The 144,179-nt window shown below is 37.7% G+C and overlaps 5 protein-coding genes across 14 annotated transcripts; 3 read left to right on the top strand and 2 right to left on the bottom strand.

Moving 5' to 3' along the window:
- The first annotated feature begins 43,804 nt into the window (after window positions 1-43,804).
- Window positions 43,805-45,097, top strand: LOC145814667 (uncharacterized). The gene has a single exon (XM_082911644.1). The coding sequence runs from the start codon at window positions 43,805-43,807 to the stop codon at window positions 45,095-45,097; it is 1,293 nt and encodes a 430-aa protein (XP_082767770.1).
- Window positions 45,098-73,334: 28,237 nt separating this feature from the next.
- Window positions 73,335-89,733, top strand: LOC114315492 (E3 ubiquitin-protein ligase RFI2). Its single transcript, XM_028262106.2, has 6 exons — window positions 73,335-73,794; window positions 83,222-83,391; window positions 85,546-85,604; window positions 87,464-87,489; window positions 87,954-88,338; window positions 89,004-89,733. Exons 1-6 carry the CDS (start codon window positions 73,653-73,655, stop codon window positions 89,476-89,478), a joined length of 1,257 nt encoding a protein of 418 aa, XP_028117907.2. The 5' UTR covers window positions 73,335-73,652; the 3' UTR covers window positions 89,479-89,733.
- A 1,687-nt stretch (window positions 89,734-91,420) lies between these two features.
- On the bottom strand, window positions 91,421-109,681 carry LOC114315494 (serine/arginine-rich splicing factor SR30). 6 transcript variants are annotated; one of them, XM_028262107.2, is made up of 15 exons: window positions 109,569-109,681; window positions 106,516-106,584; window positions 106,240-106,332; window positions 100,945-101,010; window positions 100,627-100,701; window positions 100,404-100,509; window positions 100,260-100,306; window positions 100,062-100,119; window positions 97,866-97,915; window positions 97,668-97,724; window positions 97,368-97,465; window positions 97,179-97,283; window positions 92,105-92,138; window positions 91,831-91,932; window positions 91,421-91,721 (listed from the first exon to the last, which is right to left on the bottom strand). In XM_028262107.2, the coding sequence occupies exons 2-15, from the start codon at window positions 106,540-106,542 to the stop codon at window positions 91,707-91,709; spliced, it is 933 nt and encodes a 310-aa protein (XP_028117908.2). In that variant the 5' UTR covers window positions 106,543-106,584; window positions 109,569-109,681; the 3' UTR covers window positions 91,421-91,706. The 6 variants fall into 6 exon arrangements, 2 of the variants coding, with proteins under 2 accessions (XP_028117908.2, XP_082771039.1); XR_003647822.2 differs by lacking the exon at window positions 91,421-91,721 and adding an exon at window positions 92,690-92,778 and having other exon boundaries at window positions 91,884-91,932; XM_082914913.1 differs by lacking the exon at window positions 106,516-106,584.
- Window positions 109,682-112,447: 2,766 nt separating this feature from the next.
- On the top strand, window positions 112,448-114,596 carry LOC114315495 (uncharacterized). The gene is made up of 3 exons (XM_028262110.2): window positions 112,448-112,619; window positions 112,755-112,845; window positions 114,225-114,596. Exons 1-3 carry the CDS (start codon window positions 112,544-112,546, stop codon window positions 114,358-114,360), a joined length of 303 nt encoding a protein of 100 aa, XP_028117911.2. The 5' UTR covers window positions 112,448-112,543; the 3' UTR covers window positions 114,361-114,596.
- A 3,742-nt stretch (window positions 114,597-118,338) lies between these two features.
- Window positions 118,339-139,213, bottom strand: LOC114258029 (uncharacterized). 5 transcript variants are annotated; one of them, XM_028197876.2, is made up of 4 exons: window positions 139,082-139,207; window positions 135,053-135,174; window positions 134,702-134,902; window positions 118,339-118,474 (listed from the first exon to the last, which is right to left on the bottom strand). In XM_028197876.2, the coding sequence occupies exons 2-4, from the start codon at window positions 135,057-135,059 to the stop codon at window positions 118,413-118,415; spliced, it is 270 nt and encodes an 89-aa protein (XP_028053677.1). In that variant the 5' UTR covers window positions 135,060-135,174; window positions 139,082-139,207; the 3' UTR covers window positions 118,339-118,412. The 5 variants fall into 5 exon arrangements, with proteins under 5 accessions (XP_028053677.1, XP_082771027.1, XP_028053676.2 ...); XM_028197875.2 differs by lacking the exon at window positions 118,339-118,474 and adding an exon at window positions 125,013-125,304 and having other exon boundaries at window positions 135,053-135,164; window positions 139,082-139,213; XM_028197873.2 differs by lacking the exon at window positions 118,339-118,474 and adding an exon at window positions 125,013-125,304.
- Between the last annotated feature and the right edge of the window lie 4,966 nt (window positions 139,214-144,179).

The raw sequence follows: 144,179 nt of genomic DNA, 5'->3' as shown, positions 1-144,179 counted from the left end.
CAACACCCATCCACTATTATAAATGAAATTGGTGATGGTTTTACCATCTTCAATCACCTTTGCTACACTTTTCTTATTGGCTATGTCTTTTAGCATAAGATCGATACAATGTGCTGAACAAGTTGTCCAATATAAATGTTTTCTTTTTCTCATTAACATTTTACCGGCAGCTTTCAGTGCAGGTTCATTATCAGTTACCACTTGAACAACGTATTGTTCTCTAATTTCATCAACAACTTTATCTAATAACCCAAAATAATATTCAGCAGTCCTACTAATAATATTAGAGGCATCAATTGATTTGTGAAATATAGTACCTCTATTGCAGTACACTAAGAAGTTGATGATGTGTTGCCGAGTTAGACTGCTCCAACCATCACACATGATGGATACACCTCACTCTGCCCAAATTCCCTTGAATGATCCTATCCATTCTGTTATTTCATCATGCTCCATGCCGAAATATACTTCAAAAACTTTATAAGCACTAGGACCCTTAGCAGCAACATCAAGCATGGGTTGTGTATACTCTAAATTAACTACATTGAATGGAATACGATTATAGAGTATAAACTTGGACACTGCCTGTCCCAATCTCTCTCTTAACTTCTGTAAATTCATTGTAGAGATTTTTCGTTACTTTGTACTCTTGCTCTTTTGGAGTTCTACATTCATTGCCCTCAACCTTGCTTCAGGAGCATTGGGCTTAATCCAATTACGTCCACTCCCACCAGTTTCACGCACGGATTGTGATTGACGAAAAACATTAGCAATACCTGACTCTTTTGGCATTCTTTGACCACTACCCCCTGCATCAGAATTACCACCTGCATCGTATTGTGATCCATGACCTGCAACATCTCATCTAAATTGTTGCCTTTCCTCCCATTGTTGTTGTGAACGAATACTTGCTTGTCTAGCCCTAGTCATCTCTGGATCAGAGTCAGAGTCATCATCTCGAAGATCTACAAAATCTCCCCCTTCATTCTCATCATAGAGATCATCTCCCCTAATATGTGCTTCCAATTCAGCTTTTCTCTTTTGTTTGTCTGCTTTACTCATTTTCTTATTTTGTAAATGTTTCATCATTTCTTGCATCACGTCTCTACTAACATTAGGACAAGAATGCACTTGCCCCGTTTGATGTGCTAAATGTTGTTTTAAACGCGTAATCCCACCATTAATGTGATGTTCACAAAATTTGCAAATAATATGATCCCTAGTGCCTTCAACTTGAGTTCCAAATTTCCAACCAATATCATCACTTGGGGGTTCATCATTGGCACCCTTTTGTCGTGGAATTTTTGAATTTGAATTCTGCATCATTGATACATTTTTTTAATTTATTTTAAATGTTTAGAAAATTATTTTTCAGCAAAACTTGAACTAACTAAATAAACAATATTTACATTTATTAAATGAAATGATTGTAAAAAAAATGCAACCACTATTTATACATTTAGTTTTTATATGCTAATGTAATCATATAAAAATTAAAAAATAAATTATAAAGATTTTTTTTTGAACTACTGACTTTTTTTTTTAAAAAAGAAAAGAAAATTTAGCCATAAAAATTGTTGGCACAACACATTACAATTTAACATTAAAAAAATATTTAAAATTAAATACTAAATAAAATAATTATAAAAAATTGCAACCATTATTTATACATTTGGATTTTACATGCTAATGTAATCATATAAAAATTAAAAAATAAATTATAAAGATATTTTTAAAAAAAGAAAATTTTGTCATAAAAATTGTTGTCACAACAAATATCGTCATTAAAAAAAAAAATTTGTTATCACAACACATTACAATAACAAAATAAAAAAATATTTATAATTAAATGTTAAATGAAATGAATATAAAAAAAATTCAACCACTATTTATACATTTGGATTTTACATGCTAATGTAATTAGGAATAAAGACATTTTTCATGGCATTGTTTGAGCTATTGTTTTTATTTTTATTTTTTTATTTTATAGAAAGACATTTTTTAAAAAAAAAAAATTTGTGCCATCAAAATTGTTGTTACAACACATTACAATAACAAAATTAAAAAAAAATATATTTCAAATTAAATACTAAATAAAATAGTTATAAAAAAATGCAACCACTATTTATACATTTCGATTTTACATTCTAATGTAATCATATAAAAATTAAAAAATGAATTATAAAGAATTTTTTTTGAAGTATTGATTTTTTTTTTCTTTTAAAAAGATATTTTTAAAAAAGAATAGTGACTTCAACATTGTTGTCACAACACATTACAATAACAAAATAAAAAATATTTATAATTAAATATTAAATGAAATGATTATAAAAAAAAAATGCAACCACTATTTATACATTTGGAGTTTACATGCTAATATAATCATATAAAAATTAAAAAATAAATTATAAATAATTTTTTTTGAGGTATTGATTTTTTTTTCTTTTAAAAAGATATTTAAAAAAAAATAGTGACTTCAACATTGTTGTCACAACACATTACAATAACAAAATAAAAAATATTTATAATTAAATATTAAATGAAATGATTATAAAAAAAAAAATGCAACTACTATTTATACATTTGAAGTTTACATGCTAATGTAATCATACAAAAATTAAAAAATAAATTATAAAGAAAAAAATTCATACATAGTTGTTTTTTGGGCTTCGATCAGTTGAGTATTTGTTATCTTTTTGAATAACTGCAAGAAAAAAAAATTTCATTAAAAACTGACATATATAAAATGTATTAATATAATTATAGGTGTTATGATTTTTAGATATTATAAAAAAAAATCAATCACTAATTATTATATATAAAATAATAAAAATAAGTGCATAACTCTCTATATATATTTAAATTAAAATTACTAAATATATCACATAAATTTTGGAGATCATTGTTTAAAAAATAAAATAAATAAAATAAAATAAAATAAAATAAAATTTGCCAGTTTGAGACCACAAATGATATCTTCCTAAGGTCAACAAATGATATATACATCTTATCTTCCCCAAGAAGCTAGCCAGAGAGGCAGCTGAACAAACAAAATAATAAAAAAAGGCAACAGATCAAACTATGCACTTACTTCGTCTTCAACACAAAGGGGCAGCCGGAGAGTCACTGGTTTCAACACAGAACAGAGGCAGCCTTGAAGATTCAACACAGGTTCATCTCTTCCATCTTCCCTCTTCTCTCTCTCTATTTCTCACTCATCCGTATTTTAGATCTGAAAATTTGTAGACGGCCGATACATCTATGGAACTTCAAAGTGGTTCACGGGCTGTAAAGACAAAAGACAAAAGCTCAATTATAACAAAGGTATGTACTGTGCGTAACGTGCCTTTTCTTTTGTTTTTGTTTTTTTGAAAAGAATCAGCTATGGAATCTCATCTTCAGCCTTTACTTTTGTTTTTTTTTTTGAAAATTTGTGGATGGCCGATACACCTATGGAATCTCATCTTCAGCCTTTACTTTTGTTTTTTTTTTTTGAAAATTTGTGGATGGCCGATACACCTATGGAATCTCATCTTCAGCCTTTTCTTTTGTTTTTTTTTTTTTTGAAAAGAATAAGCTAAAAAAGCCCTGTAATGTGCATAACTGGCCGTTACAGCAGTTACAGCACCGTTACGACCGCTATGACGGCCGTAATGGCCGATACACCTGTAAATTTCAATCACACCGCAAAATCAGGGGTAACGCGTGGTGCCTACCGCCACAACCGTTACGTAACGGCCGAAACCGTTACGTAACACCACATTTTTAAACCTTGCTATAGGGAAATGCAATGTACATCTGTGCAGCATAGTTTCAAAATTGTGGATCAACATCTCATTTTAATAGATTCATGTTTCAAGTCTATGTGTTTGCTATTGAAATACAATAATCATAATCATTGTAATAAGGAAAGAAAAAGGAAATGTTAATTTTTAAAAAATTGAACTAAACCCTGTGTATTATTCCATTAACCTCTCAAAAACATAATAACATGGTTTATACAAAATAAATAGAGAGAAAAATCTAATTACCCTAAAGACTAAACTACCCCTTATGGTAAATAAAAAAGTAACCAAAGAACATTTCACTTCTTAAGTTTTAATTTTCAATCCCTCTCTAGTATAACTTTCAGCACCCTAATTAGTAGCTTGTAGTCTCTTAATAATTTATAACAAATTAATAAGATCATAAGGTCCCTAACAACTACAATTGCAAAAAGACCATCAATACACTAACAAGCCTGCAAAAAAAGAAATTGTAAAAACACATATACTATATCTCAACAATTATTGTGGTGCAGGGGGAACAAGTTGAAACCGTACACATGAAATTGGCACACGTAAATTATATAATTAGACATGGAATCATAGGAGTTCTATTGCCCCAATCTATTATGACAAGTTGGTTCAAGCCAATTCTTTAAATTGAGTAGGAAGCTGATCTATTAAATTGAGAGATTGGGGCCAATTCTTTATACTATTTGGGACTTTGATTTCCCTATCACCAAACATGCTCTCCACTATGTGCTAGTTATTTTGTTTGTTTGATTGCCTTGATGGGAATTTAGGACCAAAGTGCACAATAGTGTCAAGAATTAAAGACATACTATTCATGTATAACATCTTTAACTTCCTAATCAATTTTAGAAGATTTGGCCCTAATGCAGAGGCATGTCATCCTCTAGTAACTATTCTTCAATTGTGAGACCTTGGACTTGAGGTATGAGGCTTTGAAATGTGAGTGTGGTGTAAGAACTGCCATAAGGGTTACCAAGTCTGACAAGCCATCAAAAGGAAGATTGTATGTCATTTGTGAGAAGAGAAATTGTCAATTTTGGAGGTGGTGTACCCCAAAATCTATGATGATGTTAGAGAGGCAAACGAACGAGACAAATCTGTATCAAAATCAAAACATCGAGATTGTAGGACTAAAAGTCAAGAACTAAATGCTTGAGCAATCCTTTATATTCATGAAGCAACTTGTTGTGGGTTTGCTCACAATTTGTATTGTTTTGTCAGTTGCATTACTCTTCAAATGATTGTAGGTGGCTTTTAGATCAGGTGTTTTTGTGCTAAGCTGTGTACCCAATGAATGTTGAGATGTCTATCGTAGTTTCCATGTATGGTTATTTTATACTAATCTTATATTTTAATGCCAGCAATGATGAATGAGTATGTGTTAAAGATTTTTTTTTCTTTCATAGAATGAGTACCTAAGAGGAAACACAATATGAAAATAGGAAGAACAAGGGAAAATCCTCTCAAGTACCATCTGTTAAGGCTCATTGGGATGCAAAATCAAATGAAATTTTTATTAAGCTTTGTGTTGAGCAAGTGAAGGCTGGACACAGACCTGGTACATACTTAGATAGGGTCGGGTGGGAAAATGTGATAATTAAGTTTAAAACTATGACTAGAAAAGCATACCAACCAATACAAATGAAAAACACTACAACAAAAAAGAGTTTTTACGGCGCGCAATGCACATACACACTAAGCAGTAAAAAAAATCATTATTATTAGCATTCATGGCCTATGCAATAGACACGTGGTTGGGAAATTATTTACGACATGCAAAAAAATAAGTCGTAAAAGCGAGAAACCACGACTTATATTTATTGTATGTCGTTAATATGGAGCTGTAAAAACTCAGTTTTGCTATAGTGAAACCATTGGGATGTGTTGAAAAAAGATTGGCTTTTATGGAATAATCTGTTAAGGGATGAGATAGGCTTAGGCTGTGATACATTGACTGGAGCTATATCTGCATCTGATGAGTGGTGGACCAAGAAATTTGAGGTAAGTAAATTGTTTAATGTACATATTCTGTTTGTTTTTTTTGTTTAAACAAACCAAATTTTGTTACTTGAAATTATTAAATTTTCCTTTGTAATTATTGCAGAGGTATCCTGATGCTGCTAAATTCTGGCATATGCCGTTGCAATTCGCTGAAGACTTAGACATACTATTCTCAGATGCAGTTACTACAGGAGAATGGGCATACACTCCTAGCTCATGGGTTATGCCTTACACTAATGAGACTCTGGAGGAATTTTATACCCCACATGATGCTGAATTTCATGATAATGATGATTTGAAGGTGGTTCATCCTTCTGAGTTAAACAAAAAACGCCCATCAAACACTGATGGTTCATCAACCAAGAGCAAGACAAAGAAGAAATTTACTGGTACAGCTCCGCTTAACAAGACACTTGATCGTATAGTCAATGTGGTTGAGTCATCTTCAGCAACTTCAACACAGAGCTCATCAAGATATCCTTCAATTGCAGAATATTTGGCGAAGTTGGAAAGCAACCCTGGTGTGTCCCCGGATGATGAGCTGTATGTATGGGCTACTAGATTGTTCTTGAGAGACAAGCATCGTGAGTGCTTTATGACCCTTCCTACAGCTGAAGTTTGGCTGAGGTTTCTAAAGTTGGAGATTGAGATTGAGAAGACCACCACAGGTTATCGCGGCTAATTGTTTATGAATTTTTTTTTCTTTCTAAATTTCCTAATTATTTCATGTTTAAGACTTTTATTATTATTTGTGGATTGTTGTGTCGGACTCATTATTTTTTCTTTTATTAATATTGAGTATGTTGGAATTTTATGTTGGACTCATTATTTGGAATTTTATTAATATTTTGTTGGACTTTGATTATATGTTGGATTTTGTTAGTTGAATGTTAGTTGAATGGTTGAATGTTAGTTGAATGTTAATTGAATGGTTGACTGGTTGATTTCAATCTTGAATATGAATGGTAGGTGAATGGTTAAAACTTTTATATAGATGTAGATGTTCTCCAGCTGGTGTTATTGTGAGAAAGGTTGAATTTCCTTCTATTTGCTATGTTATATTTATTTTTTTTGTGTTGAATTCCCATCTGTTGCAGTACTGAATTTCCATCTGTGTTGTTTGAAGTTGAAAGTATAATTTTTTTTCCTTTATATTTGCATGTTGTTGTTGGTTGTAATTTATATGTTACAATATATATATATATATATATATATATATATATATATATATATATTATTGGGAAACCCAATTCTGGTTATGTTTACATCTAAGAGCAAGGAATTAGAATGAAAAATGCTATCTGCCACGTATGGAAGATGGCCATCTATTGCAACAGGTTTTCCCATAAACATAACCACCATCTGTACTTTCAAAAGAGGCAAGTGAAATGTGTTCTTATTGAATTTTGTAATTAACCAACCCCTAACATTTATAGTTAACAATTTGAATAATGAAATCAATACTGGTAATGCCATACTTATTTTTCACAAACACACTATTCAACCATTCAACTATTTTTCAGTTTCTATTTCTATATTCTTGGTGATTTTATTTTCCAACTTCCCTATGGGATTTTTTGTTCACTTTCATGTGCACTTATTAGTCAGTTTGCAGTATTATGATATTTTTGAATTAAAGTAGTGTATTGGGCATGTTTATGGGATTACGGTTTAAAAAATAGTTAAAATATAAATACAAAAAAACACTCATGCCAGTGGTGAAAACACGATGCCATGGGGGTTGATAATTTACTGATATCATCAATCATTCTTGTAATAGTAACTAAGTCTTTAAATGACTAGGTATTTTGGAGATGAGTAACAGTGATGAAGATCAATGGAATGATGATCACGATGATGAAGATACTGAAGATGAAGGCAGCACATTGCAAACTCAACAAAATAATAATATGCTCTTAACTACGGCGGCTACAGTTGCAATGACATGTGGGACAAATTATTTGATAAAAGAACCATGTAGGACATCTAGTTTAACAAGGTGGAAGTGGATAGTAGAATTACAAGAAGGGAATCGGACAAAAATATTTGAAAATTTTCGAATGGAAATAGAGGTATTTTATCAATTGTGTGATTTGTTACAGACAAAGTATGGCCTTGAAACTCGATGAAAAGTCTCGGTTCAAGAGCAGGTTGCAATATTTTTGTATATTGTTGACAGTGACATTCGAAGCAAAAATGTCTAAGAAAGATTTCAATATTCCGGCGAGACTATTTCAAAATACTTCAAGAAGGTGTTAAAAGCTATTACAATGATGTCCATTGATTGGGTAAGGCCTTAATCGAGAAATGGTGTGCATCCATATATTTGACACAACTGCAAATATTATCCTCGTTTTAAGGTAAATAATTAACTACAAGTGGAACTTGGGTGTTACATATACTTAATGTTGATAGGATATTTTAATAATCTATGACTAAAAATATTTTTATTCACTACTATTTTGTAATAGGATTGTATTGGAGCAATTGAAGGAACATACATCAAAGCATATATATCTTCAAATAAGCAACCTCGTTTATTAGGTAGAAAGGGGTATGCAACTTAAAACATAATGGCCGCATGGGACTTTGATATGTGTTTCACATTTTGCTTACCAGGATGGGAAGGAAGTGCACACGATACTCGGATCTTTTTGGATACAATTAGGAATCCTAGTTATAATTTTCCAAAATCATAAGGAGGTAACTGTTTTATATTTGATTGCTACAGTAGATGCACCACACTCACATTTCCATATTTATTTTTACATTTATAATTGCTTACTTTAATTTCATTTTAGAAATTTAAAATAGATGAGTTTTACTTGGTGGATGCTGGATATCCAAACATGAAAAGATATCTTACACCTTACAAAGGAGAGAGATACCATCTAACTCAATTTGAACATGGTTAAGCCCCCCAAAATGTATAAGAAAAATTCAACCAATCACATTAATCACTTAGAAGTGCAATAGAAAGAACGTTTGGGGTTTGGAAAGCAAGATGGCCGATGATAAAGGATATCCCACCAAACTACAAGTGGCTGACCCAAGTCAAACTTGTTTGTGCAACAATGGCAATTCATAATTTCATCCGACGAAGTGAGTTCTGCGACATTGCATTTGACTCTTATGATAGATTCACGGATTATGTGCCTAATGAAAAGGAAGGATCTTCATCTCAACAAGCACGCCATGGAAATGATGTTGTATGTGATGACAATGAGATGGAAGTGAGGAGACATAATATTTGTATGTCAATTTGCAGACGAAATTAGGAGTTCTTTAAATATCTAGGAAGTTTTATTTTTATTGCCTTAATAGTAATTTATTGTATTTTTATTGCAATGACATTTTTTTGTTCCCTTGTGAACTCAATATTATTAAAAAAATTAAAAATAAATAAAAATAAATTTGAGGTAATGTAAAAATGTACCAAATTAGGTACTAATTAATCAACTTCCATTAATGAAATAAATTTTTCAAAATTTAAAGTGAAGAAAATAACAAAATTATATTTTTTATGTTCATAAGGGCAAAAATGACAATTACACAGCAAAAAACTATTTTACAACTTATTTACCAAACACTACTCTGCTGCTTAAATCTATAATCCCACAGTTACACCAAACAGGTTACTAGCTTATGCTCACAGCTATAAGTTATAATCTATAATCACTTTCCCACAGTTCTACCAAACGGGGCCATTGACATATATTTTTTTTAAAAAAAATTACTAACTAAAAAAGAAAATGGTATAACTAAAAGTGTATATGATATGGGGGGGGTGTGTATAGTCTTTCAGTATTCTGTCATGACCGGAACCCACCCCTATAGATTAAGGTCATAACCGGCCAGTAATCAGGAGATTACCTACGACCTCAAACAATTTTAAATGTATCTTAATAGTAATGAAGGGGCCAAAGCAGAAGCAAACTTAAAAATTTTGTTCAATGAGCTATGCTTATATGGCATATCAAAAACATTTCTCATATATTTGATAATAACTCACACCACATATTAATAGTTAACATCTTAAACATCCAAGATCATTCAAACACATAGTCAGCTATACCAAAAGCTCACACACATAAATGGTCTACCATGACCAATGGAAGTAACAAAAGAAAATACAAAAGATCATAAACAAGCCTTTTGCTTGAGGCACCTGGGCTGACTCCACAAAACTCGGATTCCTTTCTCAAACTCCATTAAGGCTGGGGTTGAATGACCCTTTGCTCACCTACATACATATAAATAAGAGTGAACTAACGCCCACTGAATAATATCAAAGTAAAGAGGTTAGGTGAATGAGATTCATATTAAGAACATCAAACCCATAAATTTCATATACAAACGTGTAGACACCCCATTTTTGACCAACCTTAAGACTCAGACGTCACCAGTTGAGCGCTCGGTGATGTTGCATATTGTGCTCGTTCTGAGGCTGCGGAGTCTTGGCTGCGAGCCTTGCCTCCGGACTTCGGAGCCCTTTTGTGCTTTGTCTCGGTTTGCGAGTCAGGTCCTGTTTTCTCTGTTTTCTCTTTCTGAAGGGTGGGAGAGGTCTCGTAGACCATCTCTCAGTGGCCGTAGGCTACGTTTCATGGTCGTAGGCCATTTTTCCCGTTTGGAGCCCAATTTTTGATTTTCAGAGCCGTCGGCCGTGTGCCTCAGTTCGGGACCGCTTAACTACCTCCGTTTGCTCCGGTTTTTGGCATGCACCTTGCTTCCTCCCTTTTGAGGGACACTGTCGCCTGGGAGACCACCTTCGTGGTCATACGCCATTTCCGGTGCTTAACAGCCTGTTTTCGGGGCCCCGGACCGCGCATTTTGGCCCCCGAACCCTCATTTTGCATCGGTTAGGGTTCATTTTTGGCAGGGACCTTATTTTCATTGTTGGGAAGATGGTAGGATGGTGGGAGGCCACCTTTTCCCCTGGAAAACCAATTTTCTCATTTTCTCTCTTCAAAAGTCGATTTTTTTTGACAGAAAGCTGGTTTTTCTCACTTTTGAGCCACAATTTCTGGCTTTTCATACCACCATTGTGTTATGCTCATCTAGGAGGCCACCAATATGGGTAGGCCGACCAGTAATTCCTCTTGACCCTTTTGAACCCCTCTAAAAAGCTGATTTTCCTCTCTCTTGGGTCACTTTTTCTGGTTTTTCACCACAGGGCTGTGTTCTACTCATCTGGGAGGCCACCTTTCTGGGTAGGCCGACCAGCAATTTTGCTTGACCCTTTTGTCCTCTGGTCGGCCGACCAGGGGGAGTGGCCGGCCGGCCACCTTAGCTGGTCGGCCAGCTTTTCGCTTTTTGCTCTTCTCAAGTGCAACACAGCTGTGTCAGCTGTGAAGCACTTGACCCACTGTCCGAGGGTTTTGTCCTTGTTTTGGTTCTTAAAAGGGGGTTTTGACCCTTTGCTTGGTTGGTAGGAGGAGTTTGACCCTTTTGGTCAAGCTTCTTGAGGAAGCTTGACCCTTTTGGTCTAGCTTCCTCAAGAAGCTTGACCCCTTTGGTCAAGCTTCTTTTGGAAGCTTTAAACCTCTCTCTTGGCTTCTCCAAGAAGCCTTACTTCTCTCCCTCTATATGACCAACCCTCCATCTCATTTTGCAAGGGTTAGACATTTGGTTAAGGCATACACACTCCATCCTCCATAGCCTTCTTCTCCAAGCTCCAAACCTTAATATTCTTGGCCATTTTACACTACACCTCTAAGCCTAACACCTTCATCATCCATTCTAGCACCGTGAAACTCATTTTCAGAGGTTCAAAGCTCACTTTCTTGGTCCAGGATTGGCTACATTGTTGTGCTACAAGGGTAAGTCCTCATTTCTCCCATTTTTGCATTATTTTGCTCTATACCTTAGCTCCATTTGAAAGCATTTTCAAGCCTTGGTGTAAACTGAAAATAGTCTTATTTCGAGCTCCTCTTCATGTTTGTTTAAGAGTACTTTTCTGTTTGAGGTCTCCTACACCCTTGTATGCTTTATCTCTCTTTTAGGGCTTATTTTGCATGATATATTAGCCTTATTTGTGAGCTTTTTTGGACCTCGACCTAAACTGAAGAAAGTCTTGTTTTGACCTTCTCTTTAAGTTTGATTGAGGTCACTTTTCTGTTTGGAGTCCTTTTCTTCCTTGCATGCTTCATTTCCTCATACTTTGAGCCATGCATTTGAGCATTTGCATTGGTCTTGTTTTGGCATCTTGGCCACTGAAATCTGGTGGATTTTCAGTGGCCTTGATATATCTTCGAGCCCCAAAATCATAGAGGAGTGACCCTCTCACCCCTCATTCTCTTTACTAACATGGTTGGCCTTCCAAAGGGACCCTATTTTGCATGCATTGAAGTCATGTTTCAGGCCTCATTATGAGGGTTTTAAGGTCTGCCTAAGCTCTGTCAAGAGCCCATTTTGCCATAGTTTATGTCCATGATGCATGTATAGAGCAATCCTATTCAAGGCCTTTCAAAGGGGCCTTTCTCTGCATGTTTCCGAGACTGATTTCAGGGCCTGTTTGGTGGGTTTTAGGGCTGTCATAACTCATTTCCAGAGGTGGTTTTTCCATGTTACATGTCTATCTTGTATGTGCTTAATAACCCCTTGTATGGCCCTCTAAAGGAGCTCATCATTTTTGCATGCATTGGTTGCATTTCAGTGGTTATTTGGGCATATTTTACATGTTTTATTCACTGTTTTTGGCTGGTTTGATGAGTTCTCATGCGCTTCATATACATGCCGTGTAAATCATGCTTGTTAGCCGAATTCGCATGCTATTTTTGTCCATCATGTTAGCACTTTTTGGCCATGCTTTAAACTAGAAATGTGCATGTTTTAGGACTGACTTGGCTCTGTCTTTGTACTTCATGGCCAAATAATGCTTTCTTTGCATAGTTATAATTCAATGCATGTGCCTAGCTTTGAGTTTCGGGGCTTATTTCATGGATCGGGTGCCATATTTCCATATTTCGGGACCATTTAGCATCATGTTTCAGTGCTGGAAATTACAAGTTTGTATGCCATCTTTCATCCCTTGCCATGCTTTGGTAGAGTGGCATTTTATGCCTCAGGTTCGGTCCTTGGAATTCGTGCATGTGTGCATGCATTTCGATTCTCTCATTTTCATACCATGGCCACTGATGTGAATGTGGCTGAGGTCCACTCATGATTGGTGTAAGTCCATCGTGCATTGTGTTTGTCATTTCGGTCCATAGCATTGCGTATGCTAGATTGCATGTTAGAGCATCGTGTATGCCATGTCACATCGAGCATTGTGTATGCCATTTCATAGCATTGCGTATGCTAGGTTGTATGTTAATCGCATTGTGTATGCCATCTCATTTGCATCGTGTTTGGGATAGGAGTTAGCCCAAGCACAGGAAACGAGGTACGTTTCGTACTCCGAGTGACGGAACGTGTCTCAATTCCCTGTCGCCGACACTCCGGATTACACATGATGGAGTTTAGGTCTTGTTGTGTTTTCATGTGCGTTCATTTCATATTGAGTCGTGTAATTCGACTCCTCGGCCATCATGCATCGATATGCGTAATTGGTGGCACGAGGATCGAGGACTACACTCCCTGAAGAGTAGTCATGCATACATATGTGAAAATACTTTGCCATGCCCCTTTGTTGCTCTCTGTTGCAGTAAATCAGAAATCAGCAGCCTTCTGGAGCGTTGCGCAATATTTCGAGAACAATTGCAAACAGAGGCAAACTGGGGCATTGTAATGGATTTCTGCACAAGGCAACTCGAGCATGCATCATGCATCATTTGGAACAGAGCTGAGGCGGTCCATGGATTTGCGTGCTAATTTACATGCTTTCCTAGATTAATTTGTTAATTAATTAGGATTTTGTATTTATTCAGACTGTACTATTTATTCGGACTGTATATTATTTATTCGGACCCTCCGAGCAAGGGCAATGTTGTAATAATTGTGCGTGAGTGTGATGTATTTCTTCCAAACCCACGTATTTCTTTCTTTTATTTACCAACTTATGATGGTTAGATTAGGGCATGTTTCAATTAGCATACAGTATGATAGCATGTTTGCATTCATTCATCTGTCTAGCATGCATCGGGCTCGGCGCATCATACTAATTGCATTTGTATTTCGATTCCAAGTTGAATACCTTTTAGTTGTAGCATTTCATATGCCATCTTTAGAATAGCCGAGCCTATCTTAGTTGCATTTTGCATGTGTTGCATTAGGCATTTCTGTATAGTTAGGATCATGCATGGATTTCTAACATAGTTTTTGTTTCGGCTTGGAGTACTCGGTAAGTGTTTATGCTTTAGCATCCTTGCATGTGTGTGAGTGACTGCCATGATAGCATGCTTACCATGAGGCTATGTGCTTATATGATATAACTGCTTGAATGCCTGTGGGTGAATGTTGGGTTATTTGAATTGGAACAATTCATCGATTGTGAGTTTTAAGCCCACTCGAGAGTGGCAAATCATCACGTTTTCTAAGCCCACCTGAGGGTGGCAAATCCATATTTTAGCCTACTTGCGAGTAGCAAACTGTTTTCAAAACAAACATGAGATGTTTTGTTCCAATTCAGGCGACCCAGTCTATACTTGTATGCTGTGCGCATCACATAGTAAATCTAGGCCAATAACCGGAGTAAGAATGCATAATGTTTTCAAAACTAGATATCATGGTTAGTAGAGGCCGATCTTTGATCGGGCGAGCGGGGGTGCTCACGAAGTGACCTTCCTCAATTGTACCCAAGTTCTCGAGCCGAGGCAACTTTGGTGATGACGGACACGTGGCCTTAGGCACGAGTCAGGGTTTCCTAAATTTCCCCAAAATAAAATATTTAGATGGCGACTCTGTATCTGGCAAAACAGTCAATGTTTGGCACTTCTTTCAAAAAAATCTGTTTTCAAAAACGATTTGCCGGATTTGGACTCTTTGATGATTCATCGGTCTTGCATTGCACTCCACGCGATTAGATACAGAACCGTGACACAAATTGAGTCCGAACTGTAGCGAGGCACGAGGGCGCGTCTACAGTTTCTGGCAACTCTGCTGGGGACTTTGAGAACTTGACTCGAACTCATGATATCTAGTTTTGACTACACTTATGTGTTTCTTTGCATTGCATTTGCATTGGTGCGCCTAGGACACCGTGTTTGCCATCTGCTATTCCTGAGCGGTTTGCCAGAGGCTGCGTGCCATAAGGCTTACCAGTTACGGGCTCTGCCAGTATGGAAACACAAACCCCGGTTTTACCGGGGCACCCCTTTTGGCCATTCGACCTAGTGCATATTCGGAATCCATAGTGACCATTCCAAACTAGGACAGGTTGCTTACCCGATTGTAGGTTGTTTGAAACTGTTGTGTGCGTAGTGAAACCTTAGCTCCTGACAAATAGGACAGGGAAACCCTACCCCAACATAGGGGTATTTTGGCTCTCACTTGCTTGTTATGTGCTTTTAGGGTGTGTCCTTACAGAAATGCATGTATTAGTTTGCAAGTTTGGACATCAGGCCTGCGGGCGCCAGTTCAGTATTTTGGGTATCAGGCCTGCGGGCACCATTTCAGTATTTTCAGAATCAGTTATCTGCGGGTATCAGATTCAGTTTCGGGGACAGTGATTTGGGAATAATGATTAGTCTTTGAGAACGGTGTATCAATTGCGTGTTAATTATACCCGACTGTGTGCTGTGTTTATTTACGCCGTTATGCTGTCCGTTGGTCTACTCGTTTATTTCCTTATTATTGCTTTATTTATCTTTTTGCTAGCTAGTTTAGCACAATTGCTTCAGACCAAGCAGATATTCCCCAAGCACTCTGGACAAGAGGCCGTCGACTCAATCGATCTGAGGATCTGGTCGACGGACAACCAGTGTATCATTCCCTACCCCCGATTATCAGACGGAGGTCGAGAAGACGCAGTGTATCCGAGCAGAGGTTGCCAGAGTAGTGGATTACCCCATCAGTGGACATTCGGATTGAGATCCCAATTGTTGCTATAGAGATAGACCTGCCAGTAGTTCAGACAGATCAAGGCAGTATGGCGGGACCGACAGGAGTTGAGGAAATGATGCGTTAGATGCAAGACACCATGAGAGCCATGCAGCAGGATGCTGTTCGCCGAGATGAATTTGCCAAACAATAGGCCGAGATCATGGCCCAGCAGGCAGAGTTAATTGCCATATTGCAACAACAAACCGGGGCATCTGTTTCACACCCAATTCCACCCCCACCAGGAGTCCCAGCACCCAGGGAGGCACCAAATGTCCAAGCAGATACGGACATACCAACGGGGCCAGCTCCGCTCCCAATTCTGCCCCAACTATCTAAAGCACCTACGCCTGTCAATTAACTGGACTCTCCCTTCGAGTTCGAGGTAGACCATACAACACTGAAATTGAGCAAGCTCGAGAAGTTGTTCAAGAAATCCCAAGGGGTAAAGGCTATCCCGGATATCGAGGACGGATATACCGACGTGGCTGTGACGCTGCTGGATAGGTTTAAAATGCCGCAAATTGATCGTTTCAACGGATCTGGGGACCCCATGGTGCATCTCCGGCTATTCTCAGATATACTACGGCCAATGGGCCTCACTAGACCACAAAAGCTTTCACTATTCGGCCGGACCCTGTCGGGTGTGGCCGCTATCTGGTATGCGAAATTAGAGGATGATGTCAAGCGGAGTTGGGATGAAATGGCCGAGGCCTTTGTCGCGCAATACTCTTACAATACCCAAATCGAGATTACGACCCGAGATCTCGAAACAACAAGGCAGGAGCCTAAGGAGAGCTTCTCGAATTTCGTAACTTGGTGGAGGGCGAAGGCTTCAATGATGACCCTGAGGCCTACCGACAAAGACCAAATCAGGATGATTGTGCGCAATCTCCAGCCAAAACTGATGCAAAAATGATTGTGCTCCCTTTCCCCACTTTTTCAGATCTACATGAAATGGGGGTACAAATTGAAGATGCACTAAAACAGGGTCTAATTGACCAAGATAGAGAGCAGCCCAGAAGAACCTTTAACCGCAACAACAATGCAGGCCCAAGTGGCGCTGCAACTGCAAGAGCTTCGGAAGTGAGCATGGTCACCACCATTCCCCCTCCCCTTCCAAGACCCATGGCAGCCACACCTTTCTCCGGTGCATCCGGAAGCAATACACAGACCACCAAATACCAACCTAGAGGCCAAAGAACCATCACCCCATTGTATATGCCCCTGTCCAAGGCTCTAGGGGTATTAATCAGGAAAGGGCATCTAAAACCCCTGGAGCCGAGGCCATTACCAAACCCACTCCCCCCCTCTTACAACCCGGCCAAATACTGCGCATATCACCAACAACATGGTCATGACACTGACCAATGTTTCCGACTGCGTCATGAGATTCAAGATCTCATTGACAAACAGGTGATCTTGTCTCCAGAAAAACCCAACGTCACAACTAACCCGCTCCCTACACACAACCAAGCTCCACCTCCCAAAAGAGTCAACTTTATCCAGACTGGGGTCGTGCTTTACGATCCTAGCATCTATATCACTCCTTTCCACCTACCTAAGCCGAAGGTGCTCCTTCCTGACTGCACTGACTCTTTGTGCATGTTGGACATCTCCAGAACCCAACCCGAGCCAATGGTGGTGACTGGCAAAGACAGAACATAGGAGATTTTAGAGGAGGATGGAATTGTTCAATCAAGGTTTGAGCAGTCTGGGAGTGTCGCTGGGGTAGCCTATGATCCGAGTGATTACATTCTGCCAGCAGGCCAGTTTGAGCCTAATATTGAATTGCCAGAGAAGACAGAGCTGTGTGTGATCCAAGGGGATGGATTTGAGCAGGGGACAGATGGTTTGACGGCTGTGGAAGAGGACTTGGCCAACCTCCAGTTTTTCGACGACCAAGATCCAGTAGACGCGGTAGTCAACTGGTTTGATTATGAGGAATCGGCAGAGGCTACTGGGTAGCTTGATGACCTACCAGACGTCGTCGAAGAATCTCAGTTAGAACAGGGCCCGGCAGGGGCGAGAATATCAATTGTGGCCGGAAGGGTCAGAAATCAGAATGAATCACCGGAGAGCGTCGGTGCTAAGTATTCCGCTCAAGACTTGGGCATTGTGAATGCGGGAATTGTTGAACAGCCAGCTATACTGACGCAGTTGGAACAAGAAAGGTTTGAGGATGCCGAGAGAATTAGGAAAGCTAAGGGCCCTGAGGAGATTGAGAATACTGTGCGCACGAAGATAGAGAATGCTGCGAGTATGTGGGCTGAAGGTACTGCGAGTACAATCATACCGGAGCCGGACAAGTGTCTGTCGGCTGCCGACGGAATGTGGTGAGAGGATGATGATTTATGTCTTGCCCACACGGATGAGGATTGGGAGAGCAATCAGCCAGATGATACCTGGTATATCGACGAAGTCGATCATATGACCAGGAGCGGGCGGTATTTCAAGCCCCCGCACCTAGACCAGCCAGAGGCATCTGGGAAGCATAAGGAAGCTGAGAGACAGAAAGAGAAGCAAATCGAAGAAGAGGTTGTACTGAGGCAGTTAAAGAAGATACAAGCAGACATCTCCATCTGGGGACTGCTTATGGCATCATGAGTACACAGATAGGCTATCTTATTGGCCATGGACAAGGCCAAGCTCTCTATAGACACCACGCCCGAACAGCTGGTAGGCTTAGTTTTTCCGGGAGGAGCTACCCCGATGTTGACTTTCTCTGACAAAGAGCTACCACCTGAGGGTGCGAACCATAACAAGCCCCTCTATATCTCCGTGGAGTGCAGAAACAAATGGATACCCGTGGTGCTTGTCGATACAGGGTCTGCCATCAATGTGTGTCCAGCAAGGACTGCCTATGCAATCAGTTTGAAGACCGCGGACTTTGTGCCAACAGCCCAGGTGATTCGGGCATACGACAACACAAGCAGAGAAGTCATGGGGACAGTGAAAATTCCGACCAAGGTTGGGCCAGGGCAGTATGAGGTAGACTTCCACGTCTTAGAGGTTTCCGCCACTTTCAATCTACTCTTGGGGCGGCCGTGGCTACATCAAGTGAAGGCAGTTTCTTCTACCTTGCATCAAATGGTGAAATACCCCCATGGGAAGGGAGTAGCCATTGTTTTTGAAAATTCATCGATCCATCCACCGCCGAAAGTATCTACGCCAGTTTTGGAAATTGAGCACGGTATGGAGGATGTGTTCTTATTCGGTTTTACCCTAGCTAAGGCCCGGGTCGTGCAGAACATCTTAGCTGTTGATGAGGGGGTGTATGTCAGTGCTCAATCAGTATACCTCATGAACAAGCTTCAACACATCCCCGGGATGGGATTGGGAAAGAGCGGCTGGAAGGGCATCACAGCATTGGCCGAGGTGCCACACAACCCACATACCTTTGGCTTGGGTTATCTGCCCACCAAAGAGGATTGGATAAGGAAGGGTAAGGAGATGGCTGGAAGAGCCAGAGCGAAGAAGGCAGGGAAGCCTTTTGACTTAATGCACCGACCCATTCAGGGTACCCTAAACGGACGCTTCGTCCGGGAGGGGGAGGACTTTCCGTTTTGTGGCTTCCCAGAGCCGTGGCTGAATGCGGAGAGGAAGCGCATGCCGGGGTTTGAGATCTTCTTTGATCTACAGTTATCCGGGGATGACGTTGCCGAAGAGCAGATGGACCCATTGGCTGAGGCTGAGCAGAGTAAGAAAGTTCAGTCTGAGGATGCTGAAAATGAAATGGGGGTAGCGCTGGCGTGTCTACTTTCAGATCCTCCGATCAAACAGAAGTGCTTGGGGGATAACTTCTCGGTATGCATGATCGGGAATGGAACGGCTGCGGGCCTACCAGCAACTATTTTGGATGCATCTATCGCACCCTCTCTCATTTGGCAGTATGAAGAGGGATTTTTGTCCAGCAGCACCGAGTCAGGTAGTGAGTCGGAATCTGATTCCACCGAATCTTGTGAGTCAGAATCAGGTTCCAGCTCAACCGAGTCTAAGTCTGGTAATCCTGGGGATGATAACCCGGATGCCATAGGCTTGTCCATGTCATCTTTTTCTTTCTCTTTTGAGTCTGTTGTAACCGAAGAATCGGACGATTTGGATGTGCTTAATGAGAATCAAGTAGCTGTGGTTTCTGAGTACTTTTCTGTGCCCTTGATTTATTACATTAATTCAGACTTTCAAAATTTTGATGAAAACGACGAGGAAGAAATTCCTTAGATTTTGCAACGCTTAATTGAACAAGAGCAGGAAAGATTTGTTAAACCTTTAGTGGATGAAATCACTACTGTGAACATCGGTACCGAGGAGGACCCGCGGCTAGTCTAGATCGGGTCCACGTTGTCTTCGGAGGAACGCGAGCCCTTAGTCGCTTTATTAAAAGATTTCAAAGATGTTTTCGCGTGGTCCTACGAAGACATGCCTGGAATCGATCTTGAGATTGTACAGCACCGGATCCCTCTTGACCCCGAGGCCCGACCCGTTAAACAAAAACTCAGAAGGATCCACCCGGACTGGGCCCTCAAGATTAAGGAAGAAGTCACCAAGTAAATTGACGCAGGTTTCCTGTTGGTATCCGAATACCTAACTTGGTTGGCTAACATCGTTCCAGTGCCAAAGAAGGATGGCAGGATCCGAGTATGCGTGGATTTCAGGGATTTGAACAGAGCCAGTCCAAAGGACGACTTTCCCTTGCCGCATATCGATGAGTTAGTGGACTTCACAGAAGGGCATGCTTTGCTTTCATTCATGGATGGCTTTTCGGGCTACAACCAGATAGTGATGGCACCTGAAGACCGAGAAAAAACTGCATTCACCACCCCGTGGGGGACCTATTGCTACAGGGTAATGCCATTCGGGCTGAAGAACGCTGGAGCTACATATCAACGGGCCGCGACCACGATATTGCATGACATGATCCATAAAGAGGTTGAGGTGTACGTGGACGACATGATTGTCAAGTCCAAGGAAAGAGAGGGCCACTACACCGCCTTGCAAAAGTTCTTTCAAAGGATCAGAGAATTCCGGTTGCGGCTGAATCCTCAGAAGTGTACGTTTGGTGTTACAGTAGGGAAAATGCTGGGGTTTTTGATTACACAGAGAGGTATCGAAGTCGACCCTTCCAAAATCAAGGCCATCTTAGAAATGCCACCACCAAGGACTGAAAAGGAGGTGCGAGGCTTTCTGGGTAAAGTGCAATTCATAAGACGGTTTATCTCAAAATTAACCTTGACTTGTGAACCACTTTTTGGCCTCCTGAAGAAAGGAAAGAAATTCCAGTGGGACGGCTGATGCCAAGCTGCTTTTGAACAGATGAAGGAATATTTACAGAACCCACCCGTGTTGTCACCACCAGAGCCGGGGAGACCGTTGATATTGTACCTTTCAGTAACTGAGACCACAATGGGCTGCATGCTCGCGCAGGAATCAGAGGACAAAGTGGAGAGGGCCATCTACTATCTGAGCAAGAAGATGCTAGAGTATAAGACTCGCTACACACCATTGGAGAATGCTTGTTTAGCCTTGGTATGGGCTACCAGGAAGCTGCGGCACTACCTGTTAGCTCACTCCGTAATGTTGGTTTCACGTCTAGATCCCATCAAATATCTCTTCGAGAAACCGGCACTTACAGGTAGGCTAGCTCGTTGGTTGCTGCTGCTTTTCGAATTCGATTTGAAATATGTGACGTGCAAGTCAGTCAAGGGAAGAACAGTAGCAGAGTTCTTAGTCGATCATCCAGTGGAAGGGGGTGAAGCAGTTGAGTATTTATTCCCATATGAGGCCATTTTGCATATCGACGACGAGTTTTGGATGATGTATTTTGACGGAGCGTCAAACCAGTACGGGTATGGGATAGGGGTGTTACTAATAGCACCCGACAATTCCCGTATCCCTCTAGCCTTCAAACTCCAATTCAAAGTCTCAAACAACGAAGCAGAATATGAGGCATGCATTGTCGGTCTAGAAGCAGCCCTGGAACTAGGGGCAAGATGGTTGGACATCATCGGGGACTCGAACCTTGTTGTGTGTCAAGCAAAAGGAGACTGAAAAGTCAAAGAAGAAAAAATGATGATGTATCACCAGACCTTGGACTTGTTGATTCCTCAGTTTGAGAAGCTGAACTTTGCTCATCTACTAAGAGAGAACAATAGGTTCGCAGATTCTTTAGCAACTCTATCTTCCATGATAGACATCCCGTTCGGAGTCCGGATGCGTCCAGTCATTATTAACCAGAAATTTGCGCCAGCCTACGAGTCGATTGCTGCTATAGACGAGGTTCAGGACGAAAACCCCTGGTATTATGATATTTGGAATTTCTTGGAGAAGGAAGCATATCCGCCAGGGGTAAATGCCAAGGATAAAAGGGCAATCAGAAGAATGGCCGTTCAGTTCATCATCTGCGGAGGTAAATTATATAAGAGAGGTCATCTGGGAATGGACAAGCTGTGCGTTGAAGCCGAAGAATCGAAGCGCCTGATGGAGGCCATCCATGGAGGGGAATGCGGTTTGCATATGAACGGAGTAATGCTAGCACGGAAGATCCTCAGACAGGGTTACTACTGGTCCACCATGGAGGAGGATTGTATCGGCTTTGTTCGGCGATGCCACAAGTGTCAAATTCATGCAAATCGTATGAACATCCCGCCGTCGAAGCTGTACAATATGACTTTGCCATGGCCATTTTTAGTTTGGGGAATCGACGTGATCGGGGCTGTTACTCTAAAAGGGTCGAATGGGCATGAGTTCATCCTGGTCGCGATAGATTATTTCACGAAGTGGGTTGAGGCCCAGTCTTATGCGGCGTTGAAGGCGTCGCACGTTGCAAAGTTCATCAGGAACAACATCATCTGCCGCTACGGGGTCCCAAACGAGGTCATTTCAGATAATGGTTCCCACTTCAAGAAGGAAGTGATTTACTTGTTGGAAAAGTACAACGTGGCTTTTCATAAGTCGTCCACATATCGGCCGTAAACCAATGGAGCGGTCAAGGCCACCAAAAAGAATATCAAACACATATTGCAGAAGATGGTGGAAACCTACCGGGATTGGCCAAACAAGCTTCCGTTTGCTCTGTGGGGGTACCGGACTTCAATTAGAACTTCTACTAAGGCGACTCCATATTCATTAGTTTATGGGATGGAGGCCGTTCTACCTATTGAAATTGAGGTTCCGTCTTTGCAAGTGCTGGCTGAGTGTCAGATAGCCGAAGCAGATTGGCAGCAGAGCAGATTTAAAGAACTCATGCTTTTTGACGAGCGCAGACTAAAAGCACTGTACCATGTTCAAGGCTATCAGCGCAGAATTGCCAGGGCTTTTAACAAGAAAGTTAAGTCCAGGAATCTAAAAGAAAGAGATTTGGTGCTCAAGGACAACCGAGCTCCCATCCACGACCCTAGGGGCAAGTTCAGACCCAATTGGACTGGTCCCTACATCATTAAGTCTATCTGGTCGGGTGGAGGTGTGGTTCTGATGGACCTAGATGGCCTAGAGTTCTCCCAACCGATCAACATGGACAAGTGGAAGAAATATTACCCCTGAGAGGCTCGCTAGGCCAAAAACCCGAAAGGGCGACCTAGGCAAAAGTTAGAGCATTGAAAAATTAGAAAATATAAAAACTGAGCTCGCAAGGTTGAAAACCCGCAAAGGGCGGCCTTGGCAAAAGTTAGAGCGTAAAAGGAGAGTGAAAATACTCGAGTGAACCTAAGCCTGAACTACGTAAGGCTTGATTCCCATCTTTGGGATACGTAGGCAACTTCATCCTGAAGTTCAGCCATAAACTTTTCCCCGATCAACTTTGTCCATTTGATCATTTCGGCCATCTTTGTTTATTCAGCATTCAAGAGTTCTGCTATGATCTCCGGTGCAGTGCTCTTCAGACTAGGGGCAACTTTCCGTTGCTGCGCAGTGTTGCGGTACTATTCAGACTAGGGGCAACTTTCCAGTTACTGGGATCTGGGGTTGTGCATCTCAGTGACAGATTTCAGGCGTGTCCAATTCTGATCCATATCGAAAACGGTTTTGAAAAGTTTTAATAAAAGTTGGCTTTGTTCAAATTAATCTTTTTACAACTTAGACCATTTTTGGACCAAAGCGGAAAATTTTCAGTACCCACAACCTTCAATTTCATTGATTTCAATATAGAGTTCTCCTGCTTTTGCATACAAATTGAAGTTGCTTTTTATTACATTCATAAAGAAAACTTGAAAATACTAAATAAAGCAATGAATCCGGGGCATAGTCAAGTCAGGTGTTCCTATGCCCCCTCCCAAAGCTAATCGAAGCCGTCGATGCCAAGCTGGGCCCAATCTGTGCCTCTTCATTGAGCCAATCCAAGCACTCGTCAAACAAAGTGCAACTGAAAGTGGGAGCGGGGGCCAGGAGTTCTCTAGTCCTCCATGCTGTGGCATACCGGGCAAGCTGTGCGCCTCGAACCGGGAATGCAGCAGGATACTCCATCCCCTCTGGCGGGCAAGTCTGATCATGACCGAACTGGCGCTGGAACCGGAACGAAAAGTAGAACACACAGTGAGTCAGACCAATCAACTGGATCCCGGTCTGCCGGGACATGCTATAGCTCATTGCCGGGAGATTGAGCCAAGGACAGCGCCAAGCAATGCGATCCGCAGACAAATTGCACATCCAGTCGAACCACCATCCCTCATCAAGGGCATCGACTAGTCGTTGTCGGAAGAAGTAGCCGCGAGCTGAGTAGGCTGGGCAAGAGTCCACAACCTGCAATTTATCCATCAACCATACCTGGGGAGGGATGAAAAATGAGAGAATAAAGAATAGAGAGACATATGATGAGAGAAAAGTGAGGAAAGGGTTTTGTGAGAAAAACCGAGCCTGAGGGTCGAGTAATGTAAGCAATATATATGTGAAAAAGGGTGAGAAACATTACCTACAGCAGTAGTGGACTCCCTGCGAATTTGGTCGTCTCTCGGCGATAGAAAGCATCCAAGCCCATCAGCGTCTCGGCCAATGTCATGACAATGCAGCTCTTTTCTTCCTTCAAGCCTTGAGCAACTTCAATCAGACGAATGCTAGATTCGCTAAAGCCCGGGGCAAGCAAAAAGTGAGATAACATGCACAAGCAAAGGGCGTGTTGCCGAAAACCTTGCCAATGATGGTCGCCGCGGTTACCAGCATCAGAAAAACAATGAATCAAGCCAAGGATATCCAGTTCCCCGTTACAGATCAGAGACCGAGCATCATGCATGGTGAGCCCACACATCTGTCCTAAAGCTTGGGCGTGACCGAAGCAAAACTGGGACAAAATCTCTTCATGGCGTTCAGATTCCATCAAAACTTGAAATTCTTCGAAGGTCGGATACATCTCTTGCCCGCCGAAGCTAAAGACATGTGTTACCGGGTTCCAAAACCTCGCCGCAGCATGGAGGAAAAGAAGGTGCAGCGAAGTACGGCCCAGCATGAATAGTGCATTCAAGCCGAAGCCCCGGAAGTTTAACTTTTCCGAGCCGTCTAAAGTAGCAATCCAAGCTGTGAGATTTTCGACGAGAAACGCCTCCATTTTGGTGCAAAACTGAGGTGAAATGAATGAGCCACGGAGCTAGGACTTTTAAAGAGGCTAAGGCACTGCTCGGGGGACACGTGTCGAAAAACTGATGGTTGCTGAGCTAGGTGGTCGGCCGACCACCTTTTCTGGTAGGCCGACCATCCCCTTTGTCTCCAAATGAAAAAGCTGGTCGGCCAGCTCCCAAAGGTGGTCGGCCATGGAGGAAAACACCCCTTTGGTCTTTTCCTAGCTTCTAGAGGTAAGTTCCTAGCATTTCCATGAATTGGGGGTGTTGAAAGTGCAAGTTTTCCTCTGTTTCGAATGCGTTCCGTCACCCAGATCGTCCGAAATGCTTTTGTTTATCAAATTTGTTGTTAAGTTTTGCTTATCGAGTTATTGTTTCGTATGTCGAGTTGTCAAGTTTATCGAGTTGTTAACTTTTGTCGAGCTGTCGAGCTTTGTATATTGAGTTGTTACTCTCTGTTTAATCAACGTTGTTGTGTCTTGTTTATGTTGTAAACTTGCTACTGTTTTGTTGTTTCTTAGTAAGTTAAGTTGTTTAGTTTGTTGTGTCGGTTCACTACCTGACTTGGCGAATTTTCGATGCTCAATTTTCATTCAAATCTCATTTTGTGTAAAATGATGCGATGCGATGCAAGAACATAAAATGTAACACTTTTTGAATAAAAGCTGTTTCATTCCATCATGTTTCCTTTGTTACAACATTTTACAACAAGGGTACAAGTTTTACAGAAAATAAAACTGCCTAATAATGTACAATGTGCTACAACTACTAGTAAAAAGGTAAATAAAGCAGGGAACAGCTGCATCAATGCTCTCAAGCACAGGAGTAAGAGGCCCTCTTCGTCCTCTTCTGCGGAACAGCCTTAGCACCATCATCGCCATCTGAGTCAGAGCTGTCATCCTCGGGATTCTCCTCGGCCTCATCTCCGGAACCGGAACCGGAACCAGAACCACCCTCTCTGTCAGCAGATGTCTCTGACTGGGGATGCGCAGGCTCCTCATCCTCGCTAGACTCCTCCTCTATGATAGGCGCCCTGAGCCCACCTCGTCTGCGAGACGACTCCCCTCTCCCAAGGCCTAGATGGCCTAGCTCCTCGGGAAGGCCCAGATGGCCCGGCCTGTGGCCCGGTATGTAGCGGAGGCATCTGAAAAGAAAGAATGCAATACATCAGCCAAAGTATGTATATCAGATGCAGATGCAAGAAAACCATATGAAGTGGGTGCAGGCAGATACAATGCATGAATGTGGTGAGTGTCAGATGCGCTCTACATGTACAATTAATCAATGCAGTAAGATGTACAAGTTCAACATGTCATCAGAAGTATGATAAATGCGAGAAAATTGAAGAGTACCTGAAAACCAAGGATGGACAGCTGCGCCTCTCTCCGCATGACCATGCCCTCGAGCGAGGCCACCAATCCGAGCATCTCGTCCATGTACTCTCTGGGTGGCTGCAAATACAAGCTCAGATCATCAGTGATTGAATGAATGCCTAAGTATCTGGGTGATAAATGAAAAGTAGGGGAGCATACCAGTGGTGAGTCAGGGTCACTGACGTATCGGTGATTAGGCATAGGAGGCTCTATCGGAATCGGGTAGGAAGTCTCGTATCGCCATCCCGTCAACTCAGTAGGGATGTCTGGCCATCTAGCGTAATGATAAGTCGGAGGAATCGGGGGGACCAGCCCAGCCCCACCCTTAGATGTACCAGCCCTACTGGTCGAAGGAATGTCTCTGGCTCGGGTGCGACTCGAGGATGGCATGCCAGTAGACCTCCTCGTGGGAGTACGAACACCTGCCAATGGAGGCATCAAATATGTGTGACGGTAGGTTGCGTACTCCTCCTCCTCCAAATGTAGCAATACATCAGTACGCAGCATGGCACTAGTAACTTCCTGGGGGGTGAGCCTCCCGAAAGTCCGCATGTCGACCGGAGGTACTGAGGGGATGTCCTGATGAGGGTAGCCCATCGTCTGGCGCATGAAGCGTTCCCCCAGGAACCAAGCCCTACCAACCGGTCCCTCAAACAAGATCCTATTCTGAGAGGCGGTCTATCCTCCGGCAAGCCGAAATCGGAGGTCCCCACCTAAAGGCACCCAGGGCTGCCAGGTGATCTGTAGATAACCAATGCATAAGCCGATTAGAAATCGTAGATGTGCAAAATAAACCAAAGATGAGAACATGGAGGACTGAGAGTTCTGAATTACCTCTGTCGGCCACACCGTGTCGAAATACTGCCTCAGGTAGGGGAGGGTCTCCCGAGGTCTCGGCCGGTACTGGTCCTCGAAAACGAGCGAGTAGGGGGTCATGAGGGGCGCCTCCACCTCGAGCTCTGGAGCTAGCGTCAAGAAGTACGCAAAAACCCATAACTGTGGAAAACAGGGCAAAAGCAATCTGAATACAGAATGTTGAGTGCAAAATCCGAATACAGAATGCTGAGTGCAGAATCTGAATACAGAATGCTGAGTGCAGAATCCGAATACAGAATGCTGAATGCAGAATGTGAGTACAGAATGTAAAGTGTGCCGTGCGTGCAATGTACAGATAATGAAAAGCAGAAATGTAAGTCGAGAGGGCAAAAGGTACCTCCCAGGCTCTCCAGTAGCCGCCGACTATGTTCTCTCGTTCGCGGGAGGTCACGCTCATGTAGCGATAGAGGGTGGCCAAGCTGGCGCCACCCCAGTCATACTGACCAACCTGCGAGAGGTCTACCAGGGCACTCAGCAGATATAGCCCAACGGTGTTCCCCCTATCGGCGAACAGAGTGGTTCCAAAGAGGAACATCAAAAACCCTCGGGCGTACTGTGCAATCTCCTCAGGAGTCTCGGGCTCAGTATGCCTGAACTGTGTAGAAAACCAGGTGTATCGGACTCGGCCTGAGGATCTGTCGACCGGCGGGCAAGCTCCCAATAGATGAATCCAGGCGGCCTCCCATTCACCCATATCCTCATCATATGGGATCGACCAATCTCCTATGTCGAGGCCCGTCAGAATCGCAAAATCAAACGGGGTCATAGTCATGTCCCTGGTAGCAGAGAAATTGAAAGAGTTGGTGGTGTCCCACCATCTCTCTACAAGCGCACCCATCAACGTCCTATTGGCAGGATAGCGGGATATCCCTGTATAGAAAGGTTCAAACCCCGCCTGGTCAACCTACTCGCGGACAGCCTCCGGGAGCTCTGCGTACCACTCCCTCGCGACAATGGAGCCATACCCTCGCGTGATACGAGAAGACACCTGCATTCATAATGAACACATGTATTCAGTTTTAGAATGAAATGAATAAGCTGCGTGCAAATGACATGTATAAGCTGTGAGCAAACCAAATCAGATCTAATGCTGTGAGCTGCGTACAATCAAAGTTTGAGCCGTGTGTTCAACATCAAGTATTTGGGCTGTGTGTTCAGATTTCAAGATCAGTGGGCTGTGTGTTCACCTCAAAGTTTGAGCCGTGTGGTCAACATCAAGTATTTGGGCTGTGTGTTCAGATTTCAAGATCAGTGGGCTGTGTGTTCACCTCAAAGTTTGAACCGTGTGTTCAACATCAAGTACTTGGGCTGTGTGTTCAGATTTCAAGATCAGTGGGTTGTGTGTTCACCTCAAAGTTTGAGTCGTGTGTTCAACATCAAGTATTTGGGCTGTGTGTTCAGATTTCAAGATCAGTGGGCTGTGTGTTCACCTCAAAGTTTGAGCCGTGTGTTCAACATCAAGTATTTGGGCCGTGTGTTCAGATTTCAAGATCAGTGGGCTGTGTGTTCACCTCAAAGTTTGAGCCGTGTGTTCAATATCAAGTATTTGGGCTGTGTGTTCAGATTTCAAGACCAGTGGGCTGTGTGTTCACCTCAAAGTTTGAGCTGTGTGTTCAATATCAAGTATTTGGGTTGTGTGTTCAGATTTCAAGATCAGTGGACTGTGTGTTCACCTCAAAGTTTAAGCCGTGTGTTCAACATCAAGTATTTGGGCTGTGTGTTCAGATTTCAAGATCAGTGGGCCATGTGTTCACCTCAAAGTTTGAGCCATGTGTTCAATATCAAGTATTTGGGCTGTGTGTTCAGATTTCAAGATCAGTGGCTGTGTGTTCACCTCAAAGTTTGAGCCGTGTGTTCAATATCAAGTATTTGGGCTGTGTGTTTAGATTTCAAGATCAGTAGGCTGTGTGTTCACCTCAAAGTTTGAGCCGTGTGTTCAACATCAAGTATTTGGACTGTGTGTTCAGATTTCAAGATCAGTGGGCTGTGTGTTCACCTCAAAGTTTGAGCCGTGTGTTCAATATCAAGTATTTGGACTGTGTGTTCAGATTTCAAGATCAGTGGGCTGTGTGTTCACCTCAAAGTTTGAACCGTGTGTTCAACATCAAGTACTTGGGCTATATGTTCAGATTTCAAAAGCATTGGGCTGAATGTTCTACTCTCAACAAGTGTGTGCTGTGTTCACAATCAATTTATGGGCTGTGTGTTCAGAAATTCAAGTGATTAAGCTGTGTGTTCAAAATGCAAACAGAATGTTGTGTCATAGGCTAAAGTGTTCAGAACAAACTATGTGCTAGAATGAGCAGATAAGCATGACAAAAGCGGGGAATGCACAGAAAATGCAGACTATGTTACACATGGCAGAAAGTGTAAAAGTGAAGTACATACCTCCTGTGCCTGATGGGAGAGGTGAGACTCCGGCTCCCGCAATAAAACATCCACCGGCGCTCGATCATCGAAATCAGTAAAATGATAGAAAACTGCCTGAGGGAGGACATGTGTCGGAGGGTCGTACCTTTCAAGAATAAATGGTCGAACCCTCGGAGGCAGAGCCATAATATCTAGATCATCTCCGGTGCCTGGAGGACCTCCACCTTGAGGAAAGTGACCAGCCATTTCGAGATATCTGCAAAAATGAGCAAAATTGAGCAAAATGAACCAAAATTGGAAAAAGTCAACAAAAGTCAACTCTCGGGAAATGAAAATGTCAACAAAAGTCAACTCCCGAGAAAATCTTCCAAATGTTGAGACAAACTTACCTCAAGTGGTGAAAATGAGAAAAGAAGCTCCGAAATCAAAAATTAATCGGTTCAAAGTAAAGAGAACTGAAAGTTTTTGCGAAACAACTTGGTATGGGGCGTTGGAAAATGCGTATAGAGGGCAGATCTGAGAAAGAAAATGCTCTAGGAAGGGAGAGGGACTGATTTCGGACCTGATGTTATGAGCAAAAAGTGTTTGGCTTTGTGTATTTAAAGAAATGAGAGCAAAAAGACCAAACTGCCCCGGATTTGGACTAGGTGGTCGGCCGACCACCTCTCTCCCTCAAACCTGGTCGGTGACCTCCCCCTGGGACCAAACCTGGTCGGTGGTGTTCCTAAGGTGGTCTCCAAGGTCTCTGCAAATTTTGGTGATGATTGGAGTCCCCGAGACCCGAGAAAGTACAAGAAAAGTGCACTTTTCATCGCGAAATCCCTCCGCGGGGACTTCAACTCCAACTTTCGATGCGTGCTTCATCGTCACTCGTCAAGAGCAAAATGTATCCTTTTTTAGCACATTGTGACCCTTCTGGGAGGTAAACCGGAGGTCACGATTGAGTCGCACTTGCCAAAACTTGCATTTCTCTGCTCGTTATTTCACGTCAAACACGCGTTCGAATTAGCACTTATCCTGCATTGTTATGCACGTCATTTGCATTCTCATGCATACCACTTGCATTGTTGTGCACGTTTCAAGGGTATTGTCATACCCTCACGCTTAGCTTGCATTGACACGCGCGTGTCTCTCGCATTGCAATACACTCTCCCATCGGCACCCTGTTTGTCTACGTTCGATATAGCGTTGAACATGTGTTGCTAACTATGTTGTGCTTACTGAGTTTCTCTCTTTTGCAGGCACAATATTGTATGTACGGTTCATTTGAGGTTGGTGCGACCAGACGAGCCGCACAGGTATTGTATCTTCTCCGTGTGAGACGTGACGAGAATTGAATAATTCTCCGCATTCTTAACTGCATGAAATGTAGTTGTTGCTTTGCATTCTTGCTTAAAACTGTTGCGTGTGCGCTTCATTACAGCTTGCTGCTTTGCATGATCATGATTTATGTCAGGCTTTGTGCATATCATTTTGCATCTCGCCCCCTGCCTGCGGGCACACATTTGTTATCCTGCCTGTTTGTCTAAGTCTTCGGCCTTGTCAAAAATGGGTCGTCTCTGGGCTTTGACATTCACTCCCGTCACGTACGACTTTCGAGTTCTGTCAAAGAGGGGCAACTGTAGACACCCCATTTTTGACCGACCTTAAGACTCAGACGTCACCAGTTGAGCACTCGGTGATGTTGCATATTGTGCTCGTTCTGAGGTTGCGGAGTCTCGGCTGCGAGCCTTGCCTCCGGACTTCAAAGCTCTTTTGTGCTTTGCCTCGGTTTGTGAACCAAGTCCTGTTTTCTCTGTTTTCTCTTCCCGAAGGGAGGGAGAGGTCTCGTAGACCATCTCTCAGTTGCCGTAGGCTACGTTTCGTGGTCGTAGGCCATTTTTCCTGTTTGGAGCCCAGTTTCTGGTTTTAAGAGTCGTCGGTCGTGTGCCTCGGTTCGGGACCGCTTAACTACCTTCGTTTGCTCCGGTTTTTGGCACGCACCTTGCTTCCTCCCTTTTGAGGGACACTGTGGCCCGGGAGACCACCTTCGTGGTCATACGCCACTTCCGGTGCCTAACAGCCTGTTTTCGGGGCCCCGGACCGCACGTTTTGGCCCCCGAACCCTCGTTTTGCATCGGTTAGGGTTCATTTTTGGCAAGGACCTTATTTTCATTGTTGGGAAGATGGTAGGATGGTGGGAGGTCACCTTTTCCCCTGGAAAACCAGTTTTCTCATTTTCTCTCTCCAAAAGCTGGTTTTTCTGACAAAAAGCTGGTTTTTCTCACTTTTAAGCCACAATTTCTGGGTTTTCATACCACCATTGTGTTGTGCTCATCTGGGAGGCCACCAATATGGGTAGGACGACCAATAATTCCTCTTGACCCTTTTGAACCCCTCTAAAAAGCTGGTTTTCCTCTCTCCTGGGTCACTTTTTCTGATTTTTTACCACAGGGTTGTGTTCTACTCATCTGGGAGGCCACCTTTCTGGGTAGGCCGACCAGCAATTTTGCTTGACCCTTTTGACCCCTGGTCGGCTGACCAGGGGGAGTGGCCGGCCGGCCATCTTAGCTGGTCGGCCAGCTTTCTGCTTTTTGCTCTTCTCAAGTGCAACACAGCTGTGCCAGCTGTGAAGCACTTGACCCACTGTCCGAGGGTTTTGTCCTTGTTTTGGTCCTTAAAAGGGGGTTTTGACCCCTTTGCTTGGTTGGTAGGAGGAGTTTGACCTTTTTGGAGCTTCTTGAGGAAGCTTGACCCTTTTGGTCTAGCTTCCTCAAGAAGCTTGACCCGTTTGGTCAAGCTTCTTTTAGAAGTTTTGAACCTCTCTCTTGGCTTCTCTAAGAAGCCTTACTTCTCTCCCTCTATATAACCAACCCTCCATCTCATTTTGCAAGGGTTAGACATTTGGTTAAGGCATACACGCTCCATCCTCCATAGCCTTTTTCTCCAAACTCCAAACCCTAATATTCTTGGCCATTTTACACTACACCTCTAAGCCTAACACCTTCACCATTCATTCCAGCACCTTGGAACTCATTTTTAGAGGTTCAAAGCTCACTTTCTTGGTCCAGGGTTGGCTGCATTGCTGTGCTACAAGGGTAAGTCATTATTTTTCCAATTTTTGCATTATTTTGCTCTATACCTTAACTCCATTTGCAAGCATTTTCGAGCCTTGGTGTAAACTGAAAATAGTCTTATTTCGAGCTCCTCTTCATGTTTGTTTAAGAGTACTTTTCTGTTTGAGGTCTCATACCCCCTTGTATGCTTTATCTCTCTTTTAGGGCTTATTTTGCATGATATATTAGCCTTATTTGTGAGCTTTTTTGGACCTTGACCTAAACTGAAGAAAGTCTTGTTTTGACCTCCTCTTTAAGTTTGATTGAGGTCACTTTTCTTTTTGGAGTCCTCTTCTTCCTTGCATGCTTCATTTCCTCATGCTTTGAGCCATGCATTTGAGCATTTGCATTAGTCTTGTTTTGGCATCTTGGCCACTAAAATCCAGTGGATTTTCAGTGGCCTTGATGTATCTTCGAGCCCCAAAATCATAGAGAAGTGACCCTCTCACCCCTCATTCTCTTTACTAACATGGTTGGCCTTCCAAAGGGACCCTATTTTGCATGCATCGAAGTCATGTTTCAGGCCTCATTATGAGGGTTTTAAGGTCTGCCTAAGCTCTGTCAAGAGCCCATTTTGCCATAGTTTATGTCCCTGATGCATGTATAGAGCAATCCCATTCAAGGCCTTTCAAAGGGGCCTTTCTCTGCATGTTTCCGAGACTGATTTCAGGGCCTGTTTGGTGGGTTTTAGGGCTGTCATAACTCATTACCAGAGGTGGTTTTTCCATGTTACATGTCTATCTTGTATGTGTTTAATAACCCCTTGTATGGCCCTCTAAAGGAGCTCATCATTTTTGCATGCATTGGTTGCATTTCAGTGGTTATTTGGGCATATTTTACATGTTTTATTCATTGTTTTTGGCTGGTTTGATGAGTTCTCATGCGCTTCATATACATGCCGTGTAAACCATGCTTGCTAGCCGAATTCGCAAGCTATTTTTGTCCATCATGTTAGCACTTTTTGGCTATGCTTTAAACTAGAAATGTGCATGTTTTGGGACTTCCTTGGCTCTGTCTTTGTACTTCATGGCCAAATAATGCTTTCTTTGCATAGTTATAATTCAATGCATGTGCCTAGCTTTGAGTTTCGGGGCTTATTTCATGCATCGGGTGCCATATTTCCATGTTTCGGGACCGTTTAGCATCATGTTTCAGTGCTGGAAATTACAAGTTTGTATGCCATCTTTCATCCCTTGCCATGCTTTGGTAGAGTGGCATTTTATGCCTTAGGTTCGGTCCTTGGAATTCGTGCATGCGTGCATGCATTTCGATTCTCTTATTTTCATACCATGGCCACTGATGTGAGTGTAGCTGAGGTCCACTCATGATTGGTGTAAGTCCATCGTGCATTGTGTTTGTCATTTCGGTCCATAGCATTGCGTATGCTAGATTGTATGTTAGAGCATCGTGTATGCCATGTCACATCGAGCATTGTATATGCCACTTCATAGCATTGCATATGTTAGGTTTTATGTTAATCGCATTGTGTATGCCATCTCATTTGCATCGTGTTTGGGATAGGAGTTAGTCCAAGCATGGAAAACGAGGTACGTTTCATACTCCGAGTGACGGAACGTGTCTCAATTCCCTGTCGCCGACACTCCGAATTACCCATGATGGAGTTTAGGTCTAGTTGTGTTTTCATGTGCATTCATTTCATATTGAGTCGTGCAATTTGACTCCTCGGCCATCATGCATCGATATGCGTAATTGGTGGCACAAGGATCGAGGACTACAATCCCTGAAGGGTAGTCATGCATACATATGTGAAAATACTTTGCCATGCCCCTTTGTTGCTCTCTGTTGCAGTAAATCAGAAATCAGCGGCCTTCTGGAGCGTTGCGCAATATTCCGAGAACAATTGCAAATAGAGGCAAACTGGGGCATCGTAATGGATTTCTGCGCAAGGCAACTCGAGCATGCATCATGCATCATTTGGAACAGAGCTGAGGCGGTCCATGGATTTGCTTGCTAATTTACCTGCTTTCCTAGATTAATTTGTTAATTAATTAGGATTTTGTATTTATTCGGACTGTACTATTTATTCGGACTGTATATTATTTATTCGGACCCTCCGAGCAAGGGCAATGTTGTAATAATTGTGTGTGAGTGTGATGTATGTCTTTCAACCCCATGTCTTTCTCCCTTTTATTTACCAACTTATAATGGTTAGATTAGGGCATGTTTCAATTAGCATACAGTATGATAGCATATTTGCATTCATTCATCTGTCTAGGATGCACCGGGCTCGGCGCATCATACTAACTGCATTTGTATTTCGATTCCGAGTTGAATACTTGTTAGTTAAAGCATTTCACATGCCATCTTTAAAATAGCCGAGCCTATCTTAGTTGCATTTTGCATGTGTTGCATTAGGCATTTCTGTATAGTTAGGATCATGCATGGATTTCTAACATAGTTTTTGTTTTGTCTTGGAGTACTCGATAAGTGTTTATGCTTTAGCATCCTTGCATATGTGTGAGTGACTGCCATGATAGCATGCTTACCATGAGGCTATGTGCTTATATGATATAACTGCTTGAATGCTTGTGGGTGAAGGTTGGGTTATTTGAATTGGAACAATTCATCGATTGTGAGTTTTAAACCCACTCGAGAGTGACAAACCATCACGTTTTCTAAGCTCACCTGAGGGTGGAAAATCCACATTTTAGCCTACTTGCGAGTAACAAACTGTTTTCAAAACAAACATGAGATGTTTCGTTCCAATTCAGGCGACCCAGTCTATACTTGTATGCTATGCGCATCACATAGTAAATCTAGGCCAATAACCGGAGTAAGAATGCATAATGTTTTCAAAACTAGATATCATGGTTAGTAAAGGCCGATCTTTGATCGGGCGAGCGGGGGTGCTCACGAAGTGACCTTCCCCAATCGTACCCAAGTTCCCGAGCCGAGGCAACTTTGGTGATAACGGACACGTGGCCGTAGGCACGAGTCAGGGTTTCCTAAATTTCTCCAAAATAAAATATTTAGGTGGCGACTCTGTATCTGGTAAAGCAGTCCATGTTTGACACTTCTTTCAAAAAAATCTGTTTTCAAAAACGATTTGCCGGATTTGGACTCTTTGATGATTCATCGGTCTTGCATTGCACTCCGTGAGATTAGATACAGGACCGTGACACAAATTGAGTCCGAACTGTAGCGAGGCCCGAGGGTGCGTCTACAAAACGGCTTCGGGCCCATTTTAGATCCTTGTTAAACATATCAAACGACCTCGGACCCATTGCATAACTTTGTCAAATTCATCAAACGGCCTCAGGCCTAATTCAAACACTTCAGACGTATCAAACGGCCTTGGGCCCATATTTTCCATATTCATATTTATGCGCATTTCATATTCATTATCATGATCACCTTTTCATTCAAACGGCCTTTGGCTCATCACAATATTCAAACGACCTTTGGCCCATCACAATATTCAAACGGCCTTTAGCCCAATTCGTAGATATCAAACGGCCTTGGGCCCAAATCATGTTATTCATAGAGCCTTATACAAAAATTAGGCATATAGAATACTCATTCGTAATTCAAATTAACAAATCCATGAAGCTTATACAAAAGTAGCATTTGGAAAATAGCATACTTGAAAATAACTTTACTAAGATATTACTCATAGTGTTCCATCGTTGGATTTTCCCTCGCGTTTGACCCTACACATTTCATAACATATTGGGTCACAAACGATTCAATCCGTTCTTAACTTATTCAATTCTCTTAGGCTTCTTTCTTATTCTTTAATTCATTTATAATTCATAATGCATGCCTAAGAGTGCTTAGAAATGGAAAAGAACAGAAAACATAACATGAAACAACTTTTCAAAATTTTGTAAAATAGGGGTCCTCGCTTGAGCGTAGCTTTTCTCGCTCGAGTGGACCCCTTTAGTTTGCAAAAGTACTGGTTGCTTTATTTTTACGCTCAAGCGTTACTCTGCTTACTCGAGCCAAGACTCAAGGATGTGAGTAATCGCTCGAGCACAACTTTTCTTGCTCGAACGGACATCAATGTCTGCAAAACTTTTGGTTGCTTTCATTTTTTGCTCGAGCAGCAACTTCTTCGCTCGAGTGAAGAGGTCGATTTCTGGTTTTTCGAGTAAGCTATTTGAGCCTCAAAACATAAGTCCACATGGTGTAACTTACATGATATGGCTTATATGTTAACCATACAACCTCTAACATGATATAAATGTTAATTTCACAAGATTTGAAACTCAAATTCCCATGAATTCATCACATAAGTTCAATTATATCAAATTTATTTTCATAACTTCAAGACTCATGCAAACAAACCTTATACCTTCTTGGATCTTTCATGCACGTGAAGTGTAGCTTCTTTTTTCATCTCAAATGGCATAAATGATGCTCAAACTCATGAGGGTCAACAAAATTATGCATGCATGTATGATTTGGTGCCATATTCTTCATGTTCCAACAATATTCTTCCAAATACAAACATGAATTCTTAGAATTGAGTTTAATACCATGGTAATTCTTATATGCATGTAGTAAATGACTCTCAAATCAACATGAACTACATGTTTCATGCTCAAATATGCAAATTTATGGCAATTTCTTACATGCATATGTATATTGACTTCAAATTTATCATATACAACTTAAACCTTGTTCTTGATTATCAATTCTCTTTGAATTCATACAATTACAAACTCAAACTCATGAATTAAGGGTTGGTTACTCACCTAGAAGCTCCAATCCTTTCAAATTTAGCTAATTTCTTGAGCTTAATTTCCAAATTCTCTAGCTTTGAGCCAAAATCCATAATTTGTGCCCTCTCTCTCTCTCTCTCTAGAGTGTAATTCAGCCAAGTATGAGAAATGGGCTCAAATATGAGCTGATACATTAATCTCCCATGTATTTATAAGCCAGATTAATCAACATTACTAATTCAAGCTTAGTATTAATGAATTAGGCTTAGTTAATCATTAAATTAATCTAATTATTTTGATTCGAATCAATTTTTAATTGAATTTCACCATAAGCTCTAAAAATTAAGCTAATCACAATGGTATTGTCAATTTCAATTTCAATTTCTGTCACTTCTACGACCTTCAATTTCAATTTATAACGGTAAGTTGAACAAGTTTTCCTACGGTGAACAAATATAACTTCAAAAATACAAACTATCACATAATTGGCACCCAAATTAAATTAAGCACATAATCACAAACACAATCATGATTAATTAACATAATACAGAACAAGGTTATCACATATTCTATCCAATATCATTGTTAAATTAATACATTTCGTACAATTTAATAGGAGCAAAAATGCAATTTTCCCTATATATATATATATATATATATATTGTTAATGAGAATTTTATAGACTTCAATAGTGTTTGATAAAATTGAAAATTAAAAGCTAAAAATTAAATGTTAAATTTTTTAAATTGAAAAACTGCTTGATAAAAAATTGAGTGTTGAACTAAAAAAATTTATTTGATATGTACTAGATCAAATTTGAAATTTTTTATTCTCAAATTGTATATTTTATGATTTTATATTGTAATAGTGAGTTGGTAGTGGTAGAGGAGGCATCGATGACGTTAATTATGGCGCCAATGGCAATAGTGGTGAAGATTAAAGGATAGAATTTGTAGTGATGGTGTGACACCCTAAATATTTAATTAATGCCACAACCAATCACGATAATAATAACAATAATAATAATAATAGTGGTAGTAGTAAAATAAAATAATTAATGTTATAGTTGTATGTGATAAAATGTAATTTAATTGGATTATTAAGATTTGGGGTCAAAGTAGAATTAAATCAAAAATTAAGCAAAACTGGCACTTGTTGAGATAAGGACGTATCTAAACAGGATTTGGCCTATCTAAGCAAGATTGGCCCATAAGCACGTGGCACACCTAGAAGACTCCATGTGTATTGCTAATCATGGTTTGTGTAACGCCCCGAAAATTTATAACATCATATAATTACATCAACCAACATTCATTATAAGAGAGGGAGTGATTCTTCAACTTTTACATCATTGATCATTAAGGTTTGTACAAAATAGTTCCACATGCAAATTATACATTCAACGATATCAAATACATGAATCTATAGCATGTAGAACATTAGATCAAAAATAAATGAATGCCCTCAAGGCTTACAAATTCCAAGGCTTAAGCTCGGTTCCAAAAAAATGGTCTCACGAACCCATATAACTATAGCCCTCGGCTAGCAAAAATACATCACAAGAAAAAATAAGCCATATGCCCTCAACAAATATGTCTACGCCCTAATTCGGCGGAATTGCCACATCATTTTCTACACCAAAATCCCATAGGGGTGAGCATAAAGCCTAGTAAAAATTTCTTAACAAAGTATATACATTTTATACAAGTCCCGCAATATGATATGCACCTGCCATGCTATGCTTTTAAAGGATAAATCACACTTTTACATCTTTTGAAAATCATAATGCTCAATGATAACTTGAAACCTCAACAATTTGAAATTTACAATTTAATTCAATGGGGCAGTAAATACGACTTAGGTAATCCCTAGGTTGATGTCTGCAAGTAGGCATAATTAGCACTACCAAAACCCCACTTTACCGGTTACTAACCGGAAGGGAAGTGGTACTTCCTCCGCGCGTGTTTTCGGTCTTTCACCCCGGACACTCAGGCCAACTTAATCAATTTCATCTACATCTCCTATCCGGACTTACCAACGTATTTACCTCGAAGCATTTCAATAAAATCTCATTTTTTATTTTTACAATATTTCATTCTCAATGCAAGTTTCAAATCCCAATTCAATATTTATAACAAACAAAGTATTGAAATGTTAATGCAATTATTATCCATGCAATGCAAGAATTAACCATGCGATGCAACATCTTTCCATTCACAAAACTTCCACACAAATGTTTCATTTGTGGTCAAAATTCCCATTTTTCAATTATTCCATGCAAGGTTCTCATAATAATCATAACACTCATTTCCCTTTTTAAAGCTATTCCTCATCATAGCCATAGATTTATCTAAGTTTTTCAATGACTAGCCAACAATCTCATACTTCTTAAAATCCTCAATAATTTATCCATTTCATGGCTACATTACATTTTGGGCAATAACCTCCCAAAATCCCCAATTTTCATATTCTAAAAAGAAATTTACCCTTTGCCAAGTAAAAACAAGAAATTTTCTAATCATTCTTTTATTTTAACATGATGATGTATAAACACCCACAAATTTCCAACATATTTCATAAAGTCTCAATTTTTAGGTTTTTGCCCAAAACTAAACATTTCTTCATCTTTCACAAGAAATCTTTTTCCCAAAGCCCCCATTTCCATAATATGGTCAAGTTCTCTAGTATTGCAAGAAAAACAAGAGGTAAACTCATTTTTGAAATCATCACAACACATGAACCAAAACCAAGTTCCTATACTACCCAAAAGAGTTCCAAATCAACATAATCTTGTAAAAACATATATATAACTCAAAGAAATTCCCTACCTCAAGTTCTTGGAAGGAAAATAGATGAAAGCCCTAAAAGCAATGGTGACGAAACCCAATCTTGACCGCACGTAATGTAGCTCTAACTTAGCTCTCCAACTTTAATCAAGGGACTAGGGTCAAAATATTTATAGATTTAGAGAAATCAAAGATCTAGCGGTGTTTAAAGTAGGAAATGTAAAGAGAATGAGGAGAAAAAAGTCTTTAGAGAGAGAGAATGGTGTATAAAATGATATAAACTCAGCCCAAGGAAAAAAGAAAAAATTGATTTTCGGACAGCAACGACTCCCGCATGTGCGGCACCCCTACTCCGCACCTCTTTCCGCACTTGCATATAATGCAGTGGCCAACCCAGAACTTCCCCTGTTTCCCGCACGTGTGGCCAAGGCCTTCGCACATGCGACTTTGCCTTCAGTCCATAATTTTTTTTCCAGATCAAACGAAAAGCCTCCCGGATTCAACTTTAAGCCTCTCAAAACAAGCGAAACTCATAATTGAAATTAATAGGGACAAAAATTTTGAGGAAGAGATTTCAAAAGTGACGAACCCACCAGTGACAAAACCTCGAATTACAACCCGACATTCTAAAATGATGAACCCCAACACGCACAAAAGAAAAGTAAGACGGGTTGCGTGTTCGGTCATCGCAGTTTGCCTCCCTATAAATAGGGAGGATATGCTCCAGGTTAGGAAAACAAAAACAAAAGGAAATAAAATGGGAGAAAAAATAGGAAAGCAAGAGAATAGACGTGAATAGTCAGCAAAAATAGGAGGGAAATAGTAAGAATTAAAATTACGGTGAATTATATTATACCTTGAGTCACCATAATATATTTTATGTATGTTTTGAATTACCATAATTTCTTTTATACAAGTTATGTTTTATAATTTATATTTATATTTCAATTACGTTAATTATTTTCTGAATTCTATTTGCTTAAAATGAAACCCATGGATATGTCTGTTTAAATTTTAGAAATTATTTGATAATGATATTGTAAACAATTATTTTCTGTAAGTACCACCATGGGAGTCCCATGCTTGAGAGAATTAAATAACCATTAACCTCTATTTGGCCACTTTGTGGTCCTCTATTTGTCATGGATCCATTAACTTATGTTCTAACTATCACTCATGTGAGCTCTGTTCTGTACTGTGGTTATGGTTATTTATTTGCATAATTTCTGTATTTCAGTTTCTGTCACTTTGAATAATGTTTTTATTCAAATTAAGTTATGTAAATGTTTTAACTTGACTAACTATCCATGGTTATTTTGTGTTCTCCACTCTTGACATAATATTTCTCACTCTGCTGTGTGCTTATAGTTTGTTACCCTTTCAGGTGATGAAATGTAAGGAAGACTTGTAATCTCGTGTAATGGAACCTGCACAAGAATCTAATGCTGATCCGTTATTTTTTTTTTCTTTTCTTTTCTTCTTCCTTTTTTATTTTTATTTTTTATTGAGGGCTGGTCACTGAATTATAAAATAATAAAAGCCCTATAGATTTATTTTCTTTTATCAAAATAGTAGAATGAAATAAATTTTTTGTTTAATTATTTTCTTACTTTTATTTTGCCTCCGCCTGCGCATTTAATAACATTAATTATTTTATTTTACTACTACCACTATTATTATTATTATTGTTATTATTATCGTGATTGGTTGTGGTATTAATTAAATATTTAGGGTGTCACATTTTTTACGATTAGAATTATTTAATAAGTTGCGATTCCAGACCTAAGCTCCTAGGGTTAGGTCGTGACAAGGTGATATCAAAGCAATGGTTTTAACAAATATATATATATATATATATATATATATATATATATATATATTCATGTATAGATAAATAAGGAAAGAAAATAACTACATAAATAAATAAATAAATAACTCAATAATAAACTAAGAAATAAATATTTACCTGCGACGTTCGTCATTTTTTATAAAATTTCACGTTTATTCTGGTGATATAGGAATGCCTGAGTTTAACCTTGATAAGGTATTTTGGAGGAACTTGGGACTATCAATTTGGAGGATATTTTAGTAAAGCACCCCGCCCCCGACTCACTGGAAGGATAGAGAGACTCGGAGGATATAGTTAGGAGACTGCATCCAGGTTATGCCCAATTGATGGTCGGCCGATATATATACAGATTGATCCTACTAATGTACCATACTTATTGTGGAGTCAAAGCCATGCCTACACGCGCGGACAATATCTCGAACCCACCCGTATCTTCAGTCTTGCCGCAGGATATAACCGCCCACACTACAACATTGGCCCTTTGCCCCTAGATTTTGTTGCAAGATGGGGAAATATGTACCCCGAGGACTACATCTTCATCCATATCCATAACCCTTTGGAAATTATTAATATTTAGAATGTTGATTTTAGTAATGACTTATCATATATCGAGACACTGGCTGGATTGTTAATCGAGCGTTCTGGGGATACATACAGTCCGTTCCCATTCACACAGTCCAAGCAGCGTGGATGTGTTTTGGTGTGGTATAGTTAGGGTAGGAATTTGAGCTTTTTATGCAACACTACTTCCCGTGGTTGTTTGACCCACCGATCTAGATTTTGTAGAATGAAATTCCTCATAAGCTAACCATGATGAGTTCTGATCCCTATTTTGTTTTTGTGCCACAAGGATGAGACACTAACACAATTTTTTATTTTTGGAACAAGGATGTACTATTACATTTGTGAAAATAGTAAAGTTGGTATTTTATATCTATACTGCATTGCAATATATATATGCTACGTTATAAATGTAATGCCTCGTTTATACTTTGTAAAATGACCAATAATGGTAACGAAAGCGAGTCATCAGTTAGTGGCACTGAATCGATGGAAAGAATCATGGAAAAAGCGGTTACTACCTTTTTGCAAGCCTTACAGACTAACATAAACAATGGGATGCCAGGATAGCGAGAAGAGCCGGTTACCATAAAACAATTCCAAGATCTAAAACCCACTAGATTTACTAGCGGTCCAAACCCAATGGTAGCAGACGCTTGGGTTAAAGACATGGAAAAGATTTTTCGCACCTTACCCTGCACTGAAAGACAGAAGGTTACTTTCGCCACTTTCACTTTTAAAGAAAATGCGCAGGAATGGTGGCTTCTCACCCTGGAGAAAGAAGAAATCGTGACTTGGGCAAGATTCTTGGAAGTATTTTATGAAAAATACTTCCTAGATTCACTGCGGGAACAAAAGGCATTAGAATTCATACATCTAAAGTAAGGAAGCATGACAGTGGTTGAATACAAGAGCAAGTTTACACAACTTGCTCAATTTCTGACATATGTCATCCCCACCGAAGCTCGAAAAGCAAGGAAATTCGAAACAGGATTGGATACTGAAATCAAAGATAAGCTTGAGGTTTTGAAACTACCAACCTATGTAGAAGTGGTAGACCGAGCATACATTGCGGAAAAAAGAATTAAAGCCTCACGCTCCAGGAAACCAAGCCAAAGGAAACGATTTTGGGAAAAAGACAACGGAAGATCTGGTGTTGTGCCTCCTAAGAGGGTGAATACAAGCACAACCAGCTCAAGCAATCAAGGTTTTACTAACCCCAAAGGTGGCACCATTCCAACTTGCCTTACTTGTGGAAGGGCTCATTGGGGACAATGCCATCGAGATACGGGAGCATGCTTTAAATACGGTCAAGTTGGCCACTTGCTAAGAGATTGTCCAAAGCTCACCAATCCTACAGTAGGCCCCTCTGGACCAGTCAAAAAACCCACAGGATTTGGAGAATGGAGGAAAGACCAAAAAGGCCAAGGAAGGGCTTTTGCCTTGGAAACTGAAAAATCAGAAGTTACCGAAAATGTTGTGTCAGGTACACTTTCTGTCTGTGATCATTTAGCTCATGTTCTTTTTGACTCTGGTTCAACATATTCTTTTGTTGCACCACACTTTGTTTCCAAGTTGGCATCAACCCCCGAACCTTTAGGATATATATTGTCTGTGTCTTTTCCTTTTGGTAATTCTGCCTGTAGTACTGATGTGTACAGATCATGTACTATATCCCTAAAAGGAAAAACACTATACGTAGACTTGATTCCCCTCCACATTGGGAACTTTGATATGATCTTAGGGATGGATTGGATGGCTGCCAACCACGCCTCTATCGATTGTAAAGCCAAAAAGGTCTCCCTCCGGCTACCAAACCAACTCGTGCTTGTCTTTGATGGAATCGAAATTTCCACCCCTCTTTGTCTTATATCCTCCATGACCGCCCAACGAATTCTAAGAAAGGGTTGCTATAGTTATATTTGTTATGTGATCGATACACAAAAAGAGGACCCCACCATTGATGCAATCCCCGTGGTTAAAGAATTCCCAGATGTCTTTCCCGAAGACCTACCTGGTACCCCAGTTGATCGGAAAATCGAATTCACCATTGAAACCCAACTTGGTACACAACTGATATCGAAAGCTCCTTACCGTATGTCAATGACAGAATTAAAAGAACTGAAGACTCAACTCCAGGAACTACTGGACAAAGGCTTCATTCGACCTAGTACCTCACCCTAGGGAGCTCCATGTAGACACCCCATTTTTGACTGTCCTCAAGACTTGGTTATGCTTGCAGGTACACCCAACAACTAGTTTGATTGCTCGCTGAGTACTTGACTGTCGCGGCGGAACGTCACCGGTTCGAGCTTCCCGAACCCTGTATCCTTTCTGCCATTTTTTTTGGACCTTGACTAGGTCCTTTCAAAATGACTTTCTTGGTGCACTGTCGGTCATGGCATGGCACTGCCGGCCATTTCCTTGTGCCTGCCGGCCACTGATGAAGCCCTGCCGGCCATCAGTGAGCCACTGCCGGCCATTAATGATGGCCGGCACCCCCCCTATCTCAGCTGGTTTTCCTCCAGATCTTTTGAGCCAGCTGGTTTTTTGTTTTCTGCCCTCCATACACGTGTATGGAGGGATGGAGCTCTTAAAAAGCTTCTTGAAGAAGCTTCTTCTTGCTCTCTTCTATATAAGTAAGAGGGCTCCCTCTATATCAAAGGTTCAACACTTTGACAAGAGAGATAGCTCTCTCTCTCTATATTATTGTTGTTTTAGTCCCTTTTCCTTGCACTTTTGCACTACACCTCCTAGCACAACACCTCCACCACCCATTCCATCACCTTGGAACTGATTTGTAGAGGTTGAAGACTCACTTCCTTAGTCCAGAAGTTGCTGCATTGCTGTGCTACAAGCGTAAATCCTCATTTCCTCATTTTTTGCATTATTTTGCTCTATACCTTAGCTCCATTTGCAAGAATTTTTGAGTTTTGGCATGAACTGAAAAGTGTCTTATTTTGAGCCCCTCTTAAAGTTTGATTAAGGATACTTTTCTGTTTGAGGTCATCTACCTCCTTGTATGCTCCATCTCTCTTTTAAGGCTTATTTTGCATCATATCTTAGCCTTACTTGCAAGCATTTTCGAGCTTTATCATAAACTAAGAAAAGCCTTATTTTGAACTCCTCTTGAAGTTTGTTTTAGGTCTCTTTTCTGTTGGGGGTCATCTCCCCCCTTGTATGCTTGTTTGCATCTTGTTTTGAGCCTTGCTCCTAGGCCTTTGTTTCATGCTTTGTTTGGCTAGCATACTGTTTTGAGAGCCAAAATTAGAGGGGGGTGACCCCCTCTCTCCTTGTCTTGTTTGTTGGCCTTTTTGGCCTTCCAAAGGGGCTCTATTTTGCATGTATTGGATTCATGTTTCAGGCCTTATTTTGTGAGTTTTAAGGTCTGCCTAAGCTCTGTCAAGAGCCCATTTTACCATATTTTGTGTCCCCCATGCATGTTTAGAGCAACCCTCTTCAAGGCTTTTCGAAGGGACCTTTCATTGCATGCTTCATTGACTCCTTTTAGGCTCTTTTTGGTGGATTTTAGGACCCTCATAAGTCATTTCTAGAGTTTGTTTTGCCATGTTAAGTGTCCTTGTTGCATGTGTAGAGTAACCTCTCTTGTAGCCTTTCAAAGGAACTCATCATTCTTGCATGTGTGGACTTCATTTCAATGGGTTTTTGGGGTTTATTTGACATGCCATGTTTCTGTTTTGGGCTGATTTGGTGACCTCCCTTGTGCTTCATATACATGTAGTAAAACCATGCTTACTAGCCTATGTTGCATGTTGTTTTAGCTCTTCATGTTAGCACTTTTTGGCCATGCTTGGAATTGATTTGGTGCATGTTTAGGACTGCCTTGGCTCTATTTTCATGCTTCATGTCCAAATAATGCTTGCTTTGTATGGCTATAGTTCAATGCATTTGCCTAGTTTTGAGTTTCGGGGCCTATTTCATGCATTGGGTGACATATTTCCATGATTCGGGACCATTGAGCATCATATCTCAGAGCTGGAAATTGCATGTTTGTATGCCATATTTTATCCCTTGCCATGGTTTGGTCGAGTGGCATTTGATGCCTTAGGATCGGTCTTTTTCATCGTGCATGTTTGCATGTGTCTCGGTTGTCTCATTTCCATCATATGGCCACTGATTTGAGTATGGCTGAGGTCCGCTCATATTGGTGTAAGCCCATCGTGCATTGTGTATGCCATTTTAGTCCATTGCATTGCGTATGCTAGGTTGTTAGTCGCATTGTGTATGCCATATAGTTTATAGCATTGTGTATGCTAGTAGCACATTGCGTCTCATCCTTGCATGTTCGCATGGTTAGGTCGCATTGCATTAGGATTGCATGCTAGTTGCATTTGTGCATGTCGTGCATATTGCATTGTGTTTGGATTTAGGGTTAGTCCAAACACGGGAAACGAGGGACGTTTCATACTCCGAGTGATGGAACATGTCTCAATTCTCGGTCACCGAAGCTCTTGATGATTCATGATAGAGTTCTAGGCTTTACTTGTTGTATTTGTGCATTCATTTTCATATTGATTTGCACAAGTCGGATCTTTGGCCATCATGCATCGGGATGCGTGATTGATGGTCGTGGATCCGACTATACCTCTCCCTTGATGTTTTGAGGTGATTTGGGGTGGCATAGTGCATATACACCCTTGGGAGACCCTCCCATTTCTCTATTTTGTGCTTTGTTGCAGCTCGGTGTCACAGCACACCAGTGGCCAGCAGTGCACCACTGATGGCCGGCAGGCTCTCATCCTTGGCCGGCAGTGCCCTATTGTTGGCCGGCAGTGCCTCTTTCATGGCCGGCAGGCCACTGGTGAACCCTCTAACAGTGTTTTGGTAAGTTTCAGCAACAAACACTGGAAGACACCCTGCAAACAGAGCCTCTAAAGAGCAACCGGAAGGCGTTCCGAGGCGAGGAACCAAAGTAAGCATGCATACCTTCCTTCTTCGAACAGAGCTGGAGCATCTTCATTTGTTGCTCTTCATTTGTTGTTTATTAGTTAATTTGTTAATTAATTAAATTTGTGTAAATAATTAGTTGTAGCTAGTTATTCATTTGGTTTTGTAATTAATTAGCTTGTTAGTTAGTTAATTAGGCGGCCTGTATTACTTATCCAGACCCTCCGAGAGAGGGCCAATTGTAATAAGTGTGTGTGTGTGTGTGATGTATGTCTTCCAACCCCACGTCTTTCTCCCTTTTATTTACCAGCTTACGATGGTTAGATTAGGGCATGTTTCAATTAGCATCCTTATACTATGCATGTTTGCATCATTCATATGTCTTGTACGCACCAGGCTCGGCGCATCATACTAACTGCTTTGTATTTCAATTTCAAGTTGAATACATGTTAGTTGTAGCATCTCATATGCCATCTTAGAACAGCCGAGCCTATTGTAGTTGCATTCTTGCATGTGTTGCATTAGCCATCTTAACATGAACTAGGATCATGCATATGATTACTAACTAGTTTCTATTTTGGCTCGGAGTACTCGGTAAGTGTTTATGCTTTAGCATCCTTGCATGTGTGTGAGTGACTGCCATGATAGCATGCTTACCATGAGGCTAACTGCTTATGTGATATACCTGCCTGAATGCCTGTGGGTGAAGGTTGGATTATCTGAGTTGGAATAATGCATTGACTGTGAGTTTTAAGCCCACTTGAGAGTGGCAAATCATCTTGTTTTCTAAGCCCACCCGAGGGTGGCAAATCCACGTCTTAGCCTACTTACGAGTAGCACCATCAAACCATTTTCAAATAAACAAACATGAGATATTTTGTTCCAATTCAGGCGATCCAGTCTATACTTGTATGCTGTGCGCATCACATAGTAAATCTAGGCTAATAACCGAAATAAGAACGCATAATGTTTTCAAAACTCGATATCATGGTTAGTAGAGGCCGATCTTTGATCGGGCAAGCGGGGGTGCTCACGAAGTGATCTTCCCCAATCGTACCCAAGTTCCCGAGCCGAGGCAACTTTGGTGATGACGAACACGTGGCCTTAGGCACGAGTCAGGGTTTCCTAAATTTTCCCAAAAATAAAATATTTAGGTGGCAACTCTGTATCTGGCAAAGCAATCCATGTTTGGCACTTCTTTCAAAAAAAATATGTTTTCAAAAATGATTTGCCAGATTTGGACTCTTTGACGATTCATCGGTCTTGCATTGTACTCTGCGAGATTAGATACAAGACCGTGACTTTGAGTCCTGAACTGTAGTGAGCCTCAAATGAACAAAACGGGATTTCCCTCCCGGGACGTTCGGGGACGTCTACACTCCAGCACTATTCGTAAAGAAAAAGGATGGCATAATGAGGTTATGCATTGATTACCGGGAGCTGAACAAAGTCACCATCAAGAATCGATACCCTCTGCCATGAATCGATGACTGGTTTGATCAACTTCAAGGTGCCCAAGTATTCTTGAAAATCGACTTGCGTTCCGGCTACCATCAACTAAAAGTCAAAACGGAAAGCATTGAAAAGATTGCCTTCAAAACCTGTTACGGGCATTACAAGTTTCTCATCATGCCATTTGGCGTCATAAATGCCCTAGCAGCTTTCATGGATCTCATGAACCGAGTGTTCAAACCCTATCTTGACGAATTCGTTATTGTCTTCATTGATGACATTCTCATATACTCCAAGTCACTGAAAGACCATGAGCAGCACTTGCGAACGATTTTATAAACACTACGTGATCATAAACTTTATACCAAGTTAAAGAAATGCGAATTCTGGATCACTAGTATACACTTACTCAATCACGTCATTAACAAAGATGGCATCTCGGTTGACCCCCAAAAAGTTACAGCAATTACGGACTGGCCATGACCTACTAATGTGTCAGAAATTCAAAATTTCTTGGGTCTAACTGGCTATTATCGACACGTCGTGCAAAATTTTTCTAAAATAGCGTCACCCTTGACCCAACTAACTCAAAAGAACACCCTTTGAATGGATTGACAAACAGGAGCGTTGCTTCCAAAAGTTAAAAGGTAGACTTGTGTCAACTCCTATACTAGCACTCCCCACAGGAATAGATGGGTTCGTTATTTATAGTGATGCCTCATATAATGGTTTGGGTTGTGTTCTTATGCAAAACGAAAAAGTCATTGCTTATGCCTCACGCCAACTAAAGACTCATGAGAGAAACTACCCAACCCATGATCTAGAATTGGCTGCGGTGATCTTCGCCCTCAAGATCTGGCGTCATTAGCTCTACGGGGCAATTTATGAGATTTACACTGATCACAAGAGTCTTAAATATCTGTTTACACAAATAGAACTAAATATGAGGCAACGACGGTGGCTATAATTTATAAAAGATTATGATGTAGAGATCTATCACCATCCAGGCAAAGCTAACGTGGTGATAGACGAACTGAGCCAAAAGACGACCAGAAGTTTGGCATGTACTCTTCTCGCAAGATCAATGGATTGCTCGCCAACATAACTGTGGAACCTACCTTGATTGAAGAAATTAGAGCACACCAATGTGCAGATAAACTTTTGAAGAAAAAGTATGAGGAGCAAAGCAGTACGCCTGATCCTAACTTCACTATAAGCAATGGGATGCTAAAATTTCCAAATTGAATTTGCATACCCGACATTCCGGAACTCAAAAAGAAGATATTGGTGGAAGCTCATAGCTCGAGGTTTGCAGTCTACCCTGGCAACACAAAGATGTACCATGATCTGAAGAAACATTATTGATGGACAGGAATGAAAAGAGACATAGTAAGCTATGTCTCCAAATGCCTGCATTATCAGCATGTTAAAGTAGAACATCAGAGACCTGCTAGAATGCTGCAACCACTCCCTATTCCTAAATGGAAATTGGAGCACATTACCATGGGCTTCATGGTCAGGCTGCCTTAGTTAGTCTCAAAGAATGATGCAATATGGGTTATAGTAGATCGATTGATGAAGTCAGCGCATTTTCTGCTAATCAAAATTATGTACTCCCTTAATAAGTTTGCCACTCTATACATCAAGGAAATCATTCGTTTGCACGGTACCCTAGTCTTAATCGTGTCTGACCGAGACCCACAATTTGTGTCTCATTTCTGGAACAAATTGCAAGAAGCTTTGGGAACAACGCTAAAGTTTAGCACTGCTTATCACCCGCAAACTGATGGACAATCCGAAAGAACAATCTAGACTTTGGAAGATATGTTACGTGTCTATGTGCTAGACCTCAAAGGCAATTGGGATGAGCACCTACCTTTAGTAGAATTCGCTTATAACAATAGTTACCAAGCGAGCATTAGAATGGCACCGTACAAAGCTCTGTATAGAAGGAGATGTCGATCACCTCTATGTTGGACGGAAGTCGGGGACAGGAAACTATTAGGCCCCGAGATCGTGCAAATCACCAGTGATAAAATCTAACTCATCCAACAACGAATTCGCACTACTCATAGTTGCCAAAAAAGCTATGCAGATACACGAAGACGAGAATTAGAGTTCCAAGTAGGAGATTATGTTTTCCTTAAGGTCTCACTAACAAGAGGAGTTATCCTATTTGGGAAGCGAGGAAAGTTAAACCCACGTTACATCAGGCCATTCGAGATACTGGAAAGGATTGGTTCTGTGGCATATCGCCTTGCCCTGCCACCTAAACTGTCCAATGTCCACAATGTGTTTCACGTTTCGATGCTTCGACGGTATCTTCGGGATCCAGAGCATGTGATTGATTATGAGGACCTGACAGTTCAAGAAGATCTCTCTTATGAAGAACAACCAATGTAGATTCTCAATCATCATGATCAAGTTCTCCGAAACAAGACTATACCTCTTGTAAAAGTTTTGTGGAGAAATCATCGAGTCGAAGAAGCTGCATAGGAAACGAAAAGTCAAATGCGAACCAAATACCCGCACTTCTTCGAGAACTAAGGTACATCAAGTTTGAGGACCAACTTCCGTTTAGAATGAGAGAAATGTGACACCCTAAATATTTAATTAATACCACAACTAATCACGATAATAATAACAATAATAATAATAATAATAATAGTGATAGTAGTAAAATAAAATAATTAATGTTATAGTTGTATGTAATAAAATGTAATTTAATTGGACTATTAAGAGTTGGGGTCAAAGTAGAATTAAATCAAAAAATAAGCAAAACTGTTACATGTTGAGATAAGGACGTATCTAAATAGGATTTGGCTTAAGATTTGGCCTATCTAAGCAAGATTGACCCATAAGCACGTGGCACACCTAGGAGACTCCATGTGGATTGCTAATCATGGTTTGCCTCCTTATAAATAAGGAGGATGTGCTCCACATTAGGAAAACAAAAACAAAAAGAAAGAAAATGGGGGAAAAAGAGAGGGAAGCAAGAGAACAAGCGTGAAAAGTTGGCAAAAATAAAAGGGAAATAATAAGAATTAAAATTACGGTGAGTTATGTTATACCTTAAGTCACTATAATATATTTTACATATGTTTTGAATTACCATAATTTCTTTTATACAAGTTATGTTTTATAACTTATATTTATATTTCAATTACGTTAATTATTTTCTGAACTCTATTTGCTTAAAATGAAACCCATGGATATGTCTGTTCAAATTTTAGAAATTATTTAACAATGATTTTGTAAACAATTATTTTCTGTAAGTACCATCACGGGAGTCAGTTCCTGCCACTTTGATTAATGTGTTTATTCAAATTAAGTTATGTAAATATTTTAGCTTAACTAATTATCTATGGTTATTGTGTGTTCTCTATACTCTTGACATAATATTTCTCACTTTGCTATGTGCTTATAGCTGTTACCTTTTCAGGTGATGAGATGTAAGGAAGACCCGTAACTTCGTATAGTGGAACCCGCACAAAAATCTGATGCTGATTCGTTATTTTGTTTTTTTTTCTTTTCTTTTTTTTCTTTTGTTTTTTTTACTGAGGGCCGGTCACTAAATAATAAAATAATAAAAGCCCTATAAATGTATTTTCTTTTATCAAAATAGTAGAATGAAGTAAATTTTCTGTTTAATTATTTTTTTATTTCCATTTTGCCTCTGCATGCGTCATTCAAATTGTTATGATTAGAATTATTTAGTAAGTTGCGATTCCAACCCTAAGCTCCTGGGGTTGGGTCGTCACAGATGGAGAAAGGAAAATGTTGTGGGGATAAAAAAAATAACAATAATAAAAGGGTTGACAATAGTCGTGAAATAATGGTGAAGGTTGTGATAGTAGTGATAATGGTTGTGGAAGTGAAAAGTTGTAGTAGTTATTGTAGTAGTGGTAGTAATTGCAGTGACGATAGTGGTGGTGGTAGCAACAGTGATTGTGGTGGTGGCGACTGTACTAATAGTAGTAGCAACAATGACGACAACAATGGTAATGGTGATGCAGATGATGGTAGTAGTAATGGTAGTGACAGTGGCATGGTGGCCATGACGGCAGTGAGTTTATAATAGTGTATGTCAATACTTATATTTAGTATTTATAAATTCAGTTAGAGTTAAGTAAGTTTCATATTACTTAAAAAATTTTGAACTTTTAGTCTATATTTTGAGAGACACTTAATTTTTTTTTAAGTGATATCAATTGTAATTATCAAATAACTTTAATTGGATTATCATTTGATACATTCAATTTTAAGTACTAAATTAGATTATCAAATTTAAATTTGATGAAAAAAGTAGACTTTTGTTGCTCCAATCTTTACATCAAAGCAATATCAAATTTAGGATTTTTTAACATTTTCATCAAATTGAGAATGGTTGTACCTTTTATCAATTTACTGTTCATAGTTGTTGGAGATGCAGGGCACATACACTATCACCGGATGACCACCTCTTTGCAAAAATTTGTGAAAAAATTACACTGGCTGGTCAACAGACCAAACATCCCTCGGTTGTTCTCCGGGTCGACTGGTGGTTTGATGAAATCCCAAATTGCTCCGTTGGAACGCGCTATATCAGATGAAACTTTTACTCAAATTTGATGAAAAAGAAATGTTAAACCTTGGAAATGCTCTTAGACCATCTTCAATCCTTCATCAGATCTTAAATTTGATGAAAAACTGATGAAAATGGTGTTCCAACCATTTCATCAGTTTAATATCAAATAAAGGACGCAATACTTTTTTCATCAAATAAAGGGAGCAAACCTTTTATCAAACTTGTAGATGACCATTGGACTGGACGTCCGTTCGGATGTCCTCCCGAACAATCTGTTGTGGAATGAATTTGATACAAATTTTACATTAGTTGGTCAACCACCCGAACATCCTCCCGAACGTCCTCCCTGTGACGCCCCGAAATAATTCAATATGAACTACCCACATTAATGAACATTCACTAAACAATAACATTAATCCTTCTATCTTCACATATTTAATAAATGAGTTTACTACAAAAGTTCCACATGCGGTATACATTCAATGAAACAAAAGAATACATGAATCTATAACATGTGAAGCATCTAGTCTCAAAATAATAAAATGCCCTTAAGGGCTTACATCTTCCAAGGCAATAGCCTGGTTACACAAAATGGTCTCTCGGACCCATACCAAATTAGCCATAGGCTTTACAAAAATTATAACAAAAGAAAGAGTGATCTCCTCTTCATCAAAACATATCCACACCCTTAGCTTGGTGGGATCACAACATCTATACCTACACCAAATCCCATAAAGGTGAGCATAAAGCCCAGTAGAGAATTCTCACAAAGTATATACAGTTATGCAAACTCTAATTAAAAGTGCAAATGTCAATGCCATGTGTAGACGTCCCCGAACGCCCCGGGAGAAATCCCGTTTTGTTCATTTGGGGTCACTATAGTTCGGACTCAAATGTCACGGTTCTTAATCTGATCTCGCAAAGTGCAATGCAAGATTGATAAATCACCAAAGAGTCCAACTCCGGCAAATCGTTTTGGAAAACAGATTTTTAGAAAGAAATGCCAAACATGGACTGCTTTGCCAGATACAGAGTCGCCACCTAAATATTTTATTTTGTGGGGAATTTAGGAAAACCTGACACGTGCCTAAAGCCACGTGTCCGTCATCACCAAAGTTGCCTCGGCTTGGGAACTTGGGTCCGATTAGGGAAGGTCATTTCATGAGCACCCCCGCTCGCCTGATCAAAGATCGGCCTCTACTAACCATGATATCGAGTTTTGAAAACATTATGTGCTCTTATTCCGGTTATTAGCCTGGAATTACTATGTGATGCACACAACATACAAGTATAGACTGGATCGTTTGAGTTGGAACAAAACATTTCATGTTTGTTTATTTGAAAGATGGTTTGATGGTGCTACTCGCAAGTAAGTTAAGACGTGGATTTTGTCACCCTCAAGTGGGCTTTTAGAAAACATGGTGATTTCCCACTCTCAAGTGGGCTTAAAACTTGCAATCGATGAATTGTTCCAATTCAAATAACCCAACCTTCACCCACAAGCATTCAGGCAGTTATATCACATAAGCAAATAGCCTCATGGCAAGCATGCTATCATGGCAGTCACTCACACTCATGCAAGAATGCTAAAGCATAAATACTTACCGAGTACTCCAAGCCAAAGAAAGAAGCTAATTAGAAATCATGCATGAATCCTAACTATGCTGAAATGCCTAATGCAACACATACAAAAATGTAACTAAGATAGGCTCGGCTATTCTAAAAATGGCATATGAAATGCAACAACTGATACACGTATTCAACTCGGAATTGAAATACAATGCAGTTAGTATGATGCGCCGAGCCCGGTGCATGCAAGACAGATAAATGGATGCAAACATGCGAGCGTAAGTATGCTAATTGAAACGTGCCCTAAACTAACCATCATAAGCTGGTAAATAAAAGGGAGAAAGACGTGGGGTTGGAAGGCATGCATCACACACGCACGCACACTTATTACAGCATTGTCCTCCTCGGAGGGTCCGAATAAATAGTACAGAATAAACTAGCTAATCTAAGCTAATTAAACTAACTATTACACAACATTAATTAATTAACGAATTAACTAAGTAAGTAAGGAAACTAGCATGCAAATTAAATAAAATGGACTGCCTCAGCTCTGTTCCGAATGATAGGGATGCATGCATGCTCAAGTCGCCTTGTCGGGAAATCTATCGCGATGTCCCGATTTGCCTCTGTTTGCAACTGGTCCCAGAACACTGTACAAAGCTCTAGAAGGCTGCTGACCTATTTTTGCTGCTGGTTTCCGATTTGCTGCAACAGAGAGCGAGAAAGGGACATGGCAAAGTATTTTCAACATATGTGTGCATGACTACTCTGCCCATCATTGCACAAGCTCCAGGGAGTGTAGTCCTCGATCCTCGTGCCACCAATCACGCATCTCGATGCATGATGGCCGAGGAGTTGGATTGCACGACTCGATGTAAAATGAATGCACATATATACATAACAAGGCCTAAACTCCATCATGGGTAATCCGGAGTGTCAGCGACCGAGAATCGAGGCACGTTTCGTCACTTGGAGTACGAAACATCCTTCGCTACCCGTGTTTGGACTAAACCCTACTCCAAACACTATGCAACAACTAGCATGCAATCCTAAATGAAATGCAACTAAGACATGCAAACATGCAAGAAATGACATGCAAAGATGCAACTAGCATACGCAATGCTATGAACTAAGAATGGCATACTCAATGCACACGAACTATATGGCATACACAATGCACATATGAAGATTATCAATGAGACGATCAAGGCATACACAATGCAATGGTCAATCATGCAACAACATGGACTACATGGCATATACAATGCAAGATGGACTTAAACTAAAATGAATGGGCCTCAGCCACACTCAAATCAGTGGCCAATACATGATGAATATGAAGCAACAACACACATGCAATCATGCACAAATGCAAGGGACCAAACCTAAGGCACAAAGTGCAACTCCACCAAAGCATGGTAAGCATGAAATATGGCATACAATCACATATTTTCCAGCTCTGAAATGACATGCAAGATGGTCTCGAAACATGCAAACACCTTACACAATGCATGCTAGATGGCCCAAATACCGAAACTAGTGAAGTGGATTACATTATAGGTACCCAAAGCAATGCACAAATGACCCAACCAGCCCCAAACAGTCCCTATGTAGGTCCAAGACAGTGGGAAAATGGCCTAAAATGATGGCTCAAAATGCATGGAAATGAAACTCATGCAATGGTCCATAAACGAAGCATACAAGCACAACTCTCAAATGCATTTAAAGAGTGGAAAACATGGGAATATAGCACAAGTACAAGCTCTGAAATAGTATGCTCAATGACCCCAAAATATGAAAACACCTCAGTATAAGCATGCAATAGGCTCCAAAACTCAAAGCTAGGCAAGGGTATTGAACTACAACCATGCATAGCAAGCATCATTCGAGCATGACGCATAAAAATAGAGCTAAGGCAGTCCAAAACATGCACAAAATCAAGTTAAGGCATGGCCAAAAAATGCTAGAATCAAGGGCCAAAACAACATGCAATACAAGCTAGTGAAGAGGGTTTACACTACAAGTATATAAGGAATTCAAGAGGCCACTAAACCAACAAAATTCAGAGGTATGACATGCCAAATAAAGGCCAAAAATCCACTGAAACATGGTCAATGCATGCAAGAATGACATGCTCCTTTGATAGGCTATGAAGAGGATTGTTCTACACATGTAAGATGGACACCCAATATGGAAAAACAAGCTCTGGACAGAGCCTATGCAAGTCCTAAAACTTACCAAAAATGGCCTGAACATGGATTGGAAGCATGCAAACAAGGGCTCATTTTGGCACTCAAAACAACATGCTAGCTACTGAAAATCCACTGGATTTTAGTGGCTAGAAGGCCAAACAAAGGTCAATGCAAAGGCCCTAATGCATGGCTCAAAATAAGGTAAAATGAAGCATGCAAGGGGGTAGATGACCCCCAACAGAAAAATGATCTTAAACAAACATGTTAAGGTCCTCAAAATAAGACTTTTTTCAGTTTACACCAAAGCTCAAATATGCTTGCAAGTATAGCTAAAAGATGAAGCAAAATGAAGCCTTAAAAGGGAGAAAGTGAATTACCCTTGTAGCACAAAAAGACCAGCAACCTCTGGACCACAAAGACAGCCTCTCAACCTCTGAAAATGGCCTCTAAGATGCTTAGAGTGATGGTGGAGGGGTTAGGTTGGGAGATGGTATGCAAAGGTGCAAGAACCATGCACTTTTTGAGCTTGGATGTAGAGATATAGAGGGAGAAGTCTTATATGCCTTGGACCAAGTTTTTTTAACCTCTCTAAAGAAGAGGGAGGGCCTCTCTTATAGAAAAACAAGGGGGTTCAAGCTTCTTGGAGAAGAGCTTCTCTGAGAAGCTAGAGCAAAGGTTCAAGCTTCTTGGAGAAGCTAGAGCAAAGGTTCCAAAGGTTCAAGCTTCCTCAAGAAGCTAAAATAAAGGTTCTAAAGGTTCAAGCTTCCTCAAGAAGCTAAAACAAAGGTTTAAAAGGTTCAAGCTTCCTCAAGAAGCTAAAATAAGGGTTCAAAAGGTTCAACTCAAAAAAAACTGGTCGGTGGCCCTATTTGGTGGTGTCCCGATTGAATGCAAGCTAGTGGTGGGGTGAGAGACCAGTAAATGTGGCCCAAAAACCAAGAAAACCAGTTTCCCGACAAGAAAACTAGAAAATCGACAAGCGGGGAGAAAAGTGGTCTCCAAGGAGAAAAGGTGGTCTCCCACCCTTGTACCACCTCCCAAACAATGAAAATAGGGTCCATGCCAAAAATGAACCAAAACGGATGCAAAACGAAGGTTCGGGGGTCAAAACGCGCAGCTGGGTGCCCCGAAAACAAGCTGTTAGGCACCGAAAGTGGCGTGCAACCACAAAGGTGGTCTCCCGGGCCACAGTGTCCCTCTAGATAGAGGAAACAAGGTGTGTGCCAAAAATCAGAGCAAACGGAGAAAGTTAAGCGGTCCCGAACCGAGGCGCATGGCCGACGGCTCCGAAAATCGAAAACTGGTCTCCAAACGGGAACAGTGGCCTACGACCACGAAAAGTAGCCTATGGCCACTGAGAGATGGTCTACGAGACCTCTCCCTCCCTTCGGAAAGAGAAAACAGAACCTGGTTCGTAAACCGAGACAAAGCACAAAAGGGTCCCAAGGTCCAGGGGTAAAGCTCTCAGCCAAAACTCCGAAACCTCAGAACGAGCATAACATGCATCATCACCGAGCGCTCAATTGATGACGTCTGAATCTTAAGGTCAGTCAAAAATGGGGTGTCTACAGTTGCCCCTCTTTGACAGAACTCGAAAGTCATAAGTGACGAGAGTGAATGTCAAAGCCCAGAGACGACCAATTTTGACAAGGCCGAAGACTTAGACAAACAGGCAAGATAATCAAAGAGATGTGCCCGCAGGCAGGGGCAAGATGCAAAGAAAATGCTCAAGGCCGAACATAACTTATTATCATGCAAAGAAAGCTGTAACGAAGCATAACATGCAACAGTTTTAAGCAAGCATATACAAATCTAACTACATCACATACAGAAAGGGTGTAAGAGAATTATTCAATTCTTGCTACGTCTCACACGGAGAAGATACAATACCTGCCCGGTTCGTCTGGTCGCGCCAGCCTCAAATGAACCGTACGTACAATATCGTGCCTGTAAAAGCAAGAAACTTAACAGGTACAATATCGTTAGCAACATGCTTAGCAATGCAAGTAGAAAGTGTGTGACAACGCAAGTGGAGAGGTGTATGACCATGCAGCCTAAGTGTGACGCATAACAATGCGGGAAAAATAAGCATAACAATGCTATGAAATATACATAATAATGCAATGCACTAACAAGTGCAGGTAAGGTACGTAAGATAGCGCGATGCAATGCACTAACAAGTGTAGATAGGTGCGCAAAATAGTCCGATGCAATGCACTAACAAGTACAGGTAAGGTGCACAAGATAGCGCGATAAAATGCATGCACAATGAAAGTAAGGTACACAAAATAGTGCGATGCGCAAAATAGCGCGAGTGTAAACTGCACAAAACAGTGCGATGCACAAAATAGCGCGAGTGTAAACTGCACAAAACAGTGCGATGCGCAAAATAGCGCGAAAGTAAACTGCACAAAACAGTGCGATGCGCAAAATAGTGCGAGTGATAAACTGCACAAAACAGTGCGATGCGGAAAATGGCGCCAGTGATAAACTGCACAAAATAGTGCGATGTGCAAAATAGCGCGAGTGATAAACTGCACAAAACAGTGCAATGCGCAAAACAGCGCGAGTGATAAACTGCACAAAACAGTGCGATGCGCAAAACAGCGCGAATGTAAAACTGCACAAAACAGTGCGATGCGATATGCAAAGCACAAGGCAGTGCGATTGAGGTGCGCAAAATAGCGCGAATGAATGCAATGCACGAGACAGTGCGATGCGCAAAATAGAGCGATTAAAATGTAATGCACAAAATAGTGCGATGCACTAAACAGCGCGAGTGATTTGAAATGCACAAGATAGTGCGAGTGAGATACAAAGTGTAAGTGCACAAGACAGTGCGAGAGAGATGCAATGCACAAGAAAGTGCGAGGAAGGTGCACAAAAGAAGTGCGATAAAGTGCATGTTCTATGCAAGTATGGGGGCATTTTCTATGCAACATGGAAAGCATATTCTATGCAATATTGAACGCATGTTCTATGCATGAGACATGCATATTCTATGCAACATTGAAAGCAAAGCATATTCTATGCGGAATCGAAAGCAAGCATATTCTATGCATGAATCATAACGATGCGTGGCACGCATGAAACAGAAGTGTATATGAAAGTGCACATTCTATGCAATATAGGGGCATCAAACATGTACTCTGGTGCCTCCGATTTATCTCTCAGAGGGCTTTGCAACACACTCAGCTCGAAAAGGGTACACCCCGTTTATGTTGGCAAAAGATAACATCTGTAAGTGAAAACCACATGTGCTGCTTAGACCGTCATTTTGACTTGAAGCAGGCTTACACCTGAGGTAGAGGCGCACTCATACTTCGGTAGCATTAACAAGGTCTGAGGAGGTGCATATGGAATGCAATCTTGGAATTTTCTGAAGGTGAAACACACTCAGATGCTCAAAATTTTCCCATTTTCTTTTGCTTTACAGTCTGGAACCTATATAGCTTCAGATAGGTCCTGGTTTTACTGTTTTCACATAACCTGGGTTGAACCCTGCGGTTTTATGAAAGAACAAATCCTGTTTTGCACAAATATAGAGAACGGCACAACACTCTGAGCACAAAACGATTCATTTTTTAGATTGAAATGAGAAAAAGATTCTCAATCGGGTATTGAGCCTACGACTGGACACAGCGCATCACGGCTTAACAAAGAAAAACAAAGGTAAACAACCTAAACACACCTATTGACACTCGAAACGAGTCAAAACAAGAATCGAGACAAACAAAACACAACAAAACAAAAGACTCAAATGTACACAGGGAGCCTGTTTCTCCGGGTATTGTTTCCTACCCTTTCTCATTTGTAATTCTCACATTACTCGGCCCTCAGGCTCTGTTTTTCTGAAAAAGCCCTTTTCCTCACTTTTTCTCTCAGCGCACATCTCTCTATTCTTCAATCTCTCATTTTTTATCCCTCCCCTTGGTGGTTGATGGATAAAAGAGAAATTGCGGGCTCTTGTCCCTAGCATGCTGCTAGATTCTCTTTCTTCTGGGCACAGCCAGTGAGTTCCTCCCACAGAGGGGTTCCGCCACAACTGGGTGTGTAGCAAATCTTCAGCGGACATCAGTTGACGATGCTCTGCTGGGGAGTTTGGACGTGATCAGATCTATCCAGATGAGGGAGTGGAATATCTTGCCCCATTCTAGTTCGTACTTCGCACTTGGCTTGATACCTCGTTGCTTGGAGGATGTGAGAGCTTTCTGCCCTTTTGCGGTCAGCTTTAGTGGTGCCCTTTTCTGGCAAGTATGTTGACAACGGGGAAAAGACAGAACACCTGACTCAATTGTGCCCCTAGTTTCATTATTTTGACCATTTTTTTTTTTCTACTAAAACAATTTTGACCAATATGAGAGTTAGATTAACATGCTTGTTCAATTTTCTGATTTAAAATCATGCAAGTCAGGTTGTGAGTACTGAAAATTTTCCTTTTTTGGGTCCAAGAAATGGTCCAATTTTATAAAAATGGAATAATTTTCGAGAGAATTAGTCAACCTCATTAAAAATTCTCAAAAACTATTTTTGCAAATGGCCACTGCTCGACCAACGCAGAATTTACTCTTGAGATGCACAACCTCAGATCCAAAACAAATGGAAAATTGCCCCTTGTCTGAATGGCACTGCATGGAAACTGAACGTTGCCTCTAGTCTGAATAGCACCGCAGCACACTATATGGCAACGGAAAGTTGTCCCTTGTTTGGATAGCACCGCAGTGCATTGTAATCAGTCCTTAGAGTGACAATCACAACTGAACTCTCGGATACAGAGAAGACAAAGATGACCAGAACCATCACATAGACACAGTCGAATTTAAAGTGTTTTATGACTGGACTTCAGAATGAAGTTGCCTACGTATCCCAAAGATGGGAATTAAGCCTTACGTAGTTCGGGGTAGGTACACTCGTGTATTAACCCTCACCTTTTACGCTCTAACTTTTGCTAAGGCCGCTTTTCCGGGTTTTCAACCTTGTGAGCTATGTTCTTCTTTTCTTTTCAATTCTTTTCATTTCTTTTCTTCTTTTTTCTTTTTCATTTTTTCTTTTCAATTTCTTCATTTTTCTTCTTTTCTTTTCTTTTCTTTTTTTTATTCTTTGCATTTTTCTTTTTTTTTGTTCTTTTTCTTGCTCTAACTTTTGCCTGGGTCGCCCTTCCGGGTTTTCAGCCTAGCGAGCCTCTCAAGGGTAAAAGTTTAGCTTTGTCCATGTTGAATGGTTTGAGATCTCGGAGCCATCTGAATTCAAGAGAATGACTGTTGTTCGCTGATGATGTAGAAGTCCATCTAATGGAGGGTGAATTTGCCTCTAGTGTTGTGGATAGGAACTTGGTTGTCCTTCAACAATACTTTCTTCTTTCCTCCCTTCTGGGATTTGGCATTCTTGCCGATGTTCATTGGTTTGCAGAATGATCCATCTTCGACTCTTCGAGCGTATCGGACATTTTTGCCCCTAGTTCCAGGGGTGATTCTGATCTAGCTTTGCAAGATTCTTTTGATGAGATCTGATCTTCTTGATCTTTTCTTGCCCCTAGTTCGTGGGCTGCTTCAAATCTGGCCACGCAGGCTTCACATTATGGTTGACCTTTGAACTTTTTGAGTCCGAGTTCGAGGCTTGAAAGCAAGGGGTCGAGTCTTGAGGCTGAGAGCGATCCTAAGCTGCACAATCTCAAGAGCGATTCCACCCAGGTCTTCGCAAGATTATGCAAAACATTTTTTGAAATCTTTTAAGAAAGTGACTAATCGCTCGCGCGGAAGACAATATGAAACCAATCTAGATCAAGCCAGGATCCTTCTCAATACTTACATTAACAAGCATGATCTCATTCATTAAGGGCTTAGCATGCCTCTCTTTCTCTCAATTGATCAAATTTTTGCAAATCCCGAGGAATTCCTTCCTCTTCGTTTTCATCACAATGTTCCAAAAGTTTTGAAAAACTTAGGTCAATGCAATGATTTCAAGGCACAGAAAAGTAGGTGAAAAGCACTGCTTGTTTCATTCAAAATTCTGGCACAACTGGCTCCAAGGCAGAAACAGACTCAAAAGCGTAGAAATCGCTGCTGTTTCATTCAGATCTGTTGGCATAACTGGCTCCAAGGCAGAAACAGACTCAAAAGAAAGCAAAAAGACAAACACAAAACAAAATAGTGGCATCCGAGGTAACATCCCCAGAATCACTTGACTCCTATACAACAGGACTGACTCGATACGACCCAACTGACTCAGTATGAAAAGACTGACTCAAAACGAAGAGACAGACTCAAAACAAAACAACAGAACTGACTCAATACCCAAGCCAGAACATACAAAAACCAGCGTTCGTGAATGCTCAAAACAGTGCGTGCCATACGCCACATCTGAAGTAAACTGAGTGCTGCCCGCAGGTGGTTCATCCCCCCGATCACATCACATTATCCCCCATGTTCATCGATCCAGTGCTGATAGACCTTGCGAGACTGGTGCGGCGATGACGTTGTTGTCAATCAAATTTTGTATCTCGTGGCGAAGACGGACACAACTGTCGGTGCCATGACCGGTTTGTTGATGGAAAGTGCAGTACTAAGTACCATAATGCTTAGCTGGAAGGGGATTCGGGAGAGGCCGAGACTCGAGGGGTTTGAGATGCCCTTTTTTGATAAGGATTTGAAGAGCCTTAGACAAAGGCATGTAGAGGACATGGAAGACCCTGCAACCTCGGGGTAAGTACTTCGAAGTCTGTGGACCTTTGCTGGACGCACTAGCGAAAGGATCGGCAGGTGCCACCTTGGCTTTCTGATCTTTTCCAGGTACAGGGTTAGGATTGGAAGGAACGGTTCTGGTATGACGGTCTCTATCCTGATTTTCCCCCTGGCTTGAACTGCTCTCGGTCTGAGTGGGGAAGATGTCATCCACAGTCTTAGCAACAACTGCGAGTACTTGTTGCTTATTCAACCCTTCGGCTTTCAAAGCCTCAACAACTTGTTGGAGTTGTTCGTAGGGATCAGTGTCCACCTTCATCTTATTCTTTCCACTAGCCTCAGCTTGGTGGAAGGTTTGGGTTGCTTGATCAGAGTGGAGCCTTGTTGTTGTCAACATGTCATTGTCGAAGCTTGAGACAGCTTCAGGTTGGCTGAGCTTAATTACAATTCGCCCCAGTAGCGGGGGCTCCTCCGGTATGAAGTTCCCGGCATACGATGTGGTTGGTGGCGGAACCGACATTCCGTAGGCTAGATCAACCACAGATCTTTTAAGGTCGCCAATCATTTCCATCAACTTAAATGTGGTGGGCTCACGAGCTTGAAACAACTGGGGTTCCCAGATCAGATGTGCGGCAGGCGACCTGGACCGGTGTGGTACTTCAACATCGGTCTCACCCTGCAAGATGATTCATTGGTTTAATGCGGCTGCCATAACCACAATTTTCTCTTCCGAACTCTGTGTCATCATGGGTCTGCTGATGATGTAACTGGTGACTGTCGGATCAGATGAACCAATGAACCCTGTCAGGCCCTTCTTTGCCTTACCACTGACGAAGGAAAACTAGTTGCCCTTGAACTGAATCTCTGACCTGACAAAGTCTATCAGCACAAGTCCAATGAATCTGGGGGATATCGGAGCCTTCTGAAGCTATGGTTCCAGGACTACCCTAGCAAAAGAAAAAACAGAGAGCTTCTCAGCCTGATTTCACTAGAACAGATATGAGTATAGCTGAATGACTGCACTCGTTATTGATTTCTGCCTCAAAATTCTGCCTCAAATCTGATACCCTCGGGTAAAACTAATCCCTCAAAATACTAATGCTGATGCCCATAGGTCTGATACCCAGACTTGTAAACTGATACATGCATTCCTGTAGAGATGCACTCTAAAAGCACATAGCAAACAAGTGAGAGCCAAAACACCCCTATGGAGGGGTAGGGTTTCCCTGTCCTATTTTGTCAGGAGCTAGGGTTTCACTACGCACGCAGCGGTTTCAAATAACCTATAATCGGGTGAGCAACCTGTCCTAGTTTGGGATAGTCACTATGGATTCCGAATATGCACTAGGTCGAATGGTCAAAAAGGGTACCCCGGTAAAACCGGGGTTTGTGTTCCCATCGTGGCAGAGCCCGTAACGGGTCAGCCTTATGGCATGCTTCTCAAAGCGAGCCTCCGGCAAACCGTTCAGGAATAGCAGATGGTAAACACGGTGTCCTAAGCGCACCAATGCAAATGCAATGCAAAGAAACACATAAGTGTAATCAAAACAAGATATCATGAGTTCGAGTCAAGTTCTCTAACTCCCCAGCAGAGTCGCCAGAAACTGTAGACGTCCCCGAACGCCCCGGGAGAAATCCCGTTTTGTTCATTTAGGCTCACTACAGTTCGGACTCAAATGTCACAGTTCTTAATCTGATCTCGCAAAGTGCAATGCAAGATTGATAAATCACCAAAGAGTCCAAGTCCGGCAAATCGTTTTGGAAAAAAGATTTTTAGAAAGAAGTGTCAAACATGGACTGTTTTGCCAGCTACAGAGTCGCCACCTAAATATTTTATTTCGTGGGGAATTTAGGAAACCCTGACTCATGCCTAAGGCCACGTGTCCGTCATCACCAAAGTTGCCTCGGCTCGGGAACTTGGGTACGATTAGGGAAGGTCATTTCATGAGCACCCCCACTCGCCTGATCAAAGATTGACCTCTACTAACCATGATATCGAGTTTTGAAAACATTATATGCTCTTATTCCGGTTATTAGCCTGGAATTACTATGTGATGCACACAACATACAAGTATAGACTGGATCGTTTGAGTTGGAACAAAACATTTCATGTTTGTTTATTTGAAAGATGGTTTGATGGTGCTACTCGCAAGTAAGCTAAGGCGTGGATTTTGCCACCCTCAAGTGGGTTTTTAGAAAACATGGTGATTTCCCACTCTCAAGTGGGCTTAAAACTCGCAATCGATGAATTGTTCCAATTCAAATAACCCAACCTTCACCCACAAGCATTCAGGCAGTTATATCACATAATCAAATAGCCTCATGGCAAGCATGCTATCATGGCAGTCACTCACACGCATGCAAGAATGCTAAAGCATAAATACTTACCGAGTACTCCAAGCGAAAGAAAGAAGCTAATTAGAAATCATGCATGAATCCTAACTATGCTGAAATGCCTAATGCAACACATACAAAAATGTAACTAAGATAGGCTCGGCTATTCTAAAAATGGCATATGAAATGCAACAACTGATACACGTATTCAACTCGGAATTGAAATACAATGCAGTTAGTATGATGCGCCGAGCCCGGTGCATGCAAGACAGATAAATGGATGCAAACATGCGAGCGTAAGTATGCTAATTGAAACGTGCCCTAAACTAACCATCATAAGCTGGTAAATAAAAGGGAGAAAGACGTGGGGTTGGAAGGCATGCATCACACACGCACGCACACTTATTACAACATTGCCCTCATCGGAGGGTCCGAATGAATAGTATAGAATAAACTAGCTAATCTAAGCTAATTAAACTGACTATTACACAACATTAATTAATTAACAAATTAACTAAGTAAGTAAGGAAACTAGCATGCAAATTAAACAAAATGGACTGTCTCAGCTCTGTTCCGAATGATAGGGATGCATGCATGCTCAAGTCGCCTTGTCGGGAAATCCATCGCGATGTCCCGATTTGCCTCTGTTTGCAACTGGTCCCAGAACACTGTACAAAGCTCCAGAAGGCTGCTGACCCGTTTTTGCTGCTGGTTTCCGGTTTGTTGCAATAGAGAGCGAGAAAGGGACATGGCAAAGTATTTTCAACATATGTGTGCATGACTACTCTGCCCATCATTGCACAAGCTCCAGGAAGTGTAGTCCTCGATCCTCGTGCCACCAATCACGCATCTCGATGTATAATGGCCGAGGAGTCGGATTGCACGACTCGATGTAAAATGAATGCACATATAAACACAACAAGGCCTAAACTCCATCATGGGTAATCCGGAGTGTCGACGACCGAGAATCGAGGCACGTTTCGTCACTTGGAGTACGAAACGTCCTTCGCTTCTCGTGTTTGGACTAAACCCTACTTCAAACACTATGCAACAACTAGCATGCAATCCTAAATGAAATGCAACTAAGACATGCAAACATATAAGAAATGTCATGCAAAGATGCAACTAGCATACGCAATGCTATGAACTATGAATGACATACTCAATGCACACGAACTATATGGCATACATAATGCACATATGAAGACTATCAATGAGACGATCAAGGCATACACAATGCAATGGTCAATCATGCAACAACATGGACTACATGGCATATACAATGCAAGATGGACTTAAACTAAAATGAATGGGCCTCAGCCACACTCAAATCAGTTTCCAATACATGATGAATATGAAGTAACAACACACATGCAATCATGCACAAATACAAGGGACCAAACCTAAGGCACAAAGTGCAACTCCACCAAAGCATGGTAAGCATGAAATATGGCATACAATCATATATTTTCCAGCTCTGAAATGACATGCAAGATGGTCTCGAAACATGCAAACACCTCATACAATGCATGCTAGATGGCCCAAATACCGAAACTACTGAAGTGGATTACACTATAGGTACCCAAAGCAATGCACAAATGACCCAACTAGCTCCAAACAGTCCCTATATAGGTCCAAGACAGTGGGAAAATGGCCTAAAATGATGGCTCAAAATGCATGGAAATGAAGCTCATGCAATGGTCCATAAACGAAGCATACAAGCACAACTCTCAAATGCATTTAAAGAGTGAAAAACATGGGAATATAGCACAAGTATAAGCTCTGAAATAGCATGCTCAATGACCCCAAAACATGAAAACACCTCAGTATAAGCATGCAATAGGCTCCAAAACTCAAAGCTAGGCAAGGGTATTGAACTACAACCATGCATAGCAAGCATCATTCGACCATGAGGCATAAAAACAGAGCTAAGGCAGTCCAAAACATGCACAAAATCAGTTTAAGGCATGGCCAAAAAGTGCTAGAATCAAGGGGCAAAACAACATGCAATACAAGCTAGTGAAGAGGGTTTACACTGCAAGTATACAAGGCATTCAAGAGGCCACTAAACCAGAAAAATTTAGAGGTATGACATGCCAAATAAAGGCCAAAAATCCACTGAAACATGGTCAATGCATGCAAGAATGACATGCTCCTTTGATAGGCTGTGAAGAGGGTTGTTCTACACATGCAAGATGGACACCCAATATGGCAAAACAAGCTCTAGACAGAGCCTATGCAGGTCCTAAAACTTACCAAAAATGGCCTGAAACATGGATTGGAAGCATGCAAATAGGGGCTCCTTTATTAGACCAAATATGCTAGGAAACAAAACAAGGGGAGAGAGGGTCACCCCTCTCTCATTTTGGCACTCAAAATAGCATGCTAGCTATTGAAAATCCACTGGATTTCAGTGGCTAGAAGGCCAAACAAAGGTCAATGCAAAGGCCCTAATGCATGGCTCAAAACAAGGTAAAATGAAGCATGCAAGGGGGTAGATGACCCCCAACAGAAAAATGATCTTAAACAAACATGTTAAGGGCCTCAAAATAAGACTTTTTTCAGTTTATACCAAAGCTCAAATATGTTTTCAAGTATAGCTAAAAGATGAAGCAAAATGAAGCCTTAAAAGGGAGAAAGTGAGTTACCCTTGTAGCACAAAAAGACCAGCAACCTCTGGACCACAAAGCCAGCCTCTCAACCTCTGAAAATGGCCTCCAAGATGCTTAGAGTGATGGTGGAGGGGTTAGGTTGGGAGATGGTATGCAAAGGTGCAAGAACCATGCACTTTTTGAGCTTGGATGTAGAGATATAGAGGGAGAAGTCTTGTATGCCTTGGACCAATTTTTTTCAACCTCTCTAAAGGAGAGGGAGGGCCTCTCTTATAGAAAAACAAGAGGGTTCAAGCTTCTTGGAGAAGCTAAAAAAAGGTTCAAGCTTCTTGGAGAAGCTAAAAAAATGTTCAAGCTTCTTAGAGAAGCTAAAAAAAGGTTCAAAATGTTCAAGCTTCAAGCTTCTTGGAGAAGCTAGAGCAAAGGTTCAAAAGGTTCAAGCTTCCTCAAGAAGCTAAAACAAAGGTTCAAAAGGTTCAAGCTTTCTCAAGAAGCTAAAATAAGGGTTCAAAATGTTCAAGCTTCCTCAAGAAGCTAAAATAAAGGTTCAAAAGGTTCAACTCAAAAAAAACTGGTCGGTGGCCCCATTTTGTGGTCTCCCAATTGAATGCAAGCTAGTGGTGGGGTGGGAGACCAGTAAATGTGGCCCAAAAACCACGAAAATCAGCTTCCCGACAAGAAAACCAGAAAATCGACAAGCGGGGAGAAAAGTGGTCTCCAAGGAGAAAATGTGGTCTCCCACTCTTGTACCACCTCCCAAACAATGAAAATAGGGTCCATGCAAAAAATGAACCAAGACGGATGCAAAACGAAGGTTCGGGGGTCAAAACGCGTAGCCGGGTGCCCCGAAAACAAGCTGTTAGGCACCGAAAGTGGCGTGCGACCACAAAGGTGGTCTCCCGGGCCACAGTGTCCCTCTAGACAGAGGAAACAAGGTGTGTGCCAAAAACCGGAGCAAACGGAGAAAGTTAAGCAGTCTCGAACCGAGGCGCTCGGCCGACGGCTCCGAAAACCGAAAACTGGTCTCCAAACGGGAACAGTGGCCTACGACCACGAAAAGTAGCCTATGGCCACTGAGAGATGGTCTACGAGACCTCTCCCTCCCTTCGGGAAGAGAAAACAGAACCTGATTCGCAAACCGAGGCAAAGCACAAAAGGGTCCTGAGGTCTGGAGGAAAGGCTCTCAGCCAAAACTCCGAAACCTCAGAACGAGCATAACATGCATCATCACCGAGCACTCAATCGATGACGTCTGAGTCTTAAGGTCTGTCAAAAATGGGGTGTCTACACCATGCCATGTGCCTTTTAAAGCAAATCCATTTCATGCTCCTTTAAAGATCACCATCTTTCAATAAAATTTGCAATCTCAACTTATTTCAAAACTTCCAGTTTTTAATCAATAGGGGCGGTGAATATGATACTGGTAATCCCTAGACTGGTGTCTGGAAGCAGACTCTACAAGTATTACCAAATTGTCATTTTTACCGGTATTAACCGGAAGGCTTGACACCTATCCGCGCGGTTTTCTGGTCTTTCACCATGGACACTCAGGCCAACTTATCAAGTTCAACTACACCCCTATTCGGACTTGCCACGTATTTACCCCATACACAATACCATAGTTCTCATTACAATATAATCTTTATTCAAAGTAAACATTTTCCAATACATGTCAAGATGTACAATGACGACAACAATTCGATTGAAAATGGAATGCAAATAATTACTAACTCATAGCATTTCTTTATTTCAAAATGTCTCAAAAAAAGAATATCCACAATCACCTTCGCAATTATCCCTTTCGATGTTCCTTCACAAAACCACCATATGTCATAAACACATATTTACAATTTCTCATTTCACAAGCCTCAATAATCAAGTCCCTTCAAGATTACAAATGATGTTTCCACATATTAATCTCCAATGGTTACAATTCTCATAATCCATGGTGTACCACAATTTCCATTTACAACATTACATGTTCAAGTGTTAGTGACAATTTTAAAACGACATCTTATTTCTCAAACATCAAGTAAATTGCCATTTTGCTAAACATTTGATGAAACTTGCTCTCATTCATCTCCTTGACACAAGAAAACAAATAATTCCTAGGGCATTTTCCATTTTTCCAAAATCCCAATTTCTAGGGTTTTCATTAAAAACAAACCTTCCCCATTTTCCAAGAGAGACTCCATCAACTATTTTTCATGAGTTTAGTAGAGGGAAACCCTTAAGAAATAATAAAAAGATTGAGTTACAAACCCACATTCAAAACTCTCTACATTTTGAATCAAAATCTAAAGCCAACACAAAACTTCAAGAACATTTTTAAATCAACATCAATATGGCAAAACTTGTATATATGACTCAAGAAATCCCTACCTCAAGGTGTTGATAATGAAGAGAAGATGGAACCCTAGCTTTTGATGGAAGATCCTTCAGCCTCTACCACATCAAGTGAGACCCTAGCTTTTGATCTTCAAGATTAGAGAGGTGATGATGATCTACACCCAATGGATAGCAAGAATCAAAGGCTTTTAGTGTTTTAGAGAGGGTTTCTAGAGAGAAAGAGGAGGAAAATGTGGTTTAGAGTGAAAGAGACATGCCCAAAATGTGATACAACTTCGGCCAAATGAGTAAAAAAAATAGAGATTTCAGACTGCCAGAGTGTCGCACGTGCGGCACCTAACCCCGCACGTGCGGCCCTTACCCCCGCACGTGCGGTGGTCCAGCCGCACCTCAGCCCGCACCTGCCTTTTAGGTAGTGTACAACTCTCCCAACTCGCCCTTATCCGCACGTGCGGCCTCCATCCCGCACGTGCGGCCCTAACCCAGCAGCTCAGAAAAATTCTGCTTCGCTCCCGGGCACTTCGGACCTGACCCCGCACCTCCCGGAACTAGTGAAGTTCAACACCAACACACAAAACAAGAACGAGAGCTTTAATTAGAAATAACTTCCGAATGTTTCAAACCTAACGGAAACAAAAGAGGACGAAACCAAAGAGAATGAAAAAAAGAAAGAGAGAAAGAGACCCAGCCGTCACACTCCCAATCAACCGGTAATTTGATGAAAATTTGGCGTTAGAATGCTTGATATCAGACAAAATTTTTAACCCAAATCTTTACTCAAATTTAATGGAAAAAATAAAATAATAAGTGTTGGAAATGCTCTTAAACCTTTGAAAATTATTACATATTATAACTATGCTTTGTAAAAATCAAACAAAAAGATTTAAAATTTTATTATATATTAAAACTTTAATATTCAACTCTTTACTTACTACGTCACTTTTGTGAGCCTAAATTCTTGGATAAGGAGGTCCTTTAGAAATAATTAGCGAATATTGCTAAGTCAGTAATGCTACGGATTACACATAAAAATTTAAAAATTATTCAAAATTTTACATGAATGACACAAATTCATTTTATATGTGAATGTTACATTTTATCAATTTAATTTTCATTATACATATCTATTTTTGAGTAAATTATGGATTTCAAATTTTGGAATCCTAATTTTTTTTTTTATGCTAAAGACTCAAAAACCTTAGAAAAATTACAATCAGTCTAAGTTTTCCAAACAAATTTTAAATCAATGATATAATTTATCAATTTTAATAATTAAAATAATAACTTTTTAGAGAATTTTACAATACACGCCTTCTATTATATACACTCTTAACGTTACTTTTTTTCTTTAATTACTATTTTATTTTAAATATTTAGTTATATGAAATGTAATATTTGATTATATTTTTTTATTTATTATAAAGGGTATGTTCCCAAAACTTTTTCATAATTTTGTAATGTATTTTTGTTTATCATACCACATAGTTGCAATTAAGGTTTCGTTTTTGATTTTTTAATTTTTTGATTTTTTTATTATTTTAGTTTAAGTTAAAAAGTTTAGTTTGGGAAGAATTTTTTTGACTTTTTAACTTTTTTTATAAGAAAAGAATGTAATGATTATAAATTGAATATAATATTTTATTTTTTGTGACTAAAATAATTTATTTTATTTTTTATAATTAAAATAGTCCAAAAAAAAACCCAAATCCATCTTACCAAACGGAGCCTAAATGTCATGGATGTGGGACCACATAATCTGACGGCCGTAAAACAAGAGGAAATAAAAAAAGAACACAAAGAAAAGAGTATTCAGTTTTCCACAAAACAACCCATCGACGATCGTGAGAACGATCTCTCTCTCTCTCTCTCTGGGCTCACCAGCGATCGATTCCTAAGACGTACAGATTGATATTCTGAGTCTCGATTCTCCACTAATTCAAAACCCTCTCTTTCCCCCAAAAAAAAAAAAAGAAAAAAAACAAAACAAAAAACTCTTCAATATTCGAAACTTCATCGGAGAAATTGAGAAGAAATTCGTATGATGTATTTATATCTATAAGTTAGAGATTTCTGGTAATGGGTTTGGAAGATTCTGATAGTCTCGACGATTGCGATGGCAAAGCCTCGTCCGTGTCGTGCTCGATTTGCCTGGAGCCTGTCACCGATAATGGGGATAGATCCTGGGCAAAGCTTCAATGCGGACATCAATTTCATCTGGGTAAGTCATAAATTTCGAGTCTTTTTTTAATGTGGAATTATGGGTTTGTAATACAATCGGTTGAGATCTGATTGAATAATATTATTAGTTGATGATGTCTCTGTTTGGATGGGGTGATTTGGTGAGAAAATGATAAACAAATGATGAGAAAGACAACTCTTTTTCTCATGTTTTGGTTGAGTGAGAAATCGTGAGAAATAGACAACTCTCTTATTAAGCTTATATTTCATTTCTCTATCAAAAGTGGTCAGATTTGGTTGATACTAACATCACTGAATATTGTCATGCCTAAACCAGTTAGTTGAATTATTGGGATACATGATTTTTGTTTTATTGTTTGACAGCTATAATGAAATTTATGTTTGATTAAGATTTATATTGTTTTAGATCAGATGGGTTTGAGGATTAGGAATACTATGTGGTTGGAAGAGAAGTAATGTTGGGCATAAGATATATATATATATATATATATGGCGTTGCTGGATTGATTAGTATTTTTTTTAATGGTGGAAGGTAATGTGAAACAGTAACATGAAGGATGATCACATTGAATTCAGTTGCACAGACTTTTGAGTTCATTTGGTAATGGTTTGGAAGGTAAGAAGTTGTAAGGAGTGCATTGATTTTCGTGAAATTGAGTGAAGAAGCTTTTACACTCCATTTGGATGGTGTGATTTGGCGAGAAATGATGAGAAAGAGAACTCTTTTCTCATGTTTGATTTATAAGTTGAGTGAGAAAGGATGAGAAATTGTGAGAAAGAGAACTCTAATACTTGCTTATTTCATTTATCACCAAAAATGGTGAGATTTGGTGAGAAACAAGTTGATTGGTTGTAAAATATTTATAATACCAACTACCAAGATTGCCCCTTCAAATACAACAAAGGAAGAAAAAGAAATCTCATTCATATCTCTTTCTCAAATGCTTTGCTTTCTCACTCATCTAAACATGATAGTGAGAATACACAATAATTTCTTTTCTTTTCTCACCCTTTAGTGTGATAGGTTGTAGTTTAGCTTGTCATTTAAAATCTGCTGATTCCTTCATTGATTACTCTGATTTTTTCACAACTTCCATCCATTTTAGGTTGACATTGAATTTGTCATTCCCTTTTTTTCTTCATGACCTAGCATGTTTGTGCTCTTGCTAACAGTATACTGAATGAAAATGACATTATAGTTGAATTACCACCCTTATAAATGCATCACAGTGGCATTGTTAAATGGGAAACTCAGTATGAGGCTAGTTATTAGCCATGTGTGTGTGGTTTTTTTTTTTTTCCTTTTTTTCTTTTTTGAAACGAGTAATAAAAAATTTGACCAGCCAATGAAGTTGAGCTATTTTTAGTATGTAATTGAAGCGAAGTGAAAAAGTGTAGAATCAAAAAGGGGTTCTATGCGTGTTGTTGGGGCTTTTGGCTTTTTCAGCACTAAAAACAGTAACTGAATTTGGGAGTGAGAGCCTCATTTGCCGATGTTCAGTAGTTGATTTGTAATTATCTGATAATAGTTGCTAGCAAGATATTCCACATCAATCTCAACAAACTCATAGAATTTCGTCAATGCAGTAATGGTTGATTACTATTGAAGGCCTTGAACATCACTAAATTGACATTTTCTAGATGATTTGAATGAGCGATGAAGGTGCATCCAAATGCGTTAAGTCTGTGTGTAATCATCTATGAAGCATGAGTACTTCGAAAAATATGCCGTACCCGTACTGGATACTTACCGGCGTATGGTACTTTGTATGGTATTTCTGCATATTTAAATTTTTTTTTCTTAATTTTTAGTGTACTCATACATACCTAGTATATACCCAAACTGTACCATACTTCAGTCGAAATAATATTTTCTTTTACGATAGAGATAAAATTCCTTTCACTATATTTCTTTTTTATTTTTAGTTGTTTGTTTTGTATGATTTTAAAATTAAGCTATGGTTTGTAAGTTATTTAATATAATGACATTTAATTTTGGTTGATACTTTTACTTTTGACATTAAATGTTAATTGTAGGTTGGATTTTAATTTTAACAAATTAAACCATTTAATCAATTTTTACATTACTTCAAATAAAAAATAAATATTTTTTTATAAACGTACCAAGACATACCTGTATCCTATTTTTTTTGAATTTTACCATATTGACGCACCCCTATCGTACCAATATTAGTACTCATATCCGTACCCGTACCCGTACTCGTGCTTCATGGGTAATCATATATCACATTTAGAAAGTAAAGCTTTAATTTTAGGCTTGATCTTCTTCTTCTACTTCTTTTTTTTTTTTTTTTTTGAAGTTAATTTTAGTCTTGATCTAGGGAAGCACGACACTTGTAAGGTGTTGTGTTCGTGTCTGATATTGAATTGTTAATCACTTCCCGACACGTATTGGACACACATTCAACCTTCTCATATTATTTCTTTCCTTCATTTTTAGAACTGGACATGCTTCAAATACTGGTACACGCAAACACATTGCAAATTTGAAGAAAATAGCTTGAGATCCAATGATTAATTAAAAACAAAGTGGATTTTTGCCTATTAACCCCTTTTTTATACTTTAATTAATAATTTTAGGAATTTTAAAGCCCCAATTTAGAAATGATTTCTTTCTTTTTGATAGAATAAAATATGATGTGTTTGTGATGTAAAAATTGAAGAAATGATTACTATTTTCATTTATATATATAATATTTATTTGTTGTCATATCTTTACTTTTTTTAAATTTAATGTCGATATGTTTCTTTCTTGTCATATCCCATGTCTGTATGTGTCAATAGCAATCTAACATTCAACAATCCATTTAACTTATATTTACAAAGAAAAAGGTTTCGACATTTCCTTTCCAGAACATTGAATAGACTACTTTTTTCAAGGAAAAAATTCACTTTATCCTTTGTGGTTTTGCCTCGAAATACTTTAACCCATGCCATTTAGAAATAGCCAAAGGCCCCTCCCTCATATAATTTTGGTAATTTTGCACTTTATTTCCTTATTGTTAAAAATTCCATCTAAAATGGTAGTGTGTTATTATACGAGCCCATTTGGAGAGTTTGACATGAACATAATGAATCAAAATAAAAATTGAACTTCAAAGCCAAAAAGACAATTATACCCTTCACTTTCGTCACTTCCTGAAAACCCTAACCCATACATTACCATTAAAGGACATAGAGATGATCGTGATGGTTGGAGGACACGATTCCAACCTCTTGAATTCAGATTCATCTATTAAAGTACACTAAGAATATAAGGGAGAAAATTCTTACAATTAGCTATGTTTATATGTGTGTATATGTACGCGGTCACACCGCACCCTCAGACCATCTCCAGCCACCAACAATTGCCATCAACCACTTACCTTGCAACCGCTTTCCTCCTCCTCTCTATGCCACCATCCTCTCCTTTCACCCACCACCCCCGCCATGCCCTATCACCTTCACAACCACCTCCCACCAACCACTTTCCCCCACTTAGCCCAGGCCTACCGCTAGCCCCTTCCCTCACCCACCACCCTACCATTCTATGCAAACCCACTCAACACCATTGCCATCAAATACACATTTCACCCTTGAAAATCCCTCTTTGTAATTGAATTTCTCGGTAATTTGTTTCCTAAAAACCTGTTTTGCTATATATATACATGTTTATGTATATATACAATGTTTTGTATGTATATGTATAATTAAGGTGTGATTTTATTAAAACTTAGAAATTCGCTTACCCTAAAAGGGGAAAAGTGGATTTTGCCTTTTTATTTATTTCATGAAGAAGGTGAGCCTTGTTTGTATTTAGATCACTTTTGTTTGCTGGAATGGGATTAGGGGGATAAGTAATATGAGGGACCCACACCATGGGATTGTACACTATGGGATTGTTTGATTGGTCGAATTATAGCATAGATTGAGATTATTAATCCAAAGACTCACATTCTAGTGTTTAGTTACAATTTTTGTTATTTAGACTAGTTTCTGATGGACATTCTATCCAACAAAATTTGTCAATTTTTTAGTCCTACAACTAATAATGCAAAACAAACATATAATTTGGATTATATTATTCCATATTGATTGCAAAACAAACGCGAACAAGAGTAGATTATTTATCTCGCTAATCCAGCTAAATAACTAATCATATACCAATTTCATAGATTATTAATCCCCCTCACAAATAATCCTGCTAATCAAACACGACCTATGGGACAATGGTTGGGTTTATATATACTGCGAGATTATTGTATTCCAATGGGATAAAATTTGGAGGATTATTTTTGGCCGTTGGATAGAGGGAGGGAGATACACAAAGATGGGGTATTATTTATACAAGAGGGGTGTGGTATTAGTTATCCCAAGGATTGGTAGTCTGATCGGACTAGAATCCTACCCATTTTGGCCAAGCAAACATGGGATATAGTGGGTCTAGGGGATGGGGGATGGGGGCAGTTGGGGTTCATGCCCTAGTCTTGTTTCCTTACCCTGCCTAGGCAAAACAAACACAGTTATTGTAGATTTCAAAATTTTCTATTTACATACACATATGCTTCCAAACAGAGTGGTAATTGTAAAGGTTGTGTGGGTGGTTTGATAGGGGCAAAGCTGATCTTGTCTACAACTAAAGATGCCATTTGGTTGTGTTTAACTAGCTGGCTATTTGAGTTCAATCACCACATTGTAGTATGATAAATGGAGTACTTAGTCAAGAAGGCAATGCAAAACTGAATATTGGTCCACCGGACTCTTGAAGCTGCATCAAATGATTGATATTTGTGTGTTGTTTTCAACCCCCACATATCCTAGATCTGAATGTTTGGATCTTTAATATTTTAGAGCTCTTCTGTCATTGCAACATCAAGAAGCAACTACTAGAATAGATAAACCTTGTACACACAACAGAGTAATCTTTTGATGAATTGTTGCTGGCAAGCCTCAAGAATATCTTTTTGTCTCGATGGCGCTGTGTAATTGAGATGCTGTAGCTTTATGGGGGAACAACTATAAATTGCCACATGTGGGGTAAAAAATATTGAAAAGAGAAGGCGATGTTTGTTTTTAACTTCCATCGTGTATGAGGTGTCATGTGTTCCTTTTCAGCTGCAAGAATGAGAACACTTTTGTGACCAAGTTGGGTTCTATTATGACGTTTTTAACTTTAGAGTTTAATTATACTTCTTTTATTATAAAGGCTAACTTATAGGCCTGTTTTAGCGCCTTTTCAAAGGCAACTTGTTAGGTTGACTTTGGGAAGGCTACTAAAGACTTGGTGAAGAATGAAAAATGCCCACTAAGAAGTAATCTTGTGATATCAAGTAATCTGGAGGGGTTTGCCTGTGTGTTTTAAATGTAACTTTTAGTTCAATGTTGCTCCTTCCCTTGTAGTCTATGTGTCTGTAGCCAATCTTTCCAATCCATTAAGAACCTTTTTAAAGCCACTATCCTATTGCAATGGAGATCTTGGTGTTTGAAAAATTTGTCTTTGTATAGGAAATGATGTGAAGAAACAACGACAAAATGCTTAATTGTATATTGGTGTTATAGTAGCTCAACTTTGTATACGGATGGGTGTCTATTCACTTCCCCTTGTCCTCATGCTTCTTGGTTGTTGCACTTTGTTTTTTTTTTTAGGGGTTCTTCATGGAATTGGAATTGCCATTAAGTTCTCTTTAACCATAAAAACTAAAATAAAATAAAGTTATTTTGAATAACACTATGTTACATGGGCTCGGGTATGAGTGTTGGGTGAGGTGCGTATCTAGAGGTCGAACTCGTCAAATCTCAAATTTAAAGGTACGTGGACTAGGCAAAAAAGTCATTTTTATATTTTTATTTATTATGTGAGATAAAATGGTTACTATATGTAACATCAAAAAGGTGTTTTATAGCAATTGCACAACAAATGATACATGTAAGATAGTATTAAATACAAATATGTGAGAAGTGTTCAATGAAAAGTATTGGATCGGACACATATCTCATGATCTTGTCCGAGTGTTGGGTGTCCGACATGGGTATTTGATTTATTTTTAAGAGTCCATGTAACAATATAGATAACTCCTTGTTTGGTTTTCAAACTAAAATACAGTTTTTGAATTTTTTGTTTTTTGTGTTGTTTTGTCCTTAGTAAACTTTTTCATATTTTATTAGTCAATTTTTAAAAAAAAAAATTGTATGCACATACCAACTTTTTAAAGGCGAATGCGTACCTCGAGGCGTTTTACCCCTCATGAGGTGAGTCGTAAGCCTCAGGGTATTGAGGCGTGAGCATTTCAAATAGGAATGGCAACGGGGCGGGGTCGGGGATCACCCGCCCCGTCCCCGATCCCCGATGGTGGAAATTTCCCCGACTCCGGCCCCGATCCCCGACGGGAAACCCCTTACCGCCCCCATCCCTGCCCCCTAACGGGGATCGGGTTTCCCCGACCCTGAAAATCCCCGGCCAAAAAAAAAAAAAAAAACAATTCATCAACAACATCAACAATCTGAGCTCAAACATCAACATCTCCAACAGATCTGAGCTCATCAACATCTTCATCTCCATCGTTTTCCAGATCTGAAGAACAAAACCAAAAACAAGAGAGAGAGAAGGAGATCCGTGAGAGAGAGAGAGAGAGAGAAGGAGATCCGTGAGAGAGAAAGTGAGACGGAGATACCGTGAGGGAGATGAGTTGGCGGTGAGAACGAGAGGAAGCCGGCGGTGAGGGAGCTGCTGGCGAGAACTTGAGAAGGAGCCGGCGATGAGGGAGAGCTACGGTTGTTCGTGAGAAAGTGAGTGTGAGTGAGAGTGAGAGAGAGAGAGAGAGGGAGGTCACTGTTATGTTGTTGGGTCAACACAAACACACACACACACACACATATATATATAAACACACAACACACGCATATATACTTATATATAAATAAACATGATCACATATATACTTATATATAAATAAACAGATCGGGGGGCTGAACGGGGACGGGGCCGGGGACGGGGACGGGGACGGGGCCGGGGCCGGGGCCGGGCCGGGGTTGGAAAATGTATCCCCGTCCCCGGCCCGAATATCATCGGGGATTTAGTTTTAAATACCATCCCCGGTCCGTTGGGGGTATTTTTCGGGAAAAAACCGTTCAATTCGGAGTCGGGGAGTCGGGTCCCCGTTGGGCCGGGTTGAAATTGCCATCTCTAATTTCAAATCTCAAATTTTAATATTTAGTAAATAAATTAAATATTTTAAAGTAGTAAAAAAAATAAAAACAAAATTAAATATAAAGGTGTAAATACTTTTTGCCTAAAGTGTTGAACATTTTACTACATAGAAGGAAGTTTTCAATCACTGAAAAGTGAAATTGATATTCTTAATTTTAATGATTGAGCTTCTCACTTGACAATTAAATCTGTTTTTTTTTTTATTGATCATTTACTTAATTTTTTTTTGGAGAATATAGTTGCAAAAAGGGATTCTTTTTATTTTTTTATTTTTATTTTTTATGTTTAAACAATCTAACAGACTAAGTTTAACAAAAACCCAAGGCAACCTCTGCACTGCATGTCCGTACTCCTCACATGCTTATGCGCAAAAAGCACACAAAGCGCACCTAAGGCACATGTCTCAAAATGTGATGCGCAAGCCTTTGGGGAGTAATGTCTAAAAATCAAAGCCTTGATGCGTTTTACCTTAACCTCGAGGCAAGGCGAGCATTGAGGCGAGCCTTAGGAGAGCCTTTTAAAAGTCTGGATGCACCTAAAAGTAAAATATTTGTTAAGAAACTTGAAAAAGATCACTAAAGACGAATAAAACAAAAAACAAAAAATTGAAAACTGAGACCGTTTCATATTTTTTTTGGTCTTTAGTGAATCTTTTTTAAAAAGATTCGTCGTAAATATTTTACTTTTTAGGTGCATATTGATTAAATGCATTTGAAAAGTAGAAAAACAGTTGACTAAAATATGAAAAAGAAGCTCACTAAAGACAAAAAAAATATGAAAAGCAAAAAATTTAAAAACAGTTTTTAGAAGCTAAACCAAATAGACTGCAATTAGCTTTTCAACTAAAGGGGATTGACACTTAAGGACTTATTTTTCAATTAAGCTTCTCGTGAAAGAAAGATTAGAAGTCTATTAAATTTACACTAAAATGGGAATTCTAGAGATATGTCTTACAATGTTGTGCATTCTTGCACAATAAATTATTTTTATTTATTTAATTTTTTTTTTTTATCATTGGGGTTAATGAATCTCCAATATTGAAGGTTGTTAATTGCTATGTTTTGATTTGGTCAAGGTCTTGGATCAATTTGAACGTCAACCAAAATTACCAAAAACGTTTATTTTTAAGAAATTTAGGTTTTCTTTTTTCTTTTTTTTTAAATTAGGAAATTTAGGTTATGATATACATTTTCTTTCCAATTTTAATTTTAGCCATTAGTAAAAAAATTTCCCTCCCTCATTTTTCTTTATGCGAAAATAAATAAGCAAGGAATGTAGTTAAATGTAGGCTAACTACTAAGGTGGTATTTGGTAATGTATAAAATAGGAAACAAGTTTTTGTTCTTTTGTTGCCTTTTGTTTTTGTTTGTGTTTACAAAAAATATATATATATAAATAAAAAAACCAAAAAAACAGAAACTTGTTTGGTGCACGCAAATGTTTTAAAAACAAATTGAAAAAAAAGAAGAGAAAAACATGTTTGGTGACTTGCCAGAGGTAAGGGCCGGCGGTGGGGGTGGCTAGAGGTGGATAAGAATCTATTCTATTATATGATGCATACTATAAATAAAGTTTGTCTAACAAGTAGCTTTTGAATGACAAACATATTTGGTACTGAAGTAATTCTGGTCTCACTTTTTTAAATATGAAATCTTTACTTATGAATAAGTATGTACATATATATATATATATATATATATTTAAGAACATTTATCTCGTCCAGAAATGATAACTTTGAATTGCATGAGTTGTCCTTGTGTTTGTTATAATTTTCAACTCAAAATCTTACTTGTGGTATTTCTGAACAACAATGCCAACTGGTTCTAATCGATAATTTCTAGCTACGTGGAACAATTCTCATGAAAAGCCGTTGAATGTTCCTTTCATTACAGTATTTCTGAACACTGCTGTAGCCGTGTGATCACATTATGACTTTGAACGAAAGGTTGTTTGCACAGCTATTGCATCGGATGTGTGCATTGAACTTAATTACTAGCTGTTTAACTGACATCTCATTCCGAAATTATGCAACAACAAATACCCACCCTTGCAGCACTGCAAAGTTTTAAGTATTGATGTGATTCTTTATGTTTTGTGAAATTGACAGGCTGATTTGTTTGTGCATGAACAATTTTCTTTTCATGTTCCCATTTCTTGATGAATAATTGCTAACAAGATGTCTCAACTCCTGTTCTGCTCTGTTTTATGTTTTTCATGTCCTTGTCACAATTGCTTTCAGATTGCATTGGTTCTGCATTCAATATAAAAGGAGAAATGCAATGCCCCAACTGTCGGAAAATTGAGAAAGGCCAATGGCTTTTTGCGAGTGCTTGCCGACCATTTCCCGAATTTAGCATGGATGACTGGGCCCATGATGAGGATCTTTATGATCTAAGCTACTCTGAGATGGTAATAACAGGATATTATTGACTTTCAGTTTATGCAGATTCTGAAATTTTAGCTAGTCATGTGTAAAACTACTTCTGTGTTATTTTTTCCTTTTGTGTGGATTGGTATTCTGATTGTCTACCTGATATGAATGGTGCAGTTAACTGGTATTTTGGGGATTCATTCAAAACTGTTGGACCAAGACTTATCCAAAAAAAAAGTGATTGGGAAAATTATAATAGTTGAAATGCCATGCACCCAATTGTGTGCTATGTTTAATTTGTTATTAGAACTTTATGTTCTTGAGCTGCTATTATTTTATTCGCGAAATGCAAGACTCCTCAACTCTGGCTATTGGGTTCCTCATTTGGCTTCACCCTTGTCCCATTTAAGCAAGCTATGGAAGTGGAAGTGTTTTACCTTTTTATTTCTCATAGTATTAATCTTAACTAACACTTATATGATAAGAAGTTACATTACATTATTTGGATGACTGTTTCTGAACCTATTTGATCCTAAAGCATTCTTCAAGTGGGTATGTACCCCATTATAGTATTTCTCTCATATGTTATGTTTTCATTCATTTATAATATTGTGTTACCTAGATCTGTAGGTTAAGAAGATGCCATTTGTTTTAGCATTCATACAAACCACTTTCTCACGAGTAGCAGGGACACGTATATGACACAGACATGCTGATGTAGCAATTTAAAAAAAATGCAGGATACAACACAATGGAAGTCAAGTTGTCAATAATTAGTTACCAGGATCTGTAAATAGGGCACATTTGGACGAGTGTCCAACATGTGTTGTGAAGTGCTGATGAGTGTCATTGTGTGACAGACACGCCACTTGCTTGGAAGTGTCTGTGCTTCTTGTTCTCAGACTAAAGCTTTTAATTTATTTTTATAGCTACAGAGGGAAGTTGCATGTTTTCAGGTTTCTAAAGGAGTCGAGTTGAGCTGAGTTTAAGGCTGCTCAAGAATATGTTACTGTAATTAAACCTAATGTAAACTGCTATGCCATTTTACTCTTGGCTAGTTAAGATTTACCTCTTGAAGTTATGTACCTTGCTGTTTTCTAAGAAGCACGGGCATGGATATGGATGTGGACACGGGACACTAATGCAGGCACGGACATGGCGGGGACACGGCAATAAAATATATTTTCGTATATTTTTATTTTCTATCTAGTGCTTCATAGTTTGTTTTAAATAGTACTTTAGTATCTATTTGGTGCATCTACAAGACTACAATAGTTATATGTCATCTCTTAATTGAGACTGGAAGATTGAATTATTTGTCACTGGTCTTGTTTTTATCAATAGTAATTTCCATTGAAGGCAAGCCAAACAGCACTTATAAGGAGATCAATCCAACAAAAAGCTTACACCAAACTAAGTAATAAACCTAGTTCAAGAAACAAAGGAATAAACCTCAAATGAAGCACCAAGGAGAAGCTATGTATATATCAAGACACAAAATTCGTACTGCAAAGTAGAAGTCGATTAGAAGAGTTCGACAATAGAATAAGTCTGGGATAAATACATAGGCTACATCCACACAGAGGGTAAGCTATAATCACTCAAAAACAAAGACAGAAAACACAAAAACCCTCAAACCCAAAATGCCTAGGCAGTGGTGGCAGCGGATCCGGCGGCCGGAGGCAACAAACTGGTAGAGATACAGAAGTGGAGAAGGGGTGGGATCAGATCTGGTGGAGTTGAAACCATATCTCCTTTTTCTACTCCTTTCAAAAGCACTTCTATCCAAATTGGATGGTGCATGTTTGAAAGGAACTACATATTTTGGGCAATTATTATTCTTTTTTTTTTGTTGTTGTTGTTGTTGCGCTCTCTCTCTCCCTCTCTCTCCATATAATTATGTGTAAGAATATAGTTTAATTGTATTTTATTGACCATGGTTTGTTTTACCAGGTTTTTAAATGATTTTTGCACAAAAAAAAAAAGAAAAAAAGAAGAAGAAAGGTTTTTGCACAAATTGGATGATGCATGTTTGAAAGGAACTACATATTCTTGGCAATTATTATTATTTATTTATTTTTGCTCTCCCTCCCTCTCTTTCTCTCTTCATGTTAGTATGTGCAAGAATGTAGTTTAATTGTATTTTTATTGACCATGGTCCGTTTTACCTGATTTTTAAATGGTTTTTGCAGTCTTTCGGAGTTCACTGGTGTCCATTCAGTGGATTAACAAGACTTCCCTTATCTGTCGAGTAAGTATGATTTTCCACATTTTATTTATATAACGAGGTTTTTTCCCCACAATTTGATGCCAAAATTCTGTGATGCTGGTTGTATTTTGGTTTTCTCCATATGAAATGTTTGTCTGTGTCCATGTTTGTTGAATTTGTCTTCTTCTCATGCTGAATTATTTAGTTGATGCAGTATATATTTTCTGCTTAAACATTATATTAAGTGAGATTTTTGTATGACTTCCTTTAATAATGAATTTCTGGCTGCCATTGTTATGTTCTATTTTTCAAGCAAATTTTCCTTGTAGCCTCTGCCCTTGGATTTATGGGTTCTTTCTTTGAAACATATATTTGAAAATTAATCTCACTTAATATTCATGTGACATGATTGACGCGGTCATTCCCTTTTCTATTATTACCCTTTCTTTTCCTTTTTTTCTTTTTTCTTCGCCCCCTCTCGAACTCTCTGACTCATGTGGTCTCTGGACTTGGGGGTTCATTGAAGACAATGTATACTTTAGATTTCTGATCTCATCAGGTCTATGTTACATGGATTCAGGTACGAGTATCTAGTGCAGGGGTGTGTTTAAACGTCAGATCTTTCTGAACCTAAATCTTAGGATAACACGTTAGACACGTCTTAAACACAAACACACACACACACACACACACATTGCATATTGTATAAATACTTTCTGATAAAATTAAATAGAACTGTATTTCAAATTATATGGAAATGTATTTCAAATATATAGAATTTATCCTCTCATTTGTGTGAGAATATATAGAATTTAGCAAATGTGAGTGTCTTCTTCTTCAAACATCATTTTAAATTAGAGGATCCAAGTAAATTAGATACATGTTTCAAACATATTCCACACCTTTACCCTAGTCATATTCGGTGGACATGGGTACGTTGAGGGAGTAAAAGAGTCCATGTAACACAACATTAGGCTAGGTCCGGGTCTCATAGGAGCGCATATGCATGTTTGACATGTGTGGGACATATGCTCATCTGTGTCCTTATTTTTTTTATACCAGGAGACACATTGGTCACGTGTTACTTTAGTGGACACTTCTTAGATACAATGGGGTCTTTAAGTATAATTTCAAATTATTTATGAGGGGTCAAAATAAACAAAAGAAATTGTTGCTTTAAGGTGGGAAAAAAAGAGTTAGGGCTCTTCATTGGTCAACCTAAGAAAGGGTCAATGCATGTCCAAACAACCAAGTTTACTTTGAAGGTATCATGATGGCAAGGAAGGGTCAACTGACGAGATTTTCTAGCCATCCAAATTCACTTAGGTGCGTGTACATGGGGCTGTCATGCATCAGACAAATGCTCATCCATGTCCTCCGTATTTGCCTTTTCTTTTTTTTTTTCTGCCGGACACCCAATGTTCACATGTTTCCCTTTGTCCTTCACTGTTGATGAGGACACACAAGATTGATCTACAATTTTCTATTCATTGAACTTGAGGAAATAATAATTAGTTAAATCAACTAATTAGACGTCAATTTTGATACATAATCTTTGACTTGAAATAATTAGTGCTTGTACATCAGTAGTTTCTATCTGATCAACTCAGTGTTGACTTCCTGAATTGGGAACCTGTCACTCAAATTCAAAAGGGAGGGCGGTGTGTTTTCTTAAGGGGATTGACCTGTAATATGGGCCAACTTACAGGAAGTGCCAGTGTAATTTACCCTTAATTTTACTGATATTGCTGTTCATATGTCTATACTATTATTTTTTATCTGTTGGTGTATAATACAGCCTTTTGCTATATGTCATCGGGGTATTTTGGTTTTAGTTGCATTTTTTCTTGCTTTGTTCAAATAGAACCTCCACTGATGTGTTATGTTTTCCATTTTTGCAGTGAAGGGGAATTTTCATCAACTGCATGTAAGATTTTTCTCTTTCTACCTAGTTTTCTATTTGGCTCCATTGATTAGAAAGAAAAAATGGACAGTGAAAATGATAGAAAGTGAAGCGAAAGAAAAGAAATGAAAAGGAAAATATATTTTCTTGCAAGTATTTGCTTAGGATGCAAATTTTGCAAAGAAAAAGAGAAATTTGATATTTTAATTACAGGTACCCCTTGCATGGACAAATTTGAATTTTCTTGTGTTATTCTACGTCTTTTTTCAGCAATTAAAAACTTTATTACAAAGCTAATATGGGTTGTACAAGAAAGTTAACTTTCTTGTAGCTTTTCCATCACTTTCATACTAAACAAACTGAAGAAGGGTTTTTTTTTTTTTGTTCTCTCACTTTCCACCTGTTTCATTCGAAAAACTCTCTTTAAGTTTCATCTGACGGAGGCTTTTTGACCTGATGTTATGGTAATAGCTTTTGGTTTTATGTAGATCACGATCTTATTGGACAGCATCCTATCTTTGCCGAGCATACAGCTGTATCATCTTCTACTCATCCTTGCCCATATATTGCTTACCTTGGACCAATTCACCCCTCATTGTCAAATTCTGGTGGGAGTGTTTCAGATGGTTCTAGCTTCAATAATCACTGGAATGGGCTGTCAGTTCCTAGTGAGATGCCCGCTTCTTATCCTTTTCCTGCCGTGGATGTTCATTATCACAGTTGGCAGCACCATTCCTCTCCCTTCCCTACATCAAGCAGCCATGTTGGTGGTGATCAGTCTTTAATTCCATCTGTGACTCAGAGGGCAGCTAGACCGAATTCTGATATACCAAGATCAGGATCTTTTATGCATCCATTCCTTGTGGGCCACGGGTAAGCACCTGATAAGTCAATTGTTGTGTATTTTTGTGTGTTTTTAGTATTTGGTTGGTTTTAAAATGTCAAATGGAAGATAGCATGTTTTGTTTGGTGTGTGTTTAACGTTTTCAATTAGAAGCTAGTTTAAATGATTAAAAAGCAAAGGAACTATTTTGTGACATTAAAAATTAAGAGAGAATTGTGTTTTAGTGAGAACAACCAACTCAAAATGATTTCACTTTCATGGAGGTGTAAGTGTGCAAGTGAGAGCTATCACACATGCCACAACAGCTTTCACTTGTACTGGGCACAAACTGACTTGCACCTCCATGGAAGTGCAATTATTTTGAATTGTTCCCGTTAAATGTAATTTTCCAAAAAAGTAATCAGTAGCTGGTTGGAACTCGAAAGCAAGGTTTGAATTCCATGAAGGAGCAAGTTCTTGAGAGAAAATGGGCATTTGAACACTAACCCAACTGGACCAATGGGGTAGCCCGTTGGTCAGAACCCCCTCACTAGGAGGCTAGTAATTCGAATCTACCCACTTGCGTGTGGGTTTTTTTCTCCCATTTTTGAAGTTTGTATATAGTATGTGTTGTATTTGATCTTCATCATCATTATAATTTATTGGCCTTCATTTCTCGACTCTAGTAGTACTTACCGGTATTGCTTTTTTGTAGTTCTGCTGCTAGAGCTGGGAGCTCAATAGCGTCTTCAATGATACCTCCTTACCCTGGCAGTGTGGCTCGGGCCCGTGATCGCGTCCAGGCTCTCCAGGCATACTTTCAGCAACCCAGCAATTCACCACCCGTACGCACGCCCATCATGTCTGGCACGCGGAGATCTAGCAGTCATAGGGGCGTGACTCAAGTTGGACCAGTGGCCTCATCATCTGATCAGACTGGTGGCTTCTACTTCTTCCCGCCAGCTTCGTCTGGTCGAAATTTCCCAGAAGCAGAAAATCATCCAATGTCAAATCGCTTCCATGTGTGGGAAAGAGAGCACATGAATTCATTCCCGTTGAGCCAAGGCGACAGAGATCTGGGTTGGGGCCCATTTCATCAGGCGGGTGGTGGGTCAGATACTGCCATCAGATCCACCAGCTTTCGCCAGAGGTATGCATCTGAGAGAATGCCACCACAAAATCGGTCATAGATGACTTAATATTCTGCTTTGGTGAAGAAAACAATGAACACTATGACTGAAATCAAAAAGTTATGTATGTTTGAGAAAGGATATATAATGCTTGGCGTCAATGACGAACTCAATACTGTGGTGTGGCCCTGAAAATATCAATTTTTGGTAGCCATGCGCCTGTGTGCTGGACTGGCTTCCTCTTGTTTCTGTGCCCTGGGGATGATATATATATATATATATATATATATAAATAACATTGCATTGCATGTTCAATGGCAGAATTTCAAGGCTTATTATAGCAATTGGGCTTTCCTTGTCTCATACAAGTGACCTAGGTACCTTGATGGAGTAGTGAAATTCCCAGTGACCTGGTAAAATGTTTTTGGGATGGTCATCTAGTGCTGTCCAAAACTTTAATGGTTGAATGATTTTATTTAAGTGGACATTCAAATATCTGAAATTAGATACGCTTCTCAGTGTCTATTTTATTTTATTTTATTTCGGAAGTCCTCCCAAGGGTTAGATTTCTACGTTAATCATGAACTGATCTCTGTTTCAAATAAAGTTTTCCATCTATAACGTTGTTATAAGTTGTTATGCCAACTCTCCTGTGAGTAAAGGACTACTATTAGCATCCATACCCTCTCTACAGGATTTTGTTTTCAATAAAAAAGTTTGTGTTGAGCTTTTTTTACGGATTATTTATTTATCGTCCGAAGATGCTGAGAATCTTTGAAGAACAGTAGAGAAACTACTCAAAGCAACACCAATTTGTTGGTTAGATATGCAGCAAAAGCTTGAAGGGTAGGACAATATGAGGACATATTCCTAGCAGGTTATATCTGATTACAGCTTTTGCTATGGAGATGAATACTTCTACTTTACTTTCTTTTCTTTTTTTTTCTTTTTTTTTTTTCTTTTTTTGGGTGGTAAATACTAGCTAAACTAGGTTTTATATATATAGAGAATACATATCTGTTAACCTGTAGATGCAATTGGTGTTCCCTGTCATGTTGAGCAAAAGATTCCCCACTTCTCATTTTCTATCTGTATCTCCTCTCTTCAGCTAAAAAAGAGGTTTGCAAGGTTAGTCATTGGTGATTCTAATTTTTCTCAATATCTTTTTCTTCCTCTCAAATCTGGATTTTCTAGAGTAATTTTTCCTAAAGTGAACCTGATAATTTGAACTCACTTTTTGTTTATTTACTAATGCTCCATTTGTTTTTTTTTTTTTTTTCACATTTTCTGATATTTTGTACAACAGAAAATGAATGTTAAACTAAAAATATCTCTGTTTTTTTCACATGTTTTACCATTTCGTACAACGAGAAATGAAAGTTGACTAAAAATATTTTCCGTGGAGAACGAAAAAGGAACTTTCGGAGGAACATTTTCCATTTTACCAACAAGATCATCACCACCCTGCTATTATCTACCATCTCCATTACAACTACGGCCACCATTAATACAATCACTATCACCATTAGTTCAAATATCACAACCAAATGTAAGAAAAGCATGTTCCGGCAAAGTAAATAGAATGTACAGATGCTCATTTTTTTTATTTATTTTTATTAAAAATGATTTTGCATATAGGTTTTATTTTACATTTTTATTTTTATTTTTAAATTCTAGTAGTAACCCCGAAATAAAGGCAATGTCAAGTTTGTACTAGTTGGAATACAAACTAGAGAGGGTCCAGTTGCATAAAATAAAATAAAAAAATTCAGGAACCAAAACTGAAAGAATCCAGCACCATTTCCCTCTGCTTCCGCCGCCACTTCTCCCTCGAAAATAACTTGGTACATTAAATGAGCATATAAGGGCGTCGTGACGGTGGGGTATGGATACAATGTGATCAGCCCTTTGCATAGCAGTAAACTACATGCTAAAACATCCTAGACTTATTTTCAGAAATCAATCCTGTGGATGTGGTGGAAAGAAGCAGGCACTCACAGACTAAGATGCGAACATAAATAAAATAACATAAAAATCAACACCATTGAAACACACAAGGATTCAACATTTAACACACCACCTTTTGCTACAAAATAAAGTCTAAATCGTAGTATAAATTGTCTAATGCTCTCAAGCTAATAACCACAGCTTCAAATCCAAATCCAATTCCTAGTACATGTAGGCTAGCTAACTGGTTTTCATACTGGTGTTTACAAATAACTGTCTCACAATACTCTATTTAGAACTCATTATTCTCACAAGAGACTGAACACATGAACCAATCCACTTCAACCAGATCTTGCCTGCAAATCACAACCATAATAATTAAGCAATGAAAGCATAAAAAATAACAAATAGGGCAGGGAAAAAGAAAAAACTCATAATTAGGATCTGATAAGAGATGAACTGTACCAATGGTGAACGGGAACGAGAGATGCTCCTACTGCGGCTTCGGCTTGGGCTCCTGCTGGGACTGTGCTTTGGACTACTACTGACCCTTTTGTTACGAGAAGGCTGCAGAATACCAATTTCATTTCAGAAACAAAAGATGTGAAGCAACTTCATTCAAGCATGCATATTTTTCCTTTCTTCTATTTATCTATTTATTTTGAAAAAGCACTTTTGTTTGTGGGTGAAAGAGAGTTTGTCAAACTAAAACAATCAAGGATGATTAGATTATACTGACCAATGGTAGTGGGGATCTGGATCTTGATCGAGATCTGCAAAAGTTTCAAAAACAATCCAATTCAATATCCACAACGTTCCTTTAAGACCTTTGTGATCCAAAGGCATCGGTGCCACTTCCACGTTGTAGTTTACCACATTCAAACGCAACAAACAAAATTACTAGAAATCCTTAGCAGCATTCAACAGCAAAGCTTTGAACCCAATGCATATTCAGCCTCATCATTAGGAGAATGATTTTTACCCACCGAGTCAAGCAAAACTAAATGAACCAAATCAAGAGAAGCTAGACCAGAATTGATGCACCATAACATATAATACTAAACGAAAAGCATGAAGAGCGGTCCCATTTGTATCATCGCATGCCACATAGGGAGCCAGAGTGCAAGGCGTAGTTGTTGAAGGAATTTCAAATTTGTCTACGTTGCTGACTTGTGGTTGGTGGTACCCCACTAGCATGCACTTCATAGAAATCCAGCTTTAAAACAAAACCATCTTTACTACTCGGGTCTAAGCATGCATAACATATTAGAATTAGTGCACTATCAGGGGTTTGCCAAAGGTGCCCATCAACAAAATTGCATACCTCCACAACCAAATGACTTGCAGGAATTTGAGCACCATTCCCCATCAAGTCCCTAACATGCAATTCCAGATCGCCGCAAAATGCTGGATCTAGAAAACAAACAAGGCAACCTTTTCATAATCATGGCATCATAACCAGGCAATCTGGTACCCTTTCTCAAGTAACCCCAATCCATCTTTGAATAATAAAAAGAAGGAAAAATTACCAATAAGTTCTATTTTGCTATCAAAATTATATGGAGTCCTATTAAGTTTCAATATGACCAACTAAGCGGTTGTTTGGGGTTTACTTATTTAGTGCGGTTTTGACTTTTTATGAAAAGATATGCAGAGAAGTAGACAGATGATGTGACCCAAACAACCCCTAAATCCTATTTGTCATAAAATATTCCCAAAAGGTTCATTCCTTCATAATGGTGTATTTTAAGAAGCATGGATCCGGATACATGACATAATATGAATACGACACGGACAAGCCGACACAACAATTCTAAAAAAATATAGGACACAACACATGGAAAGACACACATAAAATATATAATTTTATATATTTATTACATGTCATATCTATGAATATATATATCATTCTAAGCCAATAAATAAATAAATACAATATAATACTAATTTCTATAAATTGATGGGCAAACTTCATTTAACCCCCCTGTGGTTTGGCCCATGTGTGGAATGCCCCCCTTGTTATTTGAAAATAACCACATAACCCCCATATGTTTTGTGGACTAAAATGAACACCAACTTCTGTTAACAGAACATGTAAATTGACAATTATACCCTCGTCTTTTTCTGTTTATGAATGTAAGTTATATGCATATATATATTCAACAATTCACCTTTTTCCAAAACGACTTTTTTTAATTTTTTATTTTTTGTTGTCTCCCAATCTGAGAGTGTAGAGAAGCATTGGCAGCCTCCATTTCCGAAGAAACCCCCATCCTTCCTCTTCTCCTGACAGTCCCCCACATCGCCTCATCTCCATCTCCGGAAACCTCCATTTCCAGCAGGCCCTTCCTCTTTCCCTCTAGCAGCCGCTCACTGCTCCACCCTCCCTCCTCTTCCTATTTTTTTCTTTTTCTTCTCCAATAAGTATAGAATAACTACACCAATAGATATGGAAAAGTAAAAATCAAGAGAGAGAAAGAGAGTTCAAACAGTTGATTTTTGAGAAAATTGGAAGGTAACCATCAAAGAATTTAGACAAAACCATAGAATTCATTCAATGTCACATATATGGTAACAAAGCTACAAATCTTGTTTAAAATAAGAAGAAAAACAATAAAATTGAGAGAGAGGATTAGAGGCAAGCAAAATAACTTTTGAGGATCAACTGGGTAATTGTTGAAGTGAGGCTCTTTCGAGATTGAATTTGCTGCATTTTTCTTTGGGAATGTTTCTGAATTTTAGGTGGAGGGAGGGAGGAGCTTCGCTGGGTTTTCTTGTATTTTTCGTCTGAAATTGAAAGAGTGGAGCAAGTGGCACCGGTGGAAGTGGAAGGGATGATGAGAGGTAGAGGAATGGTAGGTTTGTAATTTTAGAGACTTATTAAAGTGGTTTTGGTCTGAAAAAATGTCATATTCATACCAACTCTCAACAAATGCGTGTGAATTACACTTTTGGTTAGTTTTGACAAAAAATTGTAACTGTGCATTTTAGTCCATAAACCACGTGCGGGTTATGTGGTTATTTTCAAATGATAGGGGGGCAATCCGCACATGGGCCAAATCACGAAGAGGTAAAATGAAGTTTTCCCTAAATTGATATTATTTTTCTTTTATCATTGTATTCTAAGTTATTTTGTTCAAAAGTATAATTAGTTTCATGTGTGTTTAATCATTGGACAAGTGTGTTTAAGCAATGGATTCGTGTGTCTTCCAAGTGTCCAAAGAGTGTCCAAGTCTAATTTCTTTTTAAAAAAATAGGATACGTTTGGATGTGTGTTGAACACGTGTCAGGAAAGTATCCAACGAGTGTTGGTGTGTTCGACATGGACACGGCACCCTTTTAGAAGTGTACGTGCTACTTACAGTGTATCTTATCCCAATTTTATCCCTAATTTAATATGAACAATAATTCTAACTTAATTAAATTTAAAATTTTAATTTTAAAAATTATAAATATTATATTAAAAAATTATAAATAAATCATGAATAAATTATATTATAAATATAAATTTTTTTAGTGTACACAATCTAAAGAAAAATAATACTGTAACAAATTTATATATTTCTCAATGCATGAAATAGTTGATGAATCTTATACTTGTACTTTTGTTTATGAAAATTCATTTAATTTCAATAATTAAAAATATTTTTAATATAAATTTTAAACAAAATAAAATATATATGAAATTTTTGGTTAATATTTAATGAGAAAGATAAAATTAAATAAAATATACTACTATGAAAAATTGAGCTCTTTTATAATAATATAAAATAAAAAATAAAATATGACTTATTATTAATATTAAAATTTAATATAACTCAATAATAATTTTCAAAACATAATTGAACTTCCTGATAATGTTTTCATTGTGATTTATGATTTTTTTTAATACAATATCGTAATTTTACTTAGATTAAAAATATTTATAAAATTGTTGTTCATATTAAATGAGAAGTAAAATTGGGATAAGATACACCATTATGGAAGAATGAACTTTTCACGAACATTTTACAACAAATAGGATTTAGTTATCCATATTAAAACTTGATAGGACGCAATAGTAATCTTAAGAGCAAAATATGTAATTTTCCCTAAAAAGAACTGTGCAAAGCAAGAACACTAGAACGGGAGGAAACACGAACAGCATGGGATGTTAAAGCCTCACAAGGTAGAGGGTCTAGATACCAAAACCTTTTTCTTTTTATGCTAAAAAGAACCCCATTCAACATCAAATCAATGAACGACAGTGCATTTGAACAAATGCTGAACTCCGATGGAACAAATCCATATGTTAAAATAAATAAAATGCTGCATGCCATAGAGAGGAACAAAGAAAAAGATATATGCTCCAATTGCTATACAACTTGAAAACACAAATGTGTTTCACTCTAAAATGGCTTCCTTTCTTTTTTTCTTCTCTTTGTGCTCCCCTCTCTCTAGGTGGTGGTTCATTCCGTCAAGATAAGGAGTAAAAAAAAAAAAAACTGGGGGAAAAGATAATAAAGAAGCTCGGGACCATTTATTTCCAAATTTAAAAGATGAATATAGGGGAAAATGAATTGAAGCAAAAAGGAAAGAAGAGAAGAGGTTTTAAAAAATTAGGAGTCTGGTTACAGAGAAAAAATGAAAAGATATAATGGGACTAACTCGATTCCACTTTTACATATTTGTACTTTGTACTCATCATTAAATGCCCCACATTTTCGAGGTAATGGATTCTCTATTTTCTTCTCTAGCTAAACCAATTTCGGAAAAGGAAATTTTTAAGGGCTGTTTGGTAACATTCACATTTTCATTTTTAAAGTTTTCAAAAATGAAGATGAAAAAGTCCAGAAAAAAAAATGATTTTTGAATTATTGTTTAAAAATCAAACAGCTATTTAAAATGGTTTCCTGAAAATGAAACCAAACCAAACGCTGTTGAAGAGTTAATCTTCAAATTAAGGACTATACACCTGACAATGCATACATAGAAACAGAATGTTCAATCATGCATGATTTTGAGGGGGAAAAGAAACCCTCTTCTTAAAAACATGATTCTGGCCCTCTTTGCTACCCCAAAAAAGGTAACTAGAATGAAGAGTATATTAAGGTTCACTGGAATGAAGAATATAATAAGGTTCACTAGAATGAAGAATATAATTTTGGTCGACATGAACTAAACACAAACTTGAGATGCATCAAGAAATCCATAAGAGAATACATTTGAGAGAGAGAGAATAATCGCCAGCAATTACACCAAATTATATAAAAATTATCAGTCAAGATAAAATCTGTCAAATGAGGATAAACAGGAAGTGAACTAAAAACAAACTTGAGATGCATCAAGAAATCCATCAGAGAATACATTTGAGAGAGAGAGAGAGAAAGAGAGAATAATCGCCATCAAAGTCAGAACAGGGAGTTCACCAGCCAGCAATTACACTAAATTATATAAAAATTATCAGTCAAGATAAAATCTGTCAAATGAGGACTAACTGGAGAATTCAGATATATTTGGCAACCCACATAATTAAAAAAGAACAAGAAAAGAATATTCAGACAAATGCAGCAAGGACATATGAGAACTGAGGAAATGAATAACTAAAAAGAATATCATCAACAGCCTCAGGAAATTAAAAAATGAGACTGTTTTAAGGGTATGACTGTAAGAGTGACTGTAAGAGTGAGGCCAAATCCCATTGTAACCGAAACACACACAAACTACCATCAAAGTAAGTCCACCACATTTTCCATATAATATGAGAACTTCAATACAAACCAAAAAATAAAAAAGTCAAAAAAATCTGTTGAACAAATGAGACGAAAGCATACCTTGATGCAGAGCGAAGAGATGACTCAGAATGAGGCCGTGATGAAACAGACCTCGAACGAGATCTATATGGAGACCGATGAGAATATTTGGCCCTTGGAGACTTACTGCATGACACCTTAATCTTGGTGATCCGCACTAAAAATAAAACCATAACACAAGCTTAACTATCAATAAGAAATAAAGTAAACCTTCTGCTCCTGCTGCTATAGCTATAGCTACGACTGGGACTTCTGCTTCTTGAATAATATGGACTACGGCTGGGACTCCTTGAACCATACTCCATCACCTAGAATTGGTAAGTAGATAGTAAAGTGATGCATACACAACTTATATAAGGGAGAGAGAGAGAGAGAGAGAAGGGGAAAAACAGGCTGATTGCCAAAGCATTAGTGGATTTTTTTATGAGGCATTGTACAGTTGTTTTGACCACAAGATAGTTGTACATGGTTTTAGCAGATGGGTCTCTCAACACATCCGTCATGACATACCCGTATATAAGCCCGAGAAAATTGGTTACGGAACAGAGAATCATCAAGTTTCCTGATCTGCAGAGCGGTTTTCAGAAAATATGTTTATGTTTGTCAACCCCAAGATAGGGATAGGATACAATAACCATAACGAGCTAATATAAAAGTTCACAAATATTTTCAAGTATCATTAGATTCAGAGGAATAAATTTCACTTACCGCATATTTCATGTCATCAGAGTTTGTATAATCTACAATCCCTCTCATGCCTAAAAAATACAGTAACCATAAAAGTCAATTAACAGGTGGTTAGAACAAATGTGTATCTGGTTCATAACTACAACGTGCATATCCAAAAGCAATCAACGACAGTTTCTCAATCAACATACCATTCAGCTCACCAATAGACATATCTAGCTTATGATGAGCTCCATTATCTACAGACATGTACTCAAAACTTGGAACATATGTAAGCTAAAAGGAGCACGTTTTTAGAACATTTGCCTTACTTGTTAAGATATACAATACAAGTCACCTGATTCCAAAATTTGTGAGTATCCCTTTGCCCACCATGAAACCCGTTAGAGCTGGGCCAAAATGAGACTTAACAAAACCCAGCCATGTGCATTTAACAACTGGGCATCAAATTTCACAATAGACAAAAGTAAAACACATAAGAACAAGTTGGCATACAGAGAAGAATTCTTGGCATTTAATGGTGCACATTGTAACACATGAAAGACATGACCACCCAACAAGTACGGACGCAAGCACGAGACACAACACAAGCACGCTGACATGACAGTTCCCAAAAATGTAAGACATGGATGATGTGTAGGCCAGCACTGTTAGAACTTTAAAACTGAATTTAAATATTTTTTATTTTATTGTGGTTTCAAGCTGAAAGTAAGGGGAAATTTAGGGCTTCTACTAGCGTATGGAAGAAATCGGGGTAAGGCTTAATGAATAAGAAGGAATATTGATTTTGGGGGCTGTTTTGGGTGCTGTGAACAGTGTTTGGGATGTGAAAGTGCTGAAATTTAAGAAAGAAAAACAAAGAAGAAGGTAGTTTCTAAGAATCACTCCTAAAGGCCTTAGGCATCATACCTAGCGTTTGGTTGCATCACACAATAAGTAAAAAAAGCTTCAAAAGCACTGATAATTCTCTAAAATATCAACTCTATTGAATTAAAAACATTACATGACTTTATATAGACTTTGGATACTTAATCAACTAGGATACCGAAATAGAAAACTACTAAAATTTTGACCTTCAAAACACATCTAAGACCAAATAAGAAACATAAACAAAAACCAATTAAATAACTTGATCCACAAGGCGACCCCTAGGCAACCCCTACAGTCCATGTCAGCAAATCTAAAACTCAACAAAACACCCGACCTAAAAATCATAAATAGCTTAAAATAATCATAAAATAAAACTAATTATACTAGAAACATGATTATGTAGGTTCCTATCGGCTTCTCTTTGAAATCTTGCCAATTTCCAAATATCATTGCTTCTTTGAATTTTATTTTCCTTGAGCCTCTTGTAGTCTGCATCAACAAAACTACTGCCTAAAGTCTAATAAAGGAGGAGAGTTTAATTCATATAAATCTACATTGTTTTATTTTAGCATTTGGACCACAAGTTATTTTGTTTAAACTTGTAATGTGTTTTGTATGTATTTAAGTGCATGCACGCGTATCGCCCACGTGTCTGATGCATGTCCAAATATTAAAAAATAAAAATAAAATAAACAATAAGACACGCTTGTATGTATCCGATACACGTCATGAAGCGCACAACACAAACACATCACCTTCTTAGAAGTGTCCATGCTATTTAGACCATCGCTAAAATTATCATTAAGCTATGTCCTTTATTTAATGCAAAAAAATTATATATATGCGCTAAGAAGCATTAACACAAACATGCAAAACAACAAATATATCACAAGTCGATGCGATATTTTTCAAAAAATGTAAAATAAGCTCACAACACCACATGTATAAATGTTATAGAACCAATTCCAAATGTTAACAATTTTTATTGATCATTTACCCTATAAGAAACAAATGTTGCTAATTTTAGTTTCAAAATTGCCACATTATTTTCCAAACACATTACCTAACATCAATGTGCTGATGCACCTTCATTCAAACATGAATACAACATCCTGCTAAACATATACAAGTTTTTAAGTCCCATTCTACTACTATTTGTTGTTGCCCGTTAAGGGCATTAATCTACACCTACATGATAAATGCACCTTTCTTTAAACATGTAATTGACCTCACTAAACATAAGTAATTGCCCTGTGTAGCATCAAAGAACCATTTAAAATTGTCTCTTGGAGTAAAGGCACACATCCATCATAACATCAACAAATGGACACACGTAATTCAACTTACCATCACGATCACGAAAAACTTGAGAGAAGCAGACATCCCCAGCTCGACGCATGTGATCCTAGAGAACAATAATGTATTATAAGAACCCATCCTATTAGCAAAGACAACAGGTGGCTGTGCATATATGTGGCTTTTTTTTGGGGGATGGGTGTTTAAAAAGCTACCTCCAACAGACAAGTGGAGAGAATTTATGCTCACCTTCAGGTCTTGCCATGAAGCAGAAGAAGGTAATCCAGTGACCAAAACTGTTAGGCAAAGCAATACAATTAATGTCTAATTGCAGCAATACAATTAGAGAGAGAGAGAGAGAGTTGGGGGAGGGGGGGGGGGGGGAGTATGAACCACGATAGTCAGAACGCCTAGAAACTCCACCACGACTACTACCACCACTATAGCTACTGTAGCGATCAACTGATGACGATCCTCGCCCGCCATGTGCAAGTTCAACCTATGTATACACAAATAAAACACAAGGTAAGATATTGAACAACAGAGCAACACCAATGAGATAAAAGTGACACAATTGCAAGGTATTAGTAATTTAAAACTAAGATGGATGACTTACTCTTAATCGATTTCCATCAAAATTATAGCCATCACGGCCGCGAATGGCATCTTCAGCATCGCGATAATCTTCAAACTGAAATATATATAACCAAATAAAATTTGAGAGAAATGAACCCCCCCCCCCCCCCCAAAAAAAAAAAAAAAAAAAAAAAGAGTGGAGAAGAATGTGACTGAATAATAATCAAACCACTTGTTCAGTTCTGAAAGAAACATTTGTAAATGTCAAAAGCTATCATTATCTACAGAAAACATGACACCATGACTTAATATCAACATCCTAGAGTAATTCTAGATATGTTTTAAAATTTGAACTCACCTCCACAAAGGCATAACCAGGAGGTCTTGGAGGGATTTTCAGATCAATATCAACAATGCGCCCGTACTGCAATGAAACAACCAACAACTATTAAAGTTAATAAACACTTGATAAGGTATAATAATTTCTTAAGGATGCCAATCTACATGGTCCAACGAGTGTGTTAGAAAGAATGAAGTCCTAGCTACATTCAAACTGAACCACTGTCACTGGATGAGCAAACCTTATGCTACAAAATACCATCCCAAAGCTTTTGACATGCTAATAGGGTCAATTGGAACAAGTGAATTATTTTTATTATTAAAAAAATAATAACTTTCAAAAAAATTCCCAAATCAGGCACAAAAAATGGTTTATAGTAAAGAGAAAAAAGAGGCTAAAAAAATAAAGGGTAAACTACCAATAGATCATAATACTTGGACTTAATTCCCATAAAAAAATGTTTTATAGTAAAGAGAAAAAAGAGGCTAATAAAATAAAGGATAAACTACTAATAGGTCCTAATACTTGAACTTAATTCCCATAAAGTCTTGTTGAAAATAACTACTAGTAAAATCGTCACTAAAAATCATTTTTTGTGACGATTTTTTGCATATGTCGCTAAAAATTAACATTTAGTTACTTTTTTTTGTCACGATTTTTATAAATTGTAGCTAAAACTAGTAATTATACTTTTTGTGATGAATTTTTCAAACTGTCGCTGAAAGTTGAAAATTAGTGACTTTTTTGTGACTTTTTTTAAACTAGTGACATTTTTTTTGACAATTTTCAAACTGTCACTGAAAATTAACAATTAGTGACGTTTTTTAATAGTGTTTGATGAAAAATGCCGTTAATTCTTACAGAACCTATTAAACAATAAGTCCAACTATTAAGACTTACACGTAAGTCTCCCTAAAATAAACTTCACATAACGCATTAAGTTATCAAAAGTGTACCAAGGCCCCCACCCCTTTTGGGATATGCTTTACTTTCAAATAACGCCTCATACTTTCAGACTTTAAATTCTATTCATACTTAGTGTTGTGACTTGTCTTTTGCTAAATTTAGTAAAAAGCAAAAACAAATCCAAAAACAAACATAATATATATATATATATATATATAACGAAACTTGTGAGTATAAAAGCTAGTTACTTTGTCTATCATTAATACCAAATAGCCAAAAAATGTCTAATAAGGTACAACCTCATTGAAAATAGCAAAGTGTTATCTTAAATAGCAAAGTGTTATCTTAAATATGGATGGCATGTGTGTAGGCATGCAAATTTTTAGCAAATTACAAATTGCCACATATTTTAAAAGACCTAAAAATATGACCCTATTATTAGCAAAACAAGTGCTGTGACATGTGTAATAGGTCTCAATTACATATTACATGAATGGCCGAACCACAAGTAGCCACATGTCAAAATAATGCAGTTTTCAAGATAATAAGTCTTGGATGAATTAAAATAAGCCACTTGGCCCATGGGACCTGTAGGAGGAGATAAATATTTCCTTCAATCAAATTGGGCTATGTCTTCAAATAAATATTGATTTTTAACTCTTCAAAATAAATAAACAAAGGGACATGAAACAGACCGTTGGAGTCAAAATCGAGTCGGGTTAGTTGGATTTTGCGGGTGATTCAATCCCATGAACAGCCCTAGTACAATGTGTATTTAGGCCTATCAATGTTCATGCTTACGATTGTTTGGCTTTAGTTGTATGACCTTTACATTTTTAAACCAATTACAACTTGAGTCAACAAAGTGTTGTGCCAACTAGTTGTTCAGCAAAATGAAACATATCTCACCCTCTATTGTATAGTTCTATGACTTCAATTAAAGACACACACCGCCATGTTTTTCCTCACTAACTCAATCGACATTAGTTTTGGTCTTCCCTTCTTTCAGCAGTCACAATGAGGCTTGTCTTTCTTCCTTATTCAAGTAGATAGTCTTCATTCCTTGTAGGTAAACTATTTTACTTAGTTTTCTGTTATTTTACTCCTTGCAAATGTGACCACCTCTAATTTTAACTTCCTCGTCTAGCCACTTATCTGTCAAGTGCAATCTCGAACAACTTCTATTTCTTTGGTCGCCAAAGAAGTACTTGATGATCAAGCTTTATTTATTTATTGACTACTTTTTGTAAGTGAATATATAAGATCTTCAAATGTCTTTAAAAAATAAGATGAAACTTACAAATGTTAATTGTGTGAGCTCTAAATAAGAAAGTACTTCCATACACTTTGTTATCATTAGGGCATGAAGTAGAAAACCAAAATAACCTATTGGGAGGAGGATAATTAGCAGGGAAGCAATGCTTTCTAATTAAGATGCTTGGGACTTGGAAGATGATGCTAACACTATATGGAACTCGATGGCCAATTGTATAAGGAGAATCTCAAGGGAAGTGTTTGGAGAGTCGAAAGGAACGGGACCTAACTCTAAGAAAACTTGGTGATGGAAAGAAGAGGTTCAAGCGGCAGTTAAGGCAAAAAAAGAGTGTTTTAAAAAGTGGCAGAAGGATAGAACTGAGGAAAACCTTAAAAGCTATAGATTGGCTAATAAGAAGGTTAAGAAAGTAGTGAAAAAAGCTAAGTTGAAAATTTATAATGACTTGTACACTAGATTAGATAGTAAGGAGGGAGAGAAAAGGGTGTACAAACTTGCTAAGATACGAGAGAGGAAAACAAAAGATTTTAATCAAATTAAGTGCATCAAGACTGAGGATTCTAAGGTATTGGTGAAAGCTAAAGAGATTAAGGAAAGATGGAAGAACTATTTTGAGAAATTATTAAATAAGGAACATGGAGATACGTCAATAGGGGAAGAAATAGCTAGTAATACGATAAACCAATACTACAGGTTCTATCGCAGGATTAGGAACTTTGAAGTGGAGATCGCACTTAAGAAGATGGAATCAAATAAGGCTTTAGGACCCGATGATATCCCTTTGAAAGCTTGGAAGTGTTTGGGTAAAAAAGAGGCTGCCTGGTTGATCAGGTTGTTTAGCAAAATTTTGTTGACTAGAAACATGCCAGATAAGTGGAGGAAGAATATTTTAGTGTCAATCTATAAGAATAAAGGAGATGTCCAAAATTGCAACAACTATAGAGGAATCAAACTAATGTGTCATATAATGAAAGTGTGGGAGAGGGTGATGGAACTCCGATTGCGAGATATAATACAGGTGTCAGAGAATCAATTTTGATTTATGCCTGACAGGTCAACAATGAAAGCGATTTATCTGTTGAGGAGAGTAATAGAAAAATATAGAGAAAAGAAAAGATGCATTCATATGGTGTTCATCGACCTTGAAAAAGCCTATGATAGAATATCTTGGGATATAATATGGTGGGTGTTAGAGAAGAAAGGAGTGACAAAAGGTTACATTGATGTGATTAAGAACATGTATGAAGGGGTAATGATCACTATTAGATCGCCTGCTGGAGAGACAAATGAATTTCCTATCACTGTAGGGTTACACCAAGGATCTATCTTAGGCCTTATCTTTTTGCATTAGTTATGGATGAGTTAACGAGAAATATTCAGGATGACGTGCCATAGTATATACTTTTTGCAGATGATATTGTGTTAGTGGACGGAACTAGAGAAAGAATTAACACAAAGTTAGAGATTTGGAGAAAAACACTTAAATTTGAAGGATTCCGGATAAGCAGAACTAAGACAGAGTACATGGAGTGTAAATTTAGTAACAGTAACAATGAAAGCCGAGGAAAAGTGAAGATTGAGAACTAAGAACTGCCAAAAAGTGAACATTTTCATTATTTAGGGTCGATTGTCACAACGGCGGGGGAGATTGATGCAGATGTGACCCATAGGATTAAGGTGGGATGGCTTAAGTGAAAAAGTGCGTCTGGGATACTGTGCGATAAATGAATACCCACTAGACTAAAAGGTAAGTTCTATAGAACGACTATTAGACCAGCAATGTTATATGGGACGGAGTGTTGAACAACCAAGAAACAACATGTAGATAAGATGAGTGTTGCTGAGATGAGGATACTAAGGTGGATGTGTGGCAAAACTAGACAAGACAGAATTAGGAATGAGTCTATCCGGGAATGGGTTGGAGTAACACCGATAAAAGATAAGTTAAGAGAGAATTGATTAAGATGGTTTGGTCATATTCAACGGAGACCAATAGAGACAGTAGTGAAGAGATGCAATGTAGTGACGGTAGCTGAAAGTGGTAGGGGACCGGGTAGGCCTAAATTAACATTGGCTAGCGTTGTAAATAGAGATATGGATCTACTTAATTTGACTAACGAAATGTCATTTGATAGAGCCGCGTGAAGAAGAAGGATTCATGTAGCCGACCCTATTTGATGGGACTTAAGGCTTGGTTTGATTTGGTTTAAGTGTTTCAACATAAGCCATGCCAAAAAATAAAATAAAACAAAATAAGGATATCAACTACGAATTGTTATAAAATAAAACCACAACCAAGGTTGAAGAATGAAAAAGATTGCTAGCAAAAACTAAACTTAGATATGACCAATTGCACCATTTTTTTGATTGGTTAATTATGCAGTATGACAAATTGATATAAAAAGCTCTTTAAAAAATGGGTAAATTACACTAACCTCCCTTGAGGTTTGTAGAAAAGACAAGAAGCCCACAGTTTTAACATAATTACATTGACATCCCTTTTAGTAAAATTAAAAAGACCAAAACTAGTGCAGATGAGATGACGACACAAAGATACACAAGATAAAATATACATTTCAACGTCAAAGAGATGACAACATCATTTTTTCATTCATAAGACTAACAACATGCTGATAAAAATGAGGGCAAGTATTAAATGAATTAAAACCTTAAAACAACTAGTGTAATTATGCCAAACTTGTGAGTTTTACAGTATTTTCTCCAAACCTCAAGCGAAGTCAATGTAATTTAACCTAAAAAAAAAATGTAACTACATAGATGGAATTTGATTCCGTTATAAAGGGATAGATGCAGCATTCAAGTACTGGTCGTCAGATCATGTGTGTATGTGGATTGCATGTTCATGCATGTGTGTGTGAAAAAACAAAAAAACCTACACTAGATCTCATTCAAAGAACACCTAATTACAATTTTTTATTATTTTTTTCTTTTTTCCCTAATTTTTTCTATGCTAACCCAGTGGCAACAAGGACAACGCACATCAACAAGTGATGGATTTTACTCGTAGCATATAATATAATGAAAACATGTGAAACAGTGCAAGAAGTTTGCTATTAACAGTATAGAGTAAAAAAATTTAAAAAGAAAGGAAGAAACAAGAAATATAACCGAACCTTGTAAAATAGATCCTCTACTTCTCTCTCACGAATATCACCAGGAAGATTGCCAACATAAAGAGTTCGGCTAGCACGGCTGCTCATTTTTTTCTGAAACCATCACAAAATTTGGGTAAGTTAATACAAAATTGGTTTTGAAGGTAAACTACATCAACAGCCTGTATAAAGAAGTAATATAGATAGCTATGCAGAAAATAAAATATGCTTAAAATAGTAAATATTTTTAGGGCAAACTTCACTTTACCCCCTTTGGTTTGGCCATGTGCAATTTACCTCTCTAAAGTTTGGAAATAACCACATAACCGCCTTGTGGTTTGTGATTGAAGTGCCCCGTTAAACATTCTGTCCAATTTACCAGCAAGTGTGAAACACGTGGCAGATATAAAGGGGCTATATACTCATTTTCAAATTTCAAAGGGGTAAATCGCAAATGGAATAATGCACAGGGGGTTAAAGTGCACTTAGTCTTCCAAACAAATGACGAAAATATCAATAGTTCAAACAATAAAGTTACTTATATACAGGGGCATTTTAGTCTTTTCATTAAATTGTTAACGGGTTTAATAATGCACTTCAGTTCACAAACCACAAAGGGGTTATGTGGTCATTTCCAAATGTTAGAAGGGTAAACCGCACATGGCCCAAATCAGGTAAAGTGAAGTTTGCTCATTTTTTTAATTAGAAATTCACAATAATATTTTTTTCAATTAAAAAGTCATGGTAAATGAAAATATTAGGGGAATGGGAAGACTTAAAATAACATCAAATGCATTAATAAAAAATTATATGAATTTTTTTAATTAACTAAGCATATAACCCTTGACATAATGGAATGGTAGGAAAATAATTCATTAGGATTCTTGTAGAAACAACTACATTTGATTGGAACAGAACGCAGTTTGGCATGGTTTATAAACTCATAAAACACAAGAATTAAACTGCATAAAACACAGCATCAAAACTGCCATAAAAGTATTTACTTTAAAGTAAACCCTATATTTGGCTTAAAGAAGACAATTTAACATGTATTGACAAAACAAAATCTACCTAAATGCATAGACATAAACTACCGTAAAATGTCACCTAAACGTAGAAAATAAAATATGCTCAAAAAAATTAATTATTGATAAATTAGAAATTCACTATTATTATGCTGCTTACAATAATTAGCATGCATATAAGTCGACAAAAAATTCCATAATTAGTTAGGATTAATTACACTTTACCCCCTTGTTGATTTACCTGAAAACACATTACCTCCTTGAACTTTAAAAATGTAACCTTAACCTCCCTGTGATCTGCGGTAAACTGTGAGGCTCAACTATTAACGAATTTTACAAAATGTCTATATTGCCCTTATTTTTTCTCCAATTTTCTTGTCTAAGCCACAATCGCTAGAACTTCTCTTCCTCTCTAGAAATTATACAACATCACAAACCCTTTCCAAACTCCCGTCATACCCAAATCCAAATCCATTGCAAATAACACGTCCCAAACCCAAACACATCTTCTTTCCTCCTGAAAACAAGTCCATATAGATACTAATGGTGTTTCCTAAAACTTTTGCAAGAGGTAACATTTTGAATTTGATGATTTTCGATTTCAATATATGGCTTAAAATCTAATAAACCAAAGAAACATTTTCAATTCCTAACCATACAAATATGAACAACGGTTGCATTGAAGTTGCTCCTGTGCATTTAGTTAACGTCTCAAAGAAAAGAAAAGAAAATCTTTTATTTTTCTCTTAGTTTTTATCTCCAGATCATTGTTAAAAAGCAGGTTATCATTACGTGTGTGCGATGATACATGTGGATTGACAGGTATTGGCTCCTTTGGAGTACTTGATTGAGAAAGTTGGGGCTTGTGTGTGTGTGTAATGATAAGGAGAAAAGGTGGCTTCAGAAATGGTGGGCTTGGGTTGTTGGAGAAAGACAAGGAGATGAAAGGGGTAGATGGAGGGTGACCTGTGCTGCAGTGAAGCCATGAAGGGAAGGAGGTGGACGGATGAGGAGAAGAAAAAAGAAGATAAAGAAAAGGGAAAGGGGGCAAAAGCGCCACTTATTCAATTATGTCTTGCTACATGCGCTTAATTTGCTGTTAATGTTACTTTTGCACTTTAATTCGGAATACAAGGAGGTTATATGTATATTTTAGGACCATAAGGAGGTAATGTATTTTCAAGCTAAGCCACGGCATCTCCAGCAATGCTACGTAAAATAGCTATTCAAAATTCACTTTTTCTATTTTACCTATCCACTTTTTCAATACACATTCCAACAATACTCTGTACATTAACTACCTTTTTAAACTATTTTTTTCTTTATAAACATAATTATATTTTTCAACCAATCATTTTTTTTTTTGGGGAAAAATACTATATTTTTTATATGGTCATATTTTTTTGCAAGAGCCATTAATTTTTCATATATATATATATGGAAGTAAGGCCAAGTTTGGCAACCTAAAAATAATCCATTTTTTTATCTTTTTTCCATCACATCACCTCTCTACTTTTCTGCACATCTTTTCGTAAAAAGACAAAAAGTCTCCTTATTTAGGTCATCCCAAACAACCCTTAATACTCCATTTGTCATTTTGTGTATTACATTTTTCTTATCAGGCACATAGTGGTTGAATATGAGTAAATCTCAAGTAAGACCTATTATATTAATGATTATGAATATATCATCATATAGTAAGTAAAATATAATAGAAAATATGATCAATCTAAAATTATTATTAGTTTTTAAATCTCAGAATCAAATATTTTGTAGTGTGAGGTTATGGATAAATAAAAATTTTTGCAATAGCATAGCATAGCATAGATTAGATATAAAAGTATATATATATATATATATATTAAATGTTAGCTTGATCAACAATGAATTCACTGCAAGTAAAATAATAATAAATAAATAAATAAAAAGCTCCGCATTAACCCAATTAGTTATGAGGACAAACTCTCATACATGAGGAATAAACCAAACACAAGTGTACAGAACAAGGAAAAAGATCATTATTTGCAGCGTGTTTTTTTTTTTTTTTTTTCTAATGAATGCAAAAACCCTAAACCCATTTTTCATAAATGTAAAGCTTAAAAGGAAAGACGAATACACAATCCAGGAGTAAAGATCAGTTATAAAAACAAAGAAATTCAACGAATCAATAAGTCTAATCAACAAGCACTCAAACAAAAAAACAAAAAAGGAGGGATTCTATGTATGAACAATTTAAGAGAAACGAAGAAACAAATAGTAGGTTTGATTTTGATTAAAAAAATTGTAAGGTTTGATGATTTGATTGAGGAGATAATGAGGATATACCTGATAGAGAAGGGAGTGAACGAAGACGCCCAGAAGTGACGAACAGAGAGGAGGTTAGAGGAGGAGGTTCGAGAGAAAGTCGTAACGGGAGTTGGATTCTGTACGTCTCATCCCTATGTAAAGTTTAAGGGGCAGGTATAAGAACTTAAAAAAAAAAATTAAGCAAAATAACAAAAAATTATGAAAATTTTTATTGACATTAATAATAAAAATTTTAAATTTTTTTATGTATTTGTAATATTTTTTTTTAAGTTATCAGTGGATACTAATTCCCCCCCAAAAAAAAGACTTCGTTTGATTTAATTTTGAAATGTAATTTTGGAAAAGAGTTTGTTAAAATTTGAAAAGTTGTTTGCTATAATAATTTTGAGATGAATTTTTTTTTTTTTTTTTTTTGTAGTTTAATAGATGAGTGTAATAGAAAATTAATTGATTGATGTGTAAAATATAAAAAAATGATAAAGAAGAGAAGACATAAAAAATGAGAAGACATAAAAAATGTAATTGATTAATGTATACAAAAAAAAAAAAAAAAAAAGGATAGAGGAGAGGGAAAAAAAATATTTGTAAACCAAACATATTTTTTAATCTAAAATTTGATTTAAAAACTAAACCAAACATTGTCTTAGTAAAATATGGGATGTAACTCTTTGTGGCCTTATTTGGTGCAATTTATTAGAAATTAAAAGTTGGTAATCATAAATACATCTTCTCTAACTTTTAGATTATCAACTTTTTTTTAACTTGTTTAAATTAATTATGCCTAATAAGTTATAAGCAGAAAATGTATCAAACAATCAAATACAAGCTCTCAAATTAAAATAAGTTATAATTACCTCTTTTAAATTGTAATAAGCACCCGTTGTTGAAGTAGGAGCATACATTCATTGAACTGGGCTAACACTACATAATAACAATTTTTGTGTTTGCCCAAGCCCATTTAACCCTAACATTTGGCCTCTATATCTGTTCAAGTCCAATCAAAAAATAATTATAAATTTCAAACTCACCCATAAGGCTAATGTCAAAAAATAAAATATTTTATAATTAAATTAAATTAAATCACACATTATATATTTTTAAATAAATAAACTGATATCATTATAAATTGAAAGATTTTATGTATAAATTAAAAAATTTCTTAAATAAATTCAATCAAATATCATCACAAATGTGAATTTCAATAAAATCAATAAATATAAGTCTAACTCCTTATAAAAAATATATATTTTAATATATTATTATTAATTAATTTAATAACAGATCAAACTGAGTCAAAAGTATAAGTCTCAAACCTAACATATTAATATATTAGGCTGAAAATATTGATCTAACACCAACTCTATGAACTGTAACAATATTTTCAAATTCTAAAAAAATAAGACGAGACATGCCAACCGCCGATGCCCACTACATATTGAAGTGCATCTCTTTAGACTCTAATTTTGTGTTCGGTTGGGGGATTAAGAGATGGATTTAAAAATAAAAAGGTCAAAAGTGTATGAAATTAGATGAAACGTTATACATTTTATTCTCATTTCACATGCCTTTTTTCTTTTTCTTTTCAAATCCTCTAACGAAATATAGCGTAAATGTAAATAGCCCACAAAGGGCAAATGAAAGAAACATATGCAACTAAAGAGGAACAAAAATTTGTGATCACTAATTTATTAGTTAGATAAAAAATAAATAAAAAGGATATTATCATTTTTTAATTAAAATATATATTTATTTCAATATTTATTCATCATCTATATTAATTTTGAATACAATAATGATCGAGATTCCCATTTTTTGGAGACCCCACAACAAAAAGGGTTGTGGGGTCTCCAAAAAGTGGGGGTTTCAAGCATTTTTCTTTAAAAAATAAGTATAATTTATATATTTATTTATTTTTATTATTTTTTTTGAATGTGTGTAATAGAGGTGAGTATGATTCAGAATACTTAAACCAAGACAATCCATTACCTACAATTTCATTAAATTGGAACCAAACCAATCTATGAAAATCTTGGAACTAATTTGAACCGAACCATTAAACCACGGTTCAATTCGATTTAAAATCACAATTTTTAAAATATTAACATTATTTACAACACGATCACAAAATTTTATTTACAACTATTTACATAATTGTTTAAAACTAGTTCTATCACTATACAAAAATATTCTTATAATAATAAAAAGTTATAATTCATATATATATATATATATATGTATTTGATACTATTAAAATATTTTAGTACTTACATTAGGTAATAAATTATCTATATAATTTAAATATTTCGATTTAATTTCAACTAAATTCGTAGTTATAAAATCATGAATCGAACCGTGAGGTAAGGTTCAACTATTTCTTTTTTTAGATTCATGATTTGTTTATTTTAAAAACGAGAACCGAACCATGTATTAAAAAAATAAATCAAATCGTACAATTTAATTTAAATCAAATAAATTTATAATTTTTTCAATTTTTATGCACGTGGTAAAATTTATTTAGTGCTCTTGAACAATCACATATCAATACTCTTCACCCACACAATAAAGCATATTTTTTATTATTACACAATTATTTAAGGAAAATGAGTGAGAACACTAATTAGTGCTATCACTAATGATGTGGTAGTGGGCCCCACCAGGAATGATTTGATGTTTTGGCCTTGGTGTTATATATATATTTTTTTTTATTGAGTGCCATGTCATTAGTGATCTTTTTAGAGCTCCAAAATTAGTGGTCTCTATTTAATTTAAAATCATAAATTACTTCTTATTTTGACCATTAAAATACACTTAACACGCCACGACCCCAAATAATTTATTTATTTATTTATTTTTTGGTTAAAAATCCGTGCGCCCACAGTTTTCCCTTTCTTCAACGCGGTCCAAATTTCGTATAAAGTGCCCCACCCAACCAGCCTGTACCCACCTTCATTCATCCCTTTCTCTAGATTCTCTCCCTCTTCAGCATCAGAAAGATGGCGGATTCGAACGCCAAGACTTCAATTGAATCCTTCAGAAAATGGGTTGTCGACCACAAGCTTCGAGCAGTTGGTAATCTCTTTCATATCCTTGCTTTCTTTGCGTATGAAATATGAATGTATAGTTATTAGGCATATGTATTCGATTTGAGGGCGTTGATTTGGATCTTCTTTGCATTTCCATGTGTGTAAAAAAAAAAAAAAAAAGGGTGTTTATGGCTGAGCGGTATTACGGGTTCGATCGCCTACAATTGGTCTCAACCCGCCATGAAAACCAGTGTCAAGCTCATTCATGCCAGGTACTCACTCCTCTCACTTTGTATTTCAAATTTTTTTTTTTTAAACTTCGATCCCTTTTTAATGTGATTTATTTAGTATTATATATGTTTATTTTTATTTTTATTTTTTCTGTTTTTGAATCGCAATTAATTTGGGTATTTGTTGAATGAAATGGTTTTCTGCTTTTTAAAATGATTTAAATTTCAGTTAACTCTCATTCACTTATAGAATTTATTCATGCCAGGGTTTGGTTCAAGGGATTTCACTTATTGGAATAAAAATTGTATTTTGGTTACATATTTTGAACCTTGAACTTTGGAAGTCAATTTGTGTTTTTGTTTGAATGGAGTTTTGATTATTTGATATACATGGTTCTAATCAAGCTTTAATCAATTTCATGGTTTTTTTTTTTCAATCAGTAGGAGTTCATTTACAAAATATTATGATTCATGAGAAACAAATTTACAAGAAGCATATAAAAAAAACTAAAAAAAAAACGATAATAACCTTATAGTCATCCACCCCAAGTGAGTTAAATTGAAGACCAAGGTTGTAATATTATACCACCAACTGAATGTCACTGAGCCGCATGGGTATCAACATCAATGACAAATGATATGAACTTTGATTTTTGAGTATTTTGATTGTTTCTTATTTTCCCAAAGATTTGGGATATTGGACGGATAGATTAATTGATTGGTGTGGTGTTTGTGTGCGCTTCATTGTGGTTGAGCATAAATATTTGTGGATCAAATTTTAGAATGTTTTGTTCTTTCTTTTGATTCCCTTCCCCTCTCCATTGTTTCATCATCTCACACCTTATTTTTTTAATTATTATCACTTGGAAATAACAACCGACGCACATGAAGGGCCAAATATGTCCAAATTCTCACACATGAACACTATGAACGTGTGAATGTGTCTCCCCGTCTGCGTATGTGAGTTTGACCCGCCTTTGACTCTGCTTGCTTTTGACTCCCTATGAGCCTACAATTTCATCAAAGTCTATGCCTTTCTTCTAACCAAAGCCTTTTACCACTAACCCGGCTTTGTATCAATATATAGAAATTTATAGGAATAGCAAATGGTAATATCAATTTTCTCCATTGTCCTTCGCACAACACAAGGATTCAATATTATATCAAGTGATGTACCATGCTCACTCACTCATGTAAAAGAATGGGCAAATGATAAAACAATGTGCACTGGTGCAAATGTGTCTGGAAGTGTTCTTGCACGATATATCATTCTATTCTCCTTTTTGCTCCCATTGCTACTGCCTTGAATACATATATATATGTATATATATTGTTGATTTCTTCTTCACCTGCACTCTCTTCTTCCAACTTGTTCTGTTGCTAGCTCGTTCATTCCTTTTTGCCTATTGATTTGAATTCAGGTTGCACGCACAAGCTCTTACACTTGCTGCATTAGCCGGAGCTGCTGTAGTTGAGTACTATGACCACAAATCGGGAGAAAAAGCAGAACGCTATGCAAAATTCCTCCAAATCAATCCCCACTCACACAAGGATTAAAAAATTTTAGGCTTAAAATCAATCGTGGATAGTGCATTTATTTCTGTTAATGCAATATTTTATCCTTCATATTACCCAGGTTGGTATGAATGTAATCTGAATTTCTGGTAGCTGAGAAGTTACCAGGCAGGCAAATTTTGTATTTGATTACAGAATTAACAGACATAAATTTTGTATCCAAGTACATAAAATAACAGCCTGAGCAATTGAGTGATAATGTTTTCTTTTTGGAAAAAGATTGGGAGCTCTATGGTACTATTTGGTACAGTTTATTGTAAGTTAAAAGTTGATAATAAAAAAGTAGAAACTAAAAGGCTCCGTTTGGCACAACTCTCCAATTATAGTTTTATCCATTGATTTGAATGCGTTGTTTGTTTTGAGCTTTCAAACTATAATTCTATACCCATTTTTCAAAACTCAATTCAAAATATAATCATTACTTTTCAAAACTCATAATCAAACACATAATTCAAAACTCTTTTCAAAACTCAATTAAAATCAATATTTTAATTCAGTAGTGATTGGGGGCCCGAAAACGGGACCCCCGAATGCCCCGAAATTTTTTTTTTTTTTTTTTTTTTTTTTCAGCAGACGAAGAAGAGAAGGAGGGGAGGGGGAGGGGGAGGGGGGAGGAGGAGGGGGAGGAAGGACTGGAGGGGGCCTAAAAAATGGAGGAAGAAGACGGAGGAAGAAGAGGTGGCGATCGGCTACAGAGGCGGAGGCGACGAGCAGAGGCGGCGATCGGCGACGGAGGCGGAGGCGCGGCGACGAGCAGAGGCGGCGATCGGCGACGGAGGCGCGGCGACGCGATCGGCGACCGGCGACCTGTCTTCCCTCTCTCTCTCTTTCTCTCTTCTCTCTCTCCCTCTCCCTCTCTGTCTCTGCGAAGAAGAAGAAGAAGAAGAAAATGGCGGAAGAAAAGAAAAGAAAAAAAAAAAAAAAAAAATCAAAACCCAAAACGACGTCGTTTTGGGTTTTGAGCCAAATTCGAGCCACCCTTTTCGGGCCCTCAAACATTACTCATTTTAATTTTGTTAAGATTTTAAGTATTTTAATATTTAAATATGTTACAATTTTTTTAATTTTAAAATTTTAAAATATTTTATAAAAATAAATTCAAACTCTATTTTATAAAAATATTTTTAAATATTTCAATTTTTTTGTTATGTATTTGGTTACAATTTGAGTGTAGAATTGTGAAAGTAGTATGGAGTTTTGAGTTATGAGTTTTAAAAATAATTTCTTAATTGAGTTTTGTTTTATGTATTTCGTTACGATTTAAGTGTAGAGTTGTTTTTAAATTTAAAATATTAACATTTGAAATTATTTAAATTTTTTAAATTTTTACTATTTAAATTTTTTGAATATTTATTTAAATTTTTTACTTATTAAATTTTTTAGATTATTTAAATATTTATGATTTAAATTTTTTGAATATTTATTTTGAAAAAAAATTATTTCCTTTGTAGTATTTTCAATTAAAAAATTGATTAATGTTATTTTCTGTTAATAATAAATTTTTTAATTGAATTTTAAAAAGAGTTTGGTTATGAGTGTTGATCAGAATTTTCAATAGTGTGAAAATAGTGTGTTTTGTTATGAGTTATAACAATTTGAATTAAGTTTTGAAAACTCTTTCCAAAATTCATAACCAAACAAATTTTCTTACTTCACATGTTAAATCAAACTTTCAAAACTCAATTTCATACTCAATTCAACACTCTATTCAAAAATCATAACCAATCAAATTTTCTACACTCAAATTATAATTCCACAACTCACAAACTCAAAATACAACTCATACTCTCAAATAATATTTACAAAACTCTACCAAACGCAACCAAAGTATCTCTTTTTCAGTTTCTAAATAATTAATTTTTCTCAATTTATTTAAATTATTTTTGCCTAACAATAATGTTTGAGAGCTCTAATAAAACTCTAATGATGTGGAGAGTATTTATGTGAAGGTGAGGTTCACACTCCTCTCTCTATCTCTCTCTACGCTCTCTTTTTTCTATCTCACTAGAGCTTCATGTAATTAGAGCTATGTATTATTACTTTTAGTTAGAGCTATATATCATTACTCTATGTGATGTTTGTATCTTATTTATTTATTTATTTCTTTGTCCTCAAATTAGAGTTTTAAATTTAGAGTTTTATATTATTTCCCTTTCTGTTTTTTGTATCATTACTCTATGTGATGTTTGTATCTTATTTATTTATTTTTTTCTTTGTCCCCAAATTAGAGTTCTAAATTTAGAACTTTATATTATTTCCCTTCCTTTTTTTTTGTTTGTTTCACCCATTGTTTGAGCAGAAAATATTTTTTTTACTTTCTTTTCGTCTTTGATAGATTAGGGGGTCACTAATATGGGGAGGGGAGGCAAGATTCAAACTCTTCACACTTTTGCTCCTTTTTTTTTTTTTGACATTTTTTTTTTTGTTTATTTAATTTTTTTGGGGCCAATGGTGATGCCCATAGACAACAAATAGGTTAAGTGACGTATGTCCCTAGGCAATATGAAATTAATTGTGTACAAAATTGGCTAATCTGTGCTCAAAACCTGTTAGTTGAACAAGTCATACGTTGTTTGATTTATTGGAATAAGAAATAATAGAACAGAATAAGAAAGAATAGAATATAATGGTCATTTCTTACGCAATGATCATTCTTTTAGAATATGAATGATTCCATTTATAATGTATTTTTTATTATTCTTTTTAATCAACTAAATATGAAAATAGATATTTTGATAGAATAATTATTTTATCAAAAATGCTTTAGAGCTCTAATATAAGAGCTCTAATAGCTCTAATGAGAATGTGGGACCCACTCTGATGTGATGTTTGTACCTTGCCTTGGTTTTTTTTTTTTTTTTTTTTTACTTGGACACATCACTAGAGCTCAAATTAGAGCTCTAGATTTAGAGCTCTCTAGCATTTCCCATTTAAAATTGAAATTTTCAACCGAACAACCTTTAGAATACTCGGTTAATAAAATTTTGTTTTTTAAGATACATACTTTTGTCTGTATTAAAAATGTTGACCTCCTATTTGAAAAACATAAGCATTGGGGAATTAACACATTAGTAGTACATTTTAAAAATATTTACAGGCTAGTGGAAAAATTTATGACTTCAATCATTAAAATTTGTAAAGTTCACCATTAATTTGAATTTTTTTCTCCAAATATATACTGATTTGTTATTTACCCATATACGATCAGGGTGGTGGTTAAAGCTGTTTTTGGATAATAGATTTGGATAGGGATTTGTAAAAGCAAAAAGAAATGTTAGTGAAATGTGAATAAAATATAACTACATTTCACCTATATCTTTTCCCATACGCTTTCCAAATCACTACCCAAATTTATAATCCAAATACAGCCTAAAAGTTATTATGTTTGGGAAAGGATAATCCATAGAATTTTAACTAAACAGGAACAATTTTTGCACTCTATACTCTTTCAATCCATAACAAAACCTACATGATGTTGTTCATATCAACCAAATAGTATCAACTTCATTTCCATTTTATAGAAACAATTATCAAAACCATGTAAATTTCTAGGGAGGGGATAAAAATTAGCCGCTGAATAAGTAAATGCAAAACCAATTTTGGACAATCATTTCTAGAGACCTGTAAAACACAAGAAGCACATATCCCAGACAAGCCCAACTAGTTCTACGAAAATAAGTGTTTTGGTACTTTCTTTTATCATATTGTAGGTTTGACACCATCTTAATTTAATTTGGTTTTAAGTCATGATAATGTATGCAAAACTAAATAAATTCTCCACCCCCCCCCCCCCCCCCCCCCCCTCTCATTTAGTCCCAGAGCAGTATGGATGTGACCAGACCCTTTTTGATGTATCCATGATAACGATTTCATTGCATGAAACGACTCACCATGTATAAATGCAAACTTATTTTAAAAACGAGTTATGTGATCATCTGTAATCTTTCTGAAATCTTCACCTTATGTATGCATCTCAAGTTTCTTGTAGCAATTGCTCTGATCCTTATCTACCTTTCTTGCAAACCAGAGTCGGTTTATCTCCTTGACTTTCTACTTCCATGCACTTGAGACTCGCTGAGCTCCCATCTCTTCTTTCCTAGAACACATAGAAATTATGGACAAATTTACTGAAGACACCATTGGATTTCAAAGGAAAGTCATTGCAAGATCTGAAATGGAAATGAAAGCTACATACCCTCAGAAACAATGATTTTGAAACAATGATAGCCTCATAACAAAGATTGATAGCCTCATAACAAACTGTAGCCTAAAATCGAAACAATGATTTTGAACGTCTAAAATCTATTTACCAAGCACAATATAAAGCCATAAAAAATTGATAGCCTCATAACAAACTGTAGCCTAATTTGCCCAACTCCCTCTTTAGCTGCAATAAGTTTTGATTTAGAAGTGATGTCATGATCCTCAACCTCTCTGGTATGGGTTGCAACGCTGGAATTCTGTCAATTAACACCTCATTAGGATTGAGAGAGAGACAGAGAGAGAGCTGAAAAACTGCTCATGCGCATCTTGCTTTCAGCTTGATCACAATAAATCAATCTTGTTTTGCAGATTGAAAGAGAGCTGAAAAACTGCTCATGCGCATCTTGCTTTCAGCTTGATCACAATAAATCAATCTTGTTTTGCAGATTGAAAGAATCAAGCCTTACGGAAAGCTCAAAGCTTGTGCACTATATAAGCCAAGCTCAAGCAACCACTCAACTTGAATAAGGATCACAAGTTCATAACATAATATAATAATGAAAGCATTAATGCCATTCAACAAGCCACACATCCCTTGTCTTCAAAGAACATACATAGTCATGGGCTGAAATTATTGTTCAAGTCAAAGTGTGAAAAAATTCCAACCAGATTAATTTTTGATTTTATAAATATTCAGCAAGCACCCCATTAAAAGAAGTTGAATATTTCAGTTAAGTGAGGTGTCAACTTTTTCTTTAACATCACAAATGACCCATTCTTCATTTGTAACTATATAGAGAAATAGGGTTAGTACATGGATAACAAAAAAGTAAAGTTTTGGGGTTGTAATTGGGGAAGGAAAACAAAGCTTTCAGGAGCTGTTATGTAAGAAAACTAGTTTGTAGTTGTAAGTTGCTAGGATTGATTGTTCACAGCAGTAAAATGTATTAGGCATGGGATTTATGGTGTTGTAGCAGGTACTTATACAATCAAGTACTGAGATTTTAAAGATTAGAAAATTAGAATAAGATTTTCTAGGAATCTCACCTAAGAAGATTAGTGGAAATGGAGTCTCACAATTAAAACAATGCAAAATCTGCAGAAATTTCATCAATCAAAGTTCTTTTTAAACCAGTGAATGAAAATCCTGATGAGAATTCTCTACTTGAGATGTTAGAAGGTGCAAAATCAATGGGGGCAGGAGGCTGCTTTTGGTATTGGAAATGTCAGTTTATTTTGTTGTGCAAAATCCATCGTTGGATAAACAATCATTTGGTTTTGACATTTCGGAAAGTGCTCTGAAAGAAACTACTGCGTCGTTTTTCCCAAAGATGACCTTTCTATCCTGATGGAAGTGACGAGATTTTGGAATTCTAAAACCCGGTTGACTATGTGGCTTCATTCTCTTCGACAGAACTCTACTTAGAAAATATGAGGAAGAAGAACTCCAAAAATATGAGGAAGAAGGAATATATTTCTGTTATATTCAAAACTTCTTATCTTACAAGACCAAATGACACTCCTTATATAGGAGATATTACAAACATCATTATAACCCATTATATGCCACTTACCTATTATATATTACCACTATCTACCACTATCATACTATATACATGCCACTATCTTCCACCAACACCACTATCATATTCTATACATGCCACTATATGCCACCAACACCACTATCATATTATATACATGCCACTATCTTCCACCAACACCACTATCATATTCTATACCTGCCACTATATGCCACCAACACCACTATCATATGCCACTATCTTATTAACACAAATTTCCAGCACTCCCCCTCAAGCTGGTTTGAAGATATCTTCCATAGCCAGCTTGCTAGTCAGCTTATCAAATTGCTTCTTGTGTAGTCCCTTCGTTAGCACATCAGCTAATTGTTCACCTGTTGGAAGGTAGGTCATACAGATTATGCCAGCATTGATTTTCTCCTTGATGAAATGTTTATCCACTTCTATATGTTTTGTGCGATCATGTAGAACTGGATTATGAGCTATAGATATAGCTGCTTTGTTGTCACAATAGACCTTCATAGGTGTCGGGTGAGAAAGCTTTAATTCTTCAAGAATTCTTTTAATCCACATTACTTCACAGATTCCATGGGCAACAGCTCTGAACTCTGCTTCTGCACTACTTCTAGCTACCACATTCTGTTTTTTACTCCGCCATGTAACTAGGTTTCCACCTACAAAGGAGCAGTATCCGGATGTTGATCTCCTGTCTGTAACACTTCCTGCCCAGTCTGCATCTGTGTATACTTCAACTTGAAGATGTCCATGTTTCTTGAACAGTAAGCCTCTCCCTGGAGTTCCTTTCAAATATCTTAAGATCTTATAAACGGCCTCAAAGTGCTCTGCCCCTGGTGAGTGCATGAACTGACTTACCATGCTGACTGCAAAGGCAATATCAGGCCGCGTATGAGACAAGTAAATCAATTTCCCTACAAGTCGCTGATATTGTTCCCTCTCTTTGACTTCTTCAGCCTTAGCAGCTTGTAACTTCAAGTTAGGCTCGATCGGAGTCTCCACCATCTTACAACCAAGCATACCTGTTTCTCCAAGGAGATCAAGAACATATTTTCTCTGATTAACGAATATACCTTCCTTGGATCTTGCAAATTCCATTCCGAGGAAATACTTGAGGGCTCCCAGATCCTTAATGTGAAATTCTTTTGCGAGTTTCTTTTTGAGGCCTGCTAACTCTGCTTCATCATTACCAGTTAAAATGATGTCATCAACATAAACAATCAAAATTGCAATTTTACTGTTTTTTGAATGTTTATAAAATATTGTGTGATCTGCTTGACTTTGCGAGAAGCCACAACTGATAACTGCCTTCCCAAAGCGTTCAAACCACGCTCTTGGTGATTGTTTGAGTCCGTATAATGACTTGTTCAATCTGCATACTCTGTCGCTTCCAAGTCTCTGCTCAAATCCCGGCGGTAGGCTCATGAACACCTCCTCTTCAAGATCACCATTGAGAAATGCATTTTTAATGTCAAGTTGATGTAGAGGCCAATCTGAATTTACTGCAAGAGATAACAGTACTCTGATGGAATTTATTTTAGCAACAGGAGCAAACGTCTCCTGATAGTCGATCCCATAAGTTTGAGTGAAGCCTTTAGCCACCAGTCTCGCCTTGTATCTCTCAACGCTTCCATCTGCGTTACATTTTATCGTAAACACCCATTTACACCCAACTGTTTTCTTGTCTTTGGGTAGATCAACTATCTCCCAAGTACCACTTCTCCTTAAAGCATTCATCTCCTCCATGACTGCTAATTTCCAATTCGGATCATCCAATGCTTCCTGTATATTCCTTGGAACAAACAAGTGTGAAATCCTAGATGTGAAAGCTCTATGATTTTTAGACAGTCTTTGATAGGAGAGGTAATTTGCAATAGGATGTTTAATGCAATTTCGGACACCTTTCCTAATTGCTATAGGAACATCAAGGTCGGAAATAGAAGGAATAGGATTACCTAAAATTTCGATGCCAGAACTCGGGTGGACATTCGGGTCATTAGGATGAACATTCGGGTCATTATTCCTCAGATGAAATCGCTTCCTAGTATAAACCTGAAGCTCAGGATTTAGATCATGTTGTAGTACTTCTCCCCCTAAACAAGAATCTTCATGACTAGGCACCATAGAACTTGGTTCTCCTAAGTGATCATTATCAGACAGATGTGGTTTTTGTGTAGGATAAATGACATTGGGGAGCGGGATAGAAATATCCCAAAAACGGTCTTCTACTCCACTTGTCTCCCCCTGAAGAGAAGTGTTGGGGAAATAGGATTTTGTTTCCACAAATGACACATCCATACTCACATGAAATTTCTTGGTTTGAGGATCGAAACACTTATACCCCTTTTTGTTTGAGGAATAACCCAAAAAAACACATTTTATAGCACGGGGGTCAAGTTTTGAACGAAATTGACTGGGAACATGAACATAGGCAATACATCCAAAAACTTTGGCAGGTAAATCAGAAAACAACCTCGTGTCAGGAAAAAAAGTTTTGAGACAATCAAAAGGTGTTTTGTATGTTAACACCTTTGTAGGCATCCTGTTTATCAAATAAGAGGCTGTTAAAATTGCTTCACCCCATAAATATTTAGGAACATGCATGTAAAACATTATAGCACGTGCTACTTCAAGTAGATGTTTATTTTTTCGTTCTGCAATGCCATTTTGTTGAGGGGTATCCCGACATGTAGATTGATGAAAAATCCCCTTTTTTTCCAAAAACTCACCCAACTGCTCATTGAAATATTCTGTTCCATTATCAGAATGTAAAATACCAATTTTGGTTTGAAATTGGTTTTCAATCATATTGTAAAAATTTGTGAATAAATTTTTCACGTCAGATTTTTTATTCATCAAATAAATCCAACATAAGCGGGTATGGTCATCAATAAATGTAACAAACCATTTTTTACCAGAAAGAGTAGTGATTTTAGAAGGGCCCCAAACATCACTATGAATCAAATAAAAAGGTTTGGAAGCCTGGTAAGGTTTTGGCAAATAAGTAGAGCGATGAAATTTTGCAAAAATGCAACTTTCACAATGAAAAGAAGAACAATCAATCCCTTTAAATAATGCTGGAAATAAATGTTTCAGATAAAGAAAACTAGGATGCCCTAGCCTATAGTGCCATAGCATTATTTTTTCTCGAACAGAGATTGAACTAGTACTATTAAAGCTCTGAGCTTTTTTATTACTAACAGGTACTTCATCAAAGTAGTAAAGACCTTCAAGCATCCTAGCACGCCCAATCATCATCCCCGAGTTCTGGTCCTGAAATTCACAATAGGATTCAAAAAATGTAACACGACAATTAGAATCCTTAGATAGTTTACTGACAGACAAAAGGTTACAGGCTAAGTTGGGGACGTGAAGAACAGCATTGAGATTAATTTTCTCAGTTAGTTTAATAAATCCTTTCCTGCAATAGGTGAAAAACTACCATCGGCTATTCTGATTTTGTCATGACCAGAACAAGGGAAATAGGTACTAAATAAATGGGAAAAACTAGTCATGTGATCAGAGGCACCGGAATCTATGATCCACGGAGAGAAGTTTAGGCAAGAGAAGGCTTTAGGATTTCTACCTGTTTGTGCCAACAAAACACTAGGAGTACCGGATGAGGAGTTGGATTTTATCAGCTTTAAGAGTTGATCAATCTGCTCTTTGTTGAAGGGACCTGAATCGGCTTCATTAGCGGTAGGAAAGCCACGATTCTTCTCTCCTTGTTTGCTGCTTTTCCAGTTGACAGGTTTGCCATGGATCTTCCAACACGTTTCGGGTGTATGGCGAGGCTTGTTGCAAAAATCACACCAGACCCGTGGCTTATCATCAAACCTGCGCTGGTAATTTGCAGCCTTGTTGGCCGCAGCATCGCTAATTAAAGCAGAAATTTCAATTGATTCACCAGTACCTTTTTTCTTAAGCATAACGCTCCTTCGGCTCTCTTCCCTTCTGACTTCGGCAAATACTTCGCCAATGGATGGGAGAGGAGGTCTGCCAATAATTCTTCCTCGCACTTCATCGAACTCAATGTTGAGGCCGGCAAGAAACTTGTAAATACGGCTGTCTTCCACAGTTTTCTTGTGGTGGTTGCAGTCGTCAACCGATTTCCATTCGTATGTGTTGAAGATGTCAAGATCCTGCCACAACCTTTTCAACGAATTGAAATATTTGGTGACGGAATCATCTCCTTGACGAATCTCTCCCAACTTCAAAGTTAATTCGAAAACTTGAGATTGATTTCCTAGGTCAGAATACATCTGACTAACATTATCCCACAATTCTTGTGCAGTAGTATAGCACATGTAATTAGAGCTTATATCCTCCTCCATGGAATTGACCAACCATGTCATAACCATGGAGTTTTCAGCGTCCCAACTGTCGAACAGCGGATCATTAACAGCAGGAGCCTTCTTGTCACCAGTGATGTAACCGATCTTTCCTTGCCCACGGATATACATCCGGACAGATTGTGACCAGCGGAGAAAATTATCACCATTTAGGCGGATGGTGGTGATTTGGACAGAGTGAGAGTTGGACGTTTTCACCGGAATGACTTCCGACATGGCTATGACGGTTTTAGGGCTGCTGTGTTTTTTGTTGCTCTGATACCAACTTAGAAAATATGAGGAAGAAGAACTCCAAAAATATGAGGAAGAAGGAATATATTTCTGTTATATTCAAAACTTCTTATCTTACAAGACCAAATGACACTCCTTATATAGGAGATATTACAAACATCATTATAACCCATTATATGCCACTTACCTATTATATATTACCACTATCTACCACTATCATACTATATACATGCCACTATCTTCCACCAACACCACTATCATATTCTATACATGCCACTATATGCCACCAACACCACTATCATATTATATACATGCCACTATCTTCCACCAACACCACTATCATATTCTATACATGCCACTATATGCCACCAACACCACTATCATATGCCACTATCTTATTAACACAAATTTCCAGCAACTCTTCTATATAGTCAAGGTTGACGTATCACTTGAAGAGCAGATGTCTTCACTACTTGCAGCCATTGCTCGACCCCAGAAGAATGTAACATTGTTCTCTGGCTCCTTTGGGCTTAGCAGAACTTGATAGCAGGCAATCTCTTTGCATTTTAGGTGGTTGAACATAAAAACTGGAGAAAAAAAAAATGGTAAATCATTAATATGATGTGGACTAGAATGCTTCATAGACCTATACATGCTGCAAGAGTGTATCTGAACTTATACTTCTGCTGGAAAGGTGCCAAGGTGCACTACGGAATATTTGAAAATAGCTCTAAAGTAATATGGTAGATGATAGTGGCTTTACTCTTGAGTGAGCTAGTTAATCGAGAAACTATTGCGTGTTAAGAGAGCTTGGTATACAATATTGTAGATGATAGTCGCTTTTGGTACAATCATTGACTACTTTGTCGATTACATTAGACTTGCTTATATAGAAGCATAGAACTTTTTCCCTGCATATATAGAAGCATAGAACTTTTTCCCTGCGGTGTGTATGCGTCAGTTTTCGCTTCAGGATAAAGCCAAACTCAAACCCAAAACTAAATAGACCAAGGTGTATGACTGAACCAACCAAGCCCGAGGGAGGCTATTTGGGTTGATTCAAGTGGGTCTATTTTTATTTTGATAAATTAAGAGTGAATTTTATTAGAAAAAGAGCATCAAGATGATTCCAACAAAACAGTGTCACCAAATCCACATCTAGACATATAACAAATCAATAAACTCCACAAAAGAAAAGTGCCACTCTGCCCAACACCCAACTATACAATACCACCAAAAATGTATTCTTCAATGGAGGTAACGGGACCATTAACCCTTGAAATGTCTGCCGATTACACTCCAACCAAACCAACCACATTAAACAAAAAGGTGCAAGATCCCAAGCCTTCCGACGTCTCTTCCCCACCTGACCCCCCCTCCAACTGCACAACACCTCCTTCACACTCTCCAACTGGAAAAATCAAACCCCAAAGTTGAGATGCTACAGGGAAGTGAAGTAAAGGATGTGAAGTGGATTCTGTGGCCCAACACACATACAACACCAATTAACCAAAATCTGGCGATGTTGAATCAAATTATCCAATGTCAATCCTATCCCACACAGCTGTCCAAACAAAGAACGCCACTTAAAAACTTTAGATGGCACGGTAGCAACCCACACAATCCATTATGGAAAAGAACTATCCATGAAACCCACTTGAGCATGATAAAAGGATGACGCTGAGAAAACCCCTTTAGCGCCCTTACAGCTCCACACCACCCCACCCTCCCCCATCCCTAACTCCCTAACACCATACAACAAAGCTAAAAAATCCACCAACTGATCAATCTCCCAATAAGAAATCTCCCTTTGGAAACTAACATCCCACACCACACACGCTCATCTTCTAAAGTCAAATAAGAAGTTACCACGGCATCCTTATCTACCACAAGTCGAAACAACAATGGGAAACGAGACACTAAAATTTGATCACCACACCGCCACTTATCCTTCCAAAATCACACTTGCTCACCCCTACTCACCTAAAAGCTAACCCACCTCCAAAACTCCTTTATACCTAAACAAACACCTTTCCACAAACCCCTTCCATGATTGTTCCTCACTTCCCCAAAGCACCAACCTCACCACCCTAACCCATACTTAACAACCACAATCCGACGCCAAAGCCGCTCCGATTCCCCAATAAATAGATACATGTTAATTATAATATAGAGTTTATACAACTTCTAAAAAAATAAACGGGGTCAATCTTAGGTAGATTCAAGTTTCCAAGTTACCAACCTGACAAATAGATTGATTTGTTTGGTTTTGAGATTTTTGGACCTAGAAAAGAACCAAACCTATGCTAGAACTGAACCTGGCCCAACCCATGAGGGCCAGATTGGTTCGATTAGCAAGTTAATTGGTTCTTTTATGCAACATTTTTTCAAATAGCAATAGGATTTCCTAATTCCAACTAAATTAAGTTTTCGAAAGCCAAATAAAACTCGATTAAGTCCAACCAAGTATAGGACATGATAAAATCATAAACAAACACCGAACTAACCTGGACACTAAATAAACCTAATTTATAAAAAGAAATATCCCAAATTTGTAAAATTCCTAAGATGTCCCTAAGTTGAGACATGAATTTTTCTTCTTCTTCCAAATCTAAAGTAGTTATTATGATTGTTTGGATTTTAACAAAACTCTTCAAAAACAATCCTGTATAATGTGATACCAATGGTAGGGCCCATTAGCGGGGCCCACATAGTTGTCTATATTTTTTCTTCGTTTCCAAACAAACACTTCAAGAGTACTGAGAACTTAGCCCCTATCATTTTAATGTCATGAGCAAAAAATTCACAACTAAAATGGGATGAAACCTAGGTAGCATTGCCAATTTCAAGCTAGGTTGATTGTTAGGTAAAGCTTGACTTCACTTGACACAAGTAAATGCAAATTTAGTTGATGAGAGTTTGTTTGGTTGTGTTTTCGGGTTTGTTTTTCATGTTTTCAATAATAACAATAATAATAATGAAAATTTCAAAAATAACCATTGTTTTCAAATTGTTTTGTTGTTTTGCGAATAAGGAGGTTGTTTTCAAAAATAAAAAATGAAATCCAAAATAGTTTAAAATATAAACCAAACCTTCTTTCAATGCCAAATTAAATGATGTTATGCTAAGCATGAGGACTTGTATAGATGGAAGAATAATAGGTCCCATTTTTTACTTTTAAATAAGTAGAATATGCACCAACTAAGTGCCAAATGAGGCTCAACCCATACGCACTTGATGTAAGACACAAAATGTAGGCTTTCCAACCAAAGGACTTAACATGCCTATAACCTTAACAAAAGAAAATTCCCTAAAAGACAAGCCTGAAAAGTATTCAATATTACTTGTTTTGCATAAATTATCATCTCATCATCCTCAATGTGTTTGTCCTCTCCCTCCAAGCACTGCATAACACACTAGTGCTACTCTCACACCGTATTTCTCTATCCCCACAATCAAGCAAAATATGTGAGCTAAGAAATAAGACAATGTTAGCAAGAAAGAAAAAGCAACACACCAAAGGTCTCCACCAATCACAAAATGCATCCAAAGGTCATAACTGTATCCTTCACCTGCTTATACACACTAGTGTAGAAACATCAACACTTTATACCCCATGTTGCCAATGGTAAAAATCAAACAAAAAACTTAGGAGGCACCTTTGATAGCCAAATATGTTTCCAGGGAAAGTTCAAGGTGCCTTCTTTGCACAAGATCTTATAGTATAACTTTTATGGAAACTTGTTGACTCTCAAAAACTCCATACAACATCTTAAAGTAGGCATCATCAATTCCAACTGCTAGTTCTGCAATTTTTTGATAAAGTGGGCCTCCCACCATTGCACTCTAGATGTAGCTTACATAATATGCCATAACATCTTCTTTGAGGCAATTTTAAATAGGGTTGAGAACTCTATTTGAAGAGAACATCCTCACATCATTAGACATCATCATAATCACCCTTTTCTTATCTCCCACAATAATAGACAAATCCAATTCGATAGCTCTTCCTGCCTTGTCAACCTTCCTCATTTAATCTCTTAACTTCTTTCTGATTCTACAAACCCTTGTTATAATTTTTTTCTCAAGCAATCTCCTCATAAACGACTGCATCCCTCCAAAGCTACTGTCCAAAGAAAGCTTCCTAAATTGAGGCTTGTAGTCTAATACTTTTTTTCTTTTGAAATCCACACACCTGTGACTCCCAAATCTATTATCTTTATGTGATTTAGATATTGGAGATTTTTTTTTTTTGGTTCCCTTGAAGAGCAAAGTTTGCAACTTACATGAGAGAGAGAGAGAGAGAGAGAGAGAAAATCCTCCATAAAAACTAAACATTACCAAGAGACCACTGTTTATTCTAAGGTTAAAAATTTAGGGCTAACAAGTGTGGCAAGTAATGAGTTAGGTTTTAGGTAGGCACTTTGTGGAAACAATGTTGGTTGTTAGCTCTCTACCTATTCTAACCCTTCCAAAAGCACACAACATCGATGGGTGCTTGTGAAGCATGGGTGCTTTGAAAATATTATCGTACAAGTACCGGGTACTTACCGGTATGGGTATGTGTACTGGTGCGGCTGCACATGTACCAGGACGCAAAATATGTATATGGTACATGAAATACTTTGGGTGTGGCACGGGTATGGGGTGAGTACAACATGGATACATTTCGGGTACTTTGAGGGTGCAAATGTGACTGGAACAATTATATTGTGCTATTTTAAAACTTTAATCAAAAAATGATATTTTTGAAATAATTAATGTCATAAAAAATATTTAGAGTACATCTTTTGTGACCATTACAAAAACATTTTAATTATTTCTTTGTTTGTTTTATTAATTATTACATATCATAGTTTTATTAATTATTATATATCATGTACTACTAGTCTGCTACAGATTATAAAAATATATTAATTTATGAACGTACCCGACTATACCTATATCCTATTGTTTTTAAGTTTTGTCGTATTGGCATACATATCCATAGCCATATCCATATCCGTACCCGCACCATACTTCCTAGGTAATGGCCTACAATATTAAAACAGCTGTGTACAATGTCAAGCTAAATAACAATATAAGATGGACAAATTCTGTAGAAATTTAATGTATAAAGAGAAATAGAGAATTGTATTATTGATTGATTGTGATGATTCTGTATTACAAGATTGATTAATTACAATTCCTATACAATCTATATATAGAAGAAAATGTGGTAGTAGGTGTAGTGGAGGTGATAGTGGGTTAGGTGAAGTGGAGTGTGTGGTGAAGTGGAGGTAGGTGAAGTGGAGTGTGTAGTGGATTAGGTTTAGTGGAGTAGGTGAGGTGGTAGTGGTGTAGTGGGTTAGGTTTAGTGGAGTAGGTTTAAGTGGGTGAAGTAGGTGGAGAGTAGGTGGATTTTAACAGCCCCCCGCAAACTCAAGGGGGATAGGAACTAACCAACTTGAGTTTGGAGAGAGTAACAAAACAAGAAAATACATAAAAATAAAAGAGGATAAGAGACACTGTATGGTCGTGTCAGACCATTGGTGAAGACACTGGATGGTGGTGTCATAACGTTGTAGAGGACACTGTATGGGGGTGTCATAACCATGTAGAGGACACTGTATGGAGCTAACCGGAATCTATGTCGGGACAGTTTACAGAGTCTTGTCGGACCCATAAAGGAGCTAACCGGAATCAATGTCGGGACAGTTTACAGAGTCTTGTCGGACCCTTGAAAAAGCTAACCGGTTTGAGTCTTGCTGGACCCTTGTAGAAACTAACCGGAATCTATGTCGGGACAGTTTACAGAGTCTTGTCGGACCCATAAAGGAGCTAACCGGAATCAATGTCGGGACAGTTTACAGAGTCTTGTCGGACCCTTGAAAAAGCTAACCGGTATCAAATGTCGGGACAGTTTATAGAGTCTTGTCGGACCCTTGTAAAAGTGGCACCCTCAAAAGGTGTGCCCAATTTTGTCAAAAGGCGTGCCATCAAAAGGCGTGCCCAATTCATCAAAAGGTGTGCCGGACATGATGGCGAGGCACGTGGGCGCCTTGGCTTGCGTGCCCGTTTGTCGGCTGGTAGTAAGAGGCGCGCGATGCGCGTGGCTGCCTCGACTATTTAACCAAGGTTGAGGCGGAGGCTGTGCAAACCAGTCTGAAACCGCCGAAAATCCTTTGAAAAAACTCTTCCGTTTCTGAGAAAGAGATTCTGGAACACTCTGTTGCCATTCTGTCACCAACCCTTCCGAACATTACCAGTTTGAAATTGCTATTTCGCTGAAACACTTAGCAACCCAAAAACATGGCCTCTTCTTCCCGTCCAGCTACCCAGAACCTGCTCACGCTCTTTCCAGAACTGAACGAGCCCACAAGAGAAATAACTGGTGCGGTGGCCAGTGAACCTCAACCAAACACCCCGGAGTTTGCTCCGTTGAACTTTCCGATGCGGTCGGTGGAGCAAAGAATGGCAGTGCAGTCGGATGTGGAGGCCAATCAGTATACTCTGAAGGCATGTGTGGAAAGCATGACGGCGGTCACAAACTTGTCGAACCGGCTGCAGAGTAGAACAAATGAGGTGCAGCATTTAAACTCCCAGCTGGCTCTGCTCCAACGCATGTATAAGATGCGCGAGCAGAGATAAGTGTGCTAAAGACAGAAAACAAGGAGCTGAAGCGGAAGGCCACCGTGATGTTCCGATTTGGAGGGCCTCCATATGCTGCAGTGGAGGAGCAGGGAGTGAACGTGCTCAGTGGAGTGGGAAACACGGAGGCAATACCGTCAAGGACCGCCCAAGACGGAGGCAAAAAGAAGAGACCTGCAGCAGAGTAGAGAAGAAAAATTCTGCCTATGGATGTGGTTTTTGTTTGTTTGTTTTGTTTTTTTGTTTTTTTTTTTTTTTTTTTTTTTTTTTTTTTGGATGTAAAATAGTGAACGGGGTTGATCCCTGAGATGAATAAAATATGGTGTGTTGTGCAAATTTGTAAATGATTTTGGGTTTTTTTTTTTTTTTTTTTTGTGTTTTTTTTTTTTTTGTTTTTTTGTTTTTTTTTGTTTTTTTGTGTGTGTTGGAAATGAAAAAGAAAAGATAAAAAAATAAAGAAATTGGAGTGGAGTGCAAAAGGGAAAGAGTGACGCAGCTGTGTCAGGAGAAAAAGAAAAAATGATATGAGGTTGTGCAAAAGTAATATATGATAATAAATATATACATATATATATATTATATATATAGTAAAAGAAAAGAAAGTGGAGTGGTCTTGGTGGATCACGTGAGTAACCTTTTTTTTTTTTTTTTTTTTAATTTATTTATTTATTTTTTATTTTTATTTTATAATTGGTTTCGCAAAAAAACAGAAAGAGTGGCTGGTATATATATTATATATCTAATATATTGGAGAGTTGGGTATAAAGTTGTGTGGGTGGAGAATAAAGAAAAGAAAAGAAAGGGAATCATGTGGTTATATTCTGAATTGTTGCCTGGGGGGAGAATAAAGAAAAGAAAGGGAATCATGTGTATAATAAAGTGGGTCTAGGGAGAGAAAGGGACCAGAGAGAGAGAGAAATCGGTCAAGTGAGATTTGAGATTCACCAACTTGATCAAAGAATGTGAAGAGCGCATTACAGAGGAAAAATGGTGAGGTACCCAGTCAATCGCTGGATCAAACTTCAACTAGTGTTGCAGGCAAGTGTCGAGCTGAACATCATTACGTATACAGCTTTACTTGATGGTCTATGTGAAGAAGGGAGGATGAAGGAAGCTGGAGAAGTTTTTACAGCAATGCTGAAAGCCAAGGTAGCTCCAAACCAGCAACTCTATACTGTCCTTGTTCATGGGTATATTAAGGCAAAACAGATGGAGAATGCCACTGTTATCTTGAAAGAAATGAAAGGAAAGAGCATCGAACCAGATTTGTTGATGTATGGAACTATCATCTGGGGTCTCTGCAAACAAGACGCTTGTTGATGAGGCTGAGAACTGGTCCTTCGGTCACGTCCGAAGAAGCCCCTCCCGCCGCAGCCATTGGAAGGAGATGAGTGCTTGTTGGAGGTTTTGCTTTGGCGAGGTATGTGTAAAAAAATCTTAGCGGACTAGGTTGAGGTCCGGCGGGCGGCTAAGGTGAGGTTGCCGCCCGCCGGGGAAGCGAAAATAGTAGGTTCTAAACCTGCTCTGATACCATGTAGAAATTTAATGTATAAAGAGAAATAGAGAATTGTATTATTGATTGATTGTGATGATTCTGTATTACAAGATTGATTAATTACAATTCCTATACAATCTATATATAGAAGAAAATGTGGTAGTAGGTGTAGTGGAGGTGATAGTGGGTTAGGTGAAGTGGAGTGTGTGGTGAAGTGGAGGTAGGTGAAGTGGAGTGTGTAGTGGATTAGGTTTAGTGGAGTAGGTGAGGTGGTAGTGGTGTAGTGGGTTAGGTTTAGTGGAGTAGGTTTAAGTGGGTGAAGTAGGTGGAGAGTAGGTGGATTTTAACAAATTCATATTGCAATAATTCCAAAATTCACTATTACTATAACAAAAACCGTAATTTTAGGAGGGAATAAAATGTTATTCATTAGATGTTTTGGTTGAAACTTCTAGAATAAATGTTTCTTTATATCAGAAACTCCCATTTTAAAATATGTAGCTAGCTACCTCCTAGTTGGCCAATGTTGAAGAAATCTTAGTAATTTTAGAAAAAGGAATTAAATGATCTTGCTACCTAATGCAAACATATTTCAAAGAAGGGATAATGATGTATCATTTAAGTAGGAGTGGGTGTCAAGTCGTGTTGGGTTGTGTTTGTGCCGTGTTAAATCGGGTTCGTGTTAGAATTACCTCAATACTAACCCAATCCATTTATTGTTTCATGTTATCGGGTTTTGTCATTTTCGGTTTGTGTCGTGTTAACGTATCATGTCAACAAATTTCACCAAACTAAAAATATCAAGTATATGAAAAAAATTCAAAAATCTCCACATGTTAAATTTAATAAAACTAATCTCTATTGAATGAGATTATTCATAAAAATATTTGATTTCAACTCAATTTTATATTCTTAATTTACAAAAACTATATCCTATTGTTATATTTTTCTAAATAGCAGAGAAAAAAAATACATTATATTCAATGAAAAACCAAAACAAAACATATATAAGCCTTAAAATCCTATTTTACTTACTTTTAATCAGTTGAATGGACTTACATAAGAGATTAAAAAATGTCATGGTACCCATTAGTAGGAATAATATTAAAATGTGTAACTAATTCTTCATTAAATGAGTTATCAATGTCAACTTTGTGTTATAAAAGTTTGACAATAACCCGATCTATTTAATATTCATGTTATTAGGTTGTGTCATATACATGTTTGTGCCATAAAATCATCAACCCTAACCCGCTAACTTCATGTACGGTTCAAGTCGTGTTATCGTGTTCTGTTGAATGTAAGCTAATTGATACTTATAGAAGAACTTAAATCGCTAAAGCAAAGAATTAGCTTTGGTTACCATATTGACTATATATTTGGACTATCTTTTAAGATGTTACCAACGCTAATCAAAATTTAGACTAGAAGTAATAAGTGCCAACCAAAAGTATTGGATTTTCACTCCATATATGGATTGTATATTTGGACTATCTTTTAAGATGTTACCAAAGTTAATCAAAATTTAGACTAGAAGTCATAAGTGCCAACCAAATGTATTAGATTTTCACACCATATATGGTCTGTATAGTGATATTATCATCATCTTGAATTCTTTATTAGAAAATAATCATACATGGAAGGAGGACATAAATAGGCAACACCGCTCCACATAATTCCCACATTTGGCCCCTATATATATATATATATATGTCAAACTAAAACAAGAAAAGCCATCATTTTGCATTCTTCCTTCTGTCTATTATAAAAAAATTGATAGCCATGGAGAATAAGCTTACCAAGGGTCGCCAAAAGATAGAAATGAAATTGATAGAAAATGAACAAGCTCGTTTCAATACCTTCTCTAAGCGTAAAGCTGGGATTTTCAAGAAGGCAAGTGAGCTTTGTACAACATGTGGAGTAGATATTGGCATAATCTTTTTCTCTCCAACTGGTAAGCCATTCTCCTTCGCTCATCCAAGCATTGAGTCGATTTGCAACAGGTTCACTGACCCAAACCAAATTCCTAATGACATTACCACCAGTTTCGTTGAGGCTCACTGCCAAGAAAAAAAGCTTGAGCTTAACCAACAACTCAATGGGGTGCTTAAGCAACTAGAAGCAGCGAAGAAGAAAGAAAAACTGCTGGACCAAATGGAAAAAGAACTTCAAAGTAAGGGTGGATGGAAGGCACCCATTGACGAGCTTACCATCCATGAGCTTGAGCAGTTGAAGATACAAATGCAACAACTTCAAAAGAGTGTACGCGCCCAACTTGATGAAGAGAGGAACAAAGCTTCATCTTCCTCCCCAGCATCCGCTCTACCAGATCCTTCCCATGCAAATTGAACCATTCAATGACGGAGCAACAAACTAATACTTCGACCACTCCTACTTGTGGTTATGGGGAATTTCTCAAAATATAACCTATCTCAAGAGTAGCCCTAGTGTAACCAATAAAATAAAGGTTATGTTATTTTTATGTAAGTTATTATGAGTATTGTGGTTGCATTTGATGTGAGACTGTTTCCAACATGCACTCTTTTGTTGTTGCAATAGATGGAGAATGTCCCCTTATCCAATGAGAACTAAATATGCGTCCCATATCCCATGTGGTTATGACTCGCATTAGTTCTCCACGTGCACATGTCCAAAAACTTTCTAGAACATCAACTCCTTACAACTTAATCTGCAAATCGCAACATATAACCAACTTGTCTATCGAATCAATGACGCAATCATTAGCCAACTGTAGCTTCATTGACTAAATGAACATGTGCCTATACCTTTATAGGTCTTGTCCTTGACAATCCCTACAAAGCATACTCTGCTTGTAGATGCTTTAACCAGTGTTGTTGAATCGTGATACACATCATGTATTGTTATATCACTTATGTAATCATGTGTCATATCATGTGTTGTAAAACACATTAACACATATAAATAAATATAGATAAAAAAAATAATTATTTTCATATATTATAAAAATATATTGCAAACATAAACTACTAAATCACTTAACCAATGACCGAATTGTGGTCAATAAGGTATATCTAAATTCAATCAAATTAGATTCATGATAGTAGTTTAATTTCTTGTAGCAAAAGGAGTATGGGAGTCATTTTTCTTGATAGTTTACTTGAACTTGGGTCTCCTTTGTATGAATTTTTTGATAATATAGTTCATGACTACTTAGTAAGTGTCAACTATGGTGATTGATAGTGAGAAAGTAGCTAATGGGACCAATGGTGAAAAAGAATGTAAAAATTAATTAATCATGCGATGTGAGTTGAATCGCGATACGATACAGAATTGTGTGATACGGAAATGTATCTCACGATTGAAGTCACCAACAATACGAGTCCGCGATACATACCTTTTTCCAGACAATACGATACATATTGTTAGAATAGGAAATAATATTTTATTGTTATTTGATTTTATTTTTCCTTGATTGATGTAATGGGCTGGCCCATAATATATGCCTTATGGCATTCTTGTAATTACTCATTATTATCAATATAAAAGGGAATGAGGTCTAACTCATTCTCTATCACTTTCTCTTCTCTAAACTTACATGGTATCAGAGTCATGCCCTAGCCAACTCTTTTTCTCTGTTACCCATCACTACAGGTGATCTCCTCTCTCCTGTATACCATACGAAAGCTCCAAACAGCCACCCGACAGCCTTCAAGTAACCCCACAGCCTTGTTTCTCCTTCCTTTGCCTCCGACAGCCCCTACCTAAGTCTCCTAGTCCTTTCTCTCTCTTCGACAGTCATCACCCAGGCTTCCCTCTCCCTCAGCAGGCCTCTCCAGCCATTGCTGGGACAACCGTTGCTGAGGGTTCCCAGGGTGCCGACCAACCTTCTTGCTGGTCTGGTCGAGGTCGCTAGTCCTTTTCGGGTCGCTTGAGGTGGTCACTTCTCGTACGCAGGGTTTGGTGATGTAATACCTGGTGAAACAAACACAGTATCGAAGCAAAACCAAAAAAAAAAAAAAAAAAAAAAAAAGTCCAGAAAAAAAATAACCGGATTCTTAATTCTTTATTGACTTGCTAAAAGAAAACTGAAATGCTTGGAGGTAAACCATGTGAAACACCTTTATAACCGGGCTAGAAACAAAGTGAGAATCAAAGGGGAAATCGAGTGGACAGGGGGAGATACCAAAGGTTAGTGGGTAAACTCATATACTTATCTCACTCACGTCCAGACATTGCCATTGTAGTAAGCATGGTTAGCCAATTTATGCATGCTCCTAGAAATTCCCACTTAGAGGCAGTGATGAGAATCTTGAGACACCTGAAGGCTTTTCCTAGAAAGGGTATCTATTTCTCAAAACATGGACATCTCAGTGTGGAGGCATTCACTGAAGTGGATTGGGCTAGATCAGTAACTGACAGACGATAAAATTCTGGATATTACATATTTGTTGGAGGCAACCTAATCACATGGCGAAATAAGAAACAAAATGTGGTTGCTAGATCTAGTGCTGAGACAGAGTTTAGGGCTACAGCTCAGGGAGTATGTGAGTTGCTATGGATTAGATTATTGTTGCAAGACTTAGGGGATCCATCAGACTAATTCCATGAGATTGTACTGTGACAACAAAGCCGTCATCAATATAGCTCATAATCCAGTTCAACATGACATAACCAAGTATGTGGAGATTGATAGGCACTTTATCAAGGAAAAACTCACTAGTGGTACCATATGTATTCCATTTGTAAAGACTGGGGACCAAGTAGCAGATGTTCTCACTAAGGGAATAGGGAGCAAACCATTTCATAGCATTCTCAACAAGCTGGGCATGAGAGATATCTTCGTACCAGCTTGAGGGGGAATGTTAGAATAGGAAATAATATTTTATTCTTATTTGATTTTATTTTCCCTTGATTGATATAATGGGCTGACCCATAATTTATGCCTTAAAATATTCCTGTAATTACTCATTAATATCAATATAAAAGGGAATGAGGTCTAACTTAGTCTCTATCACTTTTTCTTCTCTAAACTTACACATATTGCGTATAATTTTGACGTCGCTTCCTTTAACTAAATAAAAAAAATCCTAACTAAATTAGATCTTAGACATGGTTATTGGGGAGAGCTTTGTAAAGATGGTTGCAAAAGCTACTTCGATTGTAGAACTATCTAATATGCAAGATGTTAATATATTATACATAATAATTCATTTAGCTCATTCAAATTAACAAAAGATTGGAAAAACACTCTTAATGTAGAGTATAGCCACAAAAGTTACTTTTGACTAACAAATTGTTTATGGTATGTGATACATAAGAAACAAGGAAGGAGACCATGAGGTGAAAAGATAAGATTAAGGTTCAATCCTTGTAGAAACCCCATTTAAGCATGTACAAGATTTAGGTTCCGGTAGTGGTTATATGAGAAACAAAAAGTGCTCTAATCTTGATGTAAATAACATGCCTAAATCCATATATTTCTAGGGTGTTTCTATGTTTTTGCAGGCACATGTGTCCATTCCGTTAAGTGGTGTCAATACATTAGTTAGTTGGTGCTAACTATATGGCAGCCTTGCAAATAACTAATGGACCAATGACGAGTCTCCACGTGTCCTACTAAGTCTAAGTGTGCTAAGGCATCTCCAAGGACAATCTCTAGGATCCCGCTCCCAGGATTTCACTATCCTGTCTGTCTCCAAATGAGATCCGTATGCCAAGAAATACGCATAAAGAGCATCATGATGAGTAATTTTCTTTAATTGATCATTGCTTTACATCCTAATCTTCGTGCTAAGTTGCTAACAAATACATAAACATAAACCTATTGGTGAGAAGTAGAACAAGTCAAAACTTAAGAATTTGGGAAGTCTATTGTTTTTGTATTATGGTTTGGATAAGAAATCAAAAAAACAATTATTAATTGGTACTAATAAAATCCTAATTATAAAAACCAATTTTAAAGAAAACCCTTATGCAGTCATCAATTCTAGCAATCAAAATCCACCAGTAATCTAACAAATCATGGTGAGATATACATTATAAAAACAAAATGGAACTAACAACTGATAGCAATTCCATCATAACCAGTCATCAATCGAGAAAATGAATAAAAGCAGGATTACAAGTTCAGGTTTTTAACTTAAATGATACAAGATAATAAATATATTTTTTTAATTAAAACAAATGGAAAAGCAAAAGTAATAGTGTACAAGTAGTTGGTTGATCACTGTTTGGATCGAATGGATGAGAAGACTTACTGAGTTGAAGAGAGAGAGAGAGAGCCTTCGAAACATGGAATCGAAGAGAGAGAGAGAGAGAGAGAGAGAGAGAGAGCCGTTGCCGTTGTAACATACTGGTTGGAAATTGGAATTGATGGATCGGATTGGCCCGTTTGAGGAAACCGAGGACCCAATCCATTAGTAGATGTAAAATTACCCGACCCGATTATTAAGAGTGATAAACGAGTTAAATAAATTGAGATTGACTCGTGTTATCACGGATCATCTCTGAAAATTTTTAAGGCCATCTCTCCGATATTTTTAGGTCCAAAATGAACTTTCGATTAGGTTGCAAAACGAACTGCTCAAGTTAAGCTTTTGTTAAGTCCGAGCTCGGTTCTTTTATTTATCAAACTTATTTATTGAGTTTGAACTTAGGATAATGTGTATTAATGAAACTCGAGTTTGATTTGGTTATAAATTTTTTTAATATTATTTATATATTAATAATATATAAATAATATATTTATTATATAGTTTAAATAAAGATAAACGAACCGAACTTATGCGAGTTTGAGTTCGACTCATTTACTAAACGAGTTTAATATTCGAACTCAAGTTCGACTTGTTTACTAAACGAATTCAGCCGAGCCAGGCTCTTAACAAACTGAGCCGAGCTTATTTATGAACAGTTCGGTTTATTTGCAGCCCTACTTCCGATATAGGATCTATCATACATTTAAAAAAAAAAAAAAAAAAAATTGTAACAGAAGGATTATGTATCTATTTTTTTCAAACACTATTTACAAAAAGGTTATTTCTATATATAATTATTAAAATTTATTTAAATATATAATAAAGTTTATAAAAAGAAAACTATAAAAATAATCCAAACTTAAATAATAAATAAAAAAAGTGAATAAATTGTAACAAAATATCACTTAAATATCATCTTTTTATATTTTTATTGTAAAATTGCTAATTAAATTTGTACAATACTTTTCAATGAATAAAATTATCAATCCATTCAAAAAAAATTTTTTTTATTTTAGGTGACATAATTGACTGAAAGTAAAATTTAATTAATTTTAAACTTCAAGAGGTTTTTTCCTATAAATAATTGCAATTAAAATAATTAATCGTATTTACCCACAATTTATGCATTTGAGAAACTATCATCCTTAATTTCAAATAATTCACTATATTAATTGGGTTTTTTTTTTTCAACAAAAACAATTATTGATTAGTTTTAAATAATTCACACGCAAACATTTATTAATTTTGAATGTCCACTAAACTTTATTGGGGGCCTTTTAAATTCAAATGCTTTTTTTTTTTTTTTGAACTAGCAGCATAGCTAAAATAAAATTGGGGGAATATCAAAAAAATAGAAAGATGACAAAATAATTTGAAATTTGTGAAAGTATAAGTGACTCATGCACTAATTTGTGCAAAAAATGTTATACTTTCATGCATTTGAAATTATTTTACTATTTTTCCACTTTTTTGATATTCTCCCAAAAAAAGGAATAATGTTTCGTTTTGACAGTTTTGAGCCATTTGAGCCACAAAAATTGTGGCCCTCTACCATTGCCCCAAAAAAAGAGGGTCGTTTTCATCAATTTTTTGGGGCTGAAAGCGGCAACCTTGTCAGTTTTGGGCCAAAGTCGGCTTTGCTCATATTCACCTCGTTAAAAACTCATTTGAGTTCAATTCATTCATACTATGTTTGGATTGAGTGATTTGGAGAGAAAAGAAAAGAAATGAAGATATATGCATTTCTCTTACTTGTTTAGATAACCTAACTGGAGAGAAATTGAAAGAAATTGAGAGAAATTGAGAGAAACTCATTTATCTTATAATCTCATTTTCAATCTTCCCAAAAGTGGAGAGATTGAGAGAGAAAAGAAACCACTATTTTCATAATATCAATTTTATCCTTATAAAAATAAAAGAAATAAAATAATTGAAAATATAAAAAGGTTGTTTTGGTAATATAGTATAAAATAATTTCTTTTCTTTTCTTTTAATGAAATCTAACCAAACAAGAATGAGAGAAATCATAATCATTTCTTTTCTTTTATTTCTTCTTTAGCCAAACAAAATGAGAGAAATCACAATCATTATATTTCATTTCATTTCATTTCATTTCTCTTATTACTTAAGTAATCATTTCTTTTATTTTCTCTCCTACGTTCCCAAACACAGTGTCAGTAAATAAGTCAAATTTAAATATATTTTAGAGTTCGTTAAAGTTTTTCAAATCAAACTTGAATAGTCAATTATTCATTTAGCATAGTTCGATAAGCTTAAAACTACATAAAAATATTAGACTACTTGAGTTTGGCTCAATAAAAGCTCCTTTGAGATTGATTTGAAAGTTTAAGAACCAAACTTCAACAAATATTAAATTTCATTAAAATTTTGAAGCCAAACTTGAATAGCTAATCGTTCTACTCTATTATCACCCCTACTGATTGTATATTTTCCAAACCCATTTTAATAAAAAAAAGAGAAAAAAAAAAAAGATTGAGAGAGTATTGATTGGGTGGGTAAACTATAGGGCTAAATAGATTAAAGCTGGTAGGATTAATATAAAATACGAAATTGTATTAATAAACTATAATTGAGTTTAAAATAAATAATTCGTATGCAAAATCCGAAGAAAACCATCCGTTGGCATCCCTATTTGTTAGTGCGATTCCAAAAAATTGAAGTTGTAATTTAACCCAATTATAAAAAGGTTAGATTTCAAGTTTAAATTTAAATTTAGAAAGTTCATGATCTCATTTTAATGATTTCAATTATAGGAATATATAATATTTATGAAAAAAAGTAAATTAATTTGATTATTATAATTCTTTTATTTATTACATTTGTTTTTTAAAAAATAAATAAAAATAAATAGGAAAATTTACCCATAAGTCCTAGTTTTTGAAACGTTGAACCATTTAGTCCTAAAAGTTTTTTTATGCTCCATTTAGTCCCATTTTTACATCAACATGATGTGAATGATGTAAATGATCTGATGTTTCATTCTATAATTTCAAAATTTATTGAAATCTGATGAACATTAGATGTTTTTCATCCTATATTTTCAAACATTATTGAAATTTGATGAACATTAGATGTTTGAAATCCAATGTTTGTAACATGACTCTGATGTTATTAACATTGTATCTGATGTTATTAACATTGTAATGAGACCTTTCAGTCTATAAGAAAACTTTTAGGACTAAACAGTGCATAAGTTATTAATTTGGAATTTATTGGTACATCTCCCAAATAAATAATCTATTTTATCACGTTTGTTAAAAAAAAAAAAAAAAACAATCTTTTAAATTTTTGGCCCAAGCCAATGACTTTAATGGCCTTACATTGGGCCGTTATAAGGATGATTTCTATCAATGATGGCAATTTATACACTTTTCACATACCCCTTTTTTTTTCCCTTCAAAATTTTTAGAATCCACGAGCTAATGCACTAAATAAGTTTACTTATTTCTTTATTTATTATAAGTTATCACATTTTTTTTGGAGATTTTTTTTAAGGTCCCCGGTATTAAGATTTTATAGTATAAAAGGACACTCAATATTTTTATAATGTCTAAGGTCCCTTAATATTGATCTAGAGAAAATTTTGATCTAGAGAAAATTCGGTGCAGAGAAATTTCAAAATTTCTTTGGACTCCCCAAACCCAAAGAAATTCTCAGACAAACATTTTTAGAGATTCTTTCACCCAGAGAATTTCTCTGGACTCCACAACCTAGAGAAAATTCCCAGACAAATATTTCCAGAGAAATTCTCTCAACTCAGAGAATTTCTCTGGACTCCACAACCCAGAGAAAATTCAGGAGCTTGCTTCTCTCTCTAGCATCTAGAGAGAGAAAGCTCCCCCTCGTTGGTTGGCGTGTGATTCATGGTGGGTCTGTGATTCATGGTTGTTCTATTAAACCAGTTTGTATCCATGATCTAGTTATTTAGTCATATGAGAGAAGTTGGTCTAGTGGGAATTGGAATTTTTTTCCCAAACAGTGGGTTCGTCCTAGGCATGTTCGCCCGTCGCATCCATTCCATCCAAATTCCAGGGTGCCTTTTCGTTCTTGTTCCGTCGATCTTTCTTTCTTCAAAACATATTACTTATTAGAGTCGACAACAACTGCGTTGGCAAGTTTTGCAATCTCCAGTAGTGTCTACAAGAGGTTTGATACCACCAGTTAATGTTTTCCATGAATTTCTTTATGATTATTTTGCAACTAGAGTCTCTGCTTATTGGTATTGGATATTACTCTTCTTTTTCCGTGCTCCAGTTAGCTTCATAGATTTTGGCTGTAAGGGAGGTTCGATACATAGCTCAAGCCACTTGGGCCGCTGGTGGAGCCTGTGTTGCCCGTGTCGGTATACGAGCCTCCGAACGCGTACATCTTCTTCAAGGGGCCTGCATGTGGTTGTGGTTGTGGTTGAAAGGTAGCAGCAGAGGAGAGGAGGAGAGATACAAAGTCAAATTTCTCTGATATATGTTTAGGGACCTTAGGCGTCAAAAAATAATTTTGTGGATCTCTTCCATCACAAAAAATGGGAGAGGGACCGTAGACTAATTTTCTCATTTTTTTTCTACTTTTCTGTATATTTATTTTATAAAAAGTCAAAAATTCACTAAATAAGCAAATCCCAAACCACTCCATAATAACTATTCAACACAAAGAATCTTATTGTGGTCAACGTGATGCAAACATTTTCAAAATGATATTCTATTGTTTGAGATTAAAATTAAAATATAATAAACATTTTTTTGAAGTTTTTATAATATATGTTATTTTTGATGTTAACTTTAAGTCAAAATTTTCATTTTGGTAACTTTTAAATTTTATGTAAGTATAAAATGTTTGAGATTTGGGATGTGTTACCGAGCAAACTTTTACTATAAGTTAGGTTGTAAGTTTTTTAAACAAATCAAAAAAATCAATTATTTTGAGTAATAAATTTACAAAAATATATATAGTTTTTCTATAATTTTCTTGTATTTTTCATTAACTTCACAGGCTTTCCCTACATCACAATGTTCGTGCGCCTTTCAACAATTGAATCAGTTGTGATCAGGGGCTGCATTGTTGAGAGGGTTGAATTGAATTTTCT

Source organism: Camellia sinensis, chromosome 2, assembly GCF_055761805.1.
Source record: "Camellia sinensis isolate YWXY chromosome 2, ASM5576180v1, whole genome shotgun sequence".
In the NCBI taxonomy this organism is placed as follows: Eukaryota; Viridiplantae; Streptophyta; class Magnoliopsida; order Ericales; family Theaceae; genus Camellia; species Camellia sinensis.
The sequence above is the reverse complement of the archived record's forward strand: the minus strand, read 5'-3'. Positions and strand labels throughout refer to the sequence as shown.

Coding starts and splice junctions, on each gene's coding strand:
- LOC145814667 (XM_082911644.1), top strand. CDS start 43,805: ATGACAGTGGTTGAATACAAGAGCAAGTTTACACAACTTGCTCAATTT.
- LOC114315492 (XM_028262106.2), top strand. CDS start 73,653: ATGGGTTTGGAAGATTCTGATAGTCTCGACGATTGCGATGGCAAAGCC. Junction 83,392..85,545: donor ATCTAAGCTACTCTGAGATG/GTAATAACAGGA, acceptor TGGTTTTTGCAG/TCTTTCGGAGTTCACTGGTG. Junction 87,490..87,953: donor GGAATTTTCATCAACTGCAT/GTAAGATTTTTC, acceptor GGTTTTATGTAG/ATCACGATCTTATTGGACAG.
- LOC114315494 (XM_028262107.2), bottom strand. CDS start 106,542: ATGTGGTTATTTCCAAACTTTAGAGAG. Junction 100,510..100,626: donor TTGATGGAAATCGATTAAGA/GTAAGTCATCCA, acceptor GTGTATACATAG/GTTGAACTTGCACATGGCGG. Junction 97,284..97,367: donor TATAGCAGCAGGAGCAGAAG/GTTTACTTTATT, acceptor GGTGTCATGCAG/TAAGTCTCCAAGGGCCAAAT.
- LOC114315495 (XM_028262110.2), top strand. CDS start 112,544: ATGGCGGATTCGAACGCCAAGACTTCAATTGAATCCTTCAGAAAATGG. Junction 112,620..112,754: donor CCACAAGCTTCGAGCAGTTG/GTAATCTCTTTC, acceptor AAAAAAAAAAAG/GGTGTTTATGGCTGAGCGGT. Junction 112,846..114,224: donor GTCAAGCTCATTCATGCCAG/GTACTCACTCCT, acceptor ATTTGAATTCAG/GTTGCACGCACAAGCTCTTA.
- LOC114258029 (XM_028197875.2), bottom strand. Junction 125,305..134,701: donor CAGCTTTACGCTTAGAGAAG/GTATTGAAACGA, acceptor TTTTTTCTCCAG/TTTTTATGTTCAACCACCTA.